This window comes from Emydura macquarii, unplaced genomic scaffold (assembly GCF_026122565.2).
Source record: "Emydura macquarii macquarii isolate MOO-44397 ecotype Brisbane River unplaced genomic scaffold, CSIRO-AGI_Emac_v2 contig_3220, whole genome shotgun sequence".
Lineage (NCBI taxonomy): Eukaryota > Metazoa > Chordata > Testudines > Chelidae > Emydura > Emydura macquarii.
In genome coordinates this window covers 7788449-7901992 of record NW_027133357.1, presented here as the reverse complement: position 1 = coordinate 7901992, position 113544 = coordinate 7788449, and the positions used below count along the sequence as shown (strand labels likewise).

Genomic DNA, 113544 nt, shown 5'->3' with positions numbered 1-113544 from the left:
AGGCAGAAGTGAAATTGACAAGACAGCTCCACCTGGCTGTTGTTTTGATTTTCCTGGTGGGAAGTTTAAATTTTTTGGCAAAACTGAAATTTGCCCATGGACAATTTTTGGTTTGTAAAAATAAAGGGCATTTTTCTCAGAAAATGGTTCAGACGAAAACGTTCCGACCAGCTCTGATGAGAGCCTGTGATGATAAATGACCGTGCCCGAAAAGGATTGTAGCTGTGGGACACAGTTTGTGGTTGGGCCATGCAGAGGACAGTTTCAGCTTTCTCTTGTGATTTGTGCAATCTGTCTTTGTCAGTGGCATGGGCACCATATGTGAGTGAGTCTTTGAAAAGGTCACATTTTCCCTTGTTTGCTATAAGCCCATGCCTGGCAGCCTCGCAAGTACCTTCTGGGAGGCGCTTAAGGTGCTCTTCGTTACTATCTCCCAACCAGTTTATCGTCTCAGTAAAACCAAGTGCCAGGAATGCCTGTAATACCCAGTCCGTGGCTCATTGCCAAATAGCAGCTGCACAAACTACTCCAGATGCTAGTCTGTGATATTGGAATAAGGCTTCATGCGTGTTAATGGTGAGATACTTCTTCAGTCTCCATTTGGAGATAGCGTTGGGCTAGGCTGATCTCGGAGAAATGCCCTTCACCAGCTATTGAGGCAAATATAACCTCTCTTTCCTGCAAAGTATACGGCTCCGCATGCAGCATTGGCTTTAGGGGGTCCTTGAAATGACCACAGGAATGTACAGATGCATTCTTTTTCATTACTGTCACTATACAGCGGTGCTGCATTCACTCCAGTTAGCCGTGGCGATGTTTCCAGAGCTCGGTCTCTGCCCCGGCTGTATTGCAAACAGAAGAGGATGAGCTTGAAAAAATTTAGGCATTGCTCCCGTGTGAAGGTCCGTTTTTGCTTTCATATGTGTTACCTTGAAATCACTATAAATATAGACAGCCCCATTCTTCGCTGACACCGTAAGGGTGCCCCGTTCACCTTGGAGACAAGCTTGGCTATATCAGCATCCTATAACTGCTGCAGCTCTTCCTCCACCTTTTGGCTGTATCACAGAAGGTAGTGACTGAGCTCCCATGGCCAAGCCCAATTTTTGCCCTAAGTCTTACTTTGGCGTTCAGAAGCGGTACAGCATTGCCATGAGCTCAGCAAATGTTCCATCTGCTGGGTTTCAGAGTTAGGCTGCACAGCAAGTTATGGGTTTTAGCTGCCATTATGCTCAGTACAACCAACAGCTTTATCTCCCCACAGATAGGGTTAGCTGTGCTATGCTGTTCCAGTCTCGCAATAGCGGCGGCCCCGTCCTCTACTGAACGACCAAACAAGTAAATTGCCCCCAAACATCCAGACATTTTTTAACTAATTCTTTATCTACCAGAGCACGCTCACTCAGGGTCCTTGTGTTGCAGGCTGCAGTTAGTTTCACTTTCCTATTGCCTCTGCAGCCATATCCCAGGAGGAGGGATCCATCTTCATCACCAGTTGTTGTGGTTTTGCTCACTAGAAAAAATGATGTGTTCTTACCTCATGTTCGCTAACATGAGGTAACCGACATGAGGTACAATCCTAGTGGAGATGAGGCAATGTGTAGTTTTCATGTGCGTGAGCAAGTCTCGAGGTAAAGGCTATGGGGGAGCCAGGGATTAAAACTACAACTGTCTTATCTTCACCAGGGCTTTACCTCAGTCACCACGTGCTAGCTAACCCAGGGTCCGAACACGCTTTTTCTCCTAGAGAAGACAAGGGCTTCCAGTGAAGACACTATCTGTGTTACCCAGAGCAGAGCAGATTGAAACTTTTTTGTCACAAGTCTTTTTACTAATAGGAAATGATGTTTTGACAAAAATGGAGAATTTCTCCCTCAAAAAGTTGGATTTCTTTGACCCATTTTCAGGTTTTCCCCCAAAACGCTTTTGAATTAAAATATTTTAAAGTTTGGAGGTGTTTTTGATGTTGAGAAAATTTTCATGGAAATTTTTCACAGGGGAAAAATAATTGGTGGACCAATGCTACTCTAGATTTACGCGGGGCTAAGTGAGAGCAGCATCTGGCTACTGTAAGATCATATATCTGCTCAGCCCCATCATTAAGTTTGCTATGCGTTGGACTGAACCTCATTAAAGCTGGTAGGCGTAACAGCTGCCTTTCACTGGATAAACATAAAACACAATTGAACTTGCTTTGTGGCATAGCTAGCTGACACAATAGAAGCCGCCACCCAAAACAAAACCACTGGCAAAGCTGGAGTCGGAGCCAGTTTTGCGGCCCAACGGGCTCTCCGCTGTGATTACAACTGGGTGGAATTTTTTGGTTGAAAGTTTTCCATGATAAATGCAGATTCATTTCAACCAAAATGTTCTGCAAATTCATTTCAAACCCACCTAATTGTGTCAGCTGAAAAAAACCAACACCACAGTACTTAGTTTTGACATTTTATAAATGAAAGTTTTTGAGTGTTTGATTCACAACAACTTTTATTTAAGGATGTACTCCCAGTTTATTTTCAAAACAATCTCAAAAGCAAAACCAAAGGCTTTGTTTTGGGTTGAACAAAACAATTTGACCCAAAATATTTTTTTTTTGGTATGTCCAGTGAACCCAAAAACCCAGTTATTCACACAGATCTAACTGTGATCTGATGAACTCAGGGCTGGGGGATTGATTGGACAGGAGTGGTGTGTCTGCGAGGGAAGAAGAAAGAAACAAATACAGAAAAGGACTGGGAGTGGGGCTGTGAGACAGAGCCGAGAGAGAGATTTTGGGGCTAAGTGCTGGCTAGAAAGGGGCTTGGAACCATGAGCAAAGAAACTGTCTCCTGATGTTTGATTCCTGCCGTTCTCAGGGAAACAGGACTTTGTGCAGTCTTTGTAAGAGAACCAGATTGCATCAAAGAAATACCGGACTCCAACATCACGTTCTCCTCCTAACCAAAACAATCAGCTAGACCTTGAATTTTGACTAGCCATTAGGGTTAAAAAGAGATAACGGTATCAAATTTCCATTCACTGTAACCAATGATGATGTATTTCTTTGTTTTTGGCAAGGAAGTTTTGAAGCAAATGGATAGCGCTCCGGTGCGTTGACATTTTGATAAAACCTTTTTTGTTGTGAGTTGAGGTTTGCTTTTGATAAAATCTTAGTTGTTTGATTTTTTTGTTGTCAAAGGCACTAATTGCTTTACAGTCTCAGCACCCAACAAAAGAAACATGTTTTCATGCTCCCTGAAGGGAATAAAATACACCAAGTGTTGATGCTGAGTGAGCACAGTGATATGGGACTTTGGGTGCCAGCAGATAATGGAGCAGGGGGCAGTGCCCAGGATATAAAAGCAGGGACTCTAGATCAGATACTTCAGCCCAATTTTGCTGCAGTGACCAACGTGCTCTGTTCAGGAGTTGGTTGGTGAAGAAATCGAGCACCATGAAGTGGCTCATCCTGGTCCTGGTTTGCCTCCAGCTCTCAGAAGGGCTGGTGACGTGAGTATTCCAGAGCAGATATTGTAGTGAATAGTGCAAAGAAGTACCTGCATAGAAAATAGACAGATCAGCTTTTCTGTAGTCCCCTAAGCCACATCCTTATGTTCATTACAAAGAGCTACTAAATTGTATAGTATTTGTAAATATATTTATGCCTCTGCTCCAGCAGCCTTGCTCTGAGTGGTAACACCCTGAGCTGTGAGAGGTACTTAAGAGGAAGGAACAGCACTATGGCAGGATACAGAGAGGAACAAGATGAGAGATGCTGGAAAGATGAACAATTTCCTGCGCTCTTATCTTTCGGTACAGAGTCACTCTGAAGAAAGGAAAGTCTATGCGAGAGGTGATGAAAGAGAAAGGAGTTCTGGAGGATTTTATGAAGCATCACAAGGTTGATCCCGCCAGGAAGTACCACTTCAATAATTACAATGTCGCTTATGTACCAATCGCCAACTACCTGGATGTAAGTATTAAGGCTATCTCTCCGTCTTGCTGTTCTTTCGTTATCTAGTCTTGTTATCCTTTTTTCCTTCCTTATTACTGATTCAATCTATGTACTTTTGTGGTGAACTCATCACAGCGCCTGTTTCTCTTTCTTTTTAATGGTCACAAGTCAGTAGAATGTTCTGATCCCTCTTCTCAGTTCTTGGAAATCTGTAACTGTTCTGAAGTGGTTTGGATGAAAAAAATCTAAAGGAATACCATGAACACAAGTTCTGCTTCCAATTTTATTCCTGTTTGGAGAAAAAGTGGAGTCTGGGTTGGGCTGCCTTTTTCCTACCTTATCACTCCCTTGTGTTTGCTGCATATTCCCTGCGGCACATAGTGTGTCTTCTTCAGGGACTGGGTTTATGGTTATAGCACAGCACTGGGAGTCAAGAAGTCATTATTCGGTTCATGGCTCTGCTATTGACTTGATGGTTGAATTGGGCAAGTCACTTTTCTTCTCCATACTTCAATTCCCCCATCTGCAAAATGGGAATAATGGACCACCCCTGTGGAGCTTAATTCCTTAAGGACTATAAAGTCCTTAGACATCTATAGAAGATGCTAGAGAAGTCAAAATGTTTGAAAATGGTTAAGAGCACAAAGTAATCCACTTGCCCACACCTCTTCTCTCTCTGCAGTCCTTCTACTTTGGAGAGATCAGCATTGGAACTCCACCCCAGAACTTCTTGGTTATGTTTGACACTGGCTCCTCCAACCTGTGGGTCCCATCTACGTACTGCCAGACTGAGGCCTGTTGTGAGTACTACTGAGCTGTTAAAAATTCAGTAGCTGCAGATCCTGTGTCCATCGCTTCTGAGAAGCATAGTCAAATTCCAACTAGGCGAGAAGAAACATCATCTTCCAAACCAAAAGTGATCCTCTCAGACAGTGTTTATGAATGTCATACTCAGATATCTGCTAGTCTCCTTCTGGAACTCTTTTCTAAGCCTTGAATATGGTATGGATCACTCTTTCCTTATAAAAAGGTACTACGATATTCTAAAGTAGTAGCTGAAAACTCTACAGCTGTGATACTGCACTGTAGAATAGTGTAATGTGTATACTAAAGTTTAAGCAGTCACGTTGGGAGACGACAAATGCTATGAACGGTATAACTATTACCAAGATCTTCAGCGGGTAAAAATTGATTTCAGTAGAGCTACACTTATTTAGAGCAGTTGAGGATCTGGCCCATACTTCTTAAATGTTATGGTTATGGGTACAAGATAGGTAGATGAAGATGGGCATTAAAAAAAAGTCTGTTTGAGGTTCTCTGTCTTAATATCCGTGCTCTGCTCTGTCATACAAGAACTCTCGGGCTAACTCTTGGTCCTGTTCTTTCACTCCATGGGAAGTCAGCTGTTGGGAAATGTTGCCATGTCAGGGCACTCAGTCTGCAGTTGAATGGGACAGATGCAAATCACACTGCAGCCACAAAAGAGAATGACCATGATGTTGCGATCTTGTTTTTAATCCAGCCAATCATGCGAGGTTCAACCCCAGCCAGTCGTCCACTTTTTCCAACATTGGAGTGACCTACACTCTGGACTATGGGTTTGGAGACCTGACCGTGGATTTAGGCTACGACACAGTGAGCGTAAGTGAAATTTGCACCATCCCATCATGCGTTGTCATTAGAACTGTCTCTGGAGTCATCAGACTGTATTAGGCTTAAAAACATGTGGGACTGTGCTTAGTAATTTCCTGTCTTGAATGCAGTATATTGAAGCTTGTACCCCATTTAGCAGCCAGAATATGTGATACGCTTTTCTAGTTTAACTGCAATGGGCTTGGAGACATTTATATGAGGACACTTCATAAGCTAAATTCATGCATGGTTTAATTCCTTTGACTTCGGTGTTGTGACACCAGCAATGAATCTGGTCTCGTACATTTGATCTTTATGTTGTTAATTAGATCCTGTTAATACAGGACATAATAAGGGATTGTGTACTTGAGAAACTTGCACCAGTTTTAACTTAAAGATGTGAGTTTAAACCGATGTAGTTAAATTGGTGCAAACCCCAGTGTGAATGCCCTTATGTTGTTCGGAGTGGCTTATTTCGGTGTAGTTGAAGTTGATCAGGAACATAAGAGTGGGTTAGTTTCATTAAGCAAAGTGACATAAAGCCACCCTTAAACTGAAAGAAGAGCTGGTACAAAGGGGTTTGCACTAGTTTAACTGAATTGGTTTAAAAAGTGATTTAAGTTAAACTTGTGCAACTTTCTCATGTAGACAAGCCCTGAGTTAACCAATGGTAGGTCAGTTTGGAATAACGTTAGCTACACTGACTGGCACAAACTCTAGGGCTATGGGGTTTTTTGTTTGTTTTGGGTTTTTTTGCTCTGATTTTGCTGTTTTGAATTTTGAATTTTCTTCTCTGATTGTGACATTGTCCTCAAGTGACTCCCATCCCCTACTGAATATATGCAGCTGCTCAGAGAAGGATCAGATCAGCATCCAGCCCCAGCGATGTGCTTTAGCCAAACGTCTTGAGCATCAATCACCCTTGATAATGAAATGGTTGCTTATTTTTGTTATAATTTCATGTGAAATTCTAACTTAGAGCAATTATTATCTTTTCCTGTAGATCCAGAACATCACCATAGAACATCAGGAATTCGGTCTGAGTGAGGATGAGCCAAGCAGCCCCTTCTACTATACTTATTTTGATGGGATTTTGGGAATGGCTTATCCTCCTGTAGCCATTCCGGGGTACAACACACTTATGCAGGAGATGCTGCAGCAGGGTCAGCTTACTGAACCCATTTTCAGTTTCTATTTCTCTCGGTAAGATCTCTCTCTCTCTTACCCATCCTAAGTCTTTTCTGTCTATATTGCTCTCTCTCTTTCTCCCACTATGTTTACCCCTTAATCTGTTTTCTTACTGTCACATCACCCAATCTGCCATCCCTGTGTATTTTACAGCCTGTGCCCCATAGTGCACTATCTGATCCCTGTCTGATATTTTAACTCTTTGTGTTTCCAGCCAACCAACGTACGATTATGGAGGGGAAATCATCTTAGGAGGTATTGACACCCGGCTGTTCTCTGGCCAGATTACCTGGGCACCTGTTACCCAAGAGGTTTACTGGAAGATTGGTATTGAGGAGTAAGTTTTGTTTGCAAAACCCCTCCCCCTTTATTAACATGGACAGGAGCCTTTCCTCCTCTTTGTCTATAGGGAGCCTGTCCAGCTGTAATTAGTGAAGTCAGCTGCTATTCTCCGTGCTGGAGACTGAACAAAGGAGGAATTCTCTGTGCCAGCCTCTAGCTGGCCTGGAGATATTATTGCTTACACAAGGTCTGAACTTGGCTCAGGATAACGGTTGGGTCTGGATTTCAGACACTTTCAAAAGGACTTTGGATCCCTGGTTTTGGTTCAAGTAATGATAAAAGCTCCTGCCATAAGCCCCAATTCAGCAAAGCTCTTACGCATTATCTTTAAATACGGCTAAACCATTAAGCAGCTATTTAAAGATAGGCGCGTGCTTAAGTGTTTTGCTGAAGAGACATGAAGTTAAGCACGCACTGAAAGTTAAGCGTGTGCTGCTGTCCTTTGCTGAATCGGGGCCACTGGCAGTGCTTGGCTCTATAGAATAAGGGTGCCTGAACTGCAGTTTATGGAGTATCTGAAGCCTTGTGCTTTTGGCTCAGTCTGCATCAGAGGCATTCCCTCGGCTGACAGATTTGTACAGTGATGTCTCTTGTGCTGCCCTCGTTAGGTTTGCTATCGGACAGCAGGCGACTGGCTGGTGCAGTCAAGGCTGCCAGGCTATTGTGGACACCGGGACGTTTCTGCTCACCATCCCACAGCAGTACATGGGGTCCTTCCTGGAGGCTGTGGGTGCTCAGGAATCCAACGGAGAGGTAGGAGCAACTGGTGCCTTGCTGCGCCGCTGAGGGCGTCTGTGAGGGATTTTGCAGTGCCTGACAGGAGGAATTCAAGACGTAAGAAGATGAAAATGATGGGCTTTTGTGTGATCAGACAAGGTGTTCCTACAGGAGCTCAGGGGCTGGAGGCTTAAAGCTGGTGACAGCACCAACTACATCCAGAGAACAGAAAGTCTTGCTGGAGTTTGGGAAAAGAGCATCTGATCTCCCTTTCCCCAGTGTAAATCAAAAGTAATTCTGCTGAAGTCAGTGGGCCAGATCCTTAGGTGGTGTAAATGGGCGTAGCTCTGGAGCTATGTTGACGTTCACATGCTGAAGAGGTGACGCAGCATCAAGTCAGCATGAGATCTGAAGCAGGCCTGGGGCATGTACCGTTGCGGCTGTCCACATGTAAGACAGGAGAGCGTGTGGGAGGCTAGTGGACGGCTGCCCATATACTGGCAGAGTGGTTTCCACTACAGCTGCATGAGTAACTGATTTTGCGGTTTGTCCAACAAACCAAATATTCAGAGGAAATATTTGGTTCTGTTCCAAAAACATTTGTAATTTTTCAGCAGATTGGAAAAATTCATTTTGGGCCATCAAACCTTATGCGATTATTTCCCCCTTACAACCTATAGCCCCCTGATTAGGGGAGGTGGGATCCCCAGGTCTCAATCACTACTCTGGAGCAGGGACTTGAAGTCAGATCTTCCCTTATCCCAGGGGAGGGCTCTAACCATCCGGCTACATGCTATTCTGGGGTGGGGTGCTCACAGTCACGTCTGTTGAAGCTGTTTCGCTTTGTATAAATGCTTAAATATTTATAGTGCCAAAGAGAGAGGGAGTCCTTCTCACTCATTCATTTACTCTCTCTCTTTCTTTGGCACTATAAATATTTAAGCATTTATACAGCGTCCCCGCTCCAGAGTAGTGATTCAGATCTGGGGAGTTTAGAATCATAGAAGATGAGGGTTGGAAAGGACCTCGGGAAAGACTGAGCACAATACACCCCCCAATAGCCTACTGATTCGAGCACTCAGTTGGCACAGGAGACATGTGAGTTCAAGTCCCTGCTCCAGAGTGGGGATTTGAACGGGGATTTCCCACACCCCAGAGGAGTGCCCTCCCCATGGGACTAAACCTTATAAATGGGGGATCACGTGTGTGAGCATTAACACATGGTTTCCTGGCCCTGAAAAACTTTCCCACACTGAAACTATCAGGTCAGATTCACAAATAGTTTTGGTCGACCTGAGACTGCGTTTTTCAGCAAATAATCTATTCACCCGAAACACGTCTTCCAGCTCTAGTCTCTGCCCTGAGTTGGGTGGAACGATAGATACCATATAGTGGCCGTTCTCCTCGGCTGGGAACCACTGTAAGAGCAGCTTCTGCTCTGGGTTGTTACTGTCTTAACCCTCTCTTGTTCTTTTCTCTCACAGTACGTGGCGGACTGCAGCAATGTCCAGAACATGCCGACTATCACCTTCGTCATTAACGGATCCCAGTTCCCGCTGCCCCCTTCTGTCTATGTCCTCAACGTATGTATTACTTGAAAGGCAAAACCAACTTTTATCTTACAGAGACAATGAACCAGGCATGGGTGCCCGGTAGGGAATCAGAACTTCTGTGCAAATGCAGAGACTTCCCCCCACACCGCAGCTCTGTTTGCCTGTCGTTCCTAACTGCACTCAAAACAATGGGGTGTTTGCATCCCAACCATGTGAGCTTAGCCTAGCAAAGCTCCTAAAGATTTCACTGGGGGGTCAAGCTACAGCCTACACAGCCCTCTGGCTATTGAAACAACGGCCTTAGAGATGTGTGTGTCTGGTTTTTTTTCCTCTTACAGAACAATGGCTATTGCACTGTTGCTGTTGAGACCACTTACGTATCTTCTCAGAACGGGCAGCCACTCTGGATCCTGGGTAACATCTTCCTTAGGGAATATTATTCTGTCTTTGATATGGCTAACAACAGAGTGGGCTTTGCCCCATCAGCCTAGCCAAACCCAGGCATCTCCAGAACTGGATGAAGACATTCTCTTTCCTATCTAAATCTTCTCTCCTGGACGCTGATGGAGTCAGACTAAGTTCATACGGACAGATCGTATCATTCTTAATGTGTCTTGCGTACAGCCATAGCTTGCCTTTGTCTTGTGTGTAACAATCAGTGCTCTCCAAATGTATTGCTGTGAATAAACTGCTATCAGTCAAATTGGTTTTTTTGCTGCTTTTGGAGTCTGTTGAGTGAAGATTGAGCCCAGTCGTTTATTTGTGGTCTCATCACCTTCTTATCACACACAACTTGCTACTTGGGTATAAAGGAGGAAATTAACCTCTCTGTTATCCATTTCTGCCCAAATTTCAAAAGTACTAAGCACTTAGCAGCTCCCAGCTGTAACGGAGACGCTGATTCTTGACTAGCTAACAAGAGGGATGTGGGAAGCTTCATCCACTGATGTTTGTAGTATGCTTTGAGTTTCTCAGCTGGGATGGGGGTAGCAGGACAAAATGTGGTTGCTGTGAAGGAGGTAAAGGTCTGCTGTGCTTCTTGTACGCTCTCCATTTACATGCTGTTACGATTGGATCATATGGCCATCCTGAGGCTCTGGTTCTGTTCCTAGCCCAGGCTACACCAACCAGTGGAATAGTACAAGATGTTCCTGATTTCCCCTGACTGTATGATCGTGACGGTCCCTTCTGGCCTTAAAGTCTATGAGTCTCACTTAAATAGCTCTAGTTTTGCCCAAGGCTGGTTACTGTTTCACATGTTGCCAGTGCAGAGTCTGGTACAGAAAGACAAGCCCAGCCTTAAAGAGGTGATGAACTAGAAGAAATCACAGAGAGCAGCTGTGCCAGCCCTGCTCCCACTGATGTCTGTGGGAACTCCTCCAATGGCTTCTGTGGGACCAGGATTCGTAGGCGCAGCACAGATAGGCAGAAGCAGACAGCTCTGAAGAGCTGCCAGAATGGCTGAGGATGCGGGTTCTCTCCTGGGACAAAGCTGATGGCTCTGGGGACCTGTCCACTGAAACGCCGTCATCCGCCAGAGGCTGCCTCACCCGCTATTGCTGCATTTGCAATTGGCCTTTGGTTGCCATTGGAGAAGGGGAATCTGAGCAGCGGAGCATGACTGAGATGAGATACTACAGTACACAGCATAGTTCAGTGTGTGTCTAAAGCACGTTCTCGGTCATTGTGCTCTTGGAAGGCGCTCATATACTGTGGTGCTGAGCATGATATAAGAACCAGTGTAGAACAAAATAGAAATTCCAGGCAGATGCAGTGCAGCCCTTCCAGCAATAGGTGTGATTGACTGTGTCTGGGGTCTGTTGGATGAGACTTTATAACCGAGGTTATTGGATTCCAGGGCCCGGTTGTAAGGTTAAGGATTTACCTGGAGAACTTGTTTATTATTATTTACTATTTATATTACAGTAGCACCTAGAGGCCTCAGTTGAAACTGTTGTGCTGTATGGATATATAAAGGACAGTTCCTGCCCCAAAGAGCTGACTATCTAAATGCACCACAAAGGGTTGGAGGGGAAACTGAGGTGCAGTGATTTTTACAGCTGGGACAATAATGCAGGTCTCCTGAGTCCAAGCCCTGTGCACCAACCACGGCCTCTTGGTCAAAATATCCTCTTTCCTCATAGTTAGGTATTGAATTCTGTGCTAATTAGCTGCTGCCTTCCACTCCAGCAGTAACTGCATTCTAGTAGTTTTCTCTATACAGTTTAAGCACTTTGGGATGCTATCCATAAACTTTGCTTTCCCAACCCATTCTTCTTCAGATGATCCTATCTGTGGGAAAGGAAGCACAGTGACCCCAAAGCCTGAGGACTTGCATGACAATGATCAGCATAAAGGACCCAAAGGGTCAAATTCTGCTTTCATTTACACTGGCATAAAACCAGCAAGATTCCACTGATGTTAGGGAGGTTCTTTTCCTCACAATTTTCACAGATGCAAGAAAGCCCAATATTGCCCCTTCATTTTACCCCTAAAGAAATGTCCCTTGGTCTCTGTTTGACATGAGGAAGGGAACGAAGAGCTTTTAGATCCAGGACTTTGCCAGGGCAAGGGCTGTGAGCTGTGGTTCTTTGTTTCAATTTCCAGTGCCCCTCATTTCAGATCCAACTGTTTGCCGCCAGGTAGCACGTTGGCCCATTGTGGTGACGTACTGAAGAGCATGTGTTGCTCTGGCAGTATCTCTCGTGAGCGGTGAGTTGGAAACCTTCTTGTCTGAAGGCTGGCAAAGGAAAACGCGCCATGAGCTAGCCAGAGGGCTTGAATGTGCCAAAGCAAAACTGAGAAAGAGTTCTGTTCCAATGCACAGCAGTCTGCTCCTCTGTTGCTGCCCAATGTCCCTGGGTACTCCTTGTATTTCATCTGTTCAAATGGAGGATGGGTAGAAAGCTGTAATCAGGACACGTGTGTGATCCAGCAGCAGAGAAGAGGTTAAAAAGGACCACCTACAGTGATACCTTGGCAAGTTCGTGGGGGGCCGCCCACTGCCTATTATTACAAACTGCAAGAAGAGGAAGGCTCACAACGAACTAGGTCCTGGGTAGATTTGGGACTCTGGGATGCCTTGGCCCCTGAGTTCATGTTACAGACTGTGAGTTAACGTCTATGGCTGTTACCTGCCTTGAAGTCACTCCTGGTCAAATTGGGGCCAGACTGTGCTCTCAGCTGTAATCAGTGGGCATAGCTCATATCCTGTCCCGGGAAAATAGTTTGGCGGAATTTCTCTTCCCGGGTTTTCCTGCCTCACATTTGCTGAAAGGTGGCAAAACCCTAGCGATGACGAGACAGTTGCTAGTTTTCACGGGTCTGAGTAGCTGAAGAGTAAGACAACTTCTTTGTCTGCGCTAGATTTTTACCTCGTTTCAGGGCTCATCTACGTGGTCAATTATTGCATGGCAAGCTGGAGTGTCAAGCTAGAGCGCACGTCCCATGTGGCCACTGCTACCGCACATAGTGGTACGCCAAGCCACACTCCCACGCTTGGAGTGTGCCGTAGCAGCATCCGCATGGGATTTTACTGTACAACAAGATGGTGCACTGCAGTCACACCCTGGCGGGCTGCTCAGTAACTTGCCATTTAGCCAAGCCCTTAATTACCACATTAGTTCTTCTGAGGTAAGAACGCACCTTTTTCCTAGAGGAGACAAGGCTTTCCAGCCGTAAGTGGGGCTGAGGTACTCCAGATTAGAGCTAGTTGAAAAGTTTTTGTCGTAACTTTAAAAAAACCCCAAAAAACTAGCAAATGGCTTTTTCACAAAAATTGACACCTCCTCCAAACAAAATTCTAATTTTGTAAATTTTTTTCATTTTTAACCAAAAAAAAAAAAAAAAGAAAAGAAAAGAAAGGACTTTAAACTGGGATGTTTCTTTTTAGTTTGTTTTTGTTTTTCAATGGTAAATCAAGACATTTTGATGCAAATTAAATTTTTTCCCTTTCATTCAATTCTTTTTTTTTTCAGGAAAAAATAATACATTTCTTGACCAGCTCTAGTACAGATTCACACCAAGGTCAGTGAGAGCAGACCCTGGCCCGTGACATTTTATATAACTGCCCCTTCATGAGTATTGCAAATTTCCATTCATTCTAAAGAATGGTTTCCTTTGTCTTTGAAAAGAAGAATCTGGTTTTTGAAGCAAACAGATAACATTCTAGTGTGTTGATTTTTTTGATAAGATATTCCTTTGTCAGAAGCAGAAGTTTCCTTCTTATTGGATCTTAATCATTTGCTCTTGCTATCGAAGGCATTAATTGCTTTATAATTTCAGCACCTGACAAAAGAAATGATTTTTTAAATACACAGAAGGTATTGACATTGGGTTAGCACAGTGATATGGGAAATTGGGTGCCAGCAGTTAATGGAACAGGGGACAGCATCCTGGGTACAGTGCCCAGGGTATAAAAGTAAGGTCTCCATATCACAGACTTCAGCCCACTTCTGCTACGGCAACTGACTCATTGTGTACGGGAGCTGGTTGGTGGAGAAATCAAACACCATGAAGTGGCTCATCCTGGCCTTGGTTTGCCTCCATCTCTCAGAGGGGCTGGTGAGGTGAGTATCTCAGTGCAGATATTGTAGTGATGAGTGCACAGAAGTACATAGAGAGGTAATAGTCAGACAACTCAACACTTCTGTATTCAGTTAAGCCACGCCCTTATCTTTCCTTAAACATTCTATTCATTCTATGATATGGGCAAATATATTTATGCCTCTGCACAGGCTTCTTCATTTGGATGGTAAAACATTGACCAATAAGAGGTCCCTAAGATGAGGGAACAGAATCATAATAGGGTACGGGGAGGAACAAAATGCCAGGTGATGGAAGGACATACACTTTCCTTGCTGAGTTCTGAGTTTTCTTCTCCATTCTGTGAAGAGTCCTGTTGAGAAAAGGCAAGTCTGTCCGAGAGGTGATGAAGGAGAAGGGAGTGCTGGAGGATTTCCTGAAGAATCACAGGGTTGATCCCGCCAGAAAGTACCACCTCAATAATTACAATGTTGCTTCTGAACCAATAGCCAACTACCTGGATGTGAGTACTAAGGCGCTCTGTCTCTCTCTCTCCCTGTGCTGTTTGACCGCTATAACTAGCTATTCCTTCCATCCTTCCTTATTACCTACCTACTCACATAATTACCTAATAAATCTATGTACTTGTAGAACCCCATTAGTGTAGTCCCTGTCTCTTCCTCTTTATGGTGACAAGTCAATAAAAGGTGTTGATCCCTCTTTTCAGACCTTGGAAAGCTGTAAGTATTTTGAAATGGTTTGTCCATTGAACTTTCAGCTTTGGGTACATTTGGAAGATGTAAAGAACTAAAATAAACAAGTTCTGTTTTCAGTTTTATTTCTATTTGTAGAAAAAGCTGCATTTGGGTTCTGCTGCTTATTTTCTGTTTTGTTGCTCTCAAGTATTTGCTGCATATTCTCTGGAACACACCCCCATCTCCAGAGAACGGAGTTAGGATTATAATACAGAACTGGGGGTCAAGAAATCTGGCTTCTGTTCCTGGGTGTGCTGTTGAATTGCTGGGTGAACTGGGGCAAGTCACTTTCCCTGTCATGACTCCTTTGTCCAGTATGTAACATGGAAATAATGGTAAACGTCTTATCTCATCCCTGGTGAAACTTAGTTCATTAAAGGCTCTAAAAACCTCTAGACTCCTCAGTTGGAAGTTGTTCGAGAAGGGCAAAATGTTATTTAAAAATTATTAAGAGCACAAAGGAATTCCCTTGCCCACATGTATCCTCTCTTCTGCAGTCCTTCTACTTTGGAGAGATCAGCATTGGAACTCCACCCCAGAACTTCTTGGTTCTCTTTGACACTGGCTCCTCCAACCTGTGGGTCCCGTCTACCTACTGCCAGAGTGAAGCCTGTTGTGAGTATTGCTCAGCTTCTTAGCATTCAGTAGATGCGTGTCCTGGGAGCATTGTTCCTGAGAAGCATAGTCAAATTCCAACCAGGCAAAAAGAACAGGTGCTCTGAAACCATATTTGGGAATGTCATATCCCTATATTTGTTACTCCCCTTCTGGAGCACTTCACTAAGTTATACCTATAATATGGGACACTCTTTCCTTATCAAAGGGTACTACAGGTTTCTAAAATAGTTGTCGAAAACGTAATCAGTGATACTGCAATGCATTCTGAAACTCAAGGACTCATGCAGGGAGACGAGAAATGCTTTGAACGGCATAACTATTTGCCAAGTCTTCAGCTGATATAAAATGACGTGGGTGTATTGACTTCAAAAGAGTGACACTGATTTATGACAGTTGAGGATCTTGCCCAAATTTCTTAGCTACTGTGCTGATGGGTGCAATGGAGGGAAGATAGGTAGTGTCGGTGAGTGGGACGTGGGCACTCATGCCCAGTGGTTAGAGCAGGGTCTGACCTAGAGGCAGAGGCCATGTGCCAAAGTCAAAGTCAGGAATCAGAGCTGAAGGTCAGGACTGGGTGGCAAGGCAAGGCAGGTGGCACAGGAGGTAACACAGCCGTTGGCGAATGCTTTGAGCAGTGCAGCTGCTGCTGGCTGAAGAGCCAGTCTCCCGACTCGTCACAGCAATCAGGCAGCCTCCCACAGGCCAGCTGCGCTTGTTAGGCTGTAAAGTAGCTCTGCTACAGGCCCTGATTCCTGACAGAGAGATACATGCAAAGGAGTTGATGTGGTTTGCATTAGTGCTCTTCTCTGCAAGAACTCCCGGGCTAACTCTCAGGTCTGTTCTTTCACTCCATGGGAAGTCAGCTGTTGGGAAGTGCTGGATACTCACTCACCGGGTGGATGGGAGTCGGTCAAATCCAAGAGAGTGACCGTGATGTTGTGATCTTGTTTTCAATCCAGCCAATCATGACAGATTCAACCCCAACCAGTCATCCACCTTCACCAACAATGGACAGACCTACACCCTGAGCTACGGCAGTGGCAGCCTAACTGTGCTTTTAGGTTACGACACAGTGAGAGTAAGTGAAAGCTGCACCACCCCAGCATGCGATGTTATTCACGCCTTCCCAGGCCAGAAGGTGCCATTGTGATCATCTGGTCTGACTTCTTGTATAACACAGGCCACAGAACTGCCCCCAAAATATTTCCTAGAGCGGATCTTTTAGGAAAACATCCCGTCTTGATTTCATAATTGCCAGTGATGGAGAATCCACCACTACCCTTGGGAAATGGTTCCAATGGTTAATTACCCTCATGGTAAAAAATGTACGCCTTCTTTCCCATATGAATTTGTCTAACTTCAGTTTCCAGCCAATGGATTGTGTTATACCTTCCCCGGATAGATTGAAGAGTCCATCATTAAATATTTGTTCCTTGTGTAGATACTTTTAGAGTGTAATCAAGTCACCCCTTAACTTTCTCTTTGTTAAGCTAAGCAGATGGAGCTCTTTGAGTCTATTACTATCAGGCATGTTTTTTAATCTCTTAGAGATGCATCTCTGGAATCATCAGACTGCATTAGTTAAAAACATGAAAGGTCATTGATAAAACTTTTGCCTAAGAATGCAGCTTGTATCCCACACAGAAGGTAGACTATGTGACACATTGCTCTAGTTTTACTGCTTGGGGACATTTATCTGAGGACACTTTATGAGCTAAATTAATCCTTGGCTGGGTTCCATTGATTTCAGTTTCATGACAACGGGGATGAATTTGGCCCTGTATATTTGATTTTTATGTTGTTGTTTAATCCTATCAATACAGGACATAATAAAGGCTTGTGTACATGAGAAATTTGCACCAGTTTTAACTTAAGGTATGAATTTAAACCGATTTAGTTAAATTGGTGTAAACCCCAGTATCAACAATCTGATGTCGGCTGAAGATGTTTTGAGATAGCTGAATTGATCAGAAACATAAGAAGTGCACAGTCATCCGACTTTGTGACCATAATTTTGTGTAAAATTCCAGGTTAGAGCCATTCTTTTCTTCCCCTCTAGGTCCAGAACATTGTTATCAACAACCAGGAATTTGGTCTGAGCGAGAATGAACCTACCAGCCCTTTCTACTATGCTCATTTTGATGGGATTTTGGGGATGGCTTATCCTGCTATGGCCGTAGCAGGGTCCTACACCGCTATGCAGGAGATGCTAAAGCAGGGTCAGCTTACTGAACCCATCTTCAGTTTCTATTTCTCCCGGTAAGATCTCTTTATGTCTCTCACCATATATAACACTCTATCTATCTATCTATCTATCTATCTATCTATCTATCTATCTATCATTGTATCTGTCTAAATGTATATCATATACCAACTCACTCACCCACTGTTTATCTGACTCTCTCTACCTATAAATCTGCCAACCCACCCATCCACTATTATTGATTGTCTCTTCACCCATTGTCTGGTCTGTCTGTCTACTACCATATGCACCCCTCTGTTTATTTTCTCTCTGTCTAACCATTGACTCCCACACACATCCCTGCCTACCCCTCCACATATATGTTACAGCTCCTGCACCATAGGAGGTAGCTGTTGAGTAACATATGTCTGACATTTGTAACCATGTGTGTTTCCAGCCAACCAACATATAATTATGGAGGAGAAATCATCTTTGGAGGTGTTGACACTCAACTGTTCTCTGGCCAGATTACGTGGGCACCTGTTACCCAAGAGGTTTACTGGCAGATTGGTATTGAGGAGTAAGTTTTGTTTGCAACCCCCTTTATTAACATAGGCATGAGCCTGTCTTCCTTGCTGTCTGTAGAGAGCCTTTCCGGCTGTAATTAGTGGAGGCAGTTGCCCCGTGTCAACTCGAGGTCTCTGCGGAGGAGGATGAATGAGGAAAAAAAATCTCTGTGCCATCCTCAAAATGAAGCTAGCAGGATTACTGGTACCTGAGGTCTGAACTTCGCCCGGGGTGAAATTTGGATCTGATCTGGATTTCAGGCACACTCAAAAGGAGTTTGGATCCAGGTTTTTGGTTCGAGCAATAATAAAAGCTCCTAACCTAGCCCTCTATTCTGCAAACCACTCTGAACTGTAAACACATGCTGAAATCCCACTGATGTTAATGGGAGTTAAGCATATGCCTAACTTTAAGTAAACACTTAAGTGCTTTGACGAGCAGAGACCAAAGTTGTACTAAAAATTAAGCATGTGCTTCTGTGCTTAGCTGAATCAGGGCCAATGACCATGCTTGGGTCTATAGAAGAAGAGTCCTTGGACTGCAGGTTATACAGTGTCCTAAACCCTGTCTCATCCTGCATCAGAAGCAGTTCTTTTTGCTGACAAGTTACCATAGTAAAGTTTCTTGTGCTGCCCTCCTTAGGTTCGCTATCGGACAGCAGGCGACTGGCTGGTGCAGCCAAGGCTGCCAGGCTATTGTGGACACCGGGACGTTTCTGCTCACCATCCCACAGCAGTACATGGGGTCCTTCCTGGAGGCCGTGGGTGCTCAGGAATCCAACGGAGAGGTAGGAGCAACTGGTGCCTTGCTGCGCCGCTGAGGGCATCTGTGAGGGAGTTTGCAGTGCCTGACACAAGGAATCCAAGACATAAGAAGATGAAAATGATGGGCTTTTGTGTGATCAGAAAAGGTGTTCCTACAGGAGCTCAGGGGCTGGAGGCTTAAAGCTGGTGACAGCACCAGCTACATCCAGGGAACAGAAAGTCTCGCCGGAGTTTGGAAAAAGAGCATCTGATCTCCCTTTCCCCAGTGTAAATCACAAGTAATTCTGCTGACCTCTGTGGGCCAGATCATCAGCTGGTGTAAATCAGCACAGCTCTGGAGTTATGCTGATTTACACCAGTTGCCAGCGTAAAATCAGCATGAGAATCAGGCCTGGTGAATGCAACGCTACTGCCGTTGGCGTGCCAGGCACAGGAGCACGTCTGAGGCTGGTGAAGCTGCTGCTCATGGGATGCCCGAGTGCTGCAGGGGGGTTTCTCCCCTCTGTTGGACGGAAGTGTCGACAGCTGACAGCACCACTCCTTTGTTGGAGGCACTGGACAGGTGACCTCTGCTCTCCGCTGCCACACGCTGAGCCCCCCGGTTTGTCTTTTGTTTCCACAGTACGTGGTGAGCTGCAGCAATGTCCAGAGCATGCCGACCATCACCTTCGTCATTAGCGGATCCCAGTTCCCGCTGCCTCCCTCGGCCTATGTCTTCAATGTATGTATTGCTTTAACTGCACACAGTGCTTTTGTTTTACCAAGACAGTGACGCGTGCAGGGCGCCCAGCAGAGGGTCACTGTTTCTGGGACTTGCAGAGCTTCCCCCTACACTGCAGCTCAGTTTGCCTGTCAGTCCTATCATCACTCTCGATGATGGGGTGTTGGTTGTTCCGACACTATGGGCTTACGGGGGCCTGCTCCTGCTCCCAGCAGCCATTGCAAAGTGGCCACTAATGCTACTGGGGCTTCTGTGGGTAGCCTTCATAGCCCCCGGCTATTCAAACAACAGTCCTGAAACAGCCTCTCTTTGTTTTTTCCCTCTTCAAGAATAATGGTTACTGCACGGTTGGGATTGAGCCCACGTACCTGCCTTCCCAGAATGGGCAGCCACTCTGGATCCTGGGAGACGTCTTCCTCAAGGAATATTATTCTGTCTATGACATGTCCAATAACAGAGTGGGCTTTGCCCCATCAGCCTAGACAAGCAGTTCATCCACCTGAACCGGACGAAGCCATTCCCCTCCCTCATTTCTCCTGGACATGGATAGAATCAGACTAAATTCATATGGATAGATGGTACCCTTCTTAATGTACCTCCCGTAGCTTTTCTTTGGCTTGCATGCAAGAATCAGTGCTCTCCAAATGTATCGTTACAAATAAAAATGCAGTGAAGCAAATTGTCTTACGTCGTCTTTGGAGATTGAGTGAAGATTGAGCCCTGCTGTTTGTTTGTAGGCCTCGCCAGTTTATGATAGCACCCAAACTACTCCCTGGGTATCCAACAGTAAGTTAACTCCTTTGGGGCCGTCTACCCTGCCATAAAATCCCTGCAGCAGCAAGTCTCAGAGCCTGGCTCCACTGACTTGGCCTCGGGCTGCAGAACTACAAATTGCAGTGCACAGGTTCAGGCTTGGGCTGACGCGTGGGCACTGAGACCCTCGGCTCCAGCCTGAGCCCGAATGTCTACACTGCAATGTTTAGCTCTGCTGCGAGCGGGGCCAGCCGTGGCCATGCCGTGGGTTTTTTTTGTTGCTGAGTAAATGTGCTTTCTGTTACCCACTCCTGTCCAGATTTTCGAAAGAGCTGGGCAATTAGAGTATGGCTACCCTGCAATGTAAGCCTGGGCTCCGACTCCGGCTTGAGCCCAAACCCCCTTCTGTCTACACCTGAATCTTTCAGATGTGGGCTTGGACCTAGGGTCCTATCATGAACTTTCCAGTGTATCCCATGCTGACATTCACAAATCCACCTCCGTGGTCTCTGAGGGCCTGCATAACCATGGAGTGGTGCCCCTGATGGTTTATGTACTCGTGCTCCTTGAGGAGGGCAAACTGTGGGCACACGAGTCCCATCAATGGTCCTGGCACAGTTAGGAAACCCCATTGTTTCAAAGCCAGCAGTTACTTCAGGAATACCTTTTACGCCCAGACTCTTGGGGTAAGCCACACACCTGACTGCCTCAGGTAAGGCCAGGTAACGGGGCTGTGGCTGAGGGGAGGGGGCCGGAGCAGAGCTCCGGGCAGAATGGGGTTGGGTGGCGTCCTTCCCAGCTCACCATGTAGGCTGGCTCGGGCCCTGCCACGCCTCCCCCGGTATTGTTCTATGCCCCCATAGGGGGGCTTGCCCCACAATTTTGGGAACTCTGGCGTAGATGCTCGAGTTTGGTTCTCTAACCCAGGGTGAGCTGACTTGAGTCCCACTAACTTGGGCTTACATTGCAGTGTAGACGTACTCTTAGTAGCTCCCATTGAGAACAATGGAGAATTCCTCTTATATTCCTATTGGAAACCAATTTTCCAAATTCTCAGTAAAGGGAATTCTCTTTCTTTGCACATCTCTGATGGAGATGCTGATAGTTACCTAGCTTACATGGGGGCTGGGGACACTTCCTTCACTGATGGCTGTACTATGTTTTGAGATTCTTAGATGGGAGAGAGCGAAACAGGACAAAATGTGGTTGTGGTGAAGGAGGGAAAGACCTACTATATTACTTACACCCTTTGTATTTACATGCTGTAACCATTACAGGGACGTCCTGAGGCTCTGCCTCTGATCCTAGCCAAGACTACCTTAAGCAGCGGAGTGGAATGTGGTGCCCCTCTCTTTCCATAGCTGCACCACTAGGAGATGCACCACTAGGAGATGCAATGTGGCCCAGCCAGTATTACATGCTGTTCAATGTGTGTTGGGTCCATTGGATGAGACCTAAATATCATGGTGATTTGGTTCCAAGGCATTTTTGTAAGCTTAAGGATTTGCCTTGAAGATCTTGTTGTTGTTGCTTAATATCATTACTTAATATTTATATTACAGTAGCCCGTAGATGCCTGAATTGAAACTGATGCCTTATTGTGCTAGGCGCTGTACAGACTTACAAGGTATGGCTCTGCAAGTTCACCCTTCTGAAGCAAAGAGAGACCATGCCAAGGTTTTAGCATTTTGATAGTAACTTTCTTTGTTGTGAGCAGAAGTTTGTATCTTCTTAGAACTTAATCATTTGACCTCACTATCTTAGGAACATAAGAGTGGCTTAATTTAGTTAAGCTAAATTGAAATAAAGCTAGCTGTAAATCAAAACAAGAGCGTTCACATAGGGGTTTGCACTGGTTTAATTAAACTGGTTTTAAAAGCTTTTTAAGTTAAACTAGTGCAACTTATTCATGTAGACGAGCTCTGAATTTACCAGGGTGTGGGTCAATTAGGAATAATGTTAGCTATACTGATCATTACTAGGCACAAGTTCCATGGCATTCTCTCTCTCTCTGTTTCTGGTCTGTATAGTGGCCTTGAATTGTCTTCTCTGAGACAGTGTGTTCCCAGCTAACTCTCACCCCTGATCAAGTATATGCAGCTCTTAACTGAAGCATCAGCTCAGCATCTAACCTTTGTGATGTGCTTTCTCTGAATTTTTTTGACCATCACTTGCCCTTAATAATGACACAGTCATTTGATTAAGTTACCATAATTTTGTGTCAAATTCTAGGCTACAGCAATTATTTTTTCCCCTCTAGGTCCAGAACATTGTCATCAAATGCCAGGCATTTGAACTGAGAGAGGATGAGGCTACCAGCCCTTTCTACTATTCTTATTTCAACGGGGTTTTGGGAATGGTGTCTCCTGGCTTAGTTATAGCAGGATATAATAAAGTTACATGGGAGATGATACAAAGCAGGACCAGCTTACTGACCTCATCTTCAGTTTCCATTTCTCACAGTACGAGCTCTCTCTCCTTCTATAATTCTCTATCACCAAATATCTGTCTGGCTTCTCTGTGTCTACCCATCCACGGCCCACACACAGCCACCAACTAATCCTCCTTCCACATGTATTTTATACTCCCTGCCTCACAGAAAGGTAGCTGATATGTATCTGATCCCTCTCTGATATCTGTAACCAAGTGTGTTTCCTGCCAGCCAACGTATAGTTATGGAAGGGACGTCATTTCTGAAGACATTGACTCTCATCTGTTCTCAGGCCAGATTCGACAGACATCTGTTATCTTGGAGGAACACTGAAGCCGCCGCCGTCTGTTTTCTCTCTTACAGAAACATGGCTGAGGTTGAGATTACTTGCCTTCTGAGAATGGACGACCTCTTTGGATTCTGGGTGATGGCCTCCTCAAAGAATATTATTCTATAACACGGCTGTTATTATAGTGAGCTTTGCCCCATTAGCCTAGACAAACCAGGACCAAGCCATTTCCTCTCCTGTCTAAATCATCTTCTCTCCTGGATGCTGATGGAATCATACTAAGTTGATATGGACAGATTGTGTCATTCTAAATGTACCATAGGTACTATGTGAACCTGCCTTCCGCTTGCATATATTAATCAGTGCTCTTTAAATCTAGCGCTGGAAATAAAATGCAATGAGTCAAATTATCTCTTATCTTCTTTGGAGTTTATTGAGTGATAATTTAGCACAGCTGTTTGTTTGTGGGTCTCACAGCCTTCTTATCACACACAAACTAGTAAGTGGATATAAAGCAGCAAGTCACCCCCTCTGTTATATATTTCTGGCCAGACTTTGCAAATAGCAGAGACCTCAGTAGCTCCCAGTGAGAACAATGGAAAATCCCCACTATGTTCCTGGTGGGAATAATGGTTACTACTTTGTGCTGAGCACTTATAAAACTCCTGCCATGTCACTTAAATGGGAACTGTGCTTTGTGGAAAATAGGGTCCTTCCGAGTCACTTTTAATTTTAAAGGCCACACTTTCCAAAACAGCCTCTGAACCTGCACTAGCAGATTTCCAGATCTATGTTTCTACGTGCACAACTACAAATTGGAGTCTCAGCTAGTGTAAAGCAACCTAACTGCACTGGCTGCAGTGGAGCTGTGCCAGTTTACACTAGTTGAGGAGCTGACCCTTGTATCTTTGCACCCAAATTGGATTGGGGAAGGGGAACCTTGTGGTTGAGGCACAAGATTGGGGCTCAGGAGAATTGGGTTGTGTTTCCCTGATCTGCTGCAAACTCGGTTTATGACCTTTTGGGAGCCACTTGAGATCAGATCTTAAACCTGCTGAATACCTTGGATTCACATTGAGTTCAATGGGAGTTGCAGATGCTCAGTACCTTTCAGGATTCGACCCATTACCTATCAGGACTTCATTTTCCCTACTGTAAAAGAGGGATAACACTGACTGACCTCCTGGGGATGGAGAGATTTAAATTAGTTCATGTTTGTAGCGTGCATTGCGATTATCAGCTGGCAGGTGGCTGAAACAATATAAACTGTTACGCTGTGACTGCTCCGATCACGGAGCTACACACCACACTGTTTGATTTTCATGTGCAAACGCAGTTTGAACACGCAAGTCCAAGTTTTTGCATGCACACACAAAAACTTAGAGGGGAGAAGGTAAGGATACAATTTTAGGGGTTGTCTGAAGGTCTTTTGAAAAACTTCATCCTGTGCAGTTGCTCTCAGTTTGAGATGAGCCTGAAATTTAAAAAAAAAAAAAAAGTTCTAACCCACCCGAACTCTGGGACAAGTCGGATCGGATCTGAACTGATATCCTCCCTCTGCGACCCGTCTTCAGTCCTCACATTCTCTCTCTTTATTACTAACACAGAATCGCAGGGGGGCACAGCACTTTGCACTCACTGTCAGAGCTGGCGCATCGGCCTTATGGTGGTGGTGGGTTTGCAGAGGGGGCAGTGTGATGAACAGCCCTTTATTGTCTTAATGATGTTAAGACCTCCATGCTTTTCAGTATATAAAACATCAGGTCCTATGCCGTCAGGGTGGCATTTTCCAAGGAGATTAAAGGGGCTAGCTGTCCAAACCTCAATGAAATTCAGTAAGCTTTGGGCTTCTAATTCCATTACACGCCTTTGAAAATTGCAGCCTCAGCAGCCAGCTGCATTCGCGTAAACTGAGGTAAATATTGCTCAGGGTCACCCATGATAATGAAAATGAGCTCTGTCATCAGTTACTACTGGTGAGGGGCTCTGGTCAGCCCAGATGGTGCTGCAGTGTCCGGCAAGCTTTAGTGATGGTGGGTTGTCTGCCATCAGGGCGCCACATTCTTCCCGCAAAGCAACTCTAAAGTCCCACTGGGGAGAGTGCAGGTTATATTCATACTTTGCACATAGAGAGGCCTTTCATCTGAGGATCTCAAAGATGAGACAATGCCCCTCTTCCCTGCAGGGAGCTAAATCTTTTATAGTGTGCAAAACTGTGGCACAGAATGTGGAATTGACTTGCCTGAATGAATCAGTGACAAAGTGGGGCCCAAAGCCCAGGAGTCTTCATATCCCTTCTGCTACTTTGGTGAATTCCATGAGTGTAACTGAGAGCCGACTGGCCCACTGATCACGCTCCTTCTAGAGACCTATCAAAGCACCAGGAACACCGTAACTATGTACTATATATAACTTGTGAATCTTATTACCACGTCCTGACGGTTTGATCTCACATTCCTATAGTGGGGTGTCCTATGTGACACATTTACAGACAGACGCTCGGTATTTCTCATTCCCCTGACCTTCCATCTTCAGACACTCAGCAATCCTTTCTGGTGTTCCCAGAATCCTTTGCACTAATTCCCATGCCTCATCAATGGAGGCACCGTGGAGCTCAGGGGAAGGTGGTTTAAAAGATGCTCTTGATGGCTGAGCACGAGCCAGTTGCAGCTGATAGGGCAAATCTGTTTTGGGAATGGAGCTGGTCCATGAACTGCCCAGATGAGGAAACATTGTACTTCTTTCCATTTCTTTCTCTTCTCTCCCCTGCTCTCCCACATTCTCTTCTCTTGACCAAACTTTTATACTGAATAAGTGTCTTAGGCATTGATCCCAAGGGCTGAATTCCCTTCAGGTGAATTAATTTATCACTGGTCACATAACCTGAGCAGGGGAACTTGCAAGTCCTAAATTTGTCCCTGAAGCGTCTGCCTTGGCAATCATCAAAGGCCCATGGCAATAAGCCATTTCTATTTTTCAGTATGTGGGGTGTGCTCAGGTACTATAGCGATGCAGCCCATCTTGGGGAAAGATATGCAAGCCAGCTCTTTAACATAAAAATAATGAGATCCACTGGGTGAACTGAAGCTACATGAATTTAGATTAGCAACAAGATGAACATTTTAAAATGAGGGTAATTAACCGCTGGGACAATTCACGTAGGGATGTGGTAGGCTCGCCATAGCTTGAAGTCTTTAAAGCAAGACTGGATGTGTTTCTAAAAGACATGCTAGAGTTCCAACAGAAGTTATGGGCTTGATGTAGCACTTATTGGGTGGCCGTGTATGGCTTGGGTTATGCTGGAGGTCAAACTAGGTGCTTGTAATGATCCCTTCTGGCCTTAAAACGCTGACCCTGTAACTACATAGGCAGGCAGACTGAGAAGGCGACTGAATGAGGGTATAAAGAAACAAGGGGCGGCTGAGATGAAAATAGTAAGTTACTGCTTTTCTGTGCCTAAAGACTTCATACCTGGTTTTCTTCCTGTTTCATAAACCCGCAAAAAAACTTCTTGGATTTTTGTCAGGACAAACATTCCTGGGAAGTTGAGGTGAGCTTTTACCACTGTTTATTCAGTTTGTGACTGATAACTTTCCTTTGAGTGGGTACGTGGACAAAGCTTATCTATCTGCGCTCGCTGAATAGTATGGGACTGATAAGAACAATTTCTAAACTGCATTTAATAACTTAACATGGATTAAAATGTGTTAGGTTAACCCTTCTCCATGCTGAGAACACGCAAACTCAATTATACCAGTCCAGATGGGATTAATAATGCATGGGAACACAAGGCAAGGTATTATTCCTGACCCTGGTATGTCAGTCTGGATATAGCAATGAATCCAAATACAACTGAACTGAATGCTTGTTCATTCAAATTACAAAACCATATTATCATATAAAACGTTGCACATTCATAGAATCATAGAAGATTGGAATTGGAAGGGACCTGAGGAGGTCATCTAGTCCAACCCCCTGCTCAAAGCAGGACTAACCTCAGCTAAATCATCCCAGCCAGGGCTTTGTCAAGCTGCAGCTTAAAAACCTCTAAAGAAGGAGATTCCACCACCTCCCTAGGTAACCCATTCCAGTGCTTCACCACCCTCCTAGGGAAAAACTTTTTCCTAATATCCAACCTAGACCTCCACCACTGCAACTTGAGACCATTGCTCTTTGTTCTGTCATCTACTACTACTGAAAACAGCCTAGCTCTGTCCTCCCTGGAGCCCCCTTTCAGGTAGTTAAAGGCTGCTGTCAAATCCCCCCTCATTCTTCTCTTTTGCAGACTAAACAAACCTATTTCCCTCAGGCGCTTCTCGTAAGTCTTGTGCTCCAGCTCCCTAATCATTTTTGTTGCCCTCCGCTGCACTCTCTCCAACTTGTCCACATCCTTTTTGTAGTGGGGGGCCCAAAACTGGACACAATACTCCAAATGCGGCCTCACCAATGCCGAATAGAGGGGAATAATCACTTCCCTCGATCTGCTGGCAATGCTCCTATTAATGCACCCCAATATGTTATTAGCCTTCTTGGCAACCAGGGCACACTGCTGAGTCATATCCAGCTTCTTATCCACTGTAACCCCCAGGTACTTTTCTGCAGAACTGCTGCCTAGCTTGTTGGTCCCCAGTCTGTAGCTGTGCATGGGATTCTTCCGTCCTAAGTGCAGGACTCTGCACTTGTCCTCGTTGAACCTCATTAGATTTCTTTTGGCCCAATCCTCCAATTTGTCTAGGTCACTCTGTATCCTATCCCTACCTTCCAGGGTACCCTAGCTTAGTGTCATCTGCAAACTTGCTGAGGGTGCAATCTACCCCATCCTCCAGATCATCAATGAAGATGTTGAACAAAACCAGACCCAGGACTGACCCCTGGGGCTCTCTGCTTGTGACCAGCTGCCAGCTAGACATTGAGCCATTGAGCACTACCGGTTGAGCCCGATGATCTAGCCAACTCTCTATCCATTTTATAGTCCATTCATCCAACCCATACTTCTTTAAATGTGTCAGTCACCTTATTTGAATGTGAAATCAGATGACAGGCTTTGGGTTGACTTTCTAGCTTGGAAATACATGCTTCCTAAGGCACTGTGGGATTGCCTGGAGGACTGACTAAGACAGTCCTGTAAAGCGTGGACCATGTTGCTTCTAACCCGTTTTAACTTTGTTCAGTCAAGTCAAGATCCAGACCAGCAGAGGTCAAAGATGTTTCTTCAGCGTGATTTGAAAACAATTGCCAGAATTGAAGACAATAATGTTAATGCAATAGTCCTGACTATCGGTCCTCAGCAGGGTTTAGAATCTGGAGACTTCAGCACCAAAGTACATACCCCCACTCCCACTTGCACTAAAGGAGTAACTTCATGAGCAATGACAGGTGTAGGCTGTTATCCTATACATAAAGCAGCCACTAGAGTAGGACATGACACATACATAACAAATATTTTACATTTTAAAAAACAGGTTATTTTCTTTTATGCAGTTTGAAAACTGCAGGCGCTAAATGCTCTCATTTATAGTATAAATCTGGGTGTAACTCCACTGACTTCAGTGACTCACTTTGGTGTAAATGAGAACAGAATTCACCCCACATCATGGACAAGGACTAAAATATCTAAACTGTTGTGAAGTGTCTCATAAATAAAATCCATTTTGCTTAATTTTATAACAAACACACCACCTAATGGATGTTCTGTTTTCTGAAAGAAACTTGGGACTGAGGGGAATAAAATAACGGAGTCTTTTAACTTCTTGATCACCCAATTTTCTTCCTAATCTATCACCGAGTTTGTTTCCACATACTGGGTCCAATCACCTCCTGTTACTGTAATTGGCAATAGCTGCTTTTACTGAAAGGTCAGTGGAGCTGTAAGGACTTTCTTAGCACATGTTAGGCATGAAAACACACAGAAAGTGTTGACCTTGGGTGAGTACAGTGATATGGGAAACTGAAGTATAAACAGACAGGGCATCGGGGCAGTGCCCAGGGTATATAAATGTAGGGATACCAGACTTCAACTCACTTCTGCTGCAGTGCTCAACGTGTCCTGTATAGGAGCTGATTGGGGAAGAAACCAGGCACTATGAAGTGGCTCATCCTGGCCCTGGTCTGCCTCCAGCTCTCAGAGGGGGTAGTGAGGTGAGTATCTCAGCACAGCGGCTATGGTGATGACTGGCTATGGAGTATCTCGCTAGCCAGCCAGATAACTGGAGCAATGCATGAGTATGCAGCACGGTTACCCCTGGCTTTCTCACTAGCAGACTAGGTGGTGTTAGAACTCACCCTTGAAGGGTCACAGTAACTAGTACAATGTTAAACTCTCAGTGAGGACAAGGACGTTGCGCCAGCTGGTCAGGCTTAACCCTAGCGCAAACTCTACAGTTAACCATCAGTAGCTGACATGATGCTAGCCACAACAGTCCCTATCTACCCTGAGTGCTAGGCCCTGGCTAACCTTTAATGGACATAACTCCTCAAGCCCTAATTTGCTAATAAAAACAAGCCCCGTGAGTGGCAGCATAATTAGCTGTAGGTGGACTCAAGTTCAGGGAACAGCATCATGGCAGAGTCCCTAGATGAACAAATGCTAGAAGGATGAACAAGCTCCCTGCTGAGTCCCTGGCCTCTTCTCTTCCTTCTCTGCAGAGTGGTTCTGAAGAAAGGCAAGTCTATCCGAGAGGTAATGAAGGAGAAAGGAGTGCTGGTGGACTATCTGAAGCACCACAAAACCGATCCAGCCAGCAAGTACCATTTCAATAACTACAATGTTGCTTTGGAACCAATGGCGTATATGGATGTGAGTAATGGTCTTTCTTTTCTTTTTCTCTTTTTCTTTTTCTTTCAACACAAATCACTCTCTGTTAATGTCTCTTCCACGGGCCCTATCACCAGAGGATACATTGTCTTTAATGGACATTGCATGTATCACGTGTCCAGACCAAACATCCCCAACTTGTAAGATCTTAGACAGACTTCTTGACTCATTTCATGTTCATTTGGCCAAAAGGCGCATCTGGAACTCCCATTTCCCTTTCCCTTTGTGAGCTCCCAGCCACCAGTGATCATCTTGAAGAAACAGGAAATTGATCTAATTTGGAGATTACTGAATGTTCTCCAGAGTACACAGTGGAGCAGCATTATTCCTGGTGTAGCTCTCTGGCTGCAGGGGAGTTACACCACAGCTCCATCTGGCTCACTGTCCTTTCTGGGAGAACCTCTGTGAGAATTCATGTTGCAATATGCCTTCTCTAGGCATCCTACTACGGGGAGATCAGCATTGGAACCCCACCCCAGAACTTCCTGGTTCTCTTCGACACCGGCTCATCCAACCTGTGGGTGCCGTCTGTGTACTGCCAGAGCCAGGCCTGCAGTGAGTAATCCATCTCTGCTAGTTGTGAAAGAATTTGCTTCTAGGTGATTACAGCCAGTAGTTAATGCACAGAGGCACGTCCTCAGTACAGCTCTGTTCCTGAGAAACTGAATTCATGCTGAATTTTCATCAGCCAAGAAGCCACAGCCAACTGGATTCTGAAGGCCTACCTATATAAAAGCCTTTAGAATGAATCATGAATACCTGGCCCCTCTGTTGAGCCTTTCACCAGAAGATGTCCACACTCTTTCCAGGCATCAGTTAGGCCTCACAAACGCCATGGCAGTTCAGAGAGCGTTACTACCTCCAATTTACAGATGAGTAACCAGAGGGATGGAATTGGAAATAGAACCCAGGAGTCAGGGCTCCCCCAGCTCAACCTTTCAGAGCTGGAACACAAACTCAGGAGCCTGGTCTCTCACTCCCATCCTCAAACTCTGAGACCATGGAACATGTGAATACATATTTATACAGAAAGCAAGATGGAGGACGTGCTTTTCATAGATGAGCGTTAGGAGCGGCTAGTTCTAGAACAACCTGGGGTAAAATTGCATTCTGTTTCTAGGCAACCATGCAAGATTCAACCCCAGCCAGTCCTCCACCTACTCAACTCAAGGGCAGACCTTCTCCTTGCAGTACGGCAGTGGCAGTCTCACCGGGTTTTTCGGCTATGACACCGTGACAGTAAGTGTTATTTCTGTGACACAATAATACGTTGAGTGCGTCAGTCTAGTGAAGACGAACAAACATTAGGACCTTTCTGGCAAACACCTGCCAACAGAGAGCCCTGGGGCCTGGCTCCCCTCTCACAATGGAGTTATTCTGGTGTGAGTCAGAGGAGAACTAGGCCCCTGGGACGTATTGTGGCTACTAACATGAGGCCTTTCATAGTCACTTGGTACTAGTGTGAGTCATCGCTGAGGAAGCTCCCCTCACCTTTCAGGCTGTGCTAGCTTCTCTGGTCCCTCTGCCCCCATCATTAGTGGAAAGGGTGATAAGGAGACCCTCGAATGGCACCCATGAGGCCACTCGGCCATACGACAACAGTGAAACATTCTACATCTCCATACCTCACTGGTTGTATTAGTGAGACAAGGTGGGTGAAGTAATGTCTTTTATTAGCTCAACTTCTGTTGGTGAGAGAGACAAGCTCTAAACCTACTCAAAGCTCTCACGTAGCTCGAAAAGCTTGTCTCTTTCACCAACAGAAGTTGGTCCAATAAAAGATATTAGCTCTCCCACCTTGTCACTCTCGTATCCTGGGATGGACACGGCTGCAACACCACTGCAAACAGGCTGCATTAGTGACACTTTCCCGCACTCTCTTTAGCTCCAGAACATCGCCGTCACCAACCAGGAGTTCGGGCTGAGCGAAAACGAGCCCGGCACCAACTTCGTTTATGCTCAGTTTGATGGCATTCTGGGGATGGCTTATCCCAGCCTGGCAGTAGGAGGCGCTACTACGGCTTTGCAAGGGATGCTGCAGCAAAACCTGCTTTCTCAGCCAATCTTCAGTTTCTATCTGAGCAGGTAACAGAGTGATCCATCCAACCCTCTTATTATTTATTTTCATGCCCTGAAATAAAGACAGTCCATGTCCCAAAGAGCTCACACTGGTTCTGACTTTCTTATTTTCTCACGTCTCTCTCCCCTTTCTTTGCTTTGTCTTTGCTTTTCTTTATCTTTGTTTTCTCCTCTATTTCTCTGCCTCAAGTATTCATTGTCTCTCTCTCACGCTCTCTTTGCCTCCTTTCTCTTCTGACTTGTAACATAATCAGCTATAGAAACACTGGACGAGGGTGTCATCACTTTTGATGTAACCACTGTCAGCTGCGATGGCTCATGTGGCTCTGCTTTTTCTAGTGCTGCCCTCCTTGCACTCCACTGGCCTAGGCTGTATTGTGCTGTGAATTTAGGTAACTTCAAGAGCAAGAAGGACATGCTTCCTTTGCTTGCATATTTACATTTCATTTACCGGGAATTGGAAGAACCTCAAAGTCAACTGTCAGTCTGGCTTAGACTCATATGCTTTCCTGGGAAACCAAAGACAAAGAAGAAGGGGCTTTTCTTTATGCTGACAAATCCTGATCACCAAGTGGGGAATGATGGTCTTATTCTTTGAAGTCTGGAGAGCTACTGAAAGTCTCCAAACCTGCCGGATACACAGTGTCTTTAGCAGATCATTTAGAGATGACTGTGTGTAGCTGATCCTTTCCCTTTGCGCTCACAGCCAGCCAAGCTCTCAGTACGGAGGGGAGGTCGTTTTTGGAGGAGTAGACAGCAACCTTTATTCCGGGCAGATCTACTGGGCACCCGTCACTCAAGAGCTTTATTGGCAAATCGGAATTGATGAGTGAGTTGAGTTTTTGATCCCCGATTTCAAAATCATTCATTGTCTGTAGGGGGCTTCTGCAGTTGAACATGTGGGGCCATATGGTTGGGTCTGACCTTTGCACACAACTCAGAGGGGGTCTTTATTAACCTCAATTCACTGATGCCCTCGTGAGCAAGGAAAACTCACGTATCTAGGGGTTTAAAATAAGGAGCTCAATTCTGCCATTACTTTGACTCAGACTCCCCCCACTGAGCTCATTGGGATCGCAGGGATGCAACAACAAGGCATAACCTGGCCCGAGGGCTAGCATTTGATCCTGGCTTCCTAGCAGGTAGCAATGCTGAGTAAGGATCCTTTAGCTATTAGTGTAGGTGGGGAGCTTCTCACACTTGGCTCAGATTGCATCAAAGACAGCGCATACTGAGTTTGCACAATGAATCCTGATGCATTTATTTCTTCCTTAGGTTCACTATTGGTGGCCAGGCAACGGGCTGGTGCAGCCAGGGCTGCCAGGCCATCGTGGACACAGGAACCTCCCTCCTCACCGTCCCACAGCAGCTCATGGGAAGTTTCCTGCAGGGTGTAGGTGCTCAGGAGAATGAGTACGGCGAGGTAGGTGGAGCAGATGCGCTACAGGGTAGCTGATGGTGTCTCTGTGCTCTTGGAATGCAAGGACTCAGGAAGCACAGCACATTGAGCATGGGGAGGATGTGTACAACCCCCCAATGCCTATGAGAGTCTAGGTGGCTCCAGGAGGAATGAGGCTGATAATCAGCTTTTCTGTCTGCTGAAAGGGCTCAGTGCAGTGCTTAGACTGGGAAACCTCCTCATGGTCAGTGCTACAGCGCAGTGGCGTAGCTAGAGGTGGGCCGGGGTGGGCCATGGCCCCACCCACTTTGAAAGCAGGCCCGCCCAATCGGGTTTTAAGCAATTAATCCCACATTTTTATCAACCTCTGTTTTGTTTGTGACACAAGGCTTGTGCCCACCCGTGTCAACCACAGGCCCTGCCAAAAAATCAGTTCTGGCTACGCCTTTGCTACAGCGTCCCAGCTCCCTGCTGGTACAGGGTGTTAATGTGACATTGCCTTTCCTTTCACAGTATGTGGTTGACTGCAGCAGTGTCCAGAGCTTGCCCACCATCTCCTTCACCATCAATGGAGTTTCATTTCCTCTGCCTCCCTCGGCATACATCCTCAGCGTACGTATTACGAGTTTGGAAGGGGCGAGCTCCTTTGGCATTTTTTTTGTAATCTGTTCGGCCAAGAGGAGAGCCAGGATTCTGAGTCAGCAGCAGAATGGTGTGGATATATTTTTTATGAGATGATACCATACAGCGCAGTGCACTACAGTGCCAGCATGCAAAGCAATGCCGCACAGTATCATGCAGTACAATGCACTGCAGTGTAGACTAATGCAGTGCAACACAGTATAGTACAATGCACTGCAGTGTAGAACAACGCACTGCAGTACAGTGCAAAACAGTACGGTACAATGCAATGCAATAGAATAAAATGTAATGCAGTGCACTATAACTTTGTTTAGCACAGCACTCTTCACACAGTAACTGCATTCCAAATAATTGTACAGAATTAAATGATGACTAGGCAAGGGAGAAAAAAATGAGCAGACACCGGCGTAAGAGAAAAGAGATGTTTCCAGTGGAGACTGGACATGAGAGAGAGGAGTCAGTGGAGAACAGATACAAGCAGTTAGTTCTAGACTGCAGGACTCGGCGCTGCAAAGAATCATGATAGGTGGAACAGAAGAGTAAAAATAACAGATTGCTTTGCACCCGATCTCAGCTGGTATAAACTGGCGTAGCTGCATAGACTGCGATGGAGAATCTGACTCTTTGTGTTGATAAGTTTATAAATGTATATGGAGTTCAGATAAAGCCATGGTGAGTGTGGTATAAATACCTAGAGATAGAGACTTGCAGCATTGCCAACCTCAAGCATATAAAAATCATGTGGGCATAGGTGCCGGCAGTAGGGGTTGGGAGTGCAGCCGCACACCCCGGTTTGAAGTGGTTTCCATTATATATATGGTTTACCGTTTGATGGCTCTCAGCACCCCCACTATAAACATTGTTCCAGCACCCCTGCATGTGTGAGCCTAAATATCATGAAATTGACTTACAAAGCCTGAGATCTTTTAAAGTAACACATGGTGGTGGTTTTAATTTACCTCTGGATTTCTCAGCCTTTAAGACACATTTGCTTCAAGTTTTCAAGCTTTTGTCTGCAACCATAAAAGCTAGAAATGTACTTTTTTAAAAACTCAAAGCTGAGAGTCTTAAGCTTGCTCCAGATTACAGCTGCTGGGGCCTTAGAAAACCCACCAAATACTGAGAGAATTGTGATAAAATCCTGAGGGTTGGCAACAAATGGATGGAAGGCTGGATAAGCGCGGCCAGGCTGTATGAACAACCAGAGAAGAGGCTGATGCTACACAAACAATGGGTATAGAGAAAGCAGAAGTTTGAGGTCATCTCCCCTTGTGCGTTTGGAGTATGCCTAGCACCTTGTAGGTGCTGTGGCAATATAGTAAATAAATAACAGGTGAAGCTGTCAGCAACAAGCCTGTGGAGCATTTTACAGATGGGGGGAGGGGGCAGCTCTGAGCTGGCCCCTGCAACGAACAGGGTGGCAGTGGAACTGGATGCTGCGGTCACCTGTTTTCTTCTCCTTACCCATTGTGTAATGGCCCAGCCTGTCACTTGCCTTCTCACAATCCCCACAGGGGACGCTGAATGTAGGGGGTGTTTGCCCTGGTTGGATGCAATTTGCTCAGTCCCTCTCCTCCCCCACTCACCAGGGCTACCTTGTGCTCACGATGTCCCAGTCCTTCTGAGACTCGCGCATCACGTCCCACATTCTTATTTCACAGAACAATGGCTACTGCTCCGTTGGGATTGAGCCTACTTACCTGCCCTCCCAGAATGGGCAGCCTCTCTGGATCCTGGGCGACGTCTTCCTCAGGCAGTACTATTCTGTCTACGACATGGGGAACAACAGGATCGGTTTTGCCTCAGTTGCCTAGACCTTCGGACCATCACTTGAGCTGGGCGTGGCAGCTTGTCTATTTTTTCCATATGCTTCTATTCCTTTCAGTTCCTGTGGACTGATCCCTCTGAACTAACCTTCCTCTGGGCTCTGTTTTTTCTTCCCTTCAATCACTAGTAATAGCCTTTGCTGCAATAAATCATTACAATCAATGTATGCCTTAACGTCTGTCATGCTGTTCCAGCCTAGGGGGTCTGAGAGAGTAACACATATTGCTACAATGCTCAAGGTCTACCCGTAATGCTCCTGCAAGGTCAGATAACAGCAGCCACCCTGACACCCAGCACATGCCACAAAGAGTTTGGGGGAGGATATTCTTGGAGAGAGGTCCCTATAGCCTCAATCTCTCCACGCTGCAAGCTTCCCTCCCTTTTCCTTTCATGCCCTGCCTCAACGTCCTATCTTCCTCTTGGTGGATCATTGCCACCCTCTTGTCTGGACCCTGCTGCCAGCTTCCCATCAGGAGGCCAGGGGAGAGCACAGCAACCTTTGCTCTGCCAGCACAGATCAATGATCACTTTGCTGAGGCAGCTATAGGACCCATAAATAGCTTCAAGACCGCCCCCCCAATAGCAAAGCATTTAAGCACATGCTAAAGTCCCATTGAGGTCCATGTTCAAGTATTTTCTTACACACATAGCAGAGTCGGGACCTTAATGCAGAAGCACCCTGCAAACAGCTTGCACTGCATTCTTGAACACCTGAGCACTCACTGCTTGCTCACTAGCCTACAGGAATGTGTGTGGCTTTTTCACAAAGACACATGAATACTCATGAGCCGTTCATAAACATTTCACTAATTGTGCACAAATATTTGATTGAAAGATACCTTATGTTCAAGGTGATATGAGAGCTGCTATATTGCCATCTAGTGGTATAACTGATAATCTAGCCGTAAGAGAGACAAGGTGGGTGAGGTAATATCTTTTATTGGACCAACATCTGTTGGTGAGAATGTAAAAGATATTACCCACCCTCCTCATCTTGTTAATATTCTGGGACCAACAGGGCTACGACAACACTGCATATAATCTAGTGGTAAAACTCATATATCTGGCTGGCTGACCAGAAGTAATCCGTACAGCAAAGATTGCAAATAGGGATTTTTAGGGGACAGATGAGACAAAAAGTTCTTTAATTTCACTGGCATGCATTGCTGTATGACACAAACTGGATCAGGTGACCAGTCCATGAAACCCAATATCCTGCTGCTTGCTAAATCTAACACCTGGTGCATCACAGGATGAGGCGCTCTCAGCCAGGGTTTCACGTGGGAGGGGGAAATTCCTTCCTGACCCCTGCAGTGATCAGTTTACATGAGATCTTATCAACATAATGACACATTAATGTTGGTCATATAAGTATCCCATCCTTTAAAAAAAATCTAACCACTGGTATTTGACTCCATGACCTCCAGTGATATGAAATTCCACAGTTCAACTACACACTATAGGCCAGATTTTATAGTCATAGAATCAGAGGGCTGGAGGAACCCACCAGATCATCTAGTCTGACCTCCTATATCTCACAGGCCACAACAGTGTGACCAGATAGCCCAATATTAGGGGCTTTGTCTTATATAGGACCCTATTACCCCCCCCTCCATCACCCCTCCCCCATCCTGATTTTTCATACTTGCTATCTGGTCATCCTAGGCTACCAACACCACCCAGCAACCACACAGTAAACACAACCACTGAAATTAGACCACAGGTGACTAAACTATTATGTGGCACAGGAACGGAGCAGGAGGGACTGAGGTGTGCCAATGCCCGAGGCCACTGCCATGGCAGGGAAATGATTCAAAATTGCTCATCTCTCATTTAGCCACCTAATAAAATGCTCAGGCCAGGTCTGCACTACAGACCTATTTTGAGATAACTGTGTTGCCCGCGGGGTGTGAAAAATCCATACCCCTGAGAGATGTTGGTATCCTGACCTAAGCCCTGGTGTAGACAGCGTTATGTCACGGGAGAGCGTCTTCTGCTGACATAGCTCCTGCCTTTCAAGGAGGTGGATTAGCTACGCTGACAGGAGAAGCTCTCCTGTTGCCGTAGGAGCATCTTCATGTAAGCGCTACAGTGTTTTCAGTGTAGACCTTGCCTCAGACTTTCTAAAGGACTCAACGGCTCCCACTGAGAATAACAGAGAATCCCCCCCTCCCCCCCGGCTCTGTTAGAACAACAGGAGCTAATAAGAGCATTTGTGAAGCTCTGACTAATTCTTGTGAGATGCCTAAATTGGAGGTGAGCTCTTTTGGAAATCTGGCTGTCTGGGTCTGATTTGCGGAGGTGCTGAGCACCTGCAGCTCCCATTGACTTGTGAGTTGTGCTTAAAACCAGGTCCAGGGATGTCTACACTTAAAACGCTGCATTGGTGTAGCTGCATGACCATTGTATCACTTTAATGAAGACTCTCTAAACTGACGGAAGAGACAGCTCTCCAGTCAGTTTAGTTACTCCACCTTCGTGAAAGGTGGTAGCTATATGACAAGAGAAGCTCTCCCGCCAAAATAGTGCAATCTACATGGGGGTTAGGTCAGTATAACTATGTTGCTCACATCCCCGAGTGACATAGTTACACCAATTGAGATCTGTAGTGTAGATCAGACTCCGCTGTGAAGAACTATTCCAGAAGTGTTTCCCTATTTGGCTAATTTTTATTGAGCACTATTCTTTTATTTTGTGTTGCAGTAGCACCTCGGAGCCCTGGTCTCAGATCAGCACCCTCTCTGTGCTTGGTGCTGTACAAACACCGAACACACAAAGACACCTAAACACCTCTTAAAACTTCCCAGGTGAAAATCAGTCTGTGGGGGAAAAACTACAGTAAAAATGAAACATTGAAAAGCACATTGGACATTGAAAACATTGAACATCGCATCCGAAGAAGTGGGTTTCTGCCCACGAAAGCTTATGCCCAAATAAATTTGATAGTCTTTAAGGTGCCACAGGTGTTTTATTGAAAAGAAAAAGTCCGTGTGTGTGTGTGTGTGTGTGTGTGAAATAAATAAATAAGTCAGGCAGCTATGCTTGATGGGCGTGGGAACCCAAAGGGAACAAGGACAAAACTACAAGTCCCAGCATGCAACGGGATCCGGGCGGCTCTGACGCCTCTTCCTGGACAGGCAAACCCCGCCTCCCGGGCTCGCCCGGCGCGGGGAACTACAGGCCCCGACATGCCCCGCGCGGCGGCGGCGAGTGTCGGTGCTGCCCTCTTTTGGGTGCAGCGAGGAAGCTGGCGAGAAGGTGACTGACAGCGGACGGGGGAGGGGGAGCGGCGCTGCCTGCCCGCCCGGGGTCTCGAGCCCTGGAAGCGGCGCAGGTGACTGCGGCGGGGGCGGGGGTTGCAGCGCCCGGAGCGGCCCCGCTGCAACGTGCAGCCAGTTGGGCAGCGTGGCCGCGGCTGGGCCGGCCCCGGCGCTGACCTTCACGGGAGGGTGAGTGCGGAGGGGCTGGGGGGGGAGGCGGCCTGCCGGCGGGGGGGGGGAGGCGAACGCAGCTGGAGCGCGGCGGTGGTGTGGGGGGGGGCACTTGAGAGATGGGGTTCACCCCTCCCCCCCCGCACGGGTGTGTGCCCCGGGAGCGGGCCTTGTAACCAGGGCCGGACCCGCGGGGTGGGCGCCCTGCCCGGGGTGGGGGTGCAGCCGAGGCATTGCTGCGGGGGGGCGGCACATGGGTCTGTAGCTGCTCGGGGGGGGCTCCGGTCCCGGCACCAGCACGGCTGGCTGGTGGAGGGACGGACGGACGGACGGACGGACGGGATGCGGAGGGAGGGGGCGGGCGCCTGGCCACGAACGCTCTGGACCCGGCACCGAGCCCGGGGGCTCGGCTCGGCTCTGCGCGGGGGGGGGGAGGGAGGTCTCTCTGCCCGGCAGCCCCCAGGGCTGGGGGGTGGCAGGGGGAGAAGCGGGCGGGGTGTGTTGGGGAAGGGGGGGGGGTCCCTGTGCTTTCGCAGCGGCTGGGAAAGCAGATTAAAAGCGAGTCTCATGGGCACTTATGTAACTGGTTCGGGTGGGAAGCCAGAGCGTCGGGCAGCGCTGCTCCGCTCCGCTCCGAGTTAACGCCAGGCATCGGAGTTGTTTTGTCCTTGTTCCCTTTACCTGCTGGCAGGAACGGATCCGGGTTATTATTATAATATATATATATAAAGAGCCGAGATCCACTTTGCAAAGTCCTGCCCCGCGGTTGCGAACAGCACGTCGCAGCCCTGCGGGAAGGAGCTCGGTGCTGCTACAGCGTCGGGGAAATGTTGGCTGGCGAACTCGCTGGGCGGTTGCCGTGGGGTGTTTAGCCTGCATCGTGAATAAATACTTCGTGCTCCTCTGAGCCCGGCGCGCAGCGTGGATGCAGCAGCGTTTTTCACTTGTAAAGCACTTTAGAAATCATGGTCTGGGGTTTGTTGTTTACTGTGTAAGCACTGAGTGCGCGCCTTTGGTGCTGCACGCCACATGATATGTTTATTATCTGAGGCCCTGATCCTGCAGTTGGATCTGCGAGGGGGTGAGCTGTGTTTCTGCCGATCCGGTTCCAAGATTAGAACTTTTAAGAGAGAAAACGAATCGGATCCAAGGGAAGGGGCGTCTTTGAGCTATTTAAAAAAAATGGTGAGAGTTCATTAACAATAATAACTTGGCACTGTTCTTACACTACTGTTGTTGTTCTGATTGTGGTAGCTGCAGGCATTTTGCAGACACAAAGGAAGATACACTGTCAACCTGCATGCCCTCTTAACGTGTTTTCAAAACATTTTGCAAACATTAACTAGCAAGTCCTCACCAACCCATGAGAAGTAGAAGGACCCTGTCCTGCTTTGGGATCCATTAGAGTGACCCTCTCTGCTTGTACCAGATCCCACTAATTTCAAGTGTTGTTAATCCCTATTTTATTGATGGGGAAACTGAGGCACATAATTCATATTTGCTGTTGCTCTGCACCTTGCCATTTACACCAGTGGATCTAAAATGCTACCTGTCTGATTTGGTGTGGTTTTCACATCCATGATGTGATGGTGCAAAATGATTCCACAAATTAAAGTGCAAGTCAGCTATAAGTTGGGCCCCAGGAAGTTGGTCCCTTGATAAGAAATTCATTGTGTTAGTGTCAGGGGTAAAACACAGGGATCCCTGGCTTCCAGTCTTGCATGCTTAGCAGTGAGAACACATTGTGCCAAATTCAGATTGGGTGGAACTACAGCCTCTGATTAATTAATGGTAAAGCAGGAAGGATTGCAACAGCCCTCCAGCATGTTTCCTGATTCTGCTGAACCTCAGCGAGTCAGATGATGGGGAAATTTCCCTTTTAAAAAATGTGGGTTTTTTTAAAAAAAATGATTTTATTTTAAAATGCAACAGGTTTTCCTGTGAGCAGGGGGCTTCTCCTTGAATTATTTGCAGTGATTTTTGGTTGCTTTTTGCCTCTCTGAGGGTCTGGAGACTTTATTGAAGAGAGTTGAATAGATGGTTAGTTGAGTTAGAAGGTGGGTTTTGGTTTTTTGCCTTCTTTTGATTTCCTCTGCCATGTTTGTTTGACTTCGTGCCGCAGTGCTCCTGTGCATGGGGGCTTTAACTGGGGCTGCATGGATAGATCCCTTCTTAGTGCTTCTCCTTGCACTTCTGTTTATGGATGTTGGATCTACACCTAAACATGACTCGCTATCCAGTGTGTGGAACTAGTACATAGCAGTAGTGGCTTCCTTAATTTCCACAGCATTTGCCCCTCAGATTCAATGACAATTAGAACAGGACCACTAATGCCCCAATCCTACAGTCAGATCCCTGTGGGCTGGATTTTCACACTTAGGGCTCTGGCTGAGTGGATCCAACAGCAGGGTATGGGACTTACTGGGCAACTGATTATTTGTAGGTATGTAGATTTCACATCGGTGAAAGGTGCTGGATTGACACCCCTGCAGGTAGCAGGGAAAGTGGAGTGGCCCCCTTTGAAAGCTCTTTAGGGTTTGACAGTAATCCATTTGGACAGCAGAAACCATGCGACTTAGGTGACCAATCATGCAGAGCCAAAAGCAAACGTTGAGTCCCAAGTACTCCAAGCAATAGTCATAGCACAATCCTTAGAAGCAGCTCGGTAAAGTGTTTACTGGTGGATAATCTGCTAATGCAAAAAGGGGCCGAGCTCTTGTAATGAATTGTTAAGAACATAAGAATGGCCAGACTGGGTCAGACCAATGGTCTCTTTAGCCCAGTGTCCTGTCTTCTGATAGTGGCTACTGTCAGATCTTCAGAGGGAATGAGCAGAACTGGGCAATTTATCTAGAGATCCATCCCCTGTCATCCAATCCCAGTTTCAGGCAGTCAGAGGCTTTAGGGATAACCAGAGCATGTGGTCGCATCCCTGACCATCTTGGCTAATAGCCACTGATGGACCTGTCCGCCATGAAATTATCTAATTCTTTTTTGAACCCAGTTATTCTTTTAGCCTGGCAATGAGTTCCACACGTTGTGTATTGTGTGAAAAAGTACTTATGTTTGTTTTAAACCTGCTGCCTGTTAATTTTGTTGGCTTACCCCAGGTTCTTGTGTTATGTGACTGCGTAAATAACACTTTTTCTCCACACCATTCATGATTTTATAGCTCTCTGTCATATCTATCCCTCCTTAGTTGTCTCTCTTATAAAATGAACAGTCCTAGTCCTTTTTAATCTCTCATAGTATGGAAGCTGTTCCGTACACCTAATCATTTTTGGAGCCCTTTTCTATACTTTTTACAATTCTAATATATCTTTTTTGAGATGGGGCGACCAGATCTGCATGCAGTATTCAAGATGTGGGCGTACCATGGATTTATATAGTGGCAATATGATATCTTCTGCCTTATTAGCTATCTCTTTCTTAATGGCTCCTAACATTCTGTTAACTTTTTTGACTGCTGCTGCACATTGAGTGGATGTTTTCAGAGAACTATCCACAGTGACTCCAAGATCTCTTTCTTGAGTGGTAACCAGTAATTTAGACCCCATCATTTTGTAGGTATACTTGGGATTATGTTTTCCAATGCACATTACTTTGCATTTATCAACATTTAATTTCATCTGCCATTTTGTTACCCAGTCACCCACTTCTGTGAGAGCTCTTTGTTACTCTTCACAGTCAGTTTTGAACTTAACTATTTTAAATAATTTTGTATCATCTGCAAGCTTTGCCACCTCACTATTTACCCACTTTTCCCAATCATTTATGAATATGTGGAACTGCACTGGTCCAGTACAGATCCTTGGGTGGGTGGTACTGCTATTTGCCTCTCTCCACTGTGAAAACTGGTAATGTATTCTTACCCCTGATTTCCTGTCTTTTAACCAGTTATACTGATCCACGAGGACCTTCCTTTTTATCCCATGGCTGCTTACTTAGCTTAAAAGCCTTGTCAAAGGCTTTCTGAAAGTCCAGTTACGCTATGTCCACTGGGTCACCCTGGTCCACATGCTTGTTGACCCCCGCAAAGAATTCCGATAGATTGGTGAGGCATGATTTTCCTTTACAAAAGCCATGTTTACTCTTTCCCAACATGCTGCATTCATCTGTGTGTCTGTTCGCTACAAGTCGTTTGCCCAGCTCTAGCGCATGTACTCTGGGAATATTTATGCACTTATACCTGCCTGTGTATAGGCATGTATATACAAATCTATTCTACTCTATTATTATTTTGATTGATTGTAGTACCGGAAAAGGCATTCTCTGCCCCAAAGAGCTCATGCTGGCTCTGCATCCCTATCCATCCCATGATGATCATGGTGGTATCCAGACATTGTCATTGAGCTCTGTCTGTAGAGACTTCTGCTGTATTAGTGATCAGTGTGTGTGCCATAGGCCAGTCACTTTGTGGGAGGGTGAGCAAAAGGGCAGCAGATCAGCTTGTGTGTCCATAAACCTATAGCTGCAAAGTACACACTCTGTCGGGTATTTGCAGAGGAGGTCAGGGATGTTTTCAAAGGGACTCTGGGCTTGCCTGATTCCAGGGTTTGCCCTTATCAGTAGGAAGCTGTACCAGGGTGTGGTTGGGTGGGGGAGCCCGAGTCCGGTTTCCGTGTGCTTTGTTTGGAGGCTCCGTTTTTTGGTCCATAGCAGCAGGTCTGCTGCGCACATGTCCCAGTGATTGAAATCAGGCTCTGCCTCCCATCCTGCTGTGTGGTTTGCAAAACCGGCCGGGGCAGACAGCAGACACTCTGCAACGCTGTCTGGAAAGGGAAGAGAGAGCCGTGCATTTCCTAGCAACTGAAGTGATTAATCATCCTGTGTGTTTGGGGGTGGAGGACAGCCACAGTGCTTGCAGGGTGTAACGGTAAAGCCTGACCTGCAGCAGCAGCGAAACCTAATGCCCAGGGCTGTGGGGCCATTGCAAGGGACTTCCCCAGCACCACAGTGGGGCCTGGAGAGGAAGGACCACACCTGAAACTGCCCTTCTGCTTCCTGTGCCACCTTTCCCCACCTGCTGGGAAGTGCCGTGCTGGGGCTCAGCTGGGAAACCTGGTGCTCTCCTGTCATGGCTTTTGCTGTGATGTGTGTTGGTTGCCTTGCCTGGCCTCTTGTCCCATGGCATGACTCTAAGTGTGGTGTGCTGGGAAGCTTTGTGCTGCATTGTGGAGTCGTGTGGTGTGAGGTGGTATGTGGTGTTACGGTGTCATGCCCTCATCAGCCTGGGGCTGTGTGTGGTGCTAGGAATGCGCTGGCAGTTAGGATGCATTCAGTGCTTTGCTGATCTCTGGAGCACTGGCTCAGCATGACTTTCCCTGGGGTTTGGTTATTGCTTAATGACTGATTAGCTGAGGTTTATAGAGTCACTCAGTACCTGCAGCTGACAGGGAGGCTCTGGAGAGGACCCGAGGTAGTGAACTGCAGACTGTGATGTGAATTTCTTTATTTCTTCTTGTAATCTGATTCAGTCCTAGTGCAAGTTGCTAGCATGACAGCCCTGGAGAATAGCAGCCTCTAGTTCAGGGTACCGCACGGGCTGTGGCATGGCAAGCTCCCCCTCCATGGTGCATCAAGTGGCTTTTAAGGGGCCCCCTTAAAAGTTCTCCATGGCCTATGCAGTTGCTCTGTCTGCTGACAAGGCCTGGTACAGAGGTGGAATGAATTCCCACAGGAACAAAGAACCGTCCCAGCCCTCACCATCTTCCGTTCCCAGTGCAAGGCACATTTCAACCTGCCTTCTCTGATGGAAACACAGAGCAGCGTGAACTTTTTACAAAAAACCAAAAACTCAAACCCAAAGCAAAACTCTCCATTCCATGCACAATTCTTTCCCTTGGGTGAGGACGAGAGAATGAGCGAACCACATCTGTTAACCATCTCTTTCAGTGCACTGCTGGACAATGCTCAAGCACTACAGTGATGAGGGCAATAAAGGAACCTATATGGAATAGAATTGTGATGCGGCCCACAAGGTGCTGAACTGATATCCTTTTCCCCTCCCCCTCCAAAAAAACTCATTCCATTTTAGGGCCATCCAACTCTCCCTTTCCATCAGCGCCTGTGTCGCTCGCTCTTGGTCACTCTCTCCCTGTTTCTGCCCATAGATAGGGAGTATTTGTTAATCTCCCACAGAGATTATCTGAAGGGCAAAGGCCTCTGTTAAACACAGAAAACTAGGATGAGTCTAACTTTCTTCTTCAAATTGATTTCCTTCAGCAACGCTGACAGTCCAGCTTTTGGTCTATCTAGGTCTTACATGGCCAGCATTTGGATAGCATCTGAGCACACTCCAAGTGTTTATAAATAAAAATAACATGGAAAATCTTTTTTTCTTTCCTCCTGGCCTGTAGGAGAAATAGCCGGATGATTAATTGATGGGTTTTGTTGGCTTGTTTGCAAGTGCGTGTGTTGCATCTTCATGTGTTCATGTTGTGTGTCTGTCTTTGGGTGGGTGTGTGATGTGCGCATGCATGAGATGATGATTATTAAGAGAAAGCTGAGTCTTACAGCGGGGCTTTGCATTTAGTTTACAGCATGGTGAGGCCTGTGTCTTTAATCTCATTGTTGTTCTTTATCTGTGTTCTGTGGTAGTACCTAAGAGCTTGAGTCATGTCTCAGCACCCCATTATACGAGGCGCTGTACACATGCAACAAGAAGATGGTCCCTGCCTTAAAGAGCTTACAGTCGAAGTATAAGGCAAGAGATGACAGGTGGATCCAGACAGACCGATAGATGGGGGATATGGCCCGTAGTGTAACCCTGTTTGCTTGCGTATATATCTTTTCTTATGGATTTGATTTTGTTTTATTATGATAGGTTTATAGATTTGTATTAGAGTATTTTTGGCCGTAATGCAAGGAATCTACAACCCACATCTTGTATGTTGAGCTAAGGCAAGTTAACATACGTATTTTTGGGACCTTTAGCCTAGATAAGTAATGATGAGTTAAAGCATGAAGTGTGTGTGTGTGTGTGTGTGTGTGTTTATTATCTTCAGCATAGATAAGTGAGGATGTGTTAAAACAAGCTGGCATAGGTAGGGGGCTACCTAAGTTCATGCCCTCTATAAATTTAATAGGCACACCACAAAGAACGTGGATAACCAGTTGGGCTGGAAATAACAGGTGAGAATGAGCTAATGGTCATTAATAGGTATGAATATATCCTTAACATGTACCAACATGCCAGCCTATAGAGTAAGTGTGCTCTGATATTTTGTGGATGAGGAAATGAAGTTTGGACATGGAAGGAGGAGGGCACATAGTGCTCAGCCTCTATAAGAGGCGCAACCCGCTGGGCTCATCGTTTGTCGTTAGTAGTTTCTTAATTCTTAGTTCTTTAGTTAGTTAATGAAGTCAAACTCTAGTTAGCGTCTATAGTCTTTCAGTAGCTGTTAGCTCGCTAGCTTCTTGTAAGGTCTTCATCTCCCACTTGAGAACTGAGGAACCTGAACCATCAGATTCTCTTGGCATGGCAGAGCCGAGGCTGGTCCTTTGTCTCTGACCACCAGGTTATTGAGGAAAGGTGTGAGTATGTTAATCTAACCAGCTTTGTAGTATATAATATCACATGTATCACTAGAACAGTACTGTTGCCTTTGTAACTCTGATCGATTATTATTCATTTGATTATTACTCCATTTTATCTCAATATAAGTCTTTAGGGCTTTATTTTGTTCTCAGTGTGAATGTCCTTGTCATGCATCCTGAGGGTCTTTGCAAAACTCTTTGTAGCCTGATTCAGGGACAAGAACCGTATTATCTTCTGATCAGATTAATTGGCGAGCCTATAACCCATATTATATAAACAATAATATTTAATCTTCTAAAAATCAGGCAACAGGAAGCACAAGGAATGAGACAATGTCTTGTGGCAGTGAGTTCCATAGTCTAGGTCCATCTCTTGTGAAAGTTCTATCTGCTGCATTCATGAGCCTCTGCGTATTGGTCAATCGTTTCATTGTTCTGATGGGACCTAGTCATCCTGGGCAGTGGGAGTCACAGAGAGCGAGCCGACCTCTGAGGTAGCCAGGGCTAATCCCAGTCCAAGTGGAGCGCTTGTGTGTGTTGCACCAGTCATTTTTTTGGCCTCTCTTATGGTCTTTTAGACTTAACAACTCTCAAGCTTTTGATATCCTAGAAGATGCTGCTGGTAATTCATCAAAGGGCTCCCACAGAAATTCCCTCTTGAGAACCTGAGGCTGCTCTCATAGAAGTCAATAGCAAAACTTCCATTGATTTTAAAGGATCAAGTCCTTAGCCTTTAACAAACCCTGGGAAATGTGTTTCCCAGACAGGAGGGGTGCAGGAGTGGGGCATACGTTTGTTTCCCCACTTAACCAATAATGCTTTCTCATACTCAAGAAAGGAGGCAGTCATAGTTGACAGAAGGAAGTCTGTTAAGGGCACTTGCTAGAATTGATCCTTAAGAGTACCTGGGTTATACTGGTGGGAGAGAATGTGAGCACTTGGAAGTCATGGTGGGAGTGAAGACTCTGGGGTATCCTGGGCTATTTTTAATGCAGATGTTTCCTCGCCATGTGTATCTATATGAGCCCCAAGGATAAGTTATCTCTGGGTGGGCTCATCTAGCAGTATCCAAGGGGCAGAGATGTATTATAATGTTTATTATTGTTACACATGTTTATTATGGTAGCACCTAGAGGGAAAAGGGTGGGAGAGGAAACAGAGGGGTCGTGACCTACCTGAGGTCATACAGCAGGTCTGTGACAGAGCTGGAAATAGAACCTAGCTCTGCTGAGTTCCAGTTCGGTGCCCTAGCTACTAACCCATGCTGCCTCTCACAGGAACTGTGATTTTCCATGGCAGAAAGCTCCTCTTTGTAGAACTCCCCAGTGCAAAAAGACAAGGCTGGCTGGAGAAAGCATGGCATTGTGCTTTCCTGGGTCTGATTCATTGTGGCCATTTCGAGATAGGGCCTGCCATGGTTTGCTTTAGGAAATTTACAATGTATAGCTGCAGAATCTGGTGTGCTCAGTGTTTTACGGCATTGTAAAAGAGGGCATGGTTTGAGGCTCCGAGCATGTCTAACGTAACAGTGCATCGCTGCCGGGTTATGCAGCGAGTAAGCAAACGTGCTGGGACACTAGCTCTTGAAGCTGTGGATGGTGCAGTTAGACAACACAAATGTCCCTGTAGTCATGGTTGATATTGGTGAAGCATGGAATATGGGAGAAACCCAGGATTGCACAAGCAACTGGATTCCTCTTGCACCAGGTGTGGACTGTCCATTCAGGTCATAGCTTAGTCCTGTATCACGTTGGGGGAACAGCATGGTTTCAGGGGAAGCCTGAGACCGGATGAATATGGAGACTGCATTTCCCCATGGTAGCAGCAAGACATGGCTTTATGGCTGTTGAGCTCTCTGTGTCTGGCGCAGCAGCCTCTAGAAGGCACCAGTGCCTGGAGGATTCTATGTTTGCATAGGGAAACAATGGTACCCCAACAGTAACACACAAGCATCTGCTAGATTAGGATTGTGTTGTGCCAGCATGGAGATTGTTCGCACATCTTCCCACTTTTGGAAATCAGCAGAAGGCAGTTCCCACCACCTCGTCCTGATTCCTAGTTGGCTGATGGCTGTTTCCCAGGAAATGTTTCTGGTGAAACACTTGGTGACTGAGAGGAAGATGAAAGCGTTGGGGGGGGGGGGGCGGAGTGGGTTGGGGGCTGTGCTAAACAGTCCAAATTTGCCATTCTTATCTTAATAGCAGGAAATGCTTTCTGAGGTGCAAAAAGAGAAGTTTGGACTTTAATGCACTGGAAGACACAGGGATTTTTTTTTTCTGATGTAGCACAGAGGCAAGAAATAACTTTTTTTCTCCATGTATCTTTGTCAGAAAAAACTCCGGAAGGTCCCCTGTGATTTATAATAATGTCATGCTTCTGCAGCATGACACTAGATTTTTTGAGGTCTTGAAGGTTTTCTGTTGGATGAGAAATCAGTGAGACAGAGGTGGTGTGTCTTCATAGTGTGACTGGTTTATTTACATGCGCGCACGCATGCAGTCCCTTCTTTCTGAAATTGCAGACCAAACACCAATGCCTTATTCTCCAGAAGCAACTCTGAACCGAGAATTAACTCTAGTTAGAGAGAGATCAAGGCAGAGACCAATCCTCCTTGCTTTTTGCAACAGCTCTCCCCAGGGAACCTGTATCACAAAGCTAGTACAAATAGGGCATCTCTTCAAAGACACAGTTCCCACATTAAGAAAAAAAACCCCAACCCTTGTTGCAATTTTAAGGTATCACCTGATGACTGCCCCATAGCAATGATATCACATGTTTATATAGCACCCGGTGCCTTGAAGAATGCCAAAGTGCTTTTACAAACTTCTCTGACTTTCTGCACTTCAACATCGCTTTTGCTGATGTAAACAAGTAACGTACCTATAGATAGTACATTATAAAGAAAGAAGAATGCCACACAATTTCCCTGTGAATAGAGGAAGAGAGAGAGAGAGAACCACATGTGACAGATGTTAGTCACATTGCTCAGGGCAGGTCTGGGAGGCACTCATACTATAGTGGTAAGGGCAGTGTAAGAATATAACTTCAGTAGAATATAACTTCAGAAAAGAAAAGTTTAAGTGAATTTAGCACTGTCCCCAGGTACTGAATTGACTCCCGGAAGCTTTTCCAGATTCTGTCATTCATTTGCTCTGTTTCTAACTGCTAACTATACCATTAGAAATAAGGCATACATTTTTAACAGTAATGGTGATTCACTGTTGGAACAAACTAGTGGTGATTCTCCATTTCTTGGTATCTTCAGATTCAGACTAGATGCCTTTCTGGAAGATACGCTTTAGTCAGACACAAATTCTTGAAGTCAGCCTGAGGTTATGGGTTTATCACAGCAGTGGGTGGATGAGGTTCTGTGGTCTGCAATGTGCACGAGGTCAGACTAGGTGATCATGAATGGTTCCCTTCTGACCTTAAAGTCTGAATGTGTGATACAAAAGTGTAATTCCGTGGCCTGTGTAATACAGGAGGTCAGATTAGATGATCACAATGCCTTCTGATTTTAAATATCTGTTGAATCTAGACCACATTCCAACCTTGAAATATATTTTGCAGGAGGCCTTTATAAACTGGGTAGGTTGACTCCGTGATATTGCTCCTGTGCTCTGTCTGTGCCTCTGTTTTCCTAAGTGGGGTAATAACACCCACCTAAACAAGGATGATAATACTTTACTGCATCCCAGGGAGCTCCTGAGATTTCATTAATATTTTCAAAGTGACTCGAGGCTCTTGGCTAAAAGGTACTATCAAGGTATTGTTGTTGTTTATGTATTATCAACTTTCATCATATATTATTAACAAGGGCAAAATCCAACAGGTTTTTTTGACTTACTGGAGATGCATACATTCTGACTAAGCCTTACTTTTATGGGCTTAAATGGTATGATAAACTTGGCATGAAGCTGTAGGATTTGGAGTGATTTTTATTCTGTTTTAATTTTAGAAGCAAAAAACCTGGTTTAATAACTCAGTGATTTCAGGTGGTTTTGCCTTTTTTTTTTTAAAAGCTTTTATTCAAAATGTGTACGTAAGAAATTTGAACAATTTAGGACCAAAGGCTGCCCTTACAGTGCTGGTGTAGTTCCCACCAACATCGCTGGGGTCTCACGGTTGTAATGGAGATCAGAATGTGGATGCCTGGGATTTAAAGAGACTGGGAAGCATCTGTATCCAACAGAAGAACAAAGGTTAGATCAAACCTAATGGACATGTTCATGAAATGGATTTAATTGCATTTTTTTGCATCTGTCTAACTATGCCTTTCAGATGTCTCTCATCTTGGGTTTTGTCTATATGGGAACACTGCACAGGTTTAGCTTAAATTGGTTTTTAAACTAATATAATTAAACTGGTGTGAAGGTCACTGTTGATGGCCTTGTTTTGGTTTAAGAGTGGCTTATTCTGATTTATCTGTAACCTGTTCCTAATTGATTTAAGCTAAACTAAACATTGCCACTTTTGATTGGAAAAAGAGTATCCACGCAGGGGTCTGTAACAATTGAACTAAATTATTTTTGTATTGCAGTAGCAATTAGGAACCTGAGTGAGGGATCAAGCCCCCATTGTGCTAGGTGCTATACAAACACAAAACAAAAAGTCAGCCTCTGCACCGAAGAGCTTACAGTCCAATCCATTTGAGTTCACACTCTTAAATTAAACTGATGCAACTTTCTAGTATAGATAAATCCTAAAACCCAAGGTTATTAATGTTTCATGCAAATTAAGTGCCCCTCCACTTTTATTGTTGAAAATTACTAGCTTCAGAATAAAGAATCCCGAAAGTGAAGTGTAGGTAGTCATTTATGCTTAAAGGAAGGAATCCCAGGGCATTTGACATTCCCTATATGAAGACTGCATCTAATCTGATCGAATCTAATGTATCCATCGTCCTCCCCTATCACTCTGATATCTGGGTAGCTCTCTTTCGGATTTAAATATTCCCCTGTGAATGTTGAAAGATAAGCACAATTTTGCAGCTGTTTATGAGAAACAGGAAGGGAAGCTGAGCAGAAACAGAAAGTGAAATTGACCAGGCTGGCTTCCCCCATTATATGTGAGGCTAACTCCACAAATGGTGCTGCCAGCACTTGTGCCATCAGGGGTGAAAACTAAGCCAATTGGGTGTTGAATGTGGGTGTGTTTTCACTTGAGAAAGGAGGGGGAATTGCTGATTCATCCTTTGGATTTCCGAGAGGAGGGTGCCTTCTTGGTGTGGGCTGGAATCAGAGCACCCGGTCACCTGATTGATTGCCAGACCGACTCCCTCGCAGCCTGGTGGGAACTCTCAGAAAAGCCTCAAAGCAACAGCAAGACCGAGGTAAACAGTGTGTTGTAATATTAGCAGATGATAATGCAAACCACAAGCAAGCCAGAGGGTGGGGGGAGGGAAGAGGAACGGATACGCTCCCCTGGCTGGAAAGACATGTTTACAGCCAGGGAACAGAGAGGGGACTTTCTGGAGGAGGTGGGAGGGAAATGGGAAGAGATTTCTCTAGCTTCCTAAATCACTGGGAACCAACACTAGCTTTATAGAATTTCCTCCAAGCATGAAGGCTACTTTCCCTGGTCCTTTGGGGGAAAAGGATTGGTGTATGGCGGGCGAAGCTGATTTCAGCATGGAGTGGTGGGGGAGGGCTGGTGAGAAGAAACCAGGGTGGAGGGTGAAGCTTCCCTGAGAGTGCTGGATGAATTGGAACCACAGAGTTGTGTAACCTAGCGTGGAAGGAGCCATTCCATGCTATTGCCCTGCGGAGCGCAAGATGAGGCCATGATGCGAGCCACCCTTGGTCAGTTGAATTGTCAGTTATTTCTCCAAGCCACTAAATACATTTACAGCCATGAATGTGGAAGATACAGCTCTGTCACCAACAGATTCAGGGCACCGGGGCATAATGCAACTCGTTGCTAAGACCCTTCCCCTTTGTCCTTCAGGACTCAGACCTGTGTCCTGCTCCTCTGGATTGTCCCTTTCCTATGCTCTGTCCCTTCACCTCCCTGTCTCTCTTCTCTGTACACTCGTTGTGGAAGCTCAGCTACGGTACTGATAATCAGACACAGCTGTCCTGGCCAGAATCTCTCAGCTTGCGAGTGATCGAGCTGGCACCACTCACGCCCTGATAGTCTGAGTCTTACTGCAATTCTTGATGAGAGCCCAGGCCTAGGGGGTGCCGCGTATGGGCTAGATCCTGATCTCGGTAATGCCAATATTGCTCCGTAGACTTTGGTGGACTTACTTTGGATTTACCCTGGGCTAACTGAGATCAGACTCAAACATAACCTTCAATAAATGTTAAAATGTGGGGCTTGTACTGAGTGCAGGGGGGAGGGGAAGGAGCAAAGCTGGTGCTGCTGATTTCTCCATGGTCAGTTACATTTTTACAGCTGGGAACTCTGCCCTCCATTAATTAACATGCTGAGAAGTGGGCCCAGAACTGGGACAAAGGTAGATCTGGGTATGAAAGTAGGGACAGTGGTGAAGTCTGTTTGGGAAGTCAAGTCACACTCTGTCCTTTGACTTGTTTATTATTGGGTATGAGCAACAGCTGCAGCTCCTGTATCCAGAGAGGCCAAGAGCTCATGGGGCGATGCAGGGACGGTACAGTTACATGCAGTCCTCCTTCTGTTAACCCTCCCGGCAGCCCGCTGGGGGCTGGCTGATGCACATTTATAAATACTATCGGCTTCCCAGAGCTACAGTGCATCTTCCAAAACAACCAAGGTGGGGTGGAGGGGAGATTTCATGTAAGTCAACCTCCTTTAGAAGAGAATACGGGCTTCCTTCAACTACAGGATGCTTTGTCCCTTTCGTTTGAGGATCTCCAAGAACATAAGGATATAGCTACACTTTGAGCTGGAGCTGTAATTCCCAGCTCGAGGAGACATACTATGCTAGCACTCTAAAAATAGAGTTTACTAATCTGGTTCCGATCGCCGTTACCCCTAGTTTACACTGCTGTATCTCCTTTAACTTGTTGGGGGTTACTCCAGATCGACATCTTTCTGAGTCAGAGCAGTATCAGATTTTGCTTGAGCACTGGTCTCCTGTGCTAAATCCTGGAGCACGACCCCATCCCCATGAGGCATGCAGGGATCTCTCTTCTAGAAAGTGCGGCCTTGGCTGAAATTAATCTGAGGAGCTGCCATTTCCCCCGTGTACGTGGGGAGAGCCTTTCCCAAGGGTTTGGCCAAGGTCATTCTGATTTTTCCCTTTGCCCCTTTGCTCAAAGATTAAAATGCTGGCTGGGGTAGAGGTGTTTTAATCACTCTAGTCCCTGGGTATTGCTGGGCTGTCATTGCCTGGTTTCCTGGGTCACTGAGGGTTTATTTTAAATGAAGGATTGATCTCCTGCTGTGTCTCCAGGGTGTGTGGTCTTGTAACTCTGCTAGGAGAGAGATTTAGTGAGCTTTGCTCACTTCTTGTGTCTTCCCTCCTGCCTGGCTTGTGATGTTTGATTCGAAGGGGGGGGGGGAGGGAGTCCATCTAGATCGCTGATCCTCCCTGTGAGTGCTCAGCTCTCCCTTTGCTCCTCCAGCAAAGTGAAACACTGGGCTGATGTGCTGCGGTGATCCCGGCCTGTCTTTTCCATACTGCCTTCCCATTTCCAGCAACTTGCCTCTGGTTTGCCAGGAGTGGATGCCCAGAATCCTTTGTAGCAGTTGCATGGTTCCTAAGTCAAGGAGGGAGGGAAATGAGTGCAAGGACACCCAGTGTTTTGAGGAGGACCTGATGCAAGGGATGGGCATGTGATCAAGCAGGTCATACTCCTTCCCCCTCCCATATACGCACACCTTGGAGGTCATGACCTCCAGCTGGGGGCTGGGTTGCCGGCCAGGCTTTGAAGTGTGGTTGATCATTTATCTCTCTGCCCCAGCTTTGCTTTTTCCTGGGCTTGGGGTGGCTGGGGGCAGGAGAAGGGTTGGAGAGCTGCTTTGATTAACCCCGTCACTGCTGCCACAAACAGCAGCCAGGGCATGGTGGCTCGTCAAAGGGGATGGATATACCTGGCGCGTTGGGTGAGAACTGGATTCTGCTGTGTGCCTGGGGCAGCACCTGTCCAGCTAAGGTGGTCGTGGGTGGGTAACCATGACGCAAGGGGGAGCCACTCTCAGAGGAAGTGCACCAGAGGTAAATGGGGCTTGTGGGCCCCCCTCTCACTGGGGGCACCTCCAGCACAAGGTACTGCCTGCTCCACAGGATTTGCCGCCTATCCACTGAGGTCATGTTTTCACTGTGCAAAATGGCTGGGCTGCTTCTGACTGCGGTATTTAAAGTAAGGAAGGGAAAACATTTGGCCTCTGACCCAAATGCCTGTTAGCAGCACAACGGCCCACGTTGCTGAGATGCCAGAGCTAAAAACAGGCCCTGTGACTCAGTTGCTCATTGGCCTCCTGCCCTTATTTGCCAGAGCCCCCCCTCCTTGAGGGCCCTGGCAGCTTACCATGCCTATTAAAGGGCCGCTTCTCCCTTTCAAGGCTACGCGTCTCCGGTGAGATGAAGGGGGCCCAGCCCGGGATGCTGCCCTTACAGCCGTGGGCAGTTGCCTTCCATCTATTTGCTTAATCGATCTCTCTGCCCCTGCCTGCTTCAGCCATCAAGTAGCAAGGGCAGAATTTCACCGTTTGCCACTCAGCCTTGGCACCCGACTGCAGTGATGCCAACTAGCTCTCCCCCTTGATGCCTGTCCACCTGCGTCTCAGCCCTTTCCTAAAGCGAAAGGAACGTTTGGTAGGTTTCGTTCCTGTTCGCTGTCACGGTGAGGAGCAAAGCCTTGTTTCCATCTACCTGTGTTGCTCGTGCTGTGCCCACACTGCTTCGCCTTGGGGCATGCATTAGATGAAATTGGACTGGACAGTGGGTCAGCTGAAATGCCCGGCAGTGCATAACAGGAAGCATCACTCGTGTGACAGTAATAGTATATCGGTAGTGCACCATTAATGTGCAGCGAGTGGCGCAGAGCTCGGAGACCAGTGCACAACTTGCATGCCAGTGGTGCGCTGCTTGCTATTGCACAGCTAGTGTGCCAGCGGTGCGTGGCCAGTGTGCCTGTACTGAACAGGTGAGACTTTAAATAGCACACCAGGGCGACCCTGCCAGTTGAGTACTCCAGAAATACACCGCCACCGCTCCTCTTGTGCACCAGTGGCTGTTTCCCCACTAATACACCCGCTCCCGAGTGGTATCTTACTGAGATGCAAGGGCAAAGCCTATTGCCATGGTGTCGTGGAGGCTTTCCCAGGACCGAGAAGGGCCATGTGGAGGACAGGTGCTATGGAGAAGGTACAAAGGATTACTCCTAGAGCTTCAGGCCAGAAGGGACGATTAGATCATCTAGTCTGACCTCCTGTGTATCACGGCTATTCAGTTAGTACAGCCAGCCCTCCTTCAGAATTCAGCATGTGAGGAGACCTGGCCTCCTTGGACTAAGCCTTGCCGGGGACTGCCTGAGCCACAGCGATTGCTTTCCAATGACACCGCTTGCCGGGGGCCTGCCAAGGGCTGAAAATAACCTGAGCGTCGCCAGCCAGCCAGCGTTTTTTGTGTGCGTGTGTGTGTCAGCGTCAGCGAGGGCTCACGGGATACGTCTCCTCAGGTTTGCCACGAGCTCCCCCACAAAAAACAAGGGCTTCCGGTGTTGAGGACACTAGCCTCCTGTTCATAGTGACACTCTCATGTCTGCCTCGGGTGGGTCATGCCTCCGGCCTCCCCGTTCCGTGAGCAGTAGGTTGCAGTGCTGTCTGCTTTGACCCGTCCATTGCGGAGGGCTTGAGTCAGAAGTCTTTCTGCAGCTTCGAGCTCTTCTCTCCCCTCAGTTTGGGCCCGACCCTGGGAATTTCAGGGCATGGCTGCTTGCAGTCTTTCAGAATCAGGCCTCTTGAGAGGTGGCAGGATTAGCTGGCCTAGCCCCTTGGTTGTCATGGTGCACCGTGAACTGCACGTCGTGGCAAACCAAATGGCATGGGGATTGATAGTGGGCTACGGAGCCTGGCACTGGTTCTGATCCCACCTGGATCCGTAGGGACCAGCTTTGTTCCTGTCTGGCTGTTCAAAGTGGGACTTGGTCCATTGGGTCATGGGCAGGTGCCTGGGTTGCGTAAGTTGCCATCCTGTGGGTGATGGGAAGGGCCGCCCCTTGCATCAGTCTGACGGGAGGGGCAAGGACACTGCACTCCTCACTCACGCCCCGCAGAGTCCCACCAGGGGAAGCCTGGGGCCAGTGGGGGAGGCTTGCGTTGTGGGTGCCAGGGCTGTCCCCACTGTGTGTGTAGGGTGGGGGGCTCCATTCCCCAAGGCAGCCAATCTGGCACTTTTTCACCAGCCCTAAACCCACTTCAAATCAATCAGGTGTGTCCAGTTTCCCTGACCCTCAGGGTGACTTTGGGGCTGTTGCCATCTGCCAGCTAAGCCGTAGGAGGCCCCCCAACTGAGGGGGGCGTCGGATGCCCAGGGGAAATCTGTGCCTTGTCCCCATGTGCACAGGGAGAGAACTAGCCCTTGGCTTGCGGTTGTATGTGCCCAGTTCTGATAGGCATTAACGGGACCTAGGGGGAGTCTGCTGGTGCAAAGGGCATTCAGCCCTCTCCCCACCTCCAGCAGCGTGGAGACGAGGTCTGTGTGCATTAACTGCTAAATGAACAGAGGCCTTCGGTATCCTTCCTAGCCATTTAAATCCACTGACAAGTGAAAAGCTAAAGATGGGCCCTTCAGCTCAGCTGGCCTGGGGATGCTGGCAGCGGGAGCCCTGCCATAGGGGACTCTCTGACCCCAAACACAAAGGGGGGATGCAGTAAATAGACTCTCCACAAGGGAGGGTGTGTACTGCAGTCCTGTGGCATGGGCGCCAGCTGTGTGAGCCTTCACACAGAGGCCTTGTTGCTGTCCCCCTCTGAATTGGAGTCTCACCACAGGAGTTCCCCTTGGTGCCAGCTAGGAGTGCGTGGCTCCAGGCATCAATGCCGCATCTGTGCCAGAGGTTAGCTATCTGTCTGAACTGCCGAGTATTTCCAAGGTACCGATTGCCCCAAGAGGCCTGAATCTCCTGGTGTTGAAGCCTGAGTAGTGGCGGCAGATATTTGTGCGAGTCTAGCATGGGAGATCAGCTGTCTGTGCGCATGCGAGAGCCTTCATCCTTCTTCCCCTCCCTCCCTCCCGGGCATCAGAGCCACCTGCGAATGTCCTGCACCATTGCCTGATTAATGCCCACTGTGGGTGTGCAAAGGGGCAGGGAAAATGCTGCAGTGGGGTTTCAATCTGGAGCCAAAACTGCTCCCCACCTGCTTACACCCATTTTTCTGCACGCGCTGTCTTTCTGAGTGCAGCGGTTTTGCATGCCGGTCTGCACCTGACAGGCTAGTGCAGTTTCATGTGGCTTGCCCTTCTCTGAGGGCAAAAGCTGTGGTGGTTGTGCTCCCTTTCCCCCCACCCCTCCCCCAGCTTGTGCAAACCACAAATTGGGGGAAGAGGTGGGAGAATACCAGGCCCAGGGAGACCAAGAAATGAGAGACAACGTACAGGTTTGTGTGTTCTAAATGGACAGAGGCTTGGATTGTTAGGAGCAGAGATGGGGCCAAGCCAGTGCTCCCACATCAAGACATCCTGAACTTGGGGGGCCAGTTTGGATCCGAATCCAGTCTTTGTACCGGTCAGGTTGGGAGCTGACGGCCTGGCCACGTGCCACTGCAAATTATGAGGTCTGATTCTCTGTGATCCCCAGCATCTTGTGCAATCTGTCACCCCTGTGCAAAAGTGAGCATAAAACACTACTGAGTGGGAGTGGCAATGGTTTACACCCGCTCTGCCCTGGTGGAAATGACTCCACAAGGTGCAGGGAGGATCAGGCCCTTGGCGTGTTCACTGACACCTGTGCAAGTTGAGTGTAAAACTTGAACACGTTGGACTTCTCACTCACACTTGGGGCAACGTTCGATGTCCTCTTTGCACAGGTGGCAATGAGTCTGCAAGCGGCAAAGCAGGGGTCAGCTCGGGGTGTTGGCTTAGCTCCTGACAGCCTGGCTGGGGACTGTCCAACCTCACGTCCTGGTCCTCAGCTGGTGTAAATCAGCAGGCCTGCGCTCGCTTCAGTTCCGATTCACACTGGCTGAAGATCTGGCCTGTGTCTTCAGCTAAATCCTAGGCGTTAACAGTCCAAGAACCAACGATTTAGGTCCTCAGCTAGTATAAACCACCACAGCTCCCTTCAAAGTAGTGCAGCTACACTGACTTAGGGTAACTCAGGATCTGACCAGATACACTCAGCCACTGGGCTACCGTGCGATTCATTTGCAAGGGCAAACGCAAATAGCAGCGCTCACTCATCTCAGAAATGCACCTTGTTTCCCTTTTAGTTCCCCGGCACATGCGCCGGGAGCTGTGCTATGACTGTGCATATTAACTGTCTTTCCCTACTGTTTCCCATCATCGCTGCCACTGGTGGTATCAGTGGTCAGAAATCAAGTGTAGACAGGGCTCTGGTTGACAGCTGAGAGTCTAGCCACCAGGAAGTTTAGCCCTGCTCAGAGCAAGCCTGGCTGACTCTGGTTAAAATGCTGTCACCTTGCCCACGTTCACGGGTAGTTCTAGGGGGAAATCAGGGGACTGTTATGGGAAAAGGTAGTGTGGGCAAGGCCTGCGTGAGAGAGAATTGAGTCCCATGGCTTTTCACCAATTGTGGCCACAAGACCTGAAACCAGCAGCCTCTGTTTCATTAACCCTTTCACTGAGCTACTCTAGCCACAGCAGCAGTGCTTGATCGCGTCATGTCAGAGGTTTCTCTGCTCCTAGAAGGTGCCATCTTGGGGATATGTGAAATCAAGGCCCTGACCTTTGTGGTCAATAAGGATCAAATGGCATTTTTCTCAGGGTCCTGGGCAAATTCCAACTTGGGTGACTGGATTCTACTTATTAAAATTCCACCCTCTCCCCTGCGGTTTCCGTTAGATCCATGATTCTTCCTTGCATCCTGCTGCTGCTCGGAATTGCTATGCAGCTGTTAATCAAGTTGTCCCCTCTCCTTCCCCAGAGGAAGCTGCATTTCAGTTGTGGGAACAGGGAGTCCTCCGTCTGAATGAGAGAAGTTCGTAAAGGGCTTTGAGCACCATTGGGAGAAAGGACAAATCCAGTGCCAAAAGCACAGGTGTTGTGGCCACTTCTCCTGTCCTTGGGTAAGTCATGTCGTCTGCCCTTGCCTCAGTTTCTCTGTCAGTAAAATATCGCTGATAATCCCCGCCACACACAGGCGTTGCATGGATTGGTTAATAAAATGTCTGTGTAGCGCTTTGCTATCAGTGGGCAGAAGGTGCAAAGGAAGGACGGAGTATTATTCACTGGAGGTTCATTAGGCTCTTTGGGAGGTGTGTGGGACTAGTGGTTAGAGCAGAGGACTTGGAATCAGGTCTTGATTCTGCCACTGACTTGTTCTGTGGTCTTGGGCAATTCCTGTAGCTTTGCTTTATGTCTTGGTTTCCCTATCTGTAAAATAAGAATAATTACCTGGCTTGTGGGGTGGGTTGTGAAGCTTAATTAATTGATTTATGACTGTAAAGAACAGTGAGATCCTTGGATAATGCATTTTAATAATAACTCCTGGCCGTTAAGAGTGCTGTGATCCGACTGTGGACTGGCTGAAGAGAGCTGCTGTAACCCTGCTTGCTGGCGGAGAGGAACTATAGGCATGCCGCCTTGATCTCCTGTCCCCATGCAGGGGGCAGCTGAGTGTGACGGCAGAAGCTCTGCCCCTTCCTACACATCACAGGTGGCTGTTCAGATCCGGTGCAGCTAGTGGGCAGCAGTCGAGAGGCAAGGGTAATGTGCGTGTCTTCTTGGAGAGGTCACAGATCGTGCGGTAGGAGCGCTAGAGATGTGCTGATGCCTCGTGGCCGTCGGGTCATTGGCTCTATTTATTTATTTTAGCTTGGCTTAGTAACTTTTGTCACGTTAAGAGAATGAGACAAGCAGTCCCGGGGCCTTTTGCAACTTCCTCTCCCCACTGCTGCCGTGCGCTATATTAAAAGCAGGGCCCTGAAAAATGAGGAAATGCAAGAGCGGTGTAAGAGTCGGACAGATCTACCCGGCCGGTGAGGAGGGGATACTGCGGGCTGTCCCCTTCCTAGGGGGTATCTGATCTCATCTCTGCACTATTCCAGGCTGCTGGGAGCCACGCTCGGCATTCAGGTAATGAAGCTTTTGAGCAGGGGGTGTGTTGCAGTGGGTGCCAGATGGAGCATTGCACCCTGCTGTCCTTGCAGGGCAGGAGAGGGGTGCACGGGTGCAGAGGGCAGCTGTGGCACCATGTGATGACAAAGCGTTTTTGTTCCCCCCCCCCATGCTGGAAGCAGGGCTGAAAGCGGGTGTGGCTTTCAGGGCTGTGTTTTAACTCATGCCAGAGGTCTCTGTTTATGGGACGTCTCGTAGGAGCGTAGCCAGCTCTGGGTTGGGAGGGAAAAGGCTCCGCAATGCAGTGGTGCCCCCCGAGAGCACTGTGACTGTGAGATTGGAGTTCTGAGGGCAGGGGGAGCTGTCCGGGGCAATCTGGATGGCTGAGCTTTCAGCTGTCCGTTGTAATCACAATCGTGAGAAAACAAGAACAAACAAAAGTCACTGGCCATGGAGGGGTGATGGCAGGAAAGGCCGGGCGCTTGTTGGAGCAAACCACAGAGTAACCCTCTTTGCTCTGCGCCCTTTCTTGGTTGCTGGTTCTTGTCTTCCCTGTATTCTGAACCAGAGAGGCAGGCATTCAGTTCAGAAGTGAATCGGGGCGATTTCGTCACCCCCACATCTGGGTGCCTCCCTCAGTGCCACTCTCTGTCCATCCCTGAGGCACGCACCAGTGGCACTGCAGTGCTTGTGTTCCGGGGGTTGCAGCTGGGAGCCCCGTGCGGTGTAGCCTTCCTAGTTCCTCCACCCTTTGGGGAGGGGTGGGAATGATGAGTGCAGCATGAGAACCTCCATGGGACAGAAGGCGCCATGCCATTTGCGGTGCCTGGTCTGTGCTGGCTGAAGGCTGCCAGCTGGGAGGTGGTGCAGTGCCTGTTTGTGACAGCTGTGCACGGTGGCAGTGAGCTCCGTGTCGGATAACCAGCTGAGAGACGCAGCGGTGCAGTGGGGTCAGTGCCAGCTGTGAGCAGATCCCCTCCCACTAACCATCCTGGTTCTGGTATCCCAGATGGCCACGGTTGGTGACGCAAACCTAGAGCAGGGATGCTCGGGGTGCCCTCTCCTCCCTATCAGATAGCTTCACCGGCTAATCACAGGCTTACTTTTCAACCAACCACTGGACCCCGGAGTCTCTGTGGGCTGCATCCCTCGGTTTTAAACCCAAGTCTGGCAATCGCCTGTGCTTTTTTTTTTTTTTTTTAAGTCCCTGCAAACTGGGTGTGGCTCCGAGCAGTAGCAGTTGCCTGATGAGGCTGCATTTGGGTGCCTCTGTTCTTTAGGGGTGTCTGTATATCTCTCGGGTCTGCTTCCCTGGCCTCTCTTAGAGCTGTAGAAGGGCGTTGGTGCCGAGCTGGGCCACCCGTTGATGGGCGCTGCCCTTTCCTTCCCTGACTCTCATTGGCATTCAGAAAAGAAAAACAAGGAAGGAAGATTTTTTACGTATATAAAGGGACAGAGCTATTTTCACTTCTTTCTTTTGTTTCCTTTTCTAAACACTTGTTTTATCAGTGAAGCGGCACAAATCGAGAGTGTCAGGTCAGATTTCTCGCTGCCCGCCCCCCACCCACCTGGCCTTCCCCACTCCCCATTGGCTCCCCATAGCAACCTTTCCACTGCCTGGGAGTCAATATTCGAATCGATTTTTCCATTCATAAAGCACCCTGATCAGCTGTGGCGGGGGGGGGGCATGGATCGGCGATCACGTCACACTCCCCGTCAGTACCCGGCCCAAGCCGGGGAAACTCATGATCCAACCGGCGGACCGAATTTGGCGATGAATCCTGGTCACCGCCTGAGGCACGTTGCACGTATGCTACGGTCAGCCGTGGCTGGGTGGCTCAGGGGATTATCAGTGGCCCTGGAGCCTCCCCCTTCTTGGGCTGCAGGTTGGAACTGTTCTGCTGGTCCACGTGGCTCGTAGTTCAGTCTCCGGTTGAAAGATGTCGACGGCATCGCAGTTCGGCCCCTGTGTTGGGAGTCCCAGCAGAGAGGTTTCCCTCTGGTCCCTTGAGAGCATGGTTGTGGGGCAGTATGGAGAGAGCTTGCCCTGCTGCACGTAGCGCTGTGAATCAGTCTCTGGGGGAGGGCCCTCTCGCTCCCTGTGCTCTAGGACTGTGGGACACTCCAGGCAAATCCGTTACTCCCTGAGGGATCCTGTCTGCCTGTGCGTAGGGTCGAGTGCCTGACGCCCAGGGATGTAATTCGGAGTAACTCCTTATAAAGCTGATGTATCCGGGATAGCAGATCATACAGCCTCACCTTCCTGTGCCTTGGGCACTCAAATGTGCTCTGAAAGGATGGTGCCGTGCCTCTGTCTCTGCCTCGACAGCTGGACGTATGTTATCTGTCGCAGGGATAGGCTGCTATGCCAAGGATGTTGTATCAAGGGTCCCTGTTATCAAGTGATTGCTTGGGCCATCTGCCTTACTTACGGCTTGTATTTGTGGTCCTGTGTGTGGAATATATCATTTACAGTGCGTTCAATGTGTCCCCTACGGTGAAGCCCAGCTTCTCCTCTGCTTCGTAGGCTGGCGTTCCTGCCAGCGTGCCTCTCTGCCAGCCGCTCGCCGGTGCTGTGGTAGCACTTGCTCCTGCGGCAGAAGTGTAGAAGGAGCTTGCAGTGGCCGTGTCCCCTCCCTCTCTCTCTACCCTGCTTTACGCACAGAGTGAAATGCAGAATGGAGGAGGCGGAGTGGAGCACTGCGAGCTGCTGAAGTCTCAAATAACCCTTGAAATTCATCCCTGTTCAGGGGAGCCTTGCAGGAGGCCTCCGGGGGTGCTTGTCATACCTCCTTTTCAGCCACCCCAGAGTGAATGCTACCATAAGGCTGGCAGTTCCTTCCCCGGGGCTCGGGTGGGGACCTGTAACCTTAGCCATCCTGTGTGCTTTGCATGTGCTATATCTGGAAACTGGCTCCTTAGGCGCTTTATTTTTAACCCTGATTTTTATTTTGTTCGATTTCACTGACCATCTGGCTCAGATTTCCCCAAGTCATTCGATGGCAAGGCTGGTCCCCTTGCTTGGGGGATCGGGATGGTAGGAAATTGGGGACATGGGTAGATCAAGTCGTCAGCACTTTGCTGTGTGAAGGAGAAGCTGAGCCATAAGTAGCGCTGGGTGTTAGGCTGCTATTCCTGCTGTATAAATAACTGCAGGGCATATTTTATAGTGGCGCTGGGCGTCCTGAGCCAACTGAGTGATGATTAGCTTCTGAGCAAGCGCAGCGGTGCCTGGTAACAGGCAGCTCCACAAACCTGGTCAGTCGCTGAGCAGTGGCTGTGTGCAACTTTGGAAAATACACCCTGTTGCCAAGCAACTGTCCCGATGCACCAGGAGTTGCTGTCTGTTGGTAGATTTATGTGAACGGTCAGTAAAAACCACTCAAGGGGTGTGATTCCCTGGTGCTTCACAACGGATGCCATCCTTTGCACCTGTGCATAAGGAGCGCAGCCACTCCCCTCACCACTGGTAACATTTTTGTACCTAATTTGTATTCACTTTGCACAGGTGCAAATGACAAGTCAGGATGCAAGGCCATAGGGAATCAGGCCCTCTAGGCTTTTGTCTCCTGGTGACAGGTGCTATATAAAACAGACGATAGACAGATAGGGTCCATTTCTGTCCTCAGTTACACCAGATCTGTTCTTGGTGGAATTACTCCAGATTGACACTGGTGCAAATGAGAGAATTGAATAAAATTACGCCCCCAGTGAAAATGGAAAAATTTCATCAACAAAATGTGTGTCAGTAAATAACAGTGAGATATTTTTAAGGAAGATGAATTCTTTATTCTGGCATCATCCTGTGTATTTCAGTCCATTGATTTAATTTACCGTGGATATCAGAAATAAGCTCTTAGCTTCCATGCTACAAACGTCCTCTCTGAAACATCATGGTGGACGTGATCGTCTCATTGACTCTGCTGTAAAAGGGATGAAATTGGAATTAAGTCCGCTGTTTTAGATAGCAGCTTCCCCCAAAGGATCCCAAAGCACTTTACAAACTTAGGGCACGATCCTGCAAACCTGGAAGACTAGGGATTGGGCTACACTACAAAATTAGATGGTCTTAACTACATCACTGAGGGCTGTGAAAAATTTCACGCCCTGTGTGGTGCAATTAAATTGCGCATCTGCCCCGGTGTGGATGTCGCTAGGAGAGGTGGATTTACTGCATCGATGGAAAAACCCCTTCCATTGCTGTAGTAAGTATCTATGCTGCAGATGTGTCACTGTAACATTTCTAGAATAGATGTACCCTAGATTTTCCAAAGAGCTGATGGCCAGATTTTCAAGTGCTCAGCATCCAGGATTGGGGCTAAATTTTCCAAAGGGCTCAGCACCTAAATGTGTTGTGACTTTTGGAAACTCTGGCCATTTATTATGCAACCTAAATGGGAGCACAGCTCTTTAGAAAACCTGACCCTTAGTGTAGCTCTTTGTTCTTTTGTGTATTCTTTTGACTATACTCTGGAAATGGGCCCTAAAATGCAAAATTGGGATCTGGATCCAAATTCAGAGCCGTACTGATGATATATGAACTGACTATTGTGCAACATTGGTGTGCGCTGTGAAAGAGCTGCAGCATTCCACCCCAGAGACAGCTGCATTTGAGTGATAAGTGAGGCGATCCCCATGTAGAAGTTGAAGATCCATTTCTAAAGATCGCTGGGATCCTTTGGGATTAATGGATTTTAAATGTGACAGGCCTGTGTCTGATTGTCCTTTAAATTACCCCTGTGTAAATCTGGAGTAATCTCATTCGTATCAGGGGAGTTACACTGTGGTAAGTGAGCAGAGAATTAGAGCAATAGGTCAGGTTCTCTCCCGCCATGGCACGAATGGCCCAGTGTGTTATTCCTAGAGGGCAAATGCCATCCTAGTATCAACATGGAAACTCCCCAACAAGTGACAGCAGCAGCAGCCTCCCTCCTGCATGTTGGCTTGGGCCAGACCTACATGGCAGACTCTGGAGGGAATGAATCTTCCTCTCTTGGTCCCCGGCTGGCACCCAGTGGCCATGATAGCCTCACTGATCAGCATTGTGTTAGCGTGAGGTGCAAATCAGCCAGTCTCCACCCCCGATGTGGCTGATTCAGGCCCTGCCAGCCGAGGAGGAGCAGCTCTCTGTGCTGTTGAATTCCTGGCCTGACCCTCTGTTGCGATTCTGCAAGGCTCCTCTTTGTAGTTCAGGGCTGCACACACAGCGCCTTTGTTAGTGTGCACTCCAGCCAGTGGGGCTGGGACGCTGGGCACGTCAGCGGAAGAGCCATCGCTGCTTCTGAGTGGGCCACTCCGCCCCAGATGCAGGGAGCAGATTCACGGATGCCACTGGGCACTGCGTCGGGCGGTGAGCAGCCCTCCAGCTCAGGGACATCTCGCGCCTGCATGCAAGGGGCCAAGATACCAACCCTCAGTGGCATAGTTGGGGACCAGGCCCTGGGGATCCAGTTCCTAATGCACATTGGGCCCTGAGCGATCTCGCTCCTGCTGCTCAGGACTCTCTTCCTCCTCCATCTCCCTCGCTGCTTTACACCTGCTTCCTGTCCTCCTCCACTGCCCCTGTTGCCCTGAACCCTCGGCCTCCTGCTGCCCCCTACTCCATCTGAGTTTAGGATCCGTCCTCCTCTCACCATTCGCTGGCTGTACAATGCTAGGGTGTGTGAGCAACAGGCTCTAGCTTTCGAGATCCCTGCAGGACTCATGTGCAGGGGGCCACAGGGCTGGGGCAGATATTCCAGCTTGCGGCTGACCGGCCCTCTCTGTCTCCCTGTCCCTACCACTCGCCCTCTGCACGACTCCAGGCTTCCTTGAGGCAGAAGCTGCCAGATGCCTGTATTCTGCGAGGCTCAGGACCTCGTCCAAACCATGTGAGCCTGTGCCACAGCTTGAATGCAGTCTGGCTGGGGTGGCTGTAAGGTAATCAGCAGAATCTGATGTGAATCCTCCCTCTCCCCACCCCGACCCCCTTGAAAGCTGCTTGAGCTGTCTCTTCACCTGGTGTAAATTGGCAAGGGCTTCTTTGACCTGAACGGAGCTACGCTGCTCTACATCAGCTGAGGATCTGGCCTTCTGAGAATGTGCTAGGCACTGTACGAATGTAGAACGTACACCTGCACAATGGGATCCTGGTCTGTGCCTGGATTTCCTAGGTGCTTTGGTAATGCACACGATAAACAATCATTGGTCGTGGTACAGGAGACGCAGTGAAGCTAAGGGAAAGGGGAAGTTACCCTAATGCTGGCTTGGGGTCAGACCAGAGCAGACGTAGCAACAAATGCTATCTAGAGAAGTGCATGTACAGCATGGGTGTGGGGATATGTCTGGGAATAGAATTGCCTTGCCAGCATGGGACAGATCAGTGACTGTAAGGACCAGCCCACAGGTAGTGACCCTAGCAGGACAGGAACAGGGTGTTACCCCTTAGTGCCTGCCGTGTAGCCAGGAACGCTGTTGGCAATGAGTTAAAGGCACCGGGAAGAATGTTTTCCCTGTAAGCAACATTGTCAGCCCCTGAAGTGACCCCGTCCCTTCCCTGCAATGTATTCTCTTATCCTGGGGACAGAGGTACCTGATAACGGGGATGATACAATGGTACTGGTAGATGCGGCCCCAGGCACCCCTACCCGTGTGGGTGTGTGTTCTTGGGGCCTTCGTGTGATCTCTTTCCAGCCCTGGCTGCCTCTCACCACTGTTGACATGAGATCCAGTGTCTTCCTGAATATAGAAGCCTGGAATCCAGGGAAGGGTCACTCGGGCACAGCCTGATCTGGCCGATTTATAGAAGGCACCTGAGCAGTTTGGTTGGGTTGCAGTAGCACAGCTCCTCATGAAGTATGATTGGCAGCTCCCTGTTTGTGCCAGTCAGGCTCCAGCAGCAGTGCAACCCCAATGCTGCTGCAGGGAGAAAGCATCACTCTCAGCAGCATGGTGGGTTCCCCACTCTCCTCTCTGCCCATGGAGCCGTCAGCCTTCCCCCAGCCCAGCCTCAGCTTCCCCAGCTCCCCTGTCCTGGGGCTGGCGCACACCTGTGAGTTCCTCCTCCTCTGTTTCTCAGTCCCCGCTCAGCAGCACCAGCCAGGGATCCAGTGTAACCCGAGAACATGATCCGTGCCGGGGGGGGGGGTGTGTGTGTGTGTGTGTGTGTGTGTGTGTGTGTGTGTGTGTGTGTGGAATAACTGCCCTGCTGCGGGGTTTGGTGGAGCCCCCAACCCCGAGCTTCCAGCAGGGAGGGTGGCTTCTGGGGTGGAGGCGGGTGTCCAGAATTAGGTTTTAGGTGATCTGTCCTGGATTCTGGGGCAGAGGGCAAAGAAATTCTATTCTCTTCCTCCTTTTTCTCTTCTCTTTCCTTCTCCACTGCCCATTCATTCTCTTTTTCCTCTCTATTCCTTTCTCTCCCTCTCCTCCATTCCTCTCTTTTCCCCTCTTTTATTCCTTTCTCTCCTCCCCTCTATTGCCTACACACTCTCTCTCCTTCCTGCCTGCATTCCCTAAGCCCCTCTCCCCTGCCTTTGTTTTGCGTGTCTTCTGCCCTGACCTCCCAGTGACTGACAGGGGACCTGCTCAGAGTGGGGCCGGTGGGAGCAGTTGCTTAAGTTGCAGGACTGGAAGGAAACCCAATCCTGTTGGCAAGGCTGCCTTGCTGGCGCACCCTACAAGCGGGAGGATAGGCCTGGGGGCTGCTGCCCGACACAGACCAGCCAGGTGGTGCCTTTGGGCTCGGGACTCGGCTTGGTTGGGAGGAGCAATTGCTTAGATTCATGTCAGGCCCTGCCTAACCGGGACGGACCCTCCGCCTGGCTTCATCCAGGTTTAATCTGGATGTAGACTCAGTTGTGGTTGCGCTAGTGCACAATGAAGGCCCCCCGCCACTCCCTTTGCCAGAGTCCCGCCCCTCGGCAAGTCACTTTTTCCCTGCTCTGGTGTACAAACTAGTCAATGGGATGGGCATGGGCTGTGCCTTTCTGTATCACCTTGTAGCTGCGGGGGGGGGGAGGTTCACAGAAGTGGGGAACGTGGCTGGAGTGGTGGAGAGAATGGGGCAAGGGGGCTGGGAGAGAGCTGGACCCTGAGGTGCACCTCATCCATGTCGGTCTGTACTTGGATCTAGTTTGTCTGTGGCTGGCTGTCTCTAGCGCTGGATCTGCTCTCTCTGTCTCTGTAAACTGTGTCTGTCTGGGCCAGGTCCCCAGCTGCCATAAATGGCAAAGCCAATGGAATTACGCCAATTGACTCCATTGGAGGATCTGACCCCTACCATTTGTATAATGGTAGCCCTCAGAGGACTCAGTCAGGATCGGGACCCCATTGTGCTGGGTGCTGGATGCACACAGGATCCCTGCTGGGAGACATGGTCTGGATGGTGTTGGTCAGGATGCTGAGGCCAACGCCTCTCATCTTGCAAAGAATAACGAGAGTCTTTCATGAGCCCCAGCTCGCTGGGACCTCACTTGTACGTCCGGCCTGAAGGAAAGCGCTGCGGTGGGCCAGAGGTTTGGTTCGCTTTTGGAAGAAAGAGCGCCCTGCTAGTGAATCACCAGCATCATGTCCTGCAAGCACCTTTGGCTGGAGCACCAGGGGGGTGTCTCCTCCAAACACGGACAAGCCAGGAGGACTAATGAGGCCCCGGTCTGTGGTGGCCGTGCTCCAGGTTGAGCTTGCTCCTTTCTCTGGTGTTCACGGCCCTTGTGACTCCCTCGGTTTTCATTCTCCTTCTCTCAGACCCGTTGGCCTCCCCCCACCCTGCGGGTGAGTCAGAGCGAAAGCAGAAGCTGCTGAGCGTTACAGAGGGTGAAGCCAAGCAGAACCAGCCAGGCTATTTTAAAATGGGCCTAATTTCCCCCTCCCCATTTCACGAGGGCTTGACCTCACTTTGGCTTCCCTTCCCCCCCAACCTCTCCGTCTCCTCAGGTGATTTGCTCAGGAATTTCCTAAGGGGAAATGGCAGAATTCTCTGCTCACCCCTCCCCACATCCTCCATTTCTCGTAAAGCCAGCTCACAGCGAGGGGAAGGAGAGATGCACTGAGTGGCGGAGAGTCCTTGGTTGTGCTAGGTCCAGTCTGTGCTCACAGTCAGCCCCACCGGTGGCCAGCAATCACGGTAGCTTGCTGTCTGTTGTCTTGTGCGTAGAGCGCATAGATATGTAGAGTCCTCGGGGCAAGGACTGTCTTTTGATTTGTGTACGTACAGTGCCTAGCACAGTGCGGCCCTGGCCTTAGTTAGGGCCTCTAGGTGTGACTGTAATAGAAATGATGGACCGTGATGGTGACCCCTGAGTCTCAAGACAGATATGTGGGAGTTTGCACCAACTGACCTAATCACTGGTCTGTCCCTACATAGCTCAACGGATGCAAATCCCAGCTTGCACTTGTGGGTGTGGGGTCACGGGGGTGGCCTCTGATATGCAGGAGTTGGGACTGGATGGTCTGGAAGTCTCCTCTGGGTTTAAAATCTATTTCTTCATTTGGCATATGCAATCCGGCCAAGCAAGCTACGCCGCAGCGTTCTTATCAACGATGTTCGAGGTGTGACTTGCGTAAGCAGAGGGGTCAGCCCTGGCACAGCTACACTGACCGCTAGGCATCGATGGCTGACTCTGGGCTATTCCAGCATGGAGATAAAGCTCTCGGGCAAGCTACCCCATGGACGGTTTTCTTGTCCCTTTGCGTATTTTTACAGTGGTGTGAGGTAACCTCCTTGCTATCTGCTAATCTGGGCATTGCTCCTCTGTGCCAGTGCGTTTTTCTGTGTAGATTCCGCAATGCTTCTAGTTGTCTTTGATCTGCTGATGTTTCAGATGCCTTCATGGTGATCCCAGGCTGGGTCCTGGAAACACTCTCCCAATGGGAGGTGAAGACACTTGGCACCTGACAGAGTTAACCTCCCTTTTCCCACCCCCTCTGCCCCCTCCCTCCCCCCGTTATCTCTCTTTCATCTCTTGATTGCATCAGCAAGGAGGGAGAAATGCAAACCCCATCAGAAACCTGGAGCCAGGAGGAGCATTGCATGGCAGCGTGAGGAGGCAAACCTTGCCGGGGGCTCTGATACTGCTGTGATGGAGGGGCCATGTAAGAACCTTGACAGATAGCGGCCGTGTTCTGCTCTGTTGCGATGACAGGAATCTGGAGTAACTCCCCTGAATTCAATGCAGCTGTTCCACGTTTATGTCCCTGTCGCTGAAAGCGGAGTCTGGACTGGATGGACAGCCACGTTGCTGGACATGGGGGATGGATGCCATCCTTCTGTCTGCAATGCCTGGGCCTGCTCCCACGGGAGCGTGGACTGTGGGCTGCAGCAGCATACAGACTCTGTCTGGGGCAGGAAGGGAGGCACCTTTGTGTTTCAGTGACTGTCTGGGAAAAGCCTGCATAGCAATTTGAGGTGGGTGGTCATGGCTCGGCGCATGTCATATGACCCCCTCCGCCCCCCTCCTCTGGGCCCTGTTCTGTCTCCAAAGGGCCCAGAGTGGGTTGCCGGCATCCAGGAGGGCCCTGCCTCTGCTTCTGCAGCGAGAGGCAGACTCACCGTGGAGCTGATGCAGAGTTTCCCCAATGCCCTAGGGCAGTGGTACAAAACCTGTGGGCTGGGGCCACTCATGGCACAGTCAGCACACAGCTGCGGCCAATGTGACATTCTCAGGGCCATACAGGTAGTATGCATATTGTGCAGCGAGAACCACTGATACGGCCCACAGTGGTAAATAGGTTGAGAACCATTGTCCTAGGGGGACAGCCGTTCTGTGCCTTCATTTCCTACTCTTCTGCCTCCTGTCCTGCTCACCTCTAGGCCCATCTGAACTGAGGCTCAAATGAGCTTCTTCCCCTCTCCTCTTTGGGCGCTTCCAGCCCCTGCCGGCCTTGGGTGGTAGCTGGGGATGCAAATTAAGAGCCTCCAACGGCTCCACCAGTGGCAGCACCATTCTTCCTAGTCCCTTCTCCCCACCCCATCGGGCTTCCCCTTCCTACAGTGCCTCGGCCCTGGCCCAAGGGGACCCGCGCGTGCTTGTGAGAAGGGAGTTGGGCCCCTCAGTCAGTTCTTGGCCTGGGGGATGGTGGGTTCTGTGCCGTGCATCGGTCTGCAAGGAAGTGGACTGAGACCCGCTCTCGTCACAAAGGTTCCGGAGCAGCTACTCAAGGCTCTGTTCTCCTGCCAGTCTCTCCAAGCCAGCCTGTCCTCAGTGGAAGGGATTATTAGCAGCTTCATTGCCAAAGTGCGCATGGCGTATATTTTGTGCAAAATCCTCGGGGAGTTCATGGTTTCATTTTCACTTGCTCTCCTGGCTGTGTAGAGTTGCTGTGTGGCTTTTAAAGAGCTGCTGCTTTCCACCCCAGAGATGGCTGACGAGGGAAGTGATTTAGATGCAGTTTACACAGGGCTTTTGGGTTCCTTCAAGATGGGAACATGTGATTTGTTGTCATTGCCGCTTTATAAAGCTTTTCCTTCCACCGTAAACTTGATGTTCAGGATTATTACTCTGCACATGCAGTAGCTGGGATTTCTTCATCGTCAGCCTCATTTTATTAGTTCCAGGCCACTCTGCTATCATCTCTCAATCCCTGTGGCATTTATCTCTGCACTTCCCTTGACTCTGCTGCCCCTCAAGGCTTAGCATCATCTTACAAATTTATCTGTGTCTTTTGCTCTGCCTCCTAGATAGTTTGCAAAAGTCATCTAAACAAAATGACACTTAATACCCATCCCAGCGAGACCCCATTGGCCTCTCTCCCCATCCCTCCTCCCAGCCAGATGAGCTACCACGTATAATTAATTACCTTCCTCTCACCGTTCAATAGCCAGCTTTTGATCCATGTAATCGTATTTCTGTCCAAGCCGGCTTGATTTAATTTCCCCCTTAGGATATCGCGTGGCACTGCGTATCAGATGCCTCATTGAAATCCAGATATATTGTATCCACCATGTCCCCTTAGTCTAACATTATGTATTTTGTTTAAATAGACGAACCCTTCAGATTTGTCTGGCTACATTTATTCCTAAGTAAACCCAAGTTGTTTGGCTTATATGTTTCTCCTTTAAGTTTTTCCTCATTACTTTTGGCAGAGGATGTGAGTTAACTCACAAAGAGGGTTGATGCCCTGATTGTTCTTTGTTCCCTATTTAAAAATTGGTATCAGGTTGGCACAGGTTGTGCCCCGGCGTGAGTGGGGAAAGAAGATGAAACAAGCCACTAGCAGGTGCAATTTTTTCCCTATAGATCCTGGCCTGGATTTTCAAGTGACTAGAACTTTTGGATGCCTAATTAGAGACACCATGAAGGGGCAGAGGGACTCAGTGCTGTCTGATAATCAGGCCCCTTTAAGGGATCTCGGGTTGGGCCCCCCCCCCCCCCCCAACTGCTAGTCACTTGTGAAACTTTTGGCCTGTGTCTTTTGGCTGAGACGTAAAACTCGGGGCCTGACCAGCTGCGGGTCACTAGAGAGGGAGGATGGCCCGGTGGTTAGAGTACTAGTTTGGGACATGGGAGACCCTGATTTGGTTCCTTGCTCTGCCACAGACTTCCTGTGAAAGCTTGGGCAAGTCACTTAGCCTCTCTGTGCTTCAGTTTCCCTTCTGTCCAGTAGAGATCACAGCAGTGCCCTACCTCACAGAGGGTTGTGAGAAGAAATGCTTAAAAAAAAAAAAAAAAAAAGTGAGGTGCTCAGATTCTGCACTGATGAGGGCCATGTAAGTGCCGAGGAGAGACAATAATGCATCTGTCCAACATAGTGCTGCTTCCCCCATAGACCTCGGGTTTCTTCTAACTGTGGGTCGGTCAGTATCACTGTCTCTGCTTTACCAATGGAGAAACTGAGGCACAAAGCGGGACGCTGACTTGCCCAAATGAGGTCACACAGTAAGTCAGTGCCTAAGCCAGGACTAGACCCTAAGGCTTGATTCTCCATTACTCCGTTTTTTGTTTTTTGCCAGAGTGGAAGGGGCTTTAGGCCACTCCTGCTCTGCCTGTATTCTGGAGCTCTGCCCGGGCTGCCCAGTCCCCTACAGACCATGGGGAGCAGAGTAGCCGTAGCACAGTACACTCTGCCAGTGCCTCTGACCCCCCATGCCAGATGCTGGGAGCAGGGCCGTATGGAGCCCTTTCACCAGCTCACACTTGGGCGTGCAGTGTATTTTCTCAGGAGCCCTTTCCACTTCCTGTAAGGTCCCTTTATGCTTCCAGAGTGGCACACAAGGACCTTGGCATAGCTGAATCAGTCCAAATGTCTCTTGATTTGCACTCCAGTGCCCTATCCCCTGGAACATATATGGCTCTTTTTGCAAGCATTGTGATGTTAGTCCAGATGTCCTGGACAAATTCCCTTTGGGCTAATTGCATCCTGCCTCAATGTGCACCCTTTGCAGTTTCCACTCGACCCATTTTCTCCAAAATGCAGTGCCGTTATTGCACATTCTTAAACAGCTGCCTGTATTTTGCTTCAGAGGTGGCTGCATTTTAGTGGTGGGTTAATTGATTGCTAATACAGCAGCAACTCTGTAGTGAAGGGGATGAGACAGTTTCCATTCTAAGCCCAGTTTTGACAAGGCCCCACCCCTAAGAATATCAGTGTTCTGGGACCTTTCTGAATGAAAAACACTCCATAAATTTAAGTCATTATCTGGGCCTGTGGATTGGGTTACTCTCCAGAGATGTTGATTTTTGTGTGTGTTGGGGATCAAAGATATGGTATTTAAAAAAATACGGATGTGCAGACTGTCTCCATGTACCCCCCACCTTTCACATTAGATAAGTGGCATCAGCCTCGCTTTGCAAACAGGGAGAAGGAGGTGCAGAGAAGTTAAGGGGCTTGCTTGTGGTCCTGAAACCACGGATGGAACCCAGGAGTCCTGGCTCTCAGGCTTGCGCCTTAAACGCAAGACCATCCTTCCTCCCACTTCCTTTGTTATCAGCATCATGAGTTCCCACATGTTAGTGTGTGCAAGCCTTGGAGAAAAGACAGGCCAGGCCAGGGTCAGAAGTGAATCACTGACAGAGGACTGTGTGGGATGGGAGTTAAACAAGTCCTCTCCCCCTGCTGAACGTTTCTGCTCTGTATTTGGCCTCTCTAGGTCTCTTTGGAGTGTCTCAATGAATGGGAATGTCGTGTGTCTTGACTGAGTGGGAAAGGGACCCCATTGCCCTGGACTGCTCTCCGCTCCTTCAAAATCCACTTCAAATATACAAGGGAGCATCCCTTCCCTGCATTGCCAGGTGCACTCCACTTGCTGCTGAACTGTGCACCTCTCGTCTTATTCATCTCTACTAGCATCTCCTCCCCTGGGTTCAATTCCACAGCCTGCAGGGGTGTGATTTAGTGCCCTGGTTCCCAAACCTTTTCCAAAGGTGACCCACCGACCTGCGTCTTGTCTTCTTTTTGTGAGACCCTTACATATGTGCACCCTCTGCTCAGGCACCGCAGCCCTGATCCCAGCCTGGTGCAGAGGGGAGGGCTGGACAGTGAGCCTGCCCTGCACTCATGGAGCTGCTCCTGTCACGCAGGGCTGGGCCCCGCTCTGCGCGGAGGGGGTGGTGTCACAGTGCCACTCACTCAAATTTGGCCTGGCCACCCTGCCTTCTTGATGGGCTTATGGTGGGCTCACTTCACCCCCCCCCCTCTGTGGAAACCCCCTTCTGCCTCAGGCCAGAAGAAGGGTGTTTGCTTAGGCAAGGGCCCAGTGATGGGTTCATCTGGCCCGAGATGTGGTGATGCACTTAGAACCTTCCCTGCAACCCACCGTTCGGGCAACACTTGTCTAGTGGGTAGAACAGAGGGTCACAAGTCAGGAGTCCTGGGTTCTAGTCCCAGCTCTTTGAGTGACTCCCTATCTGGAAAATGGGGTTAATGACACTGAGCTGTACCTGCCTGGCAGGACGGGTGAGACAACAACACTCAGTGCTTTAGAAAGATTAAGGCCCAGGTAGGGCGGTTCCCTCTGGAGCCCCCTCTTCTCTGCAGGCTTCTTTAGCACTGCTTCACTGAACCTCAATGGGCTCCCATCCCCTTTGTATGGACAAACAAGAGCCCTGTCTGTATCTGGCTGCCTCGTTCTCCGTAGCTTCGTGCTGCCTCTCTCTCGCCTCCAGACTCTTGCGTGCAGGCTCGTGGGACAGAAGGGGCATTGTTTGCATTGTGCGAGGGTTAAGGTTTCACTCTGGCTTTGGGTTTAATTACTCCTGACAGTCTCCCCACGGCCATCCTATGGAGAGCACCTCGGGGGTTAGGGGAGACGGGAGACTGGGCGTGGGTCATGCTAAATAAGTTGAGGGTGCAGGGTTAAGCCATGTCATTCCACTTCTTGTGCAAGGCTCTCTTCCTTCCTGATTTTCTGTGTCTTGCCGTCTTTCTTTTCACGTATCTTTCTTTTGGGTCCCACCAGCGGCACGTCAATGGGATTTCCCCTGAAATCCAGGAATAACTAAGTGGCTCTATGCTCTCTTTCTTTGCTCTCTGCCCTATTCTCGTCTTTCCTTTTGTGGTCTCCCCCCTCCACCCCGCCCCCCATCCATAGCTGGGTTCCTCACCCTTGGATTTCTCCTGTAGCAATAGAGACATCACCCAGAAGCTCTCCCCAACACACTCCCTCCTTCATGGAAATAAGAGGCAATCTTGGGTCTGTGTGGGTGGTGGTAGGTGGAAGGACTGTCTGGAAACCTGACTGGTCCCTTGTCTCAGAGCTGGGAAGTGCCTCCAATCCAGGGCATCAATTTCAAGCTTCCAGGAGAAACCAGCCCATAAAGGTCAGTGAGGACTTGGGTCTGGATTTGCCTCACTGCGAGGATTCCACGCATTGCTGGTTTTCTTCCTCCACCTGCTTTCTCTCCCTCCTATCACACTCTGGCGCCGATTAGGAGCTCTCTCTCCGTCCTTCTGCCAACTGGTCTGCTTTGACAGCAAGGGGGAGTGAGCTTGTCATGGAAGAGATTGGCATCTGAGTACACGCAGGGTCTGGGCTTGAATCATTGCCTCTTCCGGAGCAGGGACAGCAGCGAGACCAAGCACAGCGGGACTAGAGTGACGAAGGCCGAGATTGAAAAGAAATAGGGGGCCTGAAGGGAGGCTCCTAGGCTCCTAATTAGATAGGTGGCTGTGAGCAGCTGCTTGACCCACAGAACCTTCTGGTGCCTGGCATTTCTGGAAATCTGGCCCCGCATATCTAGATGCCTAAATAGCAACCAGGGTGACTCATTTTAGACCCCTGTTTTTGAAAATCTTGGCCCAATTTCCTGTCCCCCAGCAGAAGATGGTCTTCTTAAGATAGAACAAGGCGTGTGTGGTGGAGAACATCAGGCCTGAGTCACTGGAAACTCTTCCTTCCTCTTTCCCTTATCCCGCCTCTCTCCCCAGCAGCGGGTGATCCCTTTGGTACCTTGAAATAGCAGCGGTCCTTGAGAAGGGGGTTTGTGTCCGTGAATGAGGGAGAGGGGTGTGCAGGACAGCCTAGTGTATAGAGCACTGGACCAGGACTCAGAAGACCTGGTTCTGTTGCCAGCTCTGCCGCTGACCTGCTGGCTGAGCTTGGGCAAAGTCTCTTCCTTGCCCTGTGCCTCAGTTCCCCCATCTGTTCAATGGGGATAATGATCGTACCCTCCTTTGTAAAGTGCTTTGAGCTCTCCTGATGAAAAACACTAGATGAGCACTAGGGACTATTATTTATTCCAAGCGCCTTCAGTGGATCGTTCCAGATCAATGGCTGAAGGTGAGAAGATGATGATTTTTTGGCTCCAAATTTAGGTTTTTTGTTGTGTTTGTTTGTTTGTTTGTTGTTTTTTTTTTTTTACCCATGATTTTACAAACCAAAGGGCCATTTTTTGAAGCTCTCACTGGAAACAGCAGGTGGCTTTTTTTGTGTGTACACCTTTTTTTGGGTTTGGTTTATTGCTGCAGCTGTTTGTTTGTGGTGGGACCCAGAGATCGAGGCGTGGTTCTGCTCAGTGTTGACTGGGATTCAGAGGGTATTTCTTGACTCGGGGAGGCAGTTTGACACAATGATTAGTGAGCTAGACTGGGGGAGGGAAGGGGTCACGGTTCAATTCCTTACACTGTCCCGGGCTGCATGCAGGTTCGTTCAACGTTTTTGTGCCGCAGTTCCCCAGGTATAAAGCAAGGATAATAACCCTTCCTTTGCCTTGTGTCTTTCGATTGTAAGCTCTTCTGGGCAGGGTCTTGTGTTGTGTACATACAGCACCGAATGTCCTAATAGTTAATCCGTGTATTGTGCTTTTCAGAACGATTCCCCAGGAAATAATCACAGGCTGACTCTGCCTGCAATAAGAGTAGTCTTGCAATCCTTATGGAATGCCTGAGGCCTGATCTTGGTTGGGATGCCACTGGGGGTAGATGCCAGTGGGCTGTGGATGCAGCTGTCATACAGATAAATACTCTGTGTGGCCAGGGACAAGTTGCTTCGCCTCCCCGTGCCTCTGTTTCCCCACCTGTAAAATGGGGATAAACAGTACTGACCCTAAAGCACTTGGAGAGATCTTGGTGACGGGCACTGCCCGCGAGCAGAGCATTGCTATTAGAGCTGGGTCCTTTGGGCTTCATTTAACCCTACCGCAGCCCTTGCTGTGGTCGAACTCATTTCATTTCTCTCTCTCTCTCTCTCTCTCTCTCTCTCACTCTCAGCAATTCCTTTGTGCCTCTGGAAGAGTTGTGACCTGCCCCACACGTGTGCCATGGCGTCGCGCATCAGCCTGCGCATGCAGCTCATGCGGGAGCAAGCGCAGCAGGAGGAGCAGAGGGAGCGGATGCAGCAGCAGGCGGTGATGCATTACATGCAGCAGCAGCAGATGCCGGTGGCCCCCACGCCGGCCATCAACACTCCGGTCCAGTTCCAGTCCCCGCCCGCCGTGCCGGGAGAGGTCTTAAAGGTACAGTGCAGACCGACTGGTTTCCTTCTCTCCTTTGGGGGAAGTCTTGGCCATTATGAGAGCTCTAATCGGTTTTCCCTGCCCGCTGGGCGGGTTCTTAGGTTCAGTCGTACCTGGAGAACCCCACCACGTATCATCTGCAGAAGTCACGGGACAAGAAGGTCCAGGAGTATCTCTCTGAAACCTACGGGAACAAGTTTGCTGCTCACATCAGCCCCATCCGGCACTCTCCAAAGCCTCCCCCTGCTGCCTCGCCTGGTGTCCGGCCCAGCCATGTCATGTCCTCTTCAGCCGGCAACAGCGCCCCCAACAGCCCCATGGCCATGCTCAACATCAGCTCCAACCCGGAGAGGGAGGTGAGGAAACGGCTTGGGTTTATGGCGCACCAGGGTGAATAGGAGAGAGGAAGTGAAGGGTTTAAAAGCGGCATGTGATCAGGGTCTCTCCAGTCCTGGTTTCGCTCCGTAGCAGGCACTATAAGGGGCAGAGCAGGAGAGCTGGGATTTCCCAGCAGGAGACACTCTGGGACGTAGGATATAAATACCTGGCTAGTATATCACGCTTTTCATGGACAAGTCAGCACTTAGCATTGAAAAATAAATCACTGAACTGAGGAAACCCTCAGCTGTCCCTTCGTTTTCACCCACTTACCCCGCACCTCTGGCCATGTGCTCTATCAAGATGCACCTTTCTCTTCCAGATGGACGAGGTCATTGATGACATCATGCGTTTGGATGACGTTTTGGGCTATATTAACCCGGAAATGCACATGCCCAACACTGTGAGTGTGTCTGATTGACTTCCTCTCTGCTATCCTGACTCGAAGGGGGCATCGGAGGGGAGGAGCCTGCATTTGACATGCCGTGGCTAAGGGGCAATATGCACTGTAGGGTTAGTGGTGACTGAGCTCTTCCAGCTGAAGGGTCGCTGCAGAGGGTCTTCTAGGGAGAGTGGTGACTCTGCTACTCAGACCGTCTGGGCCAGATCGTCTGGGGCTGTCTGCCCCTTCTCTTGGTGGCTGAGAGCCATGGTAACCACTGTATATTAGCGCAGCCTAGCAGTCCTGCCATAGGAGGCGTGATCAGAGCACTGCTGTGTTCTTGCTATTCTCAGCTGCCGGGCCAACCCCTCAGGGCTGTGGAGAGCAGAGTGTAAGTTAGAGCAGCCACCTAGGCTGCTCTAACGCACACTGGGGCTCAGACAGGCTTCTGGCTGGCCTCAAAATACAGGGAGGCTCACAGGAGGCAGGAAGCCACCTCTACCACCCTCTCCCCTTAATTCCTGTCCGAAGCGGAGCTCAGCTGGAACTGAGAATCTAGCCCTGTCTATCCAGCTGTGGTGTTCCTGTGTCAATTACTGGTACTGACCCTCAAGGCCACAGCCTGGGATTTTGTTGCACGCTCTCCGTATGTTTGCGCTGGCTCTTGCCTGGCCCAGTGCCCAGCAGGCAGTGGGAAATCATGCACTGTTGTGTGTACAAACTGGCTGAGCCTCCCTCCCCCTGCTCAGGCCCTACAGTGGTAGTGCTTATTATTGCATGGTAAGTCAGCGACAAGTGCTAGTCTGAGCTGGTTGCAGCCTGAACGAGAGACGGTAAACATCAGGTTGGCGTTGCTGTGTGGGGGCTGGGGGAGGGGAGAGCAGTGCAATGGCACGACTGACTGCTGTGACCCCATGTGCCATTTCCTTAGGCCCCTGCTTTCAAATGAGCCCCCCAAAGGGTTGTGGGGGGGGCTTAATAGATTCTAAGTACGGAAGGGACCATTATGATCATCTAGTCGGCCATTGTCTCCAACGCAAGCCGTAGAACCTCCCCTAGCTGTTCCTGTTACCTAGACCAGTGATAGAATCATAGAAGACTAGGGTGGGAAGGGACCTCAGGAGGTATCTAGTCCAACCCCCTGCTGAAAGCAGCACCAACCCCGACTAAATCACTCAGACCTCCATGGTTCAGGAGCCAGGTTAGTGATCAACATTACTCGAAAGAGTCAGTCGTGTGAATTCATTGTTTCATTTACTATCGTACTATAGAGTCATATTTAAACAGTATGGCAGGGGAAATAACTAGTTTAATAATATATAATATTATTTTCACAGCAAAAGGACTGACCAAGTAGTATTATTTTATCAACTGCAATTGGTTAATAACATAGCAAAAGCATCCTGATTGGTTAATAACGTAGGGTGCTTAGTAATTACATCACATGGTGTTTTAATAACCATGTGCTGCAAAGAGCTGCAGGAGACACATTGAAGAGCCACTTGCAACTCGTGAGTCTGTCTGAGTATTACTGGTTTAGACCATATCTTGTGCTGGAGCTAAAGCGTGGTTTTTAAAAAGAATTCCAGTCTTGAGTTTAAATTAAAAAAAAAAAAAAAAAAAGATTATGTGCAGCTGTGACAGTCCCTCATCATCCACAGAATTGGAGCCTGAATCCATCGGGCAGGCTGCTACCACGTGAACTTCTGGGCTAACTGTGAGGATCACAGTCTAGTGGTTAGCGCTGTAGAATCAGGAGTCTCGATTTCCGTTCTTGATTCAGTCACTTCACCCCTCAGTATCTCAGTTTTTCCATCTGTAAAATAGGGATACCTAACTCCCAGGCTGTTTTGTAAGGCTTTATTGAATGTTCTTTGAGGTCCTATCCTTGGATGGAAGGCACCATGGCAAGGTGAAAATTGACTGATTTTTAAGACCCTCCTCCCTTTCCTTCTCTTCCATCCCATCATGAGTATATATCATGATGCTACTTAGCGCTTTATAAATGTTAAAGCTGGGGTCTTCAGTTGGCACGTAAGGGAGTTAGTGCCTAGTGCCTGGCGAAAGTCAGTAACTCCCATAGAAAATCTCAGCCTGATGCATTCAGTGTCACAGCCACCACCACCCTGCCCCTCATGAGTTAGGTCAGTAGCCTTATCCTCATTTTGCACATAGGGAAACTGAGGCATGGAGAGGTGGAGTGACTCACCCACAGAGAGTCGGTGGCAGAGCAGGGAGCAGAACCCAGGAGTTTCCAAGCTCCCAGTTGCATGCTCAGTCCACTAGATTGTGCTGCCCTTCATGCTAGCCCTTGTGATTTGGAATCCTACTGGAGAGCTGGCCCCGAGCCAGCTTTCTGATCCCATCTCCCCCTCCTCCTCCAGGACCAGAACCAAACCAGTCACATGCTCTCTTGTTTTTTCAGCTTCCAACGTCCAGCAGTCACATGAATGTATATAGTGGTGACCCCCAGCTGACAGCCTCTCTGGTGGGTGTCACCAGTAGTTCCTGCCCCGCCGACCTCACTCAGAAGAGAGAACTGACAGGTAACGCATGTGAGTTCCAGCTGCAGCCTGTGTGTGTCTGTGTCAGTCATGTCGGGCCAAATCCTGTGTCAATGCTCGTGCTACTGATGGTAGCGAGGGTTACATGGGGTGTGGGTCATGCAGAATCCTGCCCAGCCTGTTGGACTTAGGTGCCAAGTGGTGCCGGTTTGTTACCTGGGAGATTTGGTGTGAAAAAGTCGCTCTGTAACTGGCTTGGTGTGACCTCTTGCGTCTTTATTGTAGATGATGAGAGCCGCGCCTTGGCTAAAGAGCGTCAGAAGAAGGACAATCACAATCTGAGTGAGTGGATGGTTCGTTCTAGCTGCATGGCCGGGTCTCCTGCCCTCATTCCCTTTAGCCCACCCACCATTCTTTTCCTGCAGGCCCCTCTGTCTGTATCTCTGGTATCCCTTTCACTCTACCTTCATCCTGCTCATCCGTCTGAACGATCCATTCCACCTAACACCTCTTGTCCCTGGCGTATAGGAATCCTCCCAGCATATCCAAGCAGGGTCCCATCTAACCCAGTGCCCTGTCTGACAATGGCCAGTGTCAGATGCTTCAGAGAAAGGCACAAGAAACCCCATCATTGATGCTGTTTTATTTTTGCTGCGATAGTGTCGGGGACCCCAGTCGTGAACCAGGCAGCCATTGTGCTAGGGCCTTTACAAACCTAGAACAAGGGGAATAGTCCCTGTCCCAGTCATGGACCAGGCCCCATGGTGCTAGGGGGCTGTGCAAACAGACCAAGAGCCGGTTCCTGCGCCAAAGATCTTACCATCGAAGTAAGATGAGGCACTCCTTTCTGGACGGTTATGGGATAACCTGCTGTCGGGGAAGTTTCTTCATGACCCCTGTCAGGCCCTGAGGGTTTGTATCCCTTAGCTATTTGTGCCAGGTCTAATAACTCTAATGTTCTCTTGATCCATAGAATGTCTCATCCTTTGAATAGTGCTAAGCTCTTGGTCTATGCTAAAGAACACCCTAGATCTCTCCACCCCACCTCCGAGTCCCCTTGTCATACCCAACACCGCCTAGGGCACCCCATTCTACCCTCAACCACCTCTCCTTTACCCATTGCCTCCTGCAACCCATCCTCCTCTCTAAACCATCCCTTGCCCACTGACTGTTTTCCCATCTAGACCTTTGCCACCCCACCTCCAACTTCCCTGTGCTCGTGGAATTGATCACATGTGAACTGCAGTCCTCCAGAGCTGGAGGGTGCATGTTTGGGTGATGGGGACAGGCCAGCTTTTGAATGTCCCTTGCTCCAAAGCCAGGTGAGGAGAATTTCTCTGGGGTTCCCATAATCCAGACTGGGGAGAGTGCGGGGCTGAGCGTGTGAATAGGCTGCAGGGCATTGAGGCTGGTCTCAAATTCCTAAACCTGAGTCAGTTTCCATCTCTTTCCCTTTCCTCCCTTTAGTCGAGAGAAGACGAAGGTTTAACATCAACGACCGCATCAAAGAACTTGGAATGCTGATTCCCAAAGCCAATGATCTGTAAGTATCGCCGCATGCCGTAGAAGTCCCATTATCTCTGAGATGTCCCACGTGGATTTGATGGGCGCGTGGCAGAGGAATTGTTAAGGGTGGTCCCAAGGGGTGGATGAAACCACCATGTGGGATGAAACTTATTCTATAGTTCAGGAGAAAACTTCCTAATGGCAACTCTCAAGTATTCGTCCCAGAGAAACCGGGGGAGTCCCATTGCTTAGAACATGTAAAACTTGACTGGACAAAGCACCTGATAATTTACTGTGGCGAACAAGCCTGCCCTGGGCAGGGGATGGACTAGGTGTAGGTGATTGTCTGCTATTTCCTGGTAACAGGTTGTTCCAGTGCTGAGTTAACTTCTGTTGCACACACTGGGAATTTTCATTCCTTCGTCTGATGTTACAGCTGGGCAACTGCTTTGAGACTGGATGGGTGGGTGTCAGTGTCTGGTCCCACATCACATTCCCTCTGAGTCTGGTGCTCAGTGTTGTCATAGGTCTCACAAGGCTGGGATAATAGTATGTGTGTGTTGGCCCAGGCCAGTGCCATCCCTTACATGCATAGGTCCAGGAGGTAATTCAGGGCATTAAGTTTGCAAAGAGGCATGTCAGTATAGTGGCATGCTGCGGAACTTGTCTGGACCTCGGAGCTGGTTAGAAGGAGCTGATAGTGTAGATTGTAATGACTTCTCCCATATTCTATCCCAGGGATGTACGCTGGAACAAAGGCACCATCCTGAAGGCCTCAGTTGATTACATCAGAAGGATGCAGAAGGACCTGCAGCGGTCACGAGATCTGGAGAATCACTCTCGGCGTCTGGAAATGACGAATAAACAATTACTGATCCGTATTCAGGTGGGTTCCTGCCTTCCCCCATCTCTCCATGCTAACCCAGCCCAAGGGTATGTTTATGCTGTAATAGAAGACCTGCGGCATAGCCACGGCTGATCTGGGTCATTTGACTTAGGCTCACGGGGCTTGAGCTGCATGCTAAAAATTGCAGTGTGGTCGTGCAGGTTTGGGCTGTAGCCTGGGCTCTGAAACCCTGACCTACCCTGCACTATTTAGCCTGTCAACCTGACCCCCGACTCAGTTGACCTGGGCTCTGAGACTCAGTGCCGCGAGTTTTTTCTTGCAGTGTGGATGCACCTTAAAACACCTGCAGGGGCTCAGATCAGTGGTTTTGTTCTTGCCCCTTCACCAAGGGTCTGGGCTAGATTCTGTTCTCCTTTATGGCCTTGAAACTGGAGCAACTTCACTGACCTAAATGGAGTCCCTCCGGAGTCACACTGGCATCACTGAGATTCTCTGTCCCTTTGCACGCACAAGCACTGAGCCCAAAGCTAGTAAAGTCACTGACGATTCCCACTGACTTCAGTTTGTATCAGGCCCCCCGCAATGCTGCTTTGCATGGCTAACATTCTGCAGACGTGTAGGTTCGTTAGGGGCCTGCTCCTGCCCACATGCTTGCTTGCCGTTCCTGTTGACATCAGTGGGGCTCAACTCGTGAGACCCACTTTGCAGGCCAGGCCCTGGGCTTGCAGCTGACCCTTGCCCACCAGTGACGGGGAGGTCAGGCGGAAACTGGAGGGGCGAGCAGTTCTGGGGGAGATTCCACTCACCACAAGGAACAACTTGCAGCTCGGGGGGGTTTGCGTGGGGGCCTGGCTTGTTGTGTTCATGGCTATACTTGCTGGGGGGAGGCCTGTGCTTCCCGGGCAGTGGCACTTGGGCTGATGCTTTCAAACCTATTTGATGATGGCAGGCTCCCAATCCATATCTGAGTACCTAAGGGGAGGTGTTTAAGGAGCTTCAGTGTGGATTTAGGAGGATCACTAGGCCCGCAGGTTTGAAACGGTTGCCCTAAGGTTTATGGTACCTGGTGCTTCCTGGATAGGGACGCTGGATCCAACTTTAGCAGGGGATTTCATGTAGGGTAGCGAGTAGCCTGTTTGCACTACAGCAGTGAGCCCGCAGTGTCTGCCTCACCTCATCCTTGGATCGCTGACCAGTGGAATTCAGGCTACGGAATAACAAACCTGGCCGGGACTGGGGACTTTTATGAGTTAAACTTCGAAGTCCTGTTTTCTTCTTTGCCTCTTCCTCCTTCTCTCTTTCCCTGGAATCTCTTCACTCCTCTCTCAAGGTCCCCAGCTGTCTGCTTTCTCCATCTGGCCTTTTCCCCAGTTCTGTCCCCTGAGAGGGACGTTTGACGGGGGAGGAGCAGCGCGAAGGTTTGAAGTGAACCACGCAGTGGCACTGGGAAGAGGTGGGACTAACCACAGAGCGAAGTGAGTGGTGGCCAGGGCCAAAGTGGTCAAGAACACCCAACTTAAGAGATCTTTAATGGTCCTGATTCTCAGAGGGGCGGGGGCTCAGCGCTGTTGAAAATCAGGCCTCTTTAAGGCGTCTCAAGTCAGAGGCCCAGAATCGCTAGCCACTTTGGACTGTTTTGTCCTGTAGCGTCCACGCTGGTGGCTTTGTAAACCTATGGTCCTTAACCTGATGCTGGCACTGCTCACCCCTTGTGCCCGGCTGCTGGATCGTGTCAGTTCAGCTCTCAGGCGGGGGGAGGGTTCCCCACAAGGCAGTCAGTGATACCAGACAGTCTCAGCTCCCTCCCTTTCTCTGTTGTGTCCCGAGTAAGGACTCCTTGCTTGTGTGCTGTGTCCTACAGGAGTTGGAGATGCAGGCTCGCCTCCATGGGCTGCCAGCCTCCTCGCCCTCCGGCGTGAACCTGGTGGAACTAGCACAGCAGGTCGTGAAGCAAGAAGAGACTGGAGAGGACGGGTCAATGGAGCCTCAGCAGCCTCAGCTACATCCAGACCAGGAGACACAGCAGCAGCTGCTGCCGCCGCCTCCGTCTCCCTACCAGCTGGACTTTACTCACAGCCTGAGCTTCGACGATAGTTCCAGAGGGTTCCACGACCCGCTGGATCCCGGCCACAATGTCTCTTTCCCCTCTTTATCCAAGAAGGAGCTGGACTTGATGCTGATGGAGGACACCATGTTACCTCTGGCTTCTGACCCCTTGTTCTCCGCCATGTCCCCCGAGGCCTCCAAGGCCAGCAGTCGCAGGAGCAGCTTCAGCATGGAGGATGCCGACATGCTGTGATGAGGAGCCGCTCAGAGCCTGGGGTGAAGGACGAGGAGTGAGGATTGTCAGTGAAGACACACATCCCTTCCCTACCCAAGAAGACCCCAACTGGCACTTGAGCCTACATAGAAATACATTTCTCTATGCAATGGTTGTCACAGTCACTGGGGAAGTCAGACCCATATTGCTACAATTTGATCTGCAAACTTTCTTCTTTTGCCATTAACTGAGCGGAGCTCCGTGGCTTGCCACTGCATTGGAATGACCATAGATTTACAGCTCAGCTGCCTTGCCTTTCAGCAAACTTCCTGCAAGCCACACGCAGTGCAAGGAGTGGAGGCTGAAAGCCCGTCTGTCAGATATGAGGAGGAGAGTTCAAGTACCAGCGGAGGATAATAGGGGGCTTGCCGCTCAGAGCTCCTTGGTGCAATCCCGCCAAGCTTCACCGCGTGACCCTGCGTTCCCTCGAAGTCTTCCCAAGCCAGCGCGGTCACCCTGAGGACGCCGGCCACGATCCCACGTTGGGCTTCCCCTTTCCTTTTCAGGCAGGGCTGTGCAGCTTCAGGGAAGGAGGGTGTGGTCGCCATGGTGAAGGGGAGGTGTGTTTCTCAAGGCTCCTTGCAGAGGCGGAGGGGAATCTGAACAAGTTCTTTAGGGCTTGTCTACAAACTTTTGTCGCCCAGGGGTGTGAAAAAAACACCCCGCTGAGCAACAAAAACTGCGAGTGTAGACAAGTCCTTTGTGATACCAGAGGGACTTTTTCAAAGCCGGGAGCAGGAGCTGGATGCGACAGGCTCATTTATTTGTCACTGGGGTTTGTAAAGGCACCGGCTTGGAGAATGGGCCTGTCGAGGCCCACTCATCTTCCGCCCCCGCTAGAGATGGGACCGGAAACTTCGGAAATGGATTCAGAACCCTTGAAAGGGCAGGGGGTTGGGATGGCGGCTGGGGCGCATCTTTGCTTCCTCTTAGTCTGTTCAGATGAGTCTTGAAGCTTGCAAGTGATATTTCGTCCAAACCATCAGTGGGTACCTGGTTTGGAATTAAACCCCCCCCCTGATGGTTTTTGGACACAAGCTTCTGATTTTGCACCCGCACTTATCGGTGCCTGCGGTTTTGCACAATTGGGCAGCATTTTCAAATGCACCTAAAGCGGGGGGGGGGGTGTCCACATCACAGCTGAGAGCCTGGGAGCGAGGCTCCCGGCCCAGGCAGGCATGAGCTAGCTGGGTCCAAACTAGCAGGCTAAAAGTAGCAATATGGTGGTTGCTTCACGAGGGGCCTCTGGGTTTGGCTCGGTGTGTTCAGCGCCCACACGAATGCGTGGAAGATGGCCACGTGAGGTCAAGTGACCTGGACCCATACACTTGCTGGTGAAGTGTCCATGGGTTGGAATTTTTCTGCCCTTAAAAAAGAAAAGCAACTGAGCACAAACCCAGCCAGGTGGAGAAGCTGGGAGAAGTTACGGGGGAAGGGAGAGGGGTGGGAATCTGATCTCGCCGGTCAATCAGCTTGGCTCTGAAGAGGAGCAGATCATGGTCTCTGTTCTACAGGGTTCTTGGGCAGCACTGAGGCGCTCTGCAATGCAGTCAGTGATAGGGGGAGCCTGGGGTTCTAAATCTCAGGTGGGTGCTCCGATGACCCATGCCGCCTTCTCCTGTGGGTTTGATCCCAGAACCAATATCCCTCTGACAAGGGCCTGCCAGGGAATGTTAAAAACAGCCCTCTTCCCTCCGACAAGCTTCGGCTTCCTGTGTCTTCATGTTCTGGATTGTCTCCCACGGGGTGAGGTATCCTTGTAAGCCCGGAAATTAGCCCTGCCCAGCTCAAAAGGAAACATGCAGGAGTTCTTCTGCTTGGGGAAAGGCTTGTTTGGTGTCCTCACTGTGGCTCTGTCTTCCTCTTCCTCCCTCCGTCCCCTCCTCAGTTGCTTCCATGTTTCTGGCAACCCAAGCCGTGTCCTCGCTGATGGGAAGTGAAGGATAGATGTTTCCATCCCTGACCAAAACATGATTTGGTCCATTAAGAGAATGGAATCAAAGACTCCTTCAAAATGACTGGGACTGGCTCCTGATCCATTCACATCATCGTAATTCTGGGCTGAGGCTCTTCAGACCGAAGGCAAATTGGTCTTTATACTGTGTCTTTTGGATCCTTCATGTAAACCGGTAGCTGGGCCCAGGTGTAGAGACTGGGTAACAGGTCAACCATCCTGGTGTGAAGCAGGAGGATGATTGGATGTTGGTAACGATTGCCAAAATCTTAGCCAGGGCTCTTTGTCTTTGGCGTCTCAGAGCCAATCCCCCTCTCCTCCTCGGGTAGTTTTTAGCCTAAAGAGCTAAACCACTGAAGAGTTTCTTTGCACAGCTTAGTAGCTGAATCATTTTTCTGCTTTCTCCGTGTTGTTGTCAGCACAGCCACAGGGGGAATTGGGGTGGGGAAGAAGCAGTGAGGGGAATCACTTTTATTTAAAAGGAAATACCACAGTATTCTAAAGTAAGAGCCCAAGGGGCATGTGAGGAAGATGGGGGGAACCTTTAGTAATGATACTACATTATACTCCAGGAGCTGCCCTAAGTATTGCAGTAAGGCTATGGCAAGCTGTAGTGTTGGGGTTCATTACTGGAGAAAGATGTAACAGGTTCACATTGAAAAGTCTGGATCCCAATCTTAAAAGTTCAGGCACGCTTGGATCCAGGCTTTATAGTTCAGGCCCCATCTCCAGCCCTGATTCTGTACTGAGAACTGCGTGGGTGGGACCCCTGCCCATACACACACACACAGACCTGTTGACTTCAAATCCTGGTGATTGGTGCTAGGCTAGGACCTAAAATCATAAGGGAAAACTCAACCTGTCAACTCGCTGAGAAGGAAAGAGCTCATGAATTGGATCCTGGGGTTTTGGAGTGTGAACGTGACCAAAGGGTACAGCTCTGGGGCAAGCGTGGGTCTGTGATGGGAGTGAGATGGTCTCCAGGGTGTGGGCATCTCCCAAGCTTACCGTGAGGAGTGTCAGGAGAAAGTGACATTTGCATATAGTGGCAAAAAAAGCAAGTGAGAGAAGGAAGAAGACAGAGAGAGCAGCTCCCCTTTCACCTCTAGAGAAGGTGAGTCCCAACTGCTGGCAGTCAGGAGAGTCCGTGTAGAGCAAGGGAAAGGGAAGTCCCCAACTTACGCTCCCTTGCCCGTGTATTTGTGCTTTTGGTAGCAGGAGGTGGAACGACTAGCCACTGCCCTGAGATAAGAGTCCACCAAGGGGAGTTCCTGCAGATGTCAGTGGCCTAAATGCAGGGCTTCTGCAGGAGACAAGTGGACAGGATCTTCTGTGCATCTTTCAGGGAGGGGGGCCTGCGGGATGTGTGATGGGTGTCTGTTAAACCAGGGCGTTGGCCCCCTCTGCGTGCCATTGTTACGTGCCTAAATAAACAGGAGTCATCCTTCAGAGCAGGACAGTAGACTCGTGCTAAGTGCCTAGGGATGTGCAGTGGGCATCCTCCGATGCAGCCATTATAGACTCCTTTACGCCATGCAAGCGTCTGTGTGGACGCCCTGTGTCCCTGCACACACTTGGACTGTCACCCGGAGAGTCCTGTGGACTTCCGCTTAAGTGCCTGCAGGTGGGCAGCGTGCGTCTTCTGCAGCAGAGCCTACAGAACCTTATAGATCCACCCTAAGTGCCTACGGATGCGCTGCATGTCTTCTGAGCCTCGCACATGTAGCCCTTCCAGATGTAGGCTAAACCCCAGCAGATACTGGAATCACCACGTGGCATTGACGCATGGTCAGAAATTTCTAGTAGGCAGAGAGGAGGGTGTCTAGGAAGACTTGGTGGTGTTATAGCCAGTGAACTGGGGTAAGGCTGCTGGGAAGGGTGGGTGGGGAGCCATACCCAGTGGGATGAGAATCAAATTCTAGGACAAACTGGGGTATGCCTCCCAGGGGATCACGGAGGAATCTTCGAGGGGAGAGGGGGTCCAGCGGGCCTAGGATAGCCCCCATGGGGGTGGGGAGGAACTGCCACCCAGCCCTGCTCTGCCCCCATCTCCACTCCAGCCCCACTCCCCCTACTGCAGCCCCCATCTTGGCTCCTGGGCCCTCTCCTAGCCAGCCCAGGCCCTGTGGCCCCAGACTCCTGGGCCATCTCCTAATTGCAGCTCCTGGGTTGGGTGGGGTGCAACCCCAAAAGTTTGGGCCCACTGTTGTAGCAAGTCCTGGCGGAGCCATGGCCAGATGGCTGAGAGGTGAGTCTCTTAGAGAGAAAAATAAACCTGGTTTGAACCCAAAGTTCTTTCTGAACCCACAGCAGGTTGATTCTGTGTTATAACTGCACTCTTCACGGCATGCTTCAGCAAACACAGGATGCGGTATATAGAGTGCGTTATGCCGTGTGCTTGAGTGGCTTCAGGACATGGTATATACTAGGGATGGGCACCTATGTAACCTTCGCTTAAAATGTCAGCTTGAATCACTTGACTTTTTTCTTCTTGAAGTCTGAAACGTGGCAGGCCTTTACACTTCCTGTCGGTGGTTGGGACAGGAAGTGATGTCATTTAGTGAAACGTTTTCCCAGCCTTTGGCAGCCGAGATTTGCGTGGGAAGATCTGACATCATAAAATGTCTGGTCTAATCCGGACCCAGTAGTCTCCGAAAAGCACGTGAATTTGGGATGGTAAAGCTCGGAAGCCAAGATTTGCAAAAGCGACTGGTGATTTTGGGTGCTGTATTTTCAGACAGTGCTGAGCACCCTGTCCTCTGAAAATCAGGCCCCTTTAAGGTGCATTGAGTTGGGTACCCAAAATCACTTGTCACTTTGGAACATCTTAGCCAGAGACTTCTTGAAGTGCTCCTCATCACTAGTATATACCGTAGTGCGGCATGCTTCATTGACTGAGCGCTGCGGTGTGTGCTGTATGCAAAATGGGGTCATTGTCTATCTGATACAGTATATACTGCGCTCGGGTCATGGCTATGGGATGCAGAGCGTACTGCACCATTATTCCCTGCTCCAGCCAGTGTGAGAAGCAGGGCGCTCTCCATGCCATGAGAGAACAGTTGTGGATTTTTCATCTCTTTTGTGTTTGTTTTTTATTGCACTGTTCTGATTCAAAAATTTTACTACTGTTTTTTAAATAAATGTTCAAAAGAATGACCTGGAATGGGGAAAAAATCATTAAAATATATTTATTTACAGCCTATCCGTGTAGGGGTTTATTTGTGTGGGGCAAAGGGCAGAAATGAAGGCGATCCCATGCATTTCCACAACAGCTTTCATCCCAGAGAGCTCATGAAAGCAAATCGCTAACACTTACCCCCATTTTACAGAGGGGGAAACTGAGGCACAAAGCAGGGAAGTGAGTTGTCCAAGGTGACATGGGCCAGAATTTTCAGAAGGGCTCATCTCCCATAATCAGGGCCAGATTTTCCAGAGAGCTCTGTTCACCAGACATGGGGTCAAGAAGGAATTCCCCCCCCAAGTCAGATTGATAGGGATCTTGGGTTTTTTCTTTCCCCTGCATAGGGTGTGATTTGCCTGCTGGGATCATCTGGCCATGTCTCACCTAATCCATTCCCTACCATCGCAGGGGTCTCAGGTATTGGTGGCACCTCGGTCTCTCCTTGTTTCTATCTGTGGCACTCAACAGTTTAGTCTCCTGAGGATTAGAATGCTTTAGTTTAACTGAAGTCATGGGCTCAACATAGAAGTATTACAGGGAAATGGAATGGCCTGGGATATGCAGGAGAGTCTGGTGCTCCCTTTTGCCTCAAACTCTATAGTACTCTCTGAAATAATTTAGACACCTGAGTGAGTAGCCCGATTTTTGGAAGAGCCCTGCCCATGTTGAGTGCTGAGTTATTGAAAATCCGGTTGTGAGTGTCACAAGGGGAACTGCTGGGGGCTAAAAATCTTTTTATTTATTTATTTTTTTAAATTGGTTGTCTAAATGAGAGCTGAGCTCTTCTGAAAGCCTGTCCCACAACGAGTCTGTAGTTCTGAGACTCTGACTTCCAGTTCTGCTCTAACTGCTGTACCTTTGTAGGATGGTAAAGGAAGCAAGTCCAATTAAGGTAAGGGAGGCGAGTCCACTGTGAAAATCAGGGGTCTGGTGGGCTGCCAGGGAGTAAAGAGAGCAATTCAGGAGAGCAAGGACATTGGAAGGAAACTCAACCAGCCTGACCAGGAGTACTATGTTCAGTTCTGGTCACCCTATGTGGGGAAAAAAAAAGGGCAGAAATAGAAGAGGTTCTGAGGTGGGAGGTGAAAATGATTAGAAGCCTGGAGAGATTGAAAAGACAGGACCTCTTTTGTTTATAGAGGAGATTAATAAGAGGGGACACTATAGAGGAGTACAAAATAATGAATAAGAAGGGAAATCAGGTGCTTTTATTTACCCTTTCTTGTCACACACAAACAAGGAGCCATTCACTAAAATGGAAAGGTAACAAAAACTAATACGAAGAAGTAAATGCTTTTTTACGCAAAACAGAATCTATGGAACTCATTGCCAGAGGACATCACAGAGACCAAGAGTTTAGTAGGATTTAATTAGAGGATAAATAGGCTTGGCAGAACTTCATATTAATTAAAATAATTTTGATGGATAATTATTTTAAAGCATTTTCTTAGATTTTTATCTACTTTAATTTTCACAGTTGCAAGAAATTAGGAGGGTGTCAGACAATTAGTGACTGATGGAAGACAATGACATTTTAAAAAGTTAGCTTTATAAACCATCAAAACACAAATTGTCAGCATCACATATCAAAATATACACAGTAAATATCCTTAAATCAACAAATCATGCCTGTTTTTACTATTAGTTTGCTAGTCCATTTATAACAAGCCTAATATAAAAGTCTAAATGGCTGGATTTTGTTTCTATTAAGTTTAAAAGCAGCATTATTATTACTTTGCTTAGCTGTAAATTTTGATTATTATCGATGGAAATATTTCTGCATTGGTTTGTGTGTATACAGTGAAATCAACATTTACTGGCATTTACCAATAAAAATGGAATCCTTCCAAGCCGAAGGATAAGTCAGTTACATGAATAATGAGGGTGTTCACAGTTAGCTACATAGGATATTTTTTGCATAAGGGATCAAAATCCTCATGCTTCAGGACACAAGCCCGACCACTACCTGTTTTGGGGTCAGGCAGAACTTTCCCTGGAGGCAGGTTGTCCCATAATGACGGGGTTTTGTCTCTGAAGAAGCTGGTGCTGGTGACTGGTGGAGACAGCATGCTGGAGTCGATGGACCACAGGTTTCATCCAGTATGGTAAATTTTGTCTTTAATATGACCTGTTGACTTGGTGTTTGAATCCGGACTGCCATCAACCATTGGTACTTTTGGGTTCAATGGGATCAGGATCATCCCCTTCAATTTGTCCTTCCATTTGTCAAACATTTCTTTGCACACATCCCCTCCCCACACGTTTTCCCTGATGATACTACAGTTTTTATGCATTAATATAAATACATCCTGAGATCCAAATACATCTGGTGGTAGAGAAATCTGTGTCCGCATCCATCATTCAGGACCATTTCCAGGATGTAATTTTTGCCCCTTGATGCTTGTCACTGAGCAAAGCTGGATCCTTTATTTATACAGGTGCATTATTATTATTACATTTGAAACATGCTGCACTTGTGACTTGGGAGCACAAGATGGTGCTGTCGGCATAGCTGTTCCAGAGCTTTATATTCCTCTGCAGGTTTTGATTTGAAGCTGGAGCTTACTAGCCTTCTACAAAGAAATCAATGAAAGGAACTGGAAGATAATTATTATCCTTTGTCATGGGTGCTGAATGGTGACAGTGAGAAGCCTTTAAAGACACACCAAAACATCCAACTTTTGGGGGGAAATATAGACTTTTTATTTATTTATTTTTAAATGCTATAGAATTCGTGGTTGTAGCTGTGTTGGTCCCAGGATAGTACAGAGGTAAGTTGGGTGAAGTAATATTTTATTCAACCAACTTCTGCTGGTGAAAGAGACAAGCTTTTGAACTGCACAGACTGGAAGAAGAACTCTGTGGAGCTTGAAAGCGTGTCGTTTTCACTAACAGAAGTTGCTGCAATAGAAGTAGAATTTTGTGTGTGCGCAACTCTGGGGTTTTTATTTAGTTACTTTAAAGAACCTTTTCCCTCCTATTTCAGTAGGACGTGCCCTGATCCTGTACAGAGGCTGTGATCTAGGGTTCAGAATGGAGCATTAAGTGCTCATGTTGGAAGATGCTTTCAAATCACTTCCTCCTTCTGTGGGGAGCCTTAGAGCTGGACATCACGTGCACCAAGTTATTAATAAAATTCCTTCCCCTAAAGAAGGCCCAGCTCATGAAATTCCATGCTGGCTTACCAGGCTGTTAACAAGGAACCCATTCACCTAAAGGAGTCTCTAGATCTGTGCAGTGGTGTTGTAGTCGTGACGATCCCAGGATCTTAGAGAGACAAGGTGAGGGAGGTAACATCTTTGGAAAGCTTCTCTCTCTTCCCAACAGAAGTTGGTCCCATAAAAGATATTCCCTCACCCACCTTCTCTTTCCAGATCCAGGCATTTGCAGCCAGGTTGTTCACCATTAACGTGGGGTTAGCACAGCTGTGCTTGGAAGGTCCAACTTATTCACTTGTGCACTCAGTAGAAAGCTAGGCTCAGCTCCTTAGTTAATAACCAAGTTACGGGGCCGGATTCTGATCTCACACCCCAGCTATTAAAGACAGAAGGAGCCGTTCACAAACTATCCACTCTGCCTCCTGCGTAAGCTGGGCCAGAGAATTGCGGGGCGCGGTCATTCCTGCAGTGAGACCCGTGAGCGAAGTAACTCCTGACGTACAGTGGGTGGAAGAGCAGAATTGGACTGGCTGTCTAATTTTGTGGTGCATGGCTTATGTGAAATGCTGTGTGTGGGAGCATTTACTGCCTCTTGACTCACTCGTGAACAGGAGTCAGAGACAATGTAGCACGGGCACAGGGCTGGGAGTTCAGATTCCTGAGTTCTAACCCACCATCCAAGTCACTTCACTTTTCTGCACCTCACTTCTTCCTCTGCAAAAGGGGACTCCCTTCCTCGGAGAGGGGCTGACAGTGCTGTCTGTTGCCATGCTTATACGGCCCCAATGATGCCTGAACAGCTCACAAGCATTAATACATTTGTCCTCACAACCCTTGTGCGAGGCAGGCCAGGGCTATTATCTCCAGTGAAAAGATGGGGACACTAAGGCACTGAGACTACGACTTGCCCAAGGTCCCTGAGGGAGTCCGCGGCAGAGACTCGGGTCTCCTGGTTGAGGCTAGTGCCTTACCCACGTAGCCTTTCTCCCCCTCATATTGTTTGCGTAGCACTCTCTAAAACACCCTGTAGGAGTTCCGGTGTTTCTAGACTTGGACAAAACGAATGTCACAGGCCTGGCTTGACTCTGTTCTGTGGCATACGGGAAATGCACCCATCTTGGTGATGAACGTGTGCCGTCTACTGCCCCTGCTGGGGCGTAGGCAGGTCTTGAGTCAGAGAGGCATGCTGCCAGAGATGAAGCTAATCATCTCTCTCTACCTGAAGTGCTTCAAGGAGCTGTTGAGCAAAGGATCCTTTTCAGTGCTGTCGGTGGGGAACCAGAGACCCACCTTCATCCTCCCTGCAATTGGCTTGGGCACGGGGCCTGGAATCCTGGTTGCAGCTCTTGGGCATAAACATTTGCGCTCTCCAGGTGGGATGCAGGGGATGGCTCCTTAATACGTTGAGGGTTTCTCCCATAGCGTTGTCTGATTTCCCTGCATACTGGCAGTGTCTGAGAATTAAGGATAAAGGGACAGACACGGTCAGGCCAATTTTCCTTGACTCTCGGGCGCTACGTCTAACACTACGAGCTACGGATGCGGTTCCACTGCTTGTGTACACGTACTCAGCTGTGCCTCTGCTGCTGCTCCCTGGGTGTCGTGGCTACACTGCTGTTTATGCTCCCCCTAGCTTGATGGGAGCTAGTGCATGTGTACCCAAGCAGGGGAATCGCACCCCTATCTTGAAGCAGAGCTGTAGCTGTCCGGGGTTCTCTGCTAGGGGTCCTGCTTCTGGTTCCCTCTGTTTGACCCTTTGACCCCCACACCTGTTCCCGTTTTTTCATCAGTTGTCCCACGAAATCAGTTGAGTCCTGGGTCCAGTGGCTTCTTCCCTTAGGCTGGGGGAAGGGCCGCTCGCACCTGCCCACTTCCTGGAAACCAAATAGTAGCGTAGAGGTAACTGGATGCTTTACCTGGAACTAAGGGGTGGTCTCAGAGCCAGGGCTCCTGGGTTGTGCTCTGGGGAGGGGGCGGACTGGAGCTTGAAACTCCAGGTTTTTATGCTTGCCAGTGGAAGGGAGTGTGGTTTAGTGGACAGAGCACTAGTCTGGGCTTCAGAAACCCGGGGTTCTGTTCCTGGCTCTGCTGCTGAATGAGCTGGGGCACGTAACTTTTTCTGCAGCGTGCCTTAGTTTCCCCCCTCTGTAAAAGGGGGAAAATGACGTCAACCTCCTTTGTCAAGTGCTTTGAGGTCTATTGATGGAAAGTATGATGTCAGAGCCGGGCATTGGCGTGAGTGGTTACAGCAGAGAGGTGAAGAGTTGGGATTCCTGTATGGTGCTTGCTCCTCCAGGATGGAGCATGGTCTAGCTGTTACAGTGAGAGGCTAGCAGCCAGGACTTCTGGGTTCTCCTTCCAGTTATGCCATGGTGTGATCTTGGGTCAGGCAATAAGACCAACAATTTCCATACTGGGCAGCTAACAGTTGTCCCCTAAACAAATGGCTTGATCATCAGAGGTTCTGAGCACTAATGTCTCTCCTCAGCTTGACGGCAGTTTAAGATGAGAAGTTGGCCAGTGTCGTGTTAAGTGCAACCGAAGAGCTGCTAAGCTCCCCCATGGCTGTGTGAAATCCAGCTGGATGGCAGGGCTGCCAGGGGTAGAAAAGCCTTGCCTTAAAGCAAAGAGTTTCCTAGCCCCTCACACCAACCAGCCATTCACATTGGGCCCGTTCCCCTGTGTCTGAAGGGCTGTGTGCCTGGGCCTGGTAACCATGGTGACACCTTGCAGCTGCAGGCCTCTGATTAGCAGTCCAGCTGGCTAATTAAACCCTCTGGGAAGGTGGGTGCCTGTCTCACAAATGAGCCAGATCCTACCTGAGGAGCTGTGTGCGCGCCTCTTACAGCCTGCACAGAGGGCTGCTGTCAACTTCCACTGAGGGACAGGTATTTTTTTTATTCCTATGTTATCAGGCAGGGGCACAGAATTTGGCTTTGCCCCTCCCCAAACAGGGACTGATCCACTGGGATAAATTCCCACCTCGCCATTTCCCCTTAAAACTCCTCTGACTCATGCATATCCTTGAGATAGATTCAAGGGACACAGTGGGTTCTTGCTAACCAAATCCTTCTGCCTCCCCGGCTATGACCAGGGCAATGGATCTTCAACTGGGGAACATCCCGCCCCCTCCAAGCAGGCTGCGAAGTTTAGGAGCAGAGATGAGATGAAGTTGCATTTTTCTGATCAGGTGATTTGAATGGCCTGACGTTCACAGGAGTGATTCAGATCTGGGTATTTGGGTGACCTTGCTATAACAAGAGAAGCCATTTATGAAATTTTGATCTCCATCTGAGTGCAGATTTCATATGCTGTAAAGTGCGAGAGGATTGGATCTGAGCCCATCTCTAGGCGGAGGGAAAGGGGAGAAACTAGCTTATTGGATCTTTTTCTCCAGGCCTTTTGGTTAAAACCGAGGGCCTGCTCCATGCCTCTTGCAGTCAATGAGAGGGTTTCTCATCTGGGCCGACCTGACGTGGACCAACGGACCCAACCGACCACCACCACGACGGACGCGGCGGGGGACACACCAGCGGACGTGGCGGGGGGGGGACACCAACAGACGCGGCGAGGGACAAACCAACGGACGCGGCAACTGTTGAAGCATCGGACTTAATGAGGGACACACAACTTTGTATGGACTTATTTGCTCTCTTTGTTAAACTCCCCCAAAAGTAACCCACAGACATACTTAGTAATGTTCCCCCATTCCCATATATTCCCTTGTATCTTTTAGCGCCCACACCATCACCCCCCCATCCAGGACCCCGCAGCTTATCCCTTGTTATTCTCCCCAGACTTTCAATCACTCCCCACGCTTCCCGATAACCTGCATATCGTCCCTGGATGTTGTATAAACTTTGCCCCTTTAAACTCTATGGGTTACCTGTTTGTTATTTTTTTGAAACAATTACTCAATAAACAAATTTAAATTTGATTTAATATCTAATTTGCCCTCTGTTAGGTGAATAGCTGCCACAGCCAGGGGAAGAGCTTGCTGATGCAATCTGCCTTTTCCATATTCCTGTAGGTTGAAATTTTCAAAAGCACCTAAGTGATTTAGGGGCTAGCCTGAAGGGTCTGTCTACACAGCGCCGCCGTGAGGACGACAAGGGTGTGATTTCTAGTGATCACTCTAAACTGCCCCAACTAGACCTCGCTGGTGTGAACTAAGAGGTACTGATGTAGTCCCGTTTCAAACAGGACTACGGTAATGCGTACTAGACAGCTTTCAGCTTGTGCCAGCAGCGTCTATGCTGGGTAGTTAGGTTGCGCTATAAAGTCTGGACTGTGGTGTCATGCAGACAAGCCTAAATCTCACTGGGGACTTGAGTTCCTCAATCACTTTTGAAACTGGCATTAGGCTTTTAAATTACTTAGTTGCTCTTGAAAATTTTACCCCCTGGTTTGGGAGGCGGGAGATGGAGGATGGCCCAGGGATTAGGGTGCTGGTCTAGAACTCAGAAGACCTATGTTCAGTTCCTTGCTCTGTTAGAGGTTTCCTGAATGAGGTGGGCAACTTATGCACTGTTCCCCAACTATAAAATGGGGAGGACAGCTTTTCCCAGTGCATTGTAAGGATAAATCCATTCAAGACTGTGAAGCGCTCAGATTCTACAGTAAAGGTGGCATCTAAGTACCTGATAGGATCCATTTTATCTTGAACTCCCCCGCAAATCAAAACCAGGATCAAATCCCTCAGTAACAACAGTGATGTACTATACAATCAAGGGGTTGAGCTTGTGTTCATCAAAACTCATCGCTTGATTGTAGGTACTTTAGGAAAAAGCCAGCTGTGCATGCCCCTCCACTTAGATGGAGCGGCGGCATTTTTGTCTGTTACTCGTGAAAAATTCCAGCTGTGTCTCAGCTCTCCGTAGATGATTGAATTTAAAAAATAAAATAAAATAATAAAAAAGAACACCTTAAAATAGACTCCCAGGATGGAAAAATGGCAGAGACTAATCTTGGAAACTTGGTTAAAAGAAGAAGGGGAGGGGAGGGGGGAAGAGAGGAGACAGAGAATGTAGTTTCAGACACTTAAAAAAAACCAACCCTGATTTGATTTATCTGGGGAGCGTGAACACTAAATAGAGAACAACGCCTGAAGTGTGAATTATTTCCTATATTAACACAGAGAAAAACTGATAGCCTTTTCATGTCAAGAGAATAGCGTGGAGGGGAGCGAGGGGGAGGGAGGTGAATGACATTGTTCAATCTCTGGGTTTGCTCACTCTTTATCAGGCTGAGATCAAAATTTATTCCCAGGATGAGGCCTGCGGCCCGGCGGAGGCCCTAGAGATTTTTAAGGGCCTAATTAAGAAAACAGGATGAAAATGGCGAAATAAGAGGGCAATTTACTTCTTGCAGAATAGGGAGATCAAATCAACTTATGAGCAATTAATGTGCACAAGGAGAGAATAAAGGGATGCCGGGATATGGTAGCGGGCCTCATTTTAATGACATGCTCTGGTGTTGGCATAGAGGATTACTCTGAAGGTCAGATGTAGATTGAAATGACCTTGCAGATTCTTAACCCTCCTTCCAATTAATAGAACCAACTCAGAAATGCAAAAGACCCTGGCTTGGAGCGCTGTCATCCCTTTACGTTCAGAAGGGGGGAGGGGAGGGAGAGAGAGAGGATGAAAGGGGGTTACCTTCAGTTAAACAACAGCTGCCAAAGATGGGGAACTTGGGCAGGCAGGAGAGAAGGGCTCTTAATTACAGCATAGGAGCCATCCAAAGGAAAAAAAATTCGGTGTCAAGGCTCCAGCTAGGATATAAAAAGGCAGGAGAGTGCTCGTTGGGGTTGCAATTCTTATTAACACTCCTGCAGGGATAGCAGCACATGTCTGGTGTGCAGGTTAGGAGTCCTGTGTCCTCTTCCCAGGCGGGCACTCTGGGACCAGGTGGCAGTGCTGTCAGGATGGTGGCTAGGTGCGGGGGGCTTTAGGCCAGATCCACACTTGCTCCCGTGCCTTGTGCGAACTCTTTGCACCCATGCAAAGTGTGTGTGAATCACAATGGTCACCTTTTGCACAGGTGTGAACCGCTGCGCAAGGGGCAGGGCAAAGGGAAAAGGGCTCCCTGATCCTGCCAGATTGTGCATTTCCAGCAGTCTTTTGCACCAGTGTGTAGTGGGTGTGACTGGGGGTGCTCAGATTTGGGAGTGTTTTATCCCCACTTGGCACAGGGGTAAATGCCCATGCAAGGCACCGGGCAGGGAGAATCAAACCCAAGATGTTTTCTGATGTCAACCCCGTTTCCTTTGTTTTGTTTGTCGATGGAGCCACGAGAACTGAAGCTATCTGATGGCAGTGGCCCGGGTCTTGGAGCGATTGCAATTCAGTAATCTAGAGAAAGAGAGCAGGGCCCAAATGCTGGATCCAGACTCGGGGGTAGCTGACATTTGGGTCTGACTCTGGTGTTGGTGACCCCTTGCCATTTCTGCTAGCTGCATGCATGTCACCTGGCTATAAACTCCCCTTATTTACTCAGCTCCTTTGGACAATAAGAGACAGAGCCTCAAAAGAACCCAGCTCAGGCAACAGAGCCGTTTCTAACGGTCTAACCATTGAGAACAATGGGGAATCCCCTCCCCTGCCATCCCCATTGAGAACAATGGAAGCGGTTGGGTGCTGGGAGCAGGCTGTGACTGCACGGACGCACATGGTAATACTTTCTTGGCCCCTTGTTGTGGTGGGCAGTGTAGCACAGGGACAGTTTGAGGCTAAAGACAGATGTGATGAGCTGAACTAGAGGTGGTTTGGGCTTTGTGAAACAACACTCTGATCGGTGGGTGTATCAACATTGCAATGTAAGCCCAGGGTTAGTGGGACTTGAGTCTGCGGCCCTGGGTTTCCAAGCCCAGGGCTTAAGCGTCCACACTGCATATTGACTCTAGGTTAAGACATTTTGAGCCCAGGCCCCACTCCCAGGCTCCAGTATCCATACTGCGGCATGCAGACCCGAGTCCAGCCAGCCATCTCCCAGGCTTCCTAGCGCTCTCCCAAACGTGGCTGTTTCAGCTCTTTGTTCATGGGGCAGTGTGGGGAAAACTTGACTGTGCACCCCCGCAAGTCATGACCCCGCTGAGATTAGGGCCCCATTGCGCTATGTGCTGTACATAGCTACAGTAAAACAGTCCCTGTCCCAAAGAGCTTACAGTCTACACAGACAAAGGGTGGGAGGGGAAACTGAGGCACAGAGAGGGGAAGGGACTTACCTGAGGTCAGGCAACAGGTCGTTGACAGACCCAGGAATTACCCCCGCCTCTTTTGCCTCCCACTCCAGCGCCCTATCCACTGGGCCCACAGTTTGGTCTTGCTTTTGCAACGCCAGGTTGGATCCAGTTTACCCAAGTGTGTGCGTTGAGGGAGTCCAGAGAGGTGATTTGGGTTTTGGCCCACCTATAGATATGGCCTGGTGTGCTCGCAGAGATTCACCGAACTCCTTAATTCCCGTGAGCCGTATCTCTGGTGCTTTTTGCATGGGGCAGTGACGAATTGAAGGGGTGAGAGGTTTAATGGTGCAGGGGGGGGGGGGGGGAGGGACACATCCTGCTGTGTGGAGCTATGCTGGAGCCCCGTGTTCAGGGATGGGTGAGTAAATCTGAGGATGAGCAAGATGCCAATACCTTGAGACTGAGAGAGATTCACTTGGTGACTGTGTCCGACATCTGCGTCCACCCAGTGACCCAGAGCGAGACAACACGCTTGCCCCTCTCCTCCCAGGGGACAAGGTACTTGGGCGATAAGTCCCTTCGCAGAAACACTAGTGGCTTGACTTGCAACCTGACTTGGTTGGTTCCTGGGGACTAGCTAGTCCCCATGTTAGGAAATGTCCAGCTGGAATATCCTGGAGTGTTTCAAACCTTGCTCTGCCCTTTTGACATCAGTATGGCCAATGGGAGGCCTTGGCCTTTCTTGTGTGCCACGCACAAGCCCCAGGGGAAGGCAGGGAGTGAAAGCAAGCAGGAAGGGCTATCCGTCGCTCTGCTCTGATCTCGGCCCAGAGGAGGGCTCTGCTCTCTTTCTGCTGTGTCCTGCCTGGAGAGGCGCTGGGAACCACAGGCTGATGGCAGATGCTTCTCATCCTCTAGAGAAACAATAGTCCAGTCAGTTTGCTGGGCTGGAAAGCTGCATGGGACAGGAGTGGCCACAAGGGAGAGCCAGATTGTTACTGGAAAAATTGGCTGAAAGCTTCAAGGCTTGATTTTCAGTTACTCCGTTTGTGCGCCTGGGTCAGGGATGGTGGTGATGGGGGGCGCGTAAAGGTGGCTTGTGCTTCCCATGTTTTAGGGTGATGGAGGATCCTGCCTGACCATGGTATAAATTAGAGCAGTTTCCAGGCTCCTCTAACTTGTACTCTTCTTCCCCCGGTCCACTTTGAGCCACGGGAAGCAAAGAACAGTCCTAGCGCAATGTGCTCCCTCACAGACTCCATGTGCTGGGGGCTGGGAGCAGGGCCCTTACAGTAGCTCTACACAGGCTGATAAAAACCTCTGTGCAGGGGGGATTCTCAGCGGGCTGTTTTCACCCACTTTAAGGCCTCTTTGCATATGGGGGCTTTAAGTGTATCTGAGAATCAGACCCCTGGAGTGCCCAAAATGCTCAGTGCCATACAGGTGCTTAGGGAAATGCTGTTCCAGGGGTTGTTCCCTGGGGACAGTTGGCTGGCTGTCCCTTTGGGAGCCTGATCTCCTTGGTGCAGGTGAGTTTCTAATTGTTCCGTAAATGTTCACTCAGCTGTTTTGCCAGTGACCAAGTGGCTGAAACTTGGTGCAGGTCACAAATGAAATGAGTCTGACAGGCTCTGCCTTCGCTCCTTGAGATTGTTTCTACAGATCACAGAAACACCCTGCAATTAATGCAGAGGGGTGCTGCAGATAAGGATGACGGTGCAGCCTCAAATCTTTATGGATTCCCAGATCTGGAGTGATAGGCTCAGCTGAAAGTTACTGCTCCGAGGGAAAAGAGGCACCAAGAGGGGAAGTGACTTGCTCAAAGTCACAGGGCGGTGGCAGAGCTGGTTTGCACCCCTTCTCTGAGAGAGTTTGTGGGCAAGACAACGGTAACGCTAGGTGGGATAGACCCTGACACTTAGGAAGAGAGTGGTGCTTTGGCTTTGCCAAGGGAAATGCACACTGGCCCAACATCTGAGCGAGCCCCTCCAGGCAGTTCTTAATCTGCCCTTACTTCGGCAGAACTCCTTAGGCCTGGTCTACACCAGGTCAGCTTAGCTATGTCAGGGGTGTGAAAAATTCACATCCCTGAGAGTCGCACTTAAGTTGATGTAAGCCCCAGTGTGGTGCTGTAAGCATAACCTTAGACTAAATCCGGCTGGTGTCTACTCAGGCAAATTTCCGCTGGAAGCTGATCGGGGTAAGGAGGGGCATAACTTTGCCCGAATAAGTGCTGAGAAGAAGCGGAGTAAAACCAGAGAAAAGAACTTAGGAGTTGGCCCATTATCCTGGCTGGATCGGTAAGGTCAGTCACCTCTCCGTTAGGGGCCAGCCCAGCGCCCTTCGATCAAGGGTACATTTCCTCCTGAATCTCCTCTTCCTCCGTTTTCTTAGGCCTAACTCCACTCACAGTGCCATAAATCTCTATTGCAAGTAATATTACACTAGCATGAGATTAATCACGCCCGCTGAGTTCTAGGCTGGCCATCTCAGTGCTGGGACAAGGGGGCATCCCTCTCTGGGCCGTGCCATCACACCTGCTCACTGTCAAAGGACTTTCCTGCACTTGGATTCTCTCTACCTGAAATAGCTGCACTATTGCAAAGCCCAGATATGGAAAGTGCACTTGCACTGGTGCAACACGGCCACGGTAAGCATTTGCACTGGATGGTTCAGCTATCAGTGTATCTACCCTTGCCAAACCCACTCCTTAGTGTAGACAAATCCTTCTTTGTTCCGTGGTGCAAGGCAGATGGCTGTCCTTGGCTCCAATCCCTCTCTTCTTGCTTGCTACCCTCTTTACCTGCTTCAGTAATCCTGGGTTTGGTGGCGATATGGCTGCTATGCCCACCAGGTACACCAGGGCTCGGCCTCTCAAAGGAGCTGTAGTGACATGACCTCGCAAACCCTTAGGACGCTGCAGGATGGATATGCTTTAAGCTTTCTTTGCTCACCTACGTTCAATGCACCACTAACCCAAGTTCTATGTCCGCCTGTCACCATGGAGAGAGGTATGAGGTCACAACGTGTAGTCATGGGGAGGGTTATGATGTCACAATGTGTTTCCATGGAGAAAGATGTGAGGTCACAGTCTTTCAGGAAGGACATCTCAATTCTGGGCCGATACATGGGGGCTGGGAGAGTGGGTGGGATTTGCTCCCAAGTTTAGCTCTGATTCATGGGCAGCCGGCCCAGCCTTCAATGGACATAGGATTGATCAGGGTTTGAGACAAAGGGCTCAGCCGTGACTAAGCAGGTGAGAGCTCGGGGGGAGGAACAGCAGCGATGGGTTGCAGGTGACGAGAAGAGAGAGAGATGTCCTTGCTGGTGGAGATTTGGAAAGGCAGGACTCTGTGCCAGACTACGTCCTGTCCTAGAGAGTTGTGGGGGGGGCACAGGGAGGAACTACATTAGACATAGGAAATACAGAGCAACAGACACAGTCTGGGAAAGAGAGCACCCCACACCCACAAGGCCAGAGAGGTTCTACTGAGTGACATCAGACTGCCCCAAGCACCCCTATTCTGCAGCTGCTTTCTATGTGCACCCCTTTCCTCGCCCCAAGGCCAGGTTAAGTATCGAGCCATCCGCTGCAAAGATGGGAGAGTTAAAAATAAACCTGCCTGGAGATGACAGAAGACGAAGAGCCTGATTTTTCCAGAGGCGCTGAGCAGCTGCTGCTCCCTTTGGAGTGTAGGTACTTGGCACTTCTGAAAAATCAGGCTCTGAGAGTTTAAAAATTGACTTGTGTGAACTGTCAGCAAATCTGGGGAGGCAACCATTGCTCCTGAAAGATGCCTGGTTTAGAAATAGGCCATGGGGGAGCAGAGGGGCTGCTGGATAGGAGCCATGAGAGCTGGGAGTACGAGCAAAGCCGACACTTTGTTGAAACAAGGGAGTCTAGGGTGGAAACAAAAGGCTCCACATATTACTTCATTGTTTGATCACAAGGTGACTCCTCCAGGGCTGGGATTCTACCGGTCTGAGTGACCCAAATGGGGTCCAGGAGGGGGCTCTCCTACTGCAATCCGAAATGAGAGAGAGTCCTAAGCAAGCAACTATTTGTGCTGTCTAGCGCCTCTCCCTACCTTTGATGGAATCGCTCCTGTGAACAGGATATAGGTGGTTGGCTAGAAAGGTTTCCTTCATTATTGTTTCTGAGATCCCAGGGTCTGCTTGTGCCTCACACTACACAGGAGAGTGCAGTAGAAGGGGCCTTGCTCTGTATCAGGGTAACACTCCTGATTTATGCTTGGGCAAGAAGAGACTTGCTCAGCCCAGCCAGCTTTACCTCTAGAACCAGACACCCGAAAGCCCAACAAAGTCCTTCCCAGGACAAAGCAAAGGATAGTACGATGGTAGCCGCAATCCCATCTCGGCCAGGGCAGATGGAGACGATTTAGGAGGTCCTTCCCATCTCTGATTCTGTGGGCCAAACCCTGAGGTCTTTGAAGCCAGTGGAAGTTAGGCCTGAGTAAGGACTGAGTGACAGGACCTCAGGGCTAGGCTGTATGGCTCTGCAATGATCTCCTGTCTGGGGGAGACCAATATTCTCCTCAGGAAGAAGAGTCTATGGGGCGTTGACCAATCCACCTGTGACAAGGCTGGGCGCTGGTTTTATGAGGTGCTATCTCACTGAGAGCTGCTGGCTCTGAGGACCTGGGTTCGAAGGGCCAGGGATGCCTTCGGGAACACAGTCTGCTTCTAGACCCTGGGGTATTTCTGTGTTTTCCTCCCCTTCACCCACCCTCCTTTCTTTCTGGGCCTGGCTACAGATGAGCCCCTTTGGCTGCTGAGCAGTGAATCTGCTCCGGCTGCTCCTTCCCTCCCCCAAAGTCCATAATCCTCCATTGGTGATATCACCGGGGGTTGTTGTGGAAACGGTTGCGATGAGGTCACGAACGGGGGATTACATTTTCAGGTGGGGAATAGGCAGCAAAGTCGGACTGGCTTTGAAGAAACAAAAGTAGCTCTTTGCATGTAAATCTCCATGGGTAAGAAAGAGGGAGAGACAAGAAAATATCTGATCTCAATCCAGAATTGCTTCCAAAGAGAAGGAGTCAGGTTGATTCCCTGGGTGAGTCCGTGGCTCCAGTGGATTACACTGCAGAGGCATTTGGCCCAATGTTTTACCATATGTGGCTTTTTAAGGCATTAGGGTTCTGCTAGCGAACACGGAGCCCTTGTAGACAGCTTAATTACAGCTAGGATTATTGCAGAGATAGGAATAACAAGCAGAGTCCCAGTAGCAACTTGCCACCAGCCAGTGATACCGTCAGAACCGGAGACAAAAGGATTATGACTCAGCCGAGGGTTGTGGAGGGGAACATGCTGCAGTAGGAGAGAAAATGAGGCCCAGGTAAGGAGGCCAGGAAAAGCAGCTATGGCTGCTAGCCCACTGGAACAGCAGCTCATGAATTTAGGAGAGGCTGTGAACCTTTCTGGAGTGGAAAGCGATGAAGCCAGAGATGGACGAGGCTAGCTCTGTGTCCCTCTGAGACTGCTTCAGGAGTTACATCTGGTGGAGACGTAGAGAGCTGGAGTTTCATGCTCTGTGGCCATCTCCCATTGTAAGTTACTGTAGTGCTGGTGGAGTAACAGCTTGGCAGCCCTGGAGAGTGTAGGCATCTCTCCATTCACAGGGCAGAACAGCATAGATGGCAGCAGGGCAAACTTCAACCCCCCGGCCCTGCCAGTGCACCTCAACCTGGACCTGAAGACACCTCCTCTGGGTAGATGTGATATTGTCTACAGACCTGGAGCAGAGCTCTGTGACTTGGGTCTTTTTCTTATTGCAGCGCAAGGAGGCCTGGGGTTGCCCCCTCTGTGGTACAGAAAAACCAGGATACCATAAAACTGGAGAGCTGGCAATGTGTACTGAGCACCCTTAGGGTCTCCCAGGATAGCTACCTCCAAAAAGGGAGGGTCCTGGGAAAACCTGGGCCACTGGCAAACCTACACAGGCCCCAGGGAAGAACCATGTGGCAATGTCCCCTTCGCAGGCCGGTAAGCTCATCAGTTCTAATGTGCTGGATGATTCAGTTCCCTCCGGGCCTGGACTTGCCATCTGTGGAGATTGAAGAGAATTGTAACCTGGTGCATGAGCCTTTGCATGGGCTCCTCATCCCCATCTGATCAAACTGGATCCTGATCTTTCAGTGCTGAGGAAAGCAGCAATAGCACTTAGGGGTGCAAGACCAGACTATGCTGCTGCACAGGGACTCAGTGACATTTCTGGATCTACTCTGGCACCCGCAGTCAGGTTCAGCAGCCCAAAGGAGCCCCAAGTGCTGCCCCAGGATTCTAGTTAACCACTGCCTCTGCTCAATGTCCACTGATCCCGGCTGTGCCTTCCATTGGAGCCCTCGCCACATGCTTGGCGCCTTCTGAAACAGAGCAGCTGCCTTTAAGTAAAGTCTCTGCCAAGTTTGTCAGCAGCTAAGTGGTTAACACTGCTCTGTTGTGGAGATGCCTAGGTATATTTCAGAGGGCACTAAGGCGAGGGGCAACATGCGAACCAAAGAAGGCTCAGTTCAGAAGATGTAAAGACAGAGAGTAAGGATGACCTGGTGGACAAGGCATTGGCCTGGGAATCAGGGCCTCTCTCTTTACCCCCCCTCCCAACTCTGCCACTGACTCATTGTGTGATCTTGGGCAAGTCCCTTAATCAATCTGTGCCTCAGTTTCCCCATCCACGACATGAGGAGGAGGATAATACTACAGAGAGGGAAGGTAAATTAGTTGATATTTGACTGATTAGCATGTGGAGCTCCTCGGGTGGGAGGGGCTATATCGTTGCAAAGTGTTCACGTTCAAAATATCCTGATCCCACTTCCTGTATCAGCTCCTCTGCGTGAGTTTTGGGGCTGAGTCTAGTGACAATTAGAAAAGAGCCCTGCAGTGCCAAAACCTGACCTGACCTGACCTCAACTGACCTGGCTGTGCCTCGCCTCGCCTCATGCGTTAGCAGCAGAACTGAAAGCTACACTCAGACTAGGGAATCCGTAGAGCTGGCGATGCTTCAAGAGGCTGGGTTCGGGTATGGTGGTGATGGACACAGTAAAAGAGACCCACAAAGCCAGATGGTCAGCTGGTGAAAGCAGGTCCGGCTCTACTGGATGCAGAGGTGCTATGCTGATTAACACCAACTGAGGATCTGGCTCGGAAATTATATTTAATGATAGGCAGAAAGAACCCAGTTGGATTTTTCTGATCCTGGGCTGGGGTTTATAGCACTGTTCTTGGGAGAAATCAGCTGGCCTTTGGCTTGTCAGTTGAGCAAAATGGCTTTAGAATCAGAGAGAGAGAATGTGGACAGAGGACCCAATGACGCTGTCTTTACAGTCATGTTTCTAACTGCAGAAGCACTAACTGGAAAATCCAGGCATCAGACCTCTGCTTGGAGTCTTGGAAAATGGGAACTAGGTGTCCTCGGCACACGGGCAAGCTGAGATCTCAAGATCCAGGATCCTTGGCCCCTGGGGAAACCGAGTCTCAAAAGTATTTGTATCTAGATTACAGTAGCTCTTAGGGGCTCCTACTGAGGTTGGGACCCTATTGGGCTGGGCACTATACAAATGGGGCAGAGGCAACCAGTGAGATTCCAGTACCACCCCTTTCTCTCCTCCCCCTCTATTCCCCCAAAAACAAAAAACAAAAAAAGAAAAACTAGATCATCAGCCCCAGTATCCTTGGGCCATAGAAAAGCTGGAATTCCAGGATCCTTGGGAAGCTTGGTCTTGAATTTGCACTGGAAAGATGGGTCTTGGGATCCCAGGATCTCTGACCCACCAACTCTTTGAAAATTGGGTGCTTGGGACACAGTATCCTCTGGATTCCTTGGCTGAAGCTCCTTGGGGGTGGTGGTGCCTGGAATCCTTTCCTCCTCTTCCCCCACATTCTGCAGCCAGTTTAATCAGCCTGTAGTTTTCATTTCATGCCTTTCTCCTTTTTGAGGGGGCAGTGAAATTTATACAATATTTAAGCAGCAAAGCGGAGTCCTGGAAGATATTATTAATGTAAAAGGGACAGGCTGGAAATGCACTTGAACCTGGTTACAATTAGAGGGTGATTTTTCTAAAGGTCAATGAATTCAGATAATATCCACAGGGGGGAAAAGAAATTTAATACCTTTTTAGTGAATTAATTAATTATAATATTATATCGGCTTGGGGTTCTTTTCCAGAGTGATTAAGGGAACGATCTATCTTCGGAGAGGTGGGGGGAAGGCAGCGAGTGAACGAAAGACTGACAGAGGGAGAGAGCGAGAGCAGGAGGGGGAGAGAGTTTAATGCAAGAATAATGGAGCCTTTTCTTTCCTTTCAAAACTTACTGTATTTCAAGGCCGCACATTCCCTGCCTTCCTGGGCGCAGACCCTTTCATGATGATCTCACCAAAGCCGTAGAAGGTAGAGGCCATCATTGTTATCTCCTAGGAAGTGAATTTGGAGGGGGTGTGGGTGTATCTTCAAGTGCCAGAGAAAGCAGCAGCTAGGAAAAGGCATGCTGGAAGCAGGGGGTATGGACGTGTCCCATTCAATCCTAAACAGCTCTGTCCTGCTATTGCAAGATCTCCTGTTGATGTCCTGTCCCTCCCCAACCCAGCTCTGTTCTCGCACCTCAATCCTAACCTGCTGCACCCCCTGCTGTTCCCTTCCTGTCCCCCCTACGCCAGCTTTATCAGTGCAGCCCCCTCCCACAGCTATCTCTACCACTGCCAGCTCTACCAATGCACCTTTAATCGTGACCTGTAGCCCCCACCACTATTCCAGTCCTGCCCACCCTCGCAGCTCTGTCCTGACCTCCATCAGACGTGTTATTCCAGCACTGCTCCTCTCACCTCCACCACCAGCTTGGCCAGGGCAGCTCTGTTCTGATCAGCAACGCCTGGAGTCCAACTCCCCTCTTCGCCCCCGGCCCCGGTTACAGCCCAGGGGTCTCTGCTGTCATCTCCTGACACTGCCTTTGCCAGTGACCTAGCGCTAAATTGCCGACTGTACTGCAAGCTCTGCCTGGGCTTGAGCAGTGGCATAGACGTGGAAATTTGGTGGGCTCTGACTTCTGGTGGACGGGCGATGAACTGTCCCTAGGGCAAGTCGGGGGGGTGGGTGACTGAACTTCCCTGTTCCTGCATGGGGGAGGAGGGTCTTTGTGTTTGTCCCAGCGGCATAGTCATGGGTGGGCTTGGGGAGACAGGGAGTGGGTGGGGGAGAGGAAGAGGGTACAGGGAGCAGAAAGGCAGGGGGGAAGGGAAGCGTCCTAGGTCACGTTGCTGTGTCCGGAGGTGGGTGGGAGGCGCCTGACCTGCGGTGAAACCCTGCCCTGTCCCTGGGGCAAGTATAGCAGGTTGGAGAGCAAAGCCCCAGCCAGGCTGCATCCTTGCTGTTAAGCAGGCGCTGCATCTTTTCCCTGCTCCCCTATGCCCATGGGCAGGACTGGCCCATGACAATCCGTCCAAGTCCCTGGAGTCAGACAGGCTCTTTTCCTGCCCTTGCCCCACATCTTCTTCACCAGCCCCACTCCAGAGCTGCCCTGAGCCTGGCCGGGGATAGTGCTTGGGTGGGTTTGGAGCCCTGATGACCCGGCTTTGGCTGCAGAAGGGAGCGGCCGGGCCAGGTGTGCGTCTGGCCCCTCTGCCTGGCAGTAGGCATGTTGAGCTGAGCAGCGTGCAGCAAGCAGGGGGCAGGAGTGGGTGAACTTTGGGTGGGCCTGGGTGCTAACCGGGTAGGCTGTGGCCCACCCGCAACTGTGCCCCTTGGCTTGAGGCTGCAGCATGCACTGTACTTGATGTCCTCTCGGCTGCCCTGACTTGCAGGCACAGCAAGGGGATGTGGGCAGCTGGCTCCTCACAGAGTTCTCCTGCTACTGCCCATGCATCTCTGCCGGGATGTGCTGCTCTCCGGGGAGCTGTTCTCCTTGCTGCTGGTGAGAAGTGCAGGCATCTGTGACACTGGAGCCTCTGCTTCCCAAGAGCCCCACAGCAACAGGTGGCTGTCAAGTGGGAGCGGTGCTCAAGACATTGCAAAGGGTGTGAGGGCCCCTCTTAGGAAGTTCTCTGGGGGCTCCAGATGAGCTCTCATCAGCCTGGGGTGCATCTTCAACCGTCTCTCCCCTCCCCACCAGCTCAGTTCAGCCCCCTCCCAGTAGGCAACATGGCTCACTGGACACAGGCCTGGGAATTGGGACTCTGGGATTCTTGGCTCTGCCATGGGCATGCTGTGTGACCTTTGGGGAGTTTCTGCCCCTCTCTATGCCTCAGTTTCCCCTATTTGTAAAGCAGGGTTAATGAAACTCACCCTTCTGAAGTGCTTTAAGACTTGTCTAAACCCTCTCTCCCCAGCTAGCTAATATCATCCCTCCTTCCACCCAGCATTTTCTGTGAGGGGGAATATGGTACCTAGGACTTGAAACCAGGACTCCTGGGTTCTGTTTTCCACTGTGTGACCAAGGCATTGCCCCTCCGTGCCTCAGTTTCTCCATCTGTAAAGCCGGGATCATGGTCTTTGCAGCTGTGAAGCATTTTGAATCCACCTTCACGTGCACAAAAGATTTTTATTATTTCTAGCAGGCTCTAACACCAATTGCCCTCGGGGAGCTCAGCAATAGCTTCCGACCAGAGTCCCTTGCTCTATAGCCTTCCCTAGTGTTAGTTTATCTGCAGTCCAAGCCGAGGCTGAAATTTACACTCTCAGCTAATCCACCCAGCCACTGAAATTAATTATCGCCTTGTACATTAAAAATTAACATAACCTTTCTGGATATATGTTCTTATAGCACAGGAGGGGGCCAGATTCCCTCAACTGCCTGTAATTGGAGTTGCTTTTTTTCTAAATCTTTACCCCTTGTTTTTTAAAGATTTGGACATTTCAACTCATTAATCACAGATGCTGGTAAAGTTTAAGAGGCCTGTAATTGCATTGTGTCCTGGCAGTGTGTGTCTATGAGGGGAAAATGGGTAGGATGGGTGTGTCTTATATGTCATGAATATTCAAGTTGGCACACGTAGGGCGGGAGAAAGTGAGAAGGGCTGGGTAGGAGTCGGGGGAGAAGCTGAGAATTAATCAGCCGCCTCTCTGGGAAAGGGCAGTTCCTCTTGGCATGGATGATGTGCAGAATGTGTGTGTGTGTGCGTATGTGTGTCTGGGTGGGTGTGACCCCAAAGTATAGGCTGGGAGAATGCACAGAGGTTTTTTGGACCCGTTATTAAGGGCTTGTCTCCAGAGGGGAAATGGACTGGAATAGCCATTGCAGAGTAAGCTGTTCTGCAGTAGCTACTCCGAAATAGCTCCCCATGTGGACACACTTCTGGAAAAATTAGTGCGCTTCCAAAGCGGTGTAATTATTTGGGAAGAAAATCACCTTTATTCTGGAACTGTGTGTCCACCCAGGGAACTGTTCTGATA

General features: G+C 48.9%; 4 protein-coding genes across 7 annotated transcripts; all 4 read left to right on the top strand.

Annotated features, from left to right (window-relative positions):
• Positions 1-3433: 3433 nt before the first annotated feature.
• On the top strand, positions 3434-10040 carry LOC137142448 (pepsin B-like). The gene is made up of 9 exons (XM_067531829.1): positions 3434-3489; positions 3799-3952; positions 4617-4734; positions 5457-5575; positions 6570-6769; positions 6969-7091; positions 7705-7849; positions 9298-9396; positions 9705-10040. Exons 1-9 carry the CDS (start codon positions 3434-3436, stop codon positions 9855-9857), a joined length of 1167 nt encoding a protein of 388 aa, XP_067387930.1. The 3' UTR covers positions 9858-10040.
• A 3838-nt stretch (positions 10041-13878) lies between these two features.
• Positions 13879-19979, top strand: LOC137142449 (pepsin B-like). Its single transcript, XM_067531830.1, has 9 exons — positions 13879-13934; positions 14260-14413; positions 15143-15260; positions 16223-16341; positions 17323-17522; positions 17903-18025; positions 18655-18799; positions 19399-19497; positions 19827-19979. The coding sequence occupies exons 1-9, from the start codon at positions 13879-13881 to the stop codon at positions 19977-19979; spliced, it is 1167 nt and encodes a 388-aa protein (XP_067387931.1).
• A 9073-nt stretch (positions 19980-29052) lies between these two features.
• LOC137142447 (gastricsin-like) lies at positions 29053-35718 on the top strand. The gene is made up of 9 exons (XM_067531828.1): positions 29053-29108; positions 29616-29766; positions 30222-30339; positions 30905-31023; positions 31670-31869; positions 32570-32692; positions 33139-33286; positions 33776-33874; positions 35566-35718. The coding sequence occupies exons 1-9, from the start codon at positions 29053-29055 to the stop codon at positions 35716-35718; spliced, it is 1167 nt and encodes a 388-aa protein (XP_067387929.1).
• Positions 35719-43168: 7450 nt separating this feature from the next.
• Positions 43169-91820, top strand: TFEB (transcription factor EB). 4 transcript variants are annotated; one of them, XM_067531837.1, is made up of 9 exons: positions 43169-43216; positions 78485-78729; positions 78831-79085; positions 79430-79510; positions 81915-82044; positions 82279-82335; positions 83461-83536; positions 84238-84385; positions 86208-91820. In XM_067531837.1, the coding sequence occupies exons 2-9, from the start codon at positions 78535-78537 to the stop codon at positions 86643-86645; spliced, it is 1380 nt and encodes a 459-aa protein (XP_067387938.1). In that variant the 5' UTR covers positions 43169-43216; positions 78485-78534; the 3' UTR covers positions 86646-91820. The 4 variants fall into 4 exon arrangements, with proteins under 4 accessions (XP_067387938.1, XP_067387939.1, XP_067387940.1 ...); XM_067531838.1 differs by lacking the exon at positions 43169-43216 and adding an exon at positions 50837-50903; XM_067531839.1 differs by lacking the exon at positions 43169-43216 and adding an exon at positions 58865-59874 and having other exon boundaries at positions 81915-82035.
• Positions 91821-113544: the final 21724 nt, after the last annotated feature.

Bases quoted from the DNA above. Each gene is read 5' to 3' on its own strand.
- LOC137142448 (XM_067531829.1), top strand. From the start codon at position 3,434: ATGAAGTGGCTCATCCTGGTCCTGGTTTGCCTCCAGCTCTCAGAAGGG. The intron at 6,770-6,968 runs GTAAGATCTCTC...TTGTGTTTCCAG, and splicing joins TTCAGTTTCTATTTCTCTCG to CCAACCAACGTACGATTATG. The intron at 7,850-9,297 runs GTAGGAGCAACT...TTTCTCTCACAG, and splicing joins CTCAGGAATCCAACGGAGAG to TACGTGGCGGACTGCAGCAA.
- LOC137142449 (XM_067531830.1), top strand. From the start codon at position 13,879: ATGAAGTGGCTCATCCTGGCCTTGGTTTGCCTCCATCTCTCAGAGGGG. The intron at 16,342-17,322 runs GTAAGTGAAAGC...CTTCCCCTCTAG, and splicing joins TAGGTTACGACACAGTGAGA to GTCCAGAACATTGTTATCAA. The intron at 18,800-19,398 runs GTAGGAGCAACT...TTGTTTCCACAG, and splicing joins CTCAGGAATCCAACGGAGAG to TACGTGGTGAGCTGCAGCAA.
- LOC137142447 (XM_067531828.1), top strand. From the start codon at position 29,053: ATGAAGTGGCTCATCCTGGCCCTGGTCTGCCTCCAGCTCTCAGAGGGG. The intron at 29,109-29,615 runs GTGAGTATCTCA...CCTTCTCTGCAG, and splicing joins CTCTCAGAGGGGGTAGTGAG to AGTGGTTCTGAAGAAAGGCA. The intron at 31,870-32,569 runs GTAACAGAGTGA...TTGCGCTCACAG, and splicing joins TTCAGTTTCTATCTGAGCAG to CCAGCCAAGCTCTCAGTACG.
- TFEB (XM_067531837.1), top strand. From the start codon at position 78,535: ATGGCGTCGCGCATCAGCCTGCGCATGCAGCTCATGCGGGAGCAAGCG. The intron at 79,086-79,429 runs GTGAGGAAACGG...TTTCTCTTCCAG, and splicing joins GCTCCAACCCGGAGAGGGAG to ATGGACGAGGTCATTGATGA. The intron at 79,511-81,914 runs GTGAGTGTGTCT...TTGTTTTTTCAG, and splicing joins AAATGCACATGCCCAACACT to CTTCCAACGTCCAGCAGTCA.